Here is a 103736-nt window from a genome sequence, read left to right on the forward strand (position 1 = left end):
AAATCTCCCTCAACAAATTCTGTCCAACCCCTGTGAACATGGAAACATGGACCTTGAAGCAATGTCCCAAGATGAAGCATCAGGAAATCAAACCTAGAACCAAGTGTTTGAAAAGCATATTTAACTACATAACCTTATCTGTGCACGTGGAGAAAACATGTTAGCTTTCACGCTTTGAATTTTTGAGGAAGCATCTCTTTCCTTTGATGATATTCTACTGATGTTCAGACTCTCCTCCTTCCTGTGTCATTAAAATAGCAGTAACATGCATAGCTTTATTCATCTAACTTGTAATTATAATAAATTTTTTTTTGTCATGAGACCTGCACCAAAAAAGGAAAATAGAAAAAAGCATTTTCTTTCAAAATAAAAAAAAAATGTAATGCCAGGAAAGTGTTTTTTTTTAAAAATTATTTCTAAACAATATAAGGGTTTGATGTTTGAATTTAAGTTTAATCATCCATGTATCATACTTAATGTATATACAGAGGTGATAGGCCAGTTACTGTAGTATTTGTCTTGAGATAACATCTCTAATGAACTTATTGTCTTAAAAGCACAATAAATATCAGAGAGAGAGAAAATCCATATCAGCAGCAACTAATGAGAATGCCAGGTGTATTTTAGCCTTTTGAGATTTTTCAATGGGATGCAGTTTCAGTAAGCCACAGGCTCAGACAAGAATTTCTTACCTCTGATATAGTAAAAAAAAAAGTGTATAAAACTTACACTGATGTTGTGAATAATTTCCTGGTTGAGTAAAAAGCCAAGTGTTGATACATTAAGTATGATACATTGACGCCTATTTAATACTGCATGATTTGTATATATCAGAATTTTAAGTTTAAATATTAATTGTTAACTTAGGCAGAAGGTGTAAAATTAATTATAGTAATCACAGCCCTGATTCTTATCAATCCTGATAGGATTTGAACACCTAACAGACAAGACTAAATTTGGATTATTATATGCAAGTTTGTAGTTGAGAAATTTTGTTTTTAACCACATGGTTTCAAGTTCAGTCCTATCACATGGAATCTTCAGTGCCTTCAGTAACCCCAGGCCAATGAATGCTTTGTAGAAGAATTTTGTTGGCAGAAACTGCAGGAAGCCTGCTGTGTGTGTGTCTGTATGAGTGATTGCTGATGTTTCATGTGGTTTGCTGGTTAAGTAAATTACTGGTGATTTTAGCATTATGACCAGTCGTTTTTCTTTTAATGATCTCTACTTGATAAAGAGGTATGGGTTGATGCCTAGAAGAACATGTGGTTATAAAAATCTTGCCTCAAAAAACCCTTCGTCCAAATGCCAGGTAGCATGGAAAAATGGGTGTTAAACAAAAAATAACTAGGTGGGTTTAAAGACCTCAAAAGACACTAACCTTCTTTTCTACACAGTGACAAAAAAAAAATTCCTTATCTTTTACTGGTTTCAGTCATTAGCCAGTGACCATTCAGGGGGCACTGCTTTGAATTTTTAGCCAAATGAATCGACCCCAGTACTAATTTTTTTTTTTTACGCCTGGTAATCATTCTATTAATCAACAGTTGTCAAGCAGTGGTGGGGGGACAGGTGTAGACATAAAGATTCACACACACACACACACATATATATACAACAGGCTTCTTTCAGTTTCCATCTATCAAATCCATTCACAAGACTTTGGTCAGCCCAAGGCTATAGCTGAAGATACTTGCTAAGGTGCTACACAGAGGGACTGAACCCAGAGTCATGTGGTTGGGAAGCAAACTTCTTACACCATACAATCACGCCAGCACATTTTTAATATTTTCTTTGATTTTTCTTTTGATTTTTTTTTTTTTAAGATCAAATTTAGACGAAGCTAATGTACGTGCACACCGCCCATTTCTGATGCTTTTTTTTTTCAAAAATTTCTTCAGATTTCTATGTTTTCGATATAGTAGGATATGATTTTGTTCAAAAATCATGTTTTCCAAATTTTAATTTCCCCCCAAAAAAATTTCTTGATTTTTAATTCTTTTTCAAATTATTTTTTTTTAATCCACCTTGAAAAATAGAGAATTTTCCTTTTTTAAATTTTAATTTTTCTTAAAGCAACACTCAGTGGCCCTTTTCCCACCCATCACCTCCCCACACTTTTAAAAAGCTAAAAACTCCGAATGTTTCACTTTCGTCCGATGTTTCCCACATGCGTAGAATTCTATGCTTAAAGTGGAACATTCGGAGATTTTAGCTCTTTGAAAGTGGGGACGTGATATGTGGAGGTTGGGGAAGGGGATTTGAGTGTTTCTTTAAGAAAAAATTAAAAATATTGGAGTGGAGAGTGGGGAAATTAAAATTTTGAAAATGTGTTTTTTGGGCAAAATCCAAATCTATATCAAAAACAGGAATCCAAAGAAATTTTGGTGAAAAATAAGGATGGGGGAGCAAACATTACCTCCGACATGCTAGAAACAATAGCTAAATGATACAATTTCTGAAAAAACTTCCTTTTAAGTTTATACCAAGAATCAGATTTAAATATCTTCATCACAAACACGAATTACAATATAAAAAAGGGCAGCAGAGTTCTGATCGAAGCATGTACTAAAACCCCTCATAACTTCTTTATTTTTAAGAATTTTCACAAAATTTTTTTCGATTCTGTCTTCTGCATAATAGAATTAATACAATTATCTGAAAAAAAAAAAAAATTCAAATATTACTCCTCCCTCCTACCCCATTAATTCTCAAACTTTTCACTGTTTTCGTCTTTTTTTAAAAATTTTTGGCAAGACGTCCTTATGTACTCCCCACCCCAAAACACACCTTTTTAAAATCTAATTTTTCTATTTTTTCTACACAAACCCCCGTTTTCGGCTACGGAGAATATGAATCTGACAAAAAATTAGCAAAAATCAGCATTTTGAAATTACTTCACCCACACCCCCGCCCTAAATTCTTCATTTTTAACTTTTTTCAGAACTTTTTTTTTTTTTCAGATTATGATTCTGAAAAAGATTTCCCAATATTTTTCTACTTAGGGTTAGGGTTATGGTTTTAGGGTTAGGGTCTTAGGGTTAAGGTTGGAGTGTTAGGGTTACAGAAAAAGTTAAAAATGAAGAAATTGGGGGGGGGGATTTCAAAATTCCGATTTTTGGCAATTTTCCAGAATCTCTGTATCTGAAAACGTGGGTTTTTGGAAAAAAAAAAAAAAAAATTAAAAGAAAAACAATAATTTGTGAGAAAATGGGGGGAGGGGAAAGTCTTTCCACCATTTGTTTCTCTTTATAATTTGTAATTAATTTTCAAATGCTTCGAAATTAAAGCTGCTGCTTGTTTGTGTAAAAGAAAATCATTTACTAACAGAAAATTACGTTAGTAAAATAAATTAGGAGAGTGGAGTAAAATATTTTTTTTTTAAATGTTTTTATTGGATAAGCATATTAATTCCATTATGAAAGCCAAGAATAAAAAAAAGAGGTTAATGTTTACACAGTGTACTTATAAACATTAACAAAAAAATTGAAAAAGTGGAATTTCAATTGAAGTTGAGCTGTATTTTGTATGTGCACACAGAAATAACATAATTTGCACTGAAGTTTTACTGAGAGAGAGAGAGTGTGTGTGTGTGCAAAAGAAGTTATTTTTACATACCTTTCTTAATTCCTAAAGTAGAAAAACTTGAACAATACTTTTAAAATATGTACACACAAATATTGTATTAAAATAAGTTATCCTTATAGACCCTGTTTGCAATCTCTCTCTATATAAACGGCAGTTTGTCTGTGTGTGTTTCTGTGTGTCTGTTCGGTTGTACCCTCACTCTGACCACGGCTTTCAACCGATTCTGATGAAACTTGACACACACATAGCCCAATGTCATAATTCAAAACTAACGCAGCGAAAATTTTGAAAAGTTCCCCCAGTTCTGAAAAAGATCGATAAATTCGACATGGGGTCGACAATCAGAAACACAAACCACAGATGGTCTAGGGGACGCAACTCGACCTTTTTAACTATCAAAAAAAATTTACCATAATTTTTTTCCCCATTTTTTTGCTATTTTTTGGCTATAACTCTCTAAAAATGCTTTATAGTTATTTCCCTTACAAACCCGAACAACGCCGGGCGATACTGCTAGTTATCTATATAACTGATAGCAAAGTATCATTTTCATTTTCATTTTCATCTAGTTTCAGCTCACGAGCTGTGGCCATGCTGGGGTACAAAATGAAATTAAATCCAAGTTTAGTCACAGATCAATCAAGTTAGTAAAGTTTTGACATTTTTGTAATAAAATAGTGTTTTCATACATTCTAATAAAAAAGTGAAAGAAAGAGAAAATGCCACTACCTCTTTGGAAGATTAATTTTGGTGTTGATAGAGAAGTAGAAAAAAACAGAAGCAGTCAAGTGGAGCGGGACAACGTGTGTTGGGAGCAAAATCCTAATCTCCTATACCAAAAATATAGGAATCCAAAAAAGTTTTGAGGAAAAAACATGGGGTTGGGAAACTTCTGTAATGGCTATTGAGGCACACCAGCAGCGTTGCCGCGGGTGATGGTGAGGCTGAAGCGCTGGAACAGCTAAGTACCCCCATGAGCCTCGACAGTTACCTCTGCAAGGCACTATGTTGTCACAAAATTGTTAAAACTTCACTAGATCGATCTGTGACTAAACTTGGATTTAATTTAATTTTATACACACTTTGGGATCTAGTCTTTCTCATTCGCAAAATGAGCCCCGCTTATTTTGTTCAGATTGCTACAATTCTGAATCCAAAATAAGAAAAACTTGAACAATACTTCCAAAATTGTACTTCAGCCATGATTGTTAAGCCCCACCCTCCACCACCACCACCACCAAGAAGTAACTAAGTAGGGGTGATATTGCAAGAGAGACATTTATGAAAATGTACACAAATATTGTGTTAAAATAAGTTATCTTTACAGACCATGTTTGTAATTGAATAGTAGCACAGATACAAAGAAATTGTTATAAAATCACTGAAATGATTTTTCACCAGTATTTTATATTCTCGTTTAATGTTATTCACACCCCAGGTTGACCTGAAGTTTTAGAACTAATTTTTATCTATTCTCAAGCAGCTGTCTCTGCAGCATAATTCAAGCTTCCTAATCGAAACTAGTTTGACCAGTAGAGCCTATCTTTCACGGGTGTGCTTTAATACATTTATATATCCTATTTTTATTTAATTTTTTAAAAAACATTTGTGAAAGGCTACGACAAGGACAGCATTAAAAGTAAGTGCTTAAATAACTTTCTTTGTTTTTTTTAAAATTAATTGATACATTTGTCGTATTTGTTATTGATTCCAACCGTGTTCCATGGTTTGCTACCTCAACAATTCCTTTGTAGGATCCAGTGGTTAAAGACATCATCAGGAGGAACCACGTCCGGTTTCGGCCCCTACTCCTCTACCGTTTTCGATGTAGCAGACCCCCTTCCTTTCGGAGGTGTCTTTAGCTCTGGGGTTGAGTGAATCTCTTCTTTCTCCTTCTTTCTTCTGTTCCCTGGCCTCTTCGATGCAGCGTCAAAGAGTGTCAGCAAGCAACTGATCATCCTGCCAAATTTCCCTTTAAATACTCGCTGGTAGGCTCCAGCAGCCAGCACCAGCTAGTTGTCATGTGATACTGTCTAAACTTCAACTGACCAAGAGCGCGTAATTTTAGCCTGCGCCCTCTCTAAACCTGCCTTCCAACAGTGTCGTGTTAGTTTCAGTTCCAGCAGCCAGACCCGACCGGCTGTTTGGTGGTACAAGCTTTCGAACAAGGAGGAGGGGGTGCCATGAACGAGACCACTACCTGTCAATCAGCGATGCTGCTTAAGTGTCAGCCAGTCTCACCTAGCGATGCTATTTCCCAGCCGGCATGTTATGGTTTTCAAGCCATTTTTGGTCTTCTCGCTTCAGCCATATATAGAAGCTGGCTTTTTCGACTGCCTCCTGTATCCTCCTTATTACTTTTCTCAGATCTGAGTTCGAAAATGCAAACCTTCTTTTGAATAACGTTGTCATTTTCCTTTCAATGAAGCCTCTAGCCCCCACTTCCAGGTGGCAATACTCGACAGTCCATCCCTGTTCTCTGCACTCTTCAATTAATTTTTCGTACCTCTTCTCCTTCCATTACTCTGTATTAGCGATGTTCTCTTCCCATGGCTCTGTCAGCTCTAGCAAAATTCCAATTCCTCGTTTTGTGTTCGATAGCGCGCATTTTTTTCATAATCGTTTAGTACACATTATTTTACACCTATTGCACTTTTGCTTTTTTTTTATGGTGGCCAGGTGTCGAAGGCGGATTACTGGATCGCGTGAATTATCCGAGTTCGCACCCCACCCACCCCCTGTCACAATTAAAAAAAAAAATAGTGTACTAGGTGTAAAATAATATGTAGTAAACGAATATGAAGAAAAAAAATTGCGCTGACGAACAGGGAAGTGGTGAGAGGACTCGGAACACTCCCGATGTGAATTTTACGTTCGCCAGTGCGCATTTTTTTTTCATTTTCGTTTACCGCATGTTGTTTTACACCTATTACACTATTTCTTTTTTCATTTTTTTGCTCGGGTCAAACACTGGAGGTTAATCTTAGATAATTTATTTAATCGACACTTGCATTTACTTGTATACACCAAAAAATTCACTACATGACATTACCAACATGCTTTGAGTTGGCGAAGAAGAAAATAAGCAGGGAAAATAATGTGTCGATGTGATGAGGTAGAACCGGGCATGTTTTGTGTCTGTGTGTGCGTTGGTCATTCGGTGGTGTCTATATTCTGCGACTGCTACTGTGTTGGGTTGTTCGTGCTGAATATGTTGTTCTATGTTGGCTGCTTGACTGGCGCAAGTTACTTGATGGCTAGAGCTTATCTCTTGAGAGTTCGCCTGGTGATGGCTGTCTGCAGTCTCTTCATGGCTTGAGGGTTGATGGCGATTAGAAATATTGCATCGCTAAATCTCTCAGAGAGACTCATACAGTAGCAGCACGATAAAGTGGTGGTCTGGGGGGTCGAGAACGCCAGAGGTGTACTCTGTTACCAGTTCGACCATAAGCCTGTCGGTGAACGAATCGATACTTCGACAGTTTGATTTTCTCAACCTGACGAGCATGGAGTCTGGGCTGGAAGCTGAACCACACCAAGATGTCACTAGAGATGTCAGAACATGTGGTACCCCAGATGAGGGGCTTACCTCCACGGAAAAGAGAAATTCTCTTTCGTCCCGGAACACGTGCATGCACGCACGTAAACGCACACACACACACATACACACACACGTATGTAGTGAAAAATAAAGGCGATCTTTCGTTTTGACTCGAAATAATGTAAACAATGATTCGGTGGTTTCTGTGACGACGTGTTGTCTTGTCAATTGTTAGTTGGGAAGAGAAAGGGGTTGTGCGTGCGCGCTTATTCTTGTTTGTGTGTGTGCGTGCTTGTTCTTCTGTGTATGTGTGTGTCTGTTTTGTTTTTATGTTGTGGAATGTAGAAATAACACAGAGGAACAAGCATGCACGCACACACACACAGAGAAAGGAACAAGCACGCGCGCACACGCATACACACAAAGGAACAAGCACGTGCGTGCGCACACACACACGGAGGAACAAGCACGCACGCACAACCCATTAACTTTCTCTTCCCAACTGACAATTGACAAGACAACAAGTGGTCACAGAAACCACCGAATTCATCATTGTTTATACTATTTCGAGTCAAAACGAAAGTTCGCCAAAAGGAAAATATATTACATTAAAATGGATGCAAGAGCTGCCTGTGTTATTTTGTTACTTGGAGAGTAATTTTTTTTCCTTTAAATTGCGGAGGTTTATTACACACAGTCCTCGCGCATTTCTTTTAATAATCTTTTTTCCTTCTTTCTTTCTGCATTTGAAATCTACTGAAGCTTATAATACAAAATATTTGTCTATCTTTTCTGTCTTTCTTTATACATATTAGATGTAACCTAGACATATACAACGAACATAAATACTTTAACTTTGAACTGATAAAACTTTATTACTTTGTAACGGATGTAGCTCTCTCCGGCTGAAAGTTAATAAACATTGTCTTTTGACAGTTGCTTGTTCGTCCCGGGATGATAATCACAACAGTATGAACATCTAGTAAGTATTTGTTTCTTTCTTTCCTTCCTTCCTTCGTTTTCTTGTTTTCTTTCTTTATGTCTTCCTTTTTCTCTTTGCCTCTCTTTCTTAAATGTAAATTTTTAAATGCAGAATTTTTTGCAGATTTGGAATTTCCACCCCCGATATAGTGTGTGCCTGTAAAAAAAAAAGCAAAAGAAGGGTTTGGAGCCGCAAAAAAAGATCATGGTCCGCAAAGGAGGTGCGGTCCATGATCTTTATCTCCGCCCATCATTTAAGCTATCAAATACGGTGTGTGTATGTGTATAATGAAAGATAGAAATATATCAAAACTTGAAAGTCTAATTCCCGTTTCACCTTCGACTATTCATGACTCTCGCTCAACGCAATGTTTTGAATTTTATGTCAGAAAACATTTGTACTATATAAAAAATATCTTCAGGTACAGCTCTTACATTACTACACACACACACGCATGCCCACCACTGACTTTGTTTCCCTCATAACTTCCAGAAAAATGGATATTTTTTAATGAAATTTTCTAATATTCTTCCTCCCGTACACCCACCTCATTTTCTCGCAAATTATTGTTAAAATTTTTTTTTTTTTGCCAAAAACCTATGTTTTCGGATACGGAAATTCCGGAAAATTGCAAAAATTTGAAATTTTGAAACTTTTTGCATCCCCCGCCCCAATTTCTTAATTTTTCACTTTTTCCGTAGCCCTAACCCTAAAACTCCAACCCTAACCCCCTTACCCTAACCCTAAGTAGAAAAAGTTTCGGAAATTTGTTTCAGAAGCATAATCTCCGTATTTTTCCGCATATTTTGACAAAAAACAATTATGAAAAAAAAATTTTACAAAAATTTTTTGAAAATTTTTTCAGAATCATAATCTCCGTATTTTCCTGCATATTTTGAAAAAAAAAAAAAAATTCTGAAAAAAGTTAAAAATGAATTTAGTAGGTAATTTCAAAATGCCAATTTTTTTACAGATTCGAATTCTCCGTAGCCGAAAATGGGGGTTTGTGTAGAAAAAAAAATTTAAATAAAAAAAAGGGTGTTTTAAGGGGGTGGACAAAAGGAAGTCTTGCCAGTATGTTACGATTACATTCGAATTCAATATGAAAAATAAAGAAAAAATTAGTTGGCTCGCACACATACATACTGATACATGTCACAAAATGAAACTTGAAATTTCAAATAATAATTGTGATATGTATCAGTATCTACAAGTATGTGGACACCAGTTTTTTTTTCTGCATATCAGATTCCAATATAATTGTAATCTACATCTCCTGAAAGGCATCTGTAGAAAATGTCATTAACAAATACCCTTTTTTCTGAAAGTCATGAGGAAACAAAACCAACTATTGTGAATTTTTGGAAACGCCTCTTCCTACCCTCAGAAAAACTTTTTCACAATAAATTCCGACATAATCAGAATGTACACCATCTGAAGCATATTTATAAAAAATTTCACTAAAAGATATCCATTTTTCTGGAAATTATGAGGAAACAAAGTTAGGTGGGGGGGTGGGGTACACATGTGTAAGTATCTCTCTCTCATTCACACGCACACACACACATACTCTCTCACTCTCTCTTTATATATATATCATCATCGTTTAGCATCCGTTTTCCATGCTAGCATGGGTTGGACCCCCTATATATATATATATATATATAATATATATATATATATATATATAGTTTGGTACCCCTCACCTGACTTTGTTTCTTCATAGCTCACTTTAAAATGCTACACTAAATTGCAACAACGGTAACATTTTTATTTTCTTGTGGCCTTGGAAAGGAAGAAGCACCTTTAAAATTAAATAATTTGCGTTTTAAAGAGAGATTAAGGAAACAAAATCAGGGTTGGGGTAAAAATCTTTTTTTGAAAACAAAAGATTATCAATGTAATTGTAATCTACACTTGAAAATGTATATATCTGGCGAAGTTAAAGAATATGCACACTCGGTGTGCATAAAGTTAGCGTTAGGGTAACACCAAAAACGGGTGATGTGCGTATTCTTTACCTCCACCTCTCTGCAAAATTCCCTAAAAATGAATATGCATTTAAAAATCTTTAAGCTACTAGAAAACCAAGTTAGAGAAGAGGTAACAAACTGTAGTTATGCAAACACAGACACATATATATTATGCATGCCTGGTATATTATATAATGCACACACACTTTGTACCAGTTGGTTGCTATAGCACTTGTGATTAAAGCTGTATATTTGGGGAAAAAGAGAGATGGCTGGTATGAAAACACTGGTTTATAAAGTGGGTCAGGTTCTCTTAAAGTGAATATCAAACTGGAGCAAATCAGTGAAAAGATTTAAATGTGCTAAAATGCTTTTGTTTGCTTGTTTGTGTATATGTGCATTTATTTATTTAGTTAGTTATTTTATATTGCTATTTGTGAACAACAACTTCATTGGTAACAGGTTTTTGATGAGGCCATCCCTGGTTCACAGTATTTCTAGTGGACAGCAATGAGAGACTGTCTGTTATTCAGTGTAGGGCAAATATTACAAGGACTTGGTTTGAAGAACACCATTCACTTTATTTGTTTTGTTTTTTTCTTGCTTATGTTTATATCTTTCGATATATATTGGAGAAAGGCTAACACACACATGCACACATGACTGTGTGTGTGAGAAGACACTTGTTTTATGTTCCTTGCTGTGGGATCGAACTCAGAACAATGTGGTTAAAAATTAATTTCCAATCACACAGCCAGGCCCTCCAAGAGAAAGAATGTTCTGAAACTTCAAGGATAAAGTTTTGAGATCCCAGAAGGTTGAATCCCACTCTTAGAGGCCCTGCACACAGCCATGTAATTTTGTTTATTAAAGTTGTAGTTTATTTTGCCACCCAGTACCATTTATATACTAATTGCCATTATTTCAAGAATATGAAACAATTGTCCATAACTTATTAATTAATTTACAGGCCCCCCCCCCCCCACACACTAACTAAACATAGACACACATAGAGATATACGCATGCGCAAATGAAGACACATACAATAGAAATACAAAATACAAAATGGCTGACCGTTAGTAAGGAGAGACACACAGATAAGAAAGAAGAAAGCAAAGGACCACTGATGCGGTCACAGGAGTGTGATGAAAGAACTCTGGCTGAAATAAGATTAAGATTAATGTAAAAAATAAATAACACTGAAGCAAAGTAACACCAAATATATAGCCAAATATATATTGGCTAAACTGGCAAAATGACCATTCTGAAATACAACAATATTATCAATTAATGTTATCTCAATAAGTCTTAAAACTTTAATCATTACTTAGTACAATTATTACTTGAATTGATGTCAAGTTGTTGCCAGCTTGGTAAGCTAGTCTTACAGTATGTGTCCCCTCCCTTTAGCCCTACAGCATGCACCCCTTTCTCCCAGCATTATAATAGACATCCCACCTCCCAGCTCTGCAATGTGCAACCTCATTTCGTCAGCTCTATATTGTGCTTCTCTTTTAATGATTTTTTTTTCTACAAATTCCTAATCATCACCCTCTTTACACACACTGAAAAATGTAGTTGAAAAATTATAAATAACTTGTGCACAAGAAATCTATGATATTAATATCAGACATATTACCTAGTAAATATATTATCTTGCATAATTTTTATGTATCATGTTAAATCATGTTTCAAATCATGCCAAATCATGACACTACTTTAGCTTCTCATATTCCCTGTGTCATCAACCTCATTCTTTATTCTCCTATGTCCCACAAGTGACTGACCTTGCTGGCTGCTCTATTTATTACTGAGATTTTGTAATTTTAGTTGGATTGAGAATCTTTGTTGAAGTCATCCAGAATTTGTGTGGTGTTCCAAATTTTAGTACCCTTGACCATAGCAGTGACCTTGAATCAGGAAAGTAAGGCTGGTATCTATGACATTTTCCCAAGCCTTTTAGGCCAGTATTAGCAGACAGAAATATCGATTAAGCCTTATGGATTATCCAATGACATGGTTCAAATATTTATAACATTAGACTCTGCAAATGGAACCCAGGGAAAGGTGTTTGACAGGTACACCACTCTGAAGGCTTTACTTGACCAGAAGTTATGGTCCAAGGTGTTTCATTGTGGAATGGAAGCTAAGACTATGTGATTGTAAAGTAAACTTCCTAACTCCATGGCCAAACTTATGAAACGTTGTCAAATAGTTTTATAGCCTATCAAAAATACAAAGATTTTGTTATCATCTGTTATATATTGGGTTGTCTGGAAAGTTTGTGCCGATTTATAGTAGCTTACATTTCGACTTATTTTAGAACATGATTGAGTCCATAAATTAGGATTTGGCTACATCTCCATTCAGAGCACAGTTTAAGCTATCTTTTCGTGGAAGAAGGTTTATGTTCCTATAACCTGTGTTAATTCTGTAACCCTTTAAAATGGAAGAAGAAAGTTCATTTTTGGCACTTGATGCTTTTAGAACCAGACAGAAATTGCTGCAGCTTGGCTGGGATGTGTTACCCCACCCTCCATATTCACCAGATATTGCTCCTTCAGATTTCCACTTATTCAGGTCTCTGCAAAATAGTCTTAATGGTAAAAATTTCAATTTCTTGGATGATATAAAAAGATACCTTGATGAATTCTTTGCCATGAAACCACCTCAATTCTGGGGAAGAGGGTATTTTCAAGTTAAAGGAAAGATGGAGACGCATTGTGCAACAAAATGGTTCATATTTGGTTGATTAAAAATGTAATGGCAAGTATTTATTGACCTTTTTCTTTCTTTAAAAAATCGGCATGAACTTTCCGGACAACCCTATATATTCCTGTAAGATATTTGAAATGGATGGAGTTTTAATATTTCATTTTGTTGCAAGGTTTTGTGGAAGGTTGATACAGAGTCATTGTGTTTTATACTGAGAATTGATGTCAAGTTGTTGCCAGCTTGATAAAATAGCAGCATGTTCTCTTACATATCATCTTTAGTTATTTATAGGTCAATAGATTTATAAGTCAAGAAGGACTTATCCACTTCAGAAGATAAATTTATTGATCGTAAAGATCACAGTTTTATATGGCAAGGGACAGTTGAAGACATCTTCTAGTCTTCTGTGAAAGTACTATTAAAAATTTATTGCTTTGGAAGGAAGAGTATATTATATAATGCTGTTACAAGTGTTTCTTTTTTTTTTTCTTGAAGCGATTTGAAGTGAACTAAATTTTTATTCTATCAACTATCAGAGGTGCAGGAGTGGCTATGCGGTAAGAAGCTTGCTTCCCAACCACATGGTTCAGGGTTCAGTCCCACTGCGTGGCGCCTTGAGCAGATGTCTTCAACTATAGCCTTGGGCTGATGAAAGTCATGTGTGTGAATTTGGCAGATGGAAACTGAAAGAAGCCCATCATATATGTGCGTGTGTGTGTGTGCATGCATGTGCATGCATGTGCATGTGTGCATGTATGTCTTTGTGTCTGTGGCTGTCTCCCTTCCACCAATTGACAACTGGTGTTGGTGTGTTTATGTCCCCCATCACTTAGATGTTCAACAAAAGAGACCAACAGAATAAGTACCAAATTAAAATTTCCTTAAGGCAGTACTCCAGCATGGCCACATAATAATGCAGTGTTTCTCAACCGGGGTTCCCTGGAACCCTAGGGTTTTGCAAAAGGTTCCTAGGAGTTCCACAAAAAAGAGTGAGATAAGTTAATGCTAATTTCATGATTGTAATATTACTACACATGCACAACATATTATTAGTTATTGTAATATTGTAATACTAGCTGAGGTACCCAGTAATACCCAGGAGTGGGGATATTCCCAGTACCCATTACAATGCCTAATTTCTCTCAGACAAAAAATAAAATCAAGACATAGGACAGATAATAGAAGGCATAAGCAAATTCATTCATGAAACAATAATACAAATAAATATGTGCGGAATCGGAAAATGACAATCATTAAAAGGGGGTATACTGATAAGTTAAACCTTGTATATAAGTAATAGTTTGTATTGCAAATTTGATGACTGGCACCCGTGCCAGTGGAGTGCGAGGAGCACTATCTGAGCGTGATCGCTGCCAGAGCAGCTGACTGGCTTCCATGCCGGTGGCACGTAAAAAGCACCATTCAAACGTGATCATTACCAGCATTGCCTTACTGGCACTTGTGCCGGTGGCATGTGAAAAACATTCGAGCGAGGTCATTGCCAGTGCAGCTGGACTAGCTCCTGAGCGGGTGGCATGTAAAAAACACCAATTGAGCATGGCCGTTGCCAGTACCGCCTGACTGGCACTCGTGCTGGTGACACGTAAAGGTACTCACTACACTTTCGGAGTGGTTGGCATGAGGAAGGGCATCCAGCTGTAGAAATGCTGCCAGATCAGATTGGAGCTTGGTGCAGTCATCTGGTTTGCCAGTTCTCTGTCAAATCGTCCAACCCCTGCTAGCATGGAAAGCGGACGTTAAACGATGATGATGTAGTTTGAATGTCAGCATATATATGGTTATGCATGAAATACTGAATAGGAAATGCTTGAGAAATAAAATGCACTTACCTATTTAAAACCTGAAACACTGGGGAATTAAATCAACGAATTGAATAATAAGTTTTAGCAGATGGAAACAATTTATATTGAAATGCAGAATTAGCAAATGCTAATGAGATTACCGTTAATAAGATGTATGTTTATACCCATGAAGCATTTTTTGTTGAATTTTGGCATTTTTCGTCAAATTGAAATCTATATTAATGGGTAGGGCCGGGTTGATGAAAAAATGGCCAGAGTCTGGTAGCAAACCTATGTCATCATCATTTTTGTGCATGTGTGTAAAATGCTGAAATTTTAAAGTTTCGAGCAGATTTTGTCAAATTGATGTCACAACGGCTAGTGTGCAAGATGCCGAAATTTTTATGAATTGGGCAAATTTTGTCAAATTGAGGCCACGATGGTTTGTGTGCAAAATGCCAAAATTTTACGAATTGGGCAGACTTCGGCAGTTTCAAGGTCACAACTGACTGTGCATATTTGGCATTAATTTTCATATCTTGCCCACTTGATTAGATTACCAACCAGAAGAACCATAGTGTGATCAAATAAATGTTACGAAAGTATTTATTGACGTATATGAGCATAAAAGCATGAACTAATTCTGCATACAGTGGGCTCAATAAGCACAAAAATGATGATTTTCCTCATTTTTGGGCAAATTCTCTTGCAACCCGAGAGAAAATTTTAAGTGCACATGCACTTAATTTGATGACTTTCATGGGTATAGTTCCACTGATTGTCAGAATCAAACATCGATTGCAACAGTTAGAACCAACAATTTTAAGTGCAGGTTAAGAAAATACATCTTACAGCAACCTGAAAATGCTGAAATAATTGATGAACATTTGAACCCTGCCACAATTTAGGCCAAATTTTGTTAATCAGTTAATCAAAAATCATCTTACACTTTGCTTGAACGGCCTAAGTAAAAATTTATTTGTCTCAACCCATCCTTAGTGCATATTCCATCTGTGTATAAAATTCCAAGAAAACTGGTTGAAAATTTTAAAAGTTATGGCAGAAAATAACATTCATATGAGAATTTGCATTGAAATGTCCTATTCAGTTTTTTGAAATCGATGGTGATTAAAACTTTTTGAAATTCCAAATGCATAAGTGGGTTGTATTTATTTATCACCCGATGAGATACATCTGCACCACTGGATGCTCCTGAACCAGTTGTTGAGTGTCACACCCATGAGGAATCAATGCTAGATGTGTTGAAACAATTGTCATGATTAATAATAAATTCTCGTATATTCCATCTTTCATCTTTCATTTGCCATATATATATATATATATATATATATATACACACACACATAATTAAGAGATCAGCAAAAGTTGCTACACCACATACCGAAATTTAGAAATAGCAGTCAAACTACTAATTCTTCTACTACAATATATCTCCACCGACAGTAATACTTGTAACTCACATGAGCAAAAATGAAGAAAAAATAATGAAACCAACTAGCCTTAGTTAATCATGTATGCGTTTCGGGATTAGAATGGTGTTAAATTTGTTTCCTTCTTCAGCATGATATTCGAGACCCTATATCTATAAATTAATAATTCTTTACCCTATATATATATATAATATTTACCATGTGAACGAAGATGAAAAAAATATGAGAAAGATATGGTGTATAATTTTTTGTGTGCAGGGGTTCCTTGAGACATGCAGTTTATTTTAAGGGTTATGCAAGGGTAAAAAGGTTGAGAATCACTGGTCTAATGACTGAAATAAGTAGCAGCAACTCTCCAACTGTTGGTTGTTGTTATGTATTTTCACATAGTGGTAGTGGAAGATTGTGTTGGTGGCATGTGTTATGATGTTGGTTGTAGTCCCCGTGATGTATTGATAGGAGCCACTGGCCCATTTCCAATTGACTATTGATTTTCAGGTTGAGGCAGTGGATCAGTATAGCTTAACACAAAGATTTGCTGTGTTCCTTTCTGAGGCTAGTATAAAGGTGTCGGTAGTGAGGTGCTCCTTCATTTGGACGTAGAATTATGACAGATGCGAAAAATACTTCAATAACAGCGGTGGTGCCCCAGCATGGCCGCGGCCTTCGGGCTAAAACATTTTTAAGGATTTTAAGGAACAACATTAAGTTTGTAAGTTACAAAAACACTTCCATCGGGTTTTTTTTTCCCTACACCCAATGCCTGTGGTTAGAAAATTCAATAATATATTTAATATTTACACAGTTTTGCATTAATTAATTAGTTATAATCTTAATGTTTTTCAGAGAAACAAGAAGGTATTTCATCTAGCTGCTGTCACAGAAAGAAAACTATGTCACAGTGGACCATTGCTGTCGGGGTTGGCCTCATCACTGCATCAGGACTCCTTTACATCATCTTCCGACAGAAAAAGTATTATTTATATCGGTTATTCCTTATTATTTTTTATCAACTACGATATAGTCCTCTTATTAGAATACTAGCAGTATCGCCCGGCGTTGCTCGGGTTTGTAAGGGAAATAACTATAAAGCATTTTTAGAGAGTTATAGCAAAAAAATGGGGGAAAAAATGATGGTAAATTTTTTTGATAGTTAAAAAGGTCGAGTTGCGTCCCCTAGACTATCTGTGGTTTGTGTTTCTGATTGTCGACCCCATGTCGAATTTATCGATCTTTTTCAGAACTGGGGGAACTTTTCAAAATTTTCGCTGCGTTAGTTTTGAATTATGACATTGGGCTATGTGTGTGTCAAGTTTCATCAGAATCGGTTGAAAGCCGTGGTCAGAGTGAGGGTACAACCGAACAGACACACAGAAACACACACAGACAAACTGCCGTTTATATAGAGAGAGATATGATTATGCACACATACACAAACACGAACTTTGGTACACATATGTGTGCATACATACACACAAACGCATACATACAAGGAGGCAGTGCTGTGAAAATGCATGCAAGTGGCATTTCCTCACTATTTCAAATAAATCTAAATTACAATTTGATAAATGTAATGAATTCATTAAATGTTTTTTTTTTTTCATTTTTTAATTTTTGCATGAGTTGCCCTATTAAAATTATGCTGGCATATATACTTGGAGGTATTGTGATTTTGCAGCAAAATTGTATTACTGTTAAAGCTCTCATTTTCAATTAAGATGCTGACATTACAGTATTGTACTCTAAAACTTTCTCTCAATATTTTTGATCCAAAGTGATGAACAGAAATATAAATATAAGCTGTTTATGTGAAGAGGATTTAGAAATCGTGAGAGAATGTGAAAGATGTTCATTTACAGCTATAGAATTCAAAGCAAATAATGCTATAGATAATAGCATATAAATATTGAATTAAAAACCTTTTGGGATAGAAAATGTCAAAGGGTGCCTTTTACAGTTAAAAGTGAATTACAAATATTAGCATATAAAAGATATGTTGCTTGAATATGGAATGTTGTTTTCATCTCTTTTGCTCTCATACATTATCACCTATGACATGTTTTAACAAATGAAAGTGGTTATGCGTTGACAGGATCTATATAAAATCTGTCTGTCTATGTTATCATTATGATTGTTTTAACATTTGCATTTCCATGCTTGCATAAGTCAGACAGATTTCATTAAGGCAGATTTTCTACAGCTGGATGTCATGCTTGTTGTCAACCCTCACCTGTTTCCATGTAAAGTAATTATTTCCCCATGACTAGACATGTTTTCATGGCAAAATGGATAGAAACGACACTGATTGCACGACACAAATTTACAAGTATTACATCTATTTACAACAGATCAAGTACATTGAGGGACAGAAGTAGTTTGTTATACAGTTACTGATTTTAATGAGACAAAAAAATTTTTAAACAAGTGTCTTTTCTGAGATTTAACCAATCAAAACAAAAGATTGCTGAAAACATGATGCAAGTAATTTTGGATCAACTTCTAAAAGATGAGATGTCATTTTAAAACTGCTGGCCAGACAATACTACCGTTATGGCTGATTATAAAAACGGTGCTTAACAAATGAACATTAAATAAAAGACTGCAAAGTTATTTTTGTAAACTACAGTTGACATTATTTTAATTTGGTTGGAATGTATGTTGCTAACAATGATGTATCCATGATAAATATATCTGATGCATGTCAATTCTTTATTCATTCTTTTCCTGCTCAACATTCCTTTGGCCAAAGCTGACTGTTGTTGTCAATAGTTGCCCAAATCTGAATCTAAAACTGAAATAGAACTTTTGGAATTTTTAATGGAAATTCCTTCTTGTACTTCACAATTCCTGTTTGTGTATCGGTTGCTGAATGATGCCATCTAACCTATTGTTTCTGCTATTTTCTCTCAATGCGCTTGATCTTGAATAGAGTCAAACAGAAAGCCAAACTATTTGGCCATGTGAATGAATGCTATAAAGTAATTTGGGGTAGATTATAGATACCTTCGTCTGAATATATTCATTTAATACTGAGAGAAATATGTTACTCTTCCAGGGTTTTTCCCACATTATTGAGGTGTGTTTCAATGAGAAGATCATGCACTTTACTAACAATTTTAGCAATCCCACAAAACTTTCAAAATGAATTCTCTGTTCCCCTTTATAGGTTTCTTTGTCACCATGCAGTGCATGACTTTGAATTACTAAACTTTTATCCAATGGAGAATTCTGGGGAGAGTATCTTGCCATTTTTCATATAATTTAGATTGAAGCTATATGTTAATGATTCTGCTATTTTCTAAGAGATATCTGTAGCTCTTTACGTATTTTGAAAATAATTCAAACCCAATTGCTATCAGCAAAGTAAAATATTTTTTTCAAATTTCAAAGAACCTAGATTGTGATACTGAATCGCATCATAGGCGCAGGAGTGGTTGTGTGGTAAGTAGCTTGCTAACCAACCACATGGTTCCGGGTTCATTCCCACTGCGTGGCACCTTGGGCAAGTGTCTTCTGCTATAGCCTTGGGCCGACCAAAGCCTTGTGAGTGGATTTGGTAGACGGAAACTGAAAGAAGCCTGTTGTATATATGTATATATATATATATATATGTATGTATGTGTGTGTCTATGTTTGTGTGTCTGTGTTTGTCCCATCCAACATCACTTGACAACCGATGCTGGTGTGTTTATGTCCTCGTAACTTAACGGTTCGGCAGAAGAGAGCGATAGAATAAGTACTGGTCTTACAAAGAATAAGTCCCAGGGTCGATTTACTTGACTAAAGGCAGTGCTCCAGCATGGCCGCAGTCAAATGACTGAAACAAGTAAAAGAGTATATATAGTTTCTGTTGTGTTTTCCTTTTTATGTGATATTCAAAAGCTTTTTATATTCTGCTTCACTGAAAGATACATCTGGTTCTTGAAAGATACATTGTCCTACTGATATACTCTCTCCTACACTCTTTTCCAACTCAGTTAATGTTGGTAAAAGAATAAGTTGTTTAAAAAATAACATTATAAATACACATTTTGTTATAGCTTCTGCTTTTTGCATTTTACCTTTTAATCAAGGTCTCTATTACATTCAGTTACACTATAAAACTTTCAACAGTTTTTGATACAGTAAGAATTATCCCCGAAAAAGATATCTGTACTTTTTGGTACTTAAAGTTAATATATCTCACACATAGGCGCATTAGTTTGCTGAAGTTTATATTAATCAATAACAACTACTTTGACTATTTTGAATCATCAACTAACTCCTCACACAATGCCAATAGGAATTAACATTGTTCATTAGATCCATGTATTTGATTCAATGTCTTAATCTTTACTAGTATTTTCCCTTTACTGCAACTTGTGATTAAATCAATTTGGTGCTCTGTGATCGTACATTAAAGAAACACCTGGCTTGTACACTGTTTTAAGTTTTCCTCTTCTCTATATTGTGTGCTGGGGCTTATATAAATGTTTGAACTTAGATTTGGGTTTGCACAACTATTTGCATTCTTTTTGTTTTACAGATTTCTTACGAACATTTAGAATGGATTAATGCATGCTTATTAGTATACAGTTACAACACTTGGATACTGCACATTATTCAGTATGGACTATCAGAACCTTTGTAAAACAATGCAATGGAAGGGTCTCTGAGATTTTTTTTAAGGTGGAGGGGTACTACCAGATATTGGCTTGACTCTCCCTAGCTTTCCAAAATACAACTGGTGTATTGGTTGACTATCCATATCCTTATTTATAGGCCCTGATTACAACTTAAAAGGAGAAGAACACTGTGTAATATTGTTTCATTATACAGACACACCATATATCTGTAAAAAATGTCTTCAACTCTATGTCTGTAGGATTAAAGATGGCCTGAGTTTAACCTTTTAGCATTCAGATGTAATTCTTATTTATTCATGTTCTTTTTAATTAGTCACATATTATTTTGTAGCTTTGAGATTTTGACGATGTAATTGTTTTTTAGAATAACATTGTAGGGTAAATGTGAGAAGCCAGATCTGGACAGTTTGAGCATAAAATAAGTGGAATATATGGGTCAGATGTAGCTGGTTTAAATGCTAAAGGGTAACTAGGAAATCCAACATGATGTTGGTGATTTTAGATTACATGTAAGCTATAGTGAGTTATGTGGAGGCGCAATGGCCCAGTGGTTAGGGTAGCGAACTTGCGGTCGGAGGATCATGATTTCAATTCCCAGACCGGGCATTGTGTGTGTTTATTGAGCGAAAACACCTAAAAGCTCCACGAGGCTCCGGCAGGGGGTGGTGGTGACCCCTGTTGTACTCTTTTGCCATAACTTTCTCTCACTCTCTCTTTCTGTTTCTTGAGTAACGCTGTGATGGACTGGCATCCTGTCTGACTGGGGGGGGGACACATATGCCACAGAAACCAGGAAACCAGGTCCATGAGCCTGGCTAGGCTTGAAAAGGGCAACATTTATTGTTTTGTTTTTTTTTATAGTGAATTACACTTTCTGGATAAGACTTAGGTAAACATTTTGCACATGTAATAGATGGAAAAGTTATTGCTCATTGCAAATTTAAATCCTGATGCTACAATGCAACACTGATTCAGTGGAATCTAATAGTTTCATTTGGTAAATACTATAGTATGAAGACACTTTGTAAGGCACTTTTTAACAGATCTCTCCATGCCTACTACGTTAACAAAAGAACTCATAACAAAAATTGAAATCCAACACTAGCCAACAAGGAACTTCTAATGTAGTTGCTATATATTGATGATTCTTAGAAAGCAATATCCATTTGTGGCCACTTCTAGTCAGTATGTCTGATGGGTTGTTAATATTGCTAAATGCAATAATTGGTGCAAATCTGACCAGTCATATTCCACAACCAGTAATATACAACTCAACAATACATAAAAATATTAACACTGTCATTCATACTTAATTTGCTTGTTTCTGACTTATGGGCAACTAACTGGTAATTCTCACACATGCATGCATACACACACACACACACACACATACACACACAGAGGCACATTTGTGGCTGTGTGGTAAGAAGTTTGCTTCCCAACCACCTGGTTCCAGATTCAGTCCCACTGCATGGCACCTTAGGCAAATGTCTTCTACTCTAGCCTCAGGTCAACCAATGCCTTGTGAGTGGATTTGGTAGATGGAAACTGAAAGAAGCCTGTTTTGTGTGTGTGCGTATGTGTGTTTGTTCCCCAACACTGCTTGATAGTGTTAGTGTGTTTACATCTTTGTAACTTAGCGGTTTGGCAAAAGAGAATGATAAGATAGGTACCAGACTTTATATATGATAGGATAGGTACCAGAAGGCGACGAGCTGGCAGAAACGTTAGCGCGCTGGGCGAAATGCTTAACGGTATTTCGTCTGCTGCTACGTTCTGAGTTCAAATTCCGCCAAGGTCGACTTTGCCTTTCATCCTTTCGAGGTCGATAAATTAAGTACCAGTTGCGCACTGGCGTTGATGTAATCAACTTAATCTGTTTGTCTGTCCTCTCTGTGTTTAGCCCCTTGTGATTGGTAAAGAAATAGGTACCAAACTTTAAAAAATAAGTCCTGGGGTCAATTCATTTAACTAAAATTTCTTCGAGGTGGTGCCCCAGCATGGCCCCAATTTAGTAATTGAAATAAGTAAAGGATAAAAGAAAAGATATATATTGATGACATTTTTAACCCAATATTTACATGCTATTATTTATAGTCAGCAGTGAGCTGGCTGAATTGTTAGCATGCTGGTCAAAATGTTTAGCTGTTTCATCCATTTTTACATTCTGAGGTAAAATTCTGCTGAGGTTAACTTTGCCTTTCATCTTTTTGAGGTTGATAAAGGCAAGACTTCTGCCCATTCCACCCCCCCACCCCAAAAAATACCCATTAAAAAAAATTTTATTTTTTCGGCTACAAGTGAAAATCAAAAATCAAAATAAAATCAAATCAAATCAAACCAAATCAAAATAGATGAACATCAATGGAATTTGTATCTTTGTGGTACCAGTACCGGTGGCACACAAGAAAACCATCCGAACGTGGCCGTAGCCAGTACCGCATCGACTGGCCTCCGTGCTGTGGGCACGTAACAAACACCATCCGATCGTGGCCGTTCGCCAGCCTCATCTGGCACCTGTGTCGGTGGCACATAAAAACACCATCCGAAGACCCGGCAAGACTAGTCAGGCCATAACCCGTGGCCCCTACCTGGGACGTAGTCAGTCCACCTGTGCATACCTTCCTTCTTGTGACACTTGTGAAGACCTGTTGAGGCAAGTGAAAATCAAAACAAATCAAAATAGATGAACATCAATGGAATTTGTATCTTTGTGGTACCAGTGCTGGTGGCACACAAGAAAATCATCCGAACGTGGCCGTAGCCAGTACCGCATACACTGGCCTCCGTGCTTTGGGGACGTAACAAACACCATCCGATTGTGGCCGTCCGCCAGCCTCATCTGGCACCTGTGTCGGTGGCACATAAAAACACCATCCGAGCGTGGCCGTCTGCCAGCCTCGTCTGGCACCTGTGTCGGTGGCACATAAAAACACCATCCGAGCGTGGCCGTTCGCCAGCCTCGTCTGGCACCTGTGTCGGTGGCACATAAAATCACCCACTACACTCTCGGAGTGGTTGGCGTTAGGAAGGGCATCCAGCTGTAGAAACACTGCCAGATCTGACTGGCCTGGTGCAGCCTTCGGGCTCCCCAGACCCCAGTTGAACCGTCCAACCCATGCTAGCATGGAAAACGGACGCTAAATGATGATGATGATGATGATGGTGAATATAAATCTGCAAAAAAATTGGCAGAAATCAACATTTCTAAATTACCCCACCCCCATCCCATTTCCTTCATTTTAAACTTTTTTTAGAATTTAAAAAAAAAAGAAAATATGCAGAAAAATACAGAGATTATGTTTCTGAAATTCAATTCCAAAAATCTTTGTAAAATTAAAAATAAAATTTTTTTTTTCTAAATATGTGGAAAAATATGGACATCATGATTCGGACAAAAATTTCAAAACATTTCTGTACTTATGGTTATGGTTTTAGGGTTAGAGTTAGAGTTTTAGGGTTAGGGTTAGTGTTGGGGAAAAAAGTCAAAATTAAAGAAGTAGGGTGGGGGAAGGGGATGAAAAAATTTCCCAATGCTGATTTTCGGCAATTTTCTGGAACCTCCATATCTGAAAACAGGGATTTCTGGCAAAAAAAATTATAAAAGTAATCAAATTTGGGAGAAAATGGGTGGGGACAGGCAGAAGTCTTTCCTTGATAAAGTAGGTACTAGTTGAGTTCTGATGTTGATCTAAGAGATTTACACCCTCATCCAAAATTGCTTTCTTTGTGCCAAAATTGAAACTTTCATTTATAACTTTACCTGCTTTGATATCTACCATTCCAAAGGGAATTATTTCATATATATAAATACACATACACACACATTAGTACTAAGATGTTTTGCCAATGTCTCATAGTGTATAATTTTAACTGATGCTGAAACCTTTATTTAAAGGAAGAAAATTTACCCTGAAAATGTGATCATATTGCACCAGTTTCCAAGAATACGTGAAGCACCAAACATTTCTCCATTTGCTATAAAGCTTGAAACTTTTCTTCGTATGGCCAAGTTACCCTATCAGGTAAAACTTCCACATTCTGTTTATTCTTTTCTAAGTAGTACAAAACTGTGTAAGATATTATCATCATCATCATCATCATCATTTAGTACCTGCTTTCCATTCTGGCATGGCTTGGTTACTTTGTTATGATCCAGCAAGCCACAAGTTTGAATCAGGCTTTGATATAGTTTCTATGTCCAGATGTCCCTCCCAATACCAACAACTTTACAGAGCAATCTGGGTGCTTTTTTCATGCTATCAGCACTAGTGGGGTTACCATGTAATTTGCAAGACTGAAGAAGAATAGAGAGAGGAAAAGGAAAAAGCTTCCACTACTAAATGGGAAGTATTTGAGAGGAGAAAGTAGCTTTATACTGGATTTTGAAAGACAAGGGGACAAGTACAGGTATCTTGCTATAGAGAAGATACATTGCTAACCCCTATTATATACTTAGGTGAGTAGGAGTAGTTGCAAAAATGATAAAAGCAGGTAGTGTTGGAAAAAGGATAAATATTCAAAGTGGTGGCTGTGTGGTGAGAAGTTTGCTTCCCAACCACATTGTTCCAGTTTCAGTCCCAATGCATGGCACCTTGCACAAGTGCCTTCTACTATTAACTCTGGTTCACTCAAAGCCTTGATACACAGAAACTGAAAGATGCCTATCATATATATATATATATATATATATATATATATATATATATATATATATATATAATATATATATATATATATATATATTATATGTGTGTGTGTGTGGAGGTGCATGGCTTAGTGGTTAGGGTGTCAGTACCATGATCGTAAGATTGTGGTTTCGATTCCTGAACCGGGCGACGCGTTGTGTTCTTGAGCAAAACACTTCATTTCACATTGCTCGAGTCCACTCAGCTGGCAAAATTGAGTAACGCTGCGATGGACTGGTGTCCTGTCCAGCTGGGGAACACATACGCCATTGAAACTGGGAAACCAGGCCCATGAGCCTGGCTAGGCTTTAAAAGGGTGCATTTATTTATATATATATATATATAATTCAAAAAAATTTTGAATGTCCACTAATGAACCAATGCATGCAAAAAAACATCATACATAAATGCACAATCACCACACAACAACATAAATATGCATACATAGGAGCCTCTGAAAACCTCTGAGAAGCTGTTTTTTGTGATACATTGGAAGTGGAGCTAAACTCTCAAGATATCTCAGCAGCACCCTTAAACCTATCCTTCAGTGATACTCTAACCATAATACAATTTTGTTTTGGTGAAGTTTTATGAAGTCTACCAGTTTGGGGTTTAGCACCTGTCGATCCCGATGATTTAAAATAATTCATTACGCAACACTTCTAGACCTTCCTGCAGTAGTTGCTATCACAGAATTCAACTTACTCTCTTGGTGTACAATCCTTTGTTTTGCTTCACAGGACACCGGTCATCTTTCACAAGCCTCCACGTTGACAGTTGAATTTGCCAATAACGTAAAATCATGAGAAGTAACTGTTAGCCCATTAACAGTCTTCTAAACAACAAAAACCTTGGTTAGTTGTTTATTTTTCCTAAGTGAGCCTTAACTAAGTGACCCTTAACTAAGTGACCTCATTGCAGTTTGGAAGATTATTTGCTTATTTCCTCATAAATTATGAAATATTTATTCCAGCCATTTGAAATTTTTATGAAAGACAGATATTAGTTATATCTAAATATGTGTAAAATATCTAGTCCCAACGTGTTGTTAATTTTCTATAGTAACTATTTCAATAAACATTTGTTCTTACTGACCCTTATATTATGGCTGCTACAAGATTTATTATTGCTTGTTTACACTTTTTCGATATCAGTGTCTGTACGATACTGGAAAAAGGATATGTATTTGTGATGGTAACCTACTTTTCATCGACAACTGTGATTGTCACACGCTGATGACGGGTCAATACCCAGAAACTCGAGTCTGTGTGTATCATAAGTTGAAGACGGGAAGGATGGCTTCCCTTTGCAAATACTGATAGGGCACAAAAAGTATGTCTATAGCCAGCTGGAGGAGGTGTCCTCCTGGGGCTACAAACTACAGTAGCATCCACCCTTAGGGGTTAGCCATATTTAAATGGCAAATATACGTCATGATGTATCTTCCGTGCCGGTGGCATGTTAAAAGCACCAACTGATCGTGGCCACTGCCAGACTCCCCTGGCACCTATGCTGGTGGCACGTAAAAAGCACCCACTACACTCGCGGAGTGGTTGGCGTTAGGCAGAACATCCAGCTGCCAAATCAGACTGGAGCCTGGTGCAGCCCCTGGCTTCCCAGACCCCGGTCGAACCGTCCGACCCGTGCTAGCACGGAAAACGGATGTTAAATGATGATGATGATGATGATGATATATGTGACCATGTGTGTAGCGTTGGTGATTTTTTTCTCTCTGTCTTCCCTTCCTTATATCTTTCCTTTTTCTATGTTTCTGACGAAGAGCTCTGCTTGAAACGTTAAATCCTCCTTCTTTCTTTCCTTTCCTGAGCGTCCAATAACACTATACTTGTTCCCTGTTCTCGCATTGTTGTGTTTTCTCTTTGTGTTTTCATGTTTGGATTAACTATATATATATGTATGTATGTATCTATGTGTGTATGTATGTATTTATGTGTGTATATGTGTGTGTTAGTGTCTCTTTACCTTAACATCGTAATTGTTGTAAGCAAGTGCCCCTATCATGTAAGTGGTGTCCTTCATTTTCGATGATCCATGAAAATATATCTGGTCATGAGAAAATATCACCTTACTTGGAAACAGGTTAAGGTTGGTAACAGGATCCAACCATGGAAAAATCTGCCTCAACAAATTCCACCATGAACATAGAAACGTGGATGTTAAAGTGATGATGATGATGATACTGACTGGAAAAAAAGCTAGAATTGTTTGTTTAATACAGTGGTTATGAGATTACAATCCTAGACTGCTGACTCTAATGTATAGGTATATGCATGACCATGTAGTTAAGTATTTCATTTTGCAACTGTGTAGTCTTAGATTCAGGTAGTGTTGTTAAACTAGATCAAGGATTAATTTTCCAAGCAAACAACAGAAATAGTCCTCCAGGAACAGTTCCATTTCAACCAAATTTCAATCACGCAGCTTTGCTCAAATGAAGACACTGGCCCAATGTGCTCCATAGTAGAATTGAACTCATTAACTGCTTAAACCACATAGACATGCATATCATAGACACATCTATATTATCTTGATAAGAATTCAATGAAAGAGAGACAGAATATTTCTTTGAACTGTAGGTGCAGGCATGGCTGTATGGTTAAGAAGTTTGCTTTGCACCCACATTGTTTCTGGTTCAATCTCACTGTGCAGTACCTTGGGCAAATGTCTTTTATTATAGCCCTGGGCTGGCAAAAGGCTTGTGAGTGAATTTAAAAGATGGAAACTGTAGAAAACCTGTTGTATCTATCTATCTGTCTGTTTGTGTGTCTGTCTGTGTGTCTGTAAATAAGTTTGAATGTTAATTTTTTTTTTTATCACTGTTTGGGGGAGACTATGGAGATCCTTCCATTCCTTGCTGACATCACAGTTTGTCAGTCTGCCTGTGGAATAAAAAGATCCCTTCTTTGAAAAAAAAGAAATTGTCAGTGTGTGCTTTCAGTGAATAAAAAGATCCCTTCTTTGAAAAAAAAAATTGTCAGTGTGTGCTTTCAGTGAATAAAAAGATCCCTTCTTTGAAAACAAAAGACAAAAACAAAAAAAACATGCTGACGATCGGAAGAGCACTTGGTTGTAGAGTTCTGTCTCAAAATCAATCCCTGCCCATAATATAAAGGTACACATAGGGTAAGGTACGGCTATTTGGTTAAGAAACTTACTTTGTAACCACATGGCTTTGGGTTCAGACCCACTGTGCAACACCTTGGGCAAGTGTCTTCTGCTATAGCACTGGGTCAACTAATGCCTTGTGAGTGAATTTGGTACATAGAAACTATGTAGAAGCCCACTGTATATATTAATATGTGTGTGTGCATGTGTTTTGTGTTTGTATGTGATCTCTACTTGACAACCAATGTTGGTTTGTTTACATCCTCATAACTTAATGATTTGGCATAAGAGATTGATAAGAGACTGAACAAGTACTAGGCTGAAAAAAAAAAGTTCTGGGATTGATTCATTTGACTAAAACCCCCTCGAGATGGTGCCCCAGCATGGCTGCAGTCCAGTGATTGAAACAAGTAAAAGATACGCAAAAGATAAATAAAAATTGTTCTGGCTTCAGTTTACTAAATTTTTAGGTTCAGTAAAATTCTTCAACCATCAATTATTTAGATATGTAAGTAAATACAGATGTGCGTGGTGTGTGTGTGTGTGTGTGTGTGTATGCATGTGTGTGTGTGTGTGTGTGTGTACGTTTGTGCATAAGAGTTCATTGGGTCAGAGAGTTCAGAGGTCAGTCTTTATAATAAGAGTTTCTTGATAGGGATGACTTATTCTAATGTTATATATATTGCCAGGTTGAATATACCTTTGAGATGTCGCCGAAACATAAAATACCTTGGATTACATACAATGGAGAAGTTGTCAGTGACTCCCAGTTCATTATTGAGTATCTGAACAAGAAATTCAACCTTAATTTTAACAGTCATCTCACAGATGAACAACGAAGTATTGCTAGGGCCATGCAGAAAATGTTAGAAGAGAACTTATATTGGTAATTATTTTTGTTTATTATTTTTATATTTTATGCATTTTTGCATGTGTGTGTGTGTGTGTGTGCGTGCATATTTCTATTTCTCAAAATATTTATGAAAAAAAATAAAAACAGCTCTAATGTAAATCTTGTGTAGTTTGTAAAAATTTCAATTCAATGGAATTCTTTTGTAAGCCAAAAGTATCACAGGAAGGTTAGTAAAGTTAAGTTTCTGCAGCAGTATAAAAATGAGTGAGATAGAGAGAGAAAGAGATGTATGTCCCACTACCTGTAGATGGAAGTCTTGATTTTTAGAATTAATTATAATTGCATTCACATCTAGGATGCTTTATAGGAATGACAATTTTGAACAAGTAATTAACAAGTGTGTGGAGGCACACAGATTAGTGGTTAGAGCAGCGGACTCATGGTCGAGGTATCATAGGTTTGAATCTCAGACTGGGTGATGTGTGTGTTTATGAGCGAAACACCTAAGCTTCACACGGCTCCGGCAGAAGGGAATGGTGAACTTCTGCTGACTCTTTTGCCACAACTCTCTCTCATTCTTTCCTCCTGCATCTTGCAGCTCACCTGTGACGGACCAGCGTCCTGTCCAGGTGGGGAACCTATATGCCAAGGAAACCGGGGAACCGGCCCTTATGAGCCAGGAATGGCTCGAGAAGGAACAAACAACAATTAACAAGTACTTAAGTTTTTGGGCCTTGAAAAAAATGAAAGGCAAAGTTAACTTTGACTGGATTTGAACACAAAATATAAACCCTTTAGCATTTAAACTGGCCATATCTGGATCAAATATTGCACATGGCTGTGGTTAGAGCATCAGGCTTACAATTGTGGTGTTGTGAGTTTGATTCATGGACCAGGCTATGTATTGTGTTCTTGAGCAAGACACTTTATTTTCACATTGCTACAGTTCACTCAGCTGTAGAAATGAGTTGCAGCATTACTGGAGCCAAGCTGTATCAGCCTTTGCCTTTCCCTCAGATAACATTGGTGGTGTAGAGAGAGGAGACTGGTATGCATGGGTGACTGCTGGTCTTCTATAAGCAATCTTGCTCAGACTTACTAGCTAGGAACTTTCTAGCTGCAATCCCATAGTCATTCGTGACTGAAAGGTGTCTTTACTCCACTTTCTTTATGTTCAAATTGGCCAGATCTGGCCTCTCATACCTATCCTACAATGTCATTCTAAAAATGTACAATCATATCATTAAAGCTTGTAAGCTACATCATAATACATGATTAATTCAAAACAATGTGTGTAAAAAAGCATTACATTTCACAGCATAATATGAATGCTAAAGGGTTAAAGACTGTAAATTCAGTTATAATACTATTACTGCATTTGATGGCATAAAAGATGCACAGGCATATTAGATGCATCACAATTTCAGCAGTGTTTATTCAGCAAAAACATTTTTAATGTCTTAAAGCATGTAATATAGGCCAAACATCACAAATAGGATCCAAGGGCAATATTTTTGAGACAACTTTTTGGATAAAAAAGTTCATCATATATGCCATCAAACATGATAATTTTGTAGAAGGTTTGTAATCTATCTTCTACAGAAGAGTGAATAAAGTTACTGTTGTGATGAGAGTTACAATACCCCCTTGCAAGAAATAGACTGATCCGAGTAAAGTATAAATAACAATGATTCGAGTGAGTTTGGAGTCAAATGAAGTTCATGTTAGTTCACAGTGAAGTTGGAAGTTGTCAGTTGGTTAGTTCACAAGGAATATTGATTGTTGGTTCGTCAAGAGATTTGTTAGTTCGTTACATTGTTTTTACTGCTGTCTGGTTATCTTATTTATTGAACATAATTTAACAATTTGTTTATGATACAACTTGTTAGATAATGGAAGATTTATTAGCTTCCATAGTACAGTTGCAAAAGCAACAAGGGTTGCTGAAGCAACTATTATAGCAACAACTACAACAACAATTATTGGAACTAAAGCAGTCCAAAAATGAGGTAAGTTCGTTTTCGCCAGACGGCATTTCAAACTCAATTAATGAATTCAGTTATAGTCCAGAGGAGAGCATAACTTTTGCATCGTACTACAGAAGGTATGAGAAGATTTTTAAGCAAGATTGCAAATCATGGTTAAATGAACAAAAACAGATTGTTATTGTGAAAATTAGCTCCATTAGAGCATGAACGTTACTATAATTTAATATTGCCCGAAAAACCCAATGAAATTTGTTTTAAAGAAACAATAGAATTATTGTCTAACATATTTATTGATATGATACAATAATACTTTTACAACCATTATGGCCTCAGAATCTTACACCAAGTCATCCAATGTATGACTGAAATCAATAAGGCTTACATCTGTCTTGTAGCTCACATTTTCAAATTTATTGCATATCGTTCCATTGACAATTTTTGATAATTTCATTTAAGATGGAAAATGTTGCTGGTTTTAGGCACAGAAAGGGCAGTGTCTCTGGCATATCTGATTTCTAAACACAGCCTATCAACTTTTTCTTTATCTGGCATATCTGCTATGAGATAGGCATCTACCTCAGTACTACTAGTAAACAGTCCACCATGATATCCAAATCGGCTGTTCATTGTCTATCCACTACAATATTGGCAATTTCCTTCTTCTCCAGTCCCTCCACCATTAACTGCTGCTGGTGGTTATCCCATCCTTTAATGATGTCAAGCACTTGCCACCTCCTTCACCCACAAGTGTGGTGAGTTTGGCATATCGCCTGAATGCCCTGGGCACTTGACATTCAATCAGATCAGCCAACTTGGATTTAACTTGAGAAAATGATGCTAATTTGAGTTGCTTGGCACCTCAATAACTCAACTCATAGTTTATAAATCCCACACTGCATTCTGAGTCAAGATTGTGAATGGGAGCTCTCTGCATTTTATCTAAGTCCATGTTCACCAGAGCATGAGGTTCCAAAACCAAACAGAACTCCCTTCTGGTTCTGGAAACCATCCGCTAACTTTGGAAGACTTTCAACAATATTTTTAACACTTCTGGCTTCAACTCAGTTGCAATAGCTTCAACAGCACAGCATATATCTTCATCTTATCTGGTTTCCTAGAATCTGCTAGAAGACATGAAATTGAATGCAGGGCTATGCTCATTTAGGAATTGGTTTGGATCCATTGTGGAAAGGTCATCATAAAGTTGTTTGAAAGTAGGTACAAGTTTTGAGTAGGTTGTTCTTGTTGAAGTGGTGGATGAAATGAATGGTTCAACAAAGTGCAGTCCAATCAGCGCTCCTGTGCAATACAGGACTTTGAGGCACTCCAGATCTATGAGACATCATACGATACAAGACAGTTGGTTTGTAACATGCTTGTATTTCTCCAAATATGATGCCACATCATCCAGGTGGTACAAAGTTATTGCACAAGTCAAAGTGAGATGGTTAAAGTGTTCATTCTTCAGGGCAACAGATTTATTAACCTGTGGTTAATGTGCTTGTCGAATTTATTGTCTTTGTTCCATGACTAGTGGTCAAAATCATAATTGATTAATCTTATGCAATCAAGAGTCTGTTCAGTGACACTGGACGAACTCAATGTTGCATTTACAAAAACACTCAAATAAATCTTGTCTCATCCACTTGCATTCTCTTGATGTCACTCCACGGTTTAGTTATTACTTGGTTGAACATGAGTGAAGGGTGCACAGATATTCAGGAATGTGCTCTGTACTGAGATTTCCTGCTGCAATCTTTTCGGCCCCAAGATTGTGTGATGTTTAGTCCAAGATAATAAAATTAATTATTCTAAATAGTGTTTTTAACCAGGATACTACTTTATTGCATTTCATTTGCCATAGAGGCAGTACAAAGATGGGTAGCTTTGTGGGCTAGACAAGACATTGATGAGGCGAATGATAATAATACAAGATGATAAGGATGGGAGAAGTCAGAAAGTGCCCTACTAGGTGGGGATGTTGGAGCCTGGTGCAACCATCTGGCTCACCAGTCCCCAGTCAAACTGTCCAACCCATGCCAGCATGGAAAGTGGACGTTAAACGACGACAACTGTGATGATGATGATTTTTTTCTTTAATTTATTTTTTCCTATATTCTGTATCATTTGTTTGAGATGAGATATCTGAGGGCTATGGTTGGTGTGACATGGCTGGACAGGATGAGGAATGAGGAGGTGTTAAGATGAGCAGGAATGAAAGAAAAACTAACAACCAAATTGGATAAACGTATGCTGAGGTGGTGTGGCCACATGGAGAGGATTGATGAGTGGATGGTAAGAAGAGTGATGCAGGCTGAAGTGGTAGGTAGCAGACCCAGAGGCAGACCTCAGTTTGTGTGGATGGATGGAGTGAGGAAAGCTTGGTGTTGGAGTGAGAGAGGCAAGAGAGTTTATAAATGATAGGAAAGCTTGGAGAGTGTCTGTGGATGGATGAGTGAATTTTGATGTTGCTCAAAGGGGTACGAAACCAGCATGATGTGGCAAGGGTAAACCAGCATATGCTGTCAGGCCCCGCTGCTGATACTGGGGATTGCATTCTATACCTTGACTGAGCATAGAACGGGGCTTGCCCCTTTGAGCTGGGAAATGAATGGAATGCCTGGTGTGTGCCTTGCTGTGGCTACCCCCTCCTAAAAAAATGGGAAATAGGCCTGAGTATATATATATATGTATGTTGATGTACTATGCAAGCTTCCAATACAGTTAAGCTCTTGTGGCCAGACATTGTTCTGTATCAATCTCGATTCCAGCTATAATGAGAAGGCAGCGAGCTGGCAGAATTGTTAGCATTCTGGGCAAAATGCTTAGTGGCATTTTGTCTGTCCTTGTGTTCTGAGTTCAAATGCCACCAAAGTCAACTTCGCCTGTATTCCTTTTGGTGTTGATAAAATAAGTACCAGTTGAGCACTGGGGTCGATACAATTGACTTGCCTCCTCCTCCAAACTTGCTGGCCTTGTTCCAAAATTTGAAACCTTTCTTATGACTATCATCACCCACCATCTATCTTCATAATCTTTAAATTAAATGAGGCTTCAGAGTTATTGCCCCTATCTTAATCGATCAAATCTAGACATGCAGGTTAACATTTTCCTCTCATTAAAGCAGAGGAATCCGTGGTCAATTAATTTTTTTGTATTTTTGTTTATTATATTATGCATATTATCACTAATTTAACTCTTTGTTTTAATCTGCAGATGGCATCCTTATCCCAGTCATTATTTTTAACTGCTTTTATTTCAATTAATTTTGAAAATAAAGAAAGATTTAGCAAAATAACTTTTAATCACTATTAATCTTGGGTTTGAAGTGGCAAGCTGGCACAATAGGTTGCATGTTGGGCAGAATGCTTAGTGACATTTCCTCTGTCTTTGTGTTCTGAGTTCAAATTCCATCAAAATCGGCTTTGCCTTTCATCCTTTGGGGGTAACAGTTGAGTATTTGGGTCGATGAAATCAACTTAGCCCCTTCCCTCAAAATTTCTGGCCTTGTACGTATAATAGAAGGGATTATTAATCTTGGGTTTGGAACATGAATTAATATGGAATTTTGATGGAAGGTTTTAATTTAGACCCCTTTAAAACTTGAAGTTTGTATCCTAGAACTAGCAGAGGTTCCAGAGGGTTGGTATCGAAAGGGTTAAATATACTTACCTTAAATAGTGACCAAGGTTAAAATACTTAACTACATTTTCTTTATTAGTCACGATGCTTAATCTTTCAAATTTTATTCTGTAGGGGTCTTGTACGTTTACGATGGGTCTATGGAAACTCCTATACCAGAAAAATTATCCCTATGCTTGCATACCAGTATTGGTTGATAAAAAGAAGATGTCAACGTTCTACATATTGCCAAGGTATAGGTCGACATACTCTTGCAGAGGTCAATCAAATTGTGATGGATGATTTAAAGGCTCTCTCTGATTTTCTTGGTAAGTAACCATAACCATCATCATTATCATCATCTGCAGCATCATCTCAACCATCATCATTATCATCAATATAATTCTCATCCTTAAGGTGGTGGAACTGGCAGAATTGTTAACATCCTGGGCAAAATACTTTGTGACGTTTTGTCCCTTTTCACATTCTGAGTTCAAATTCCACTGAGGTCGACTTTGCCTTTCCTCTTTTTGGGGTCAATAAAATAAATACCACATGAACATTGGCATTGATCAAATCGACTTACCCGCTCCCTCCAAATTACTGACTTAGTGCCAAATTCCGAAATCAGTATAATTCTCATTGTTATTATTATCATATTCTATGATTACAAACATTATTATTCCCACCAGCACCATCACCATCATCAACAATATCCGCAACATCAGCAGCACAACCACTAACAACACCACTACTAACTGCATCACCACCTCCAACAACAACAAAAACAATTCTACTACCATTACCACAATCATTCTTCATGCTCTTGTTTTTCCTGCAAATGTTGGAACATTAATGGCATCAGTGTCATTGGTCACAAGCAACTTGTAAAAGGCACGGGTCTACTCTACTCCTCCAGACTAACAACATAAAATATATACTTCCACACAGTAACATACACACACATACACACGTATATATGATGGGCTTCTTTCAGTCTCTATCTACAAAGTCCACTGAAGAGGCTTTGTTCAGTCTGAGATAATAGGAGAAAACATTTGCCTTAGGTGCCAAGCAATGGAACTGTACCCAAAACTACATAGTTGGCAAGCATACTTCTTAACTCTATTCATATATTCGTTTTAAAATTTGCTTTGCAAAAATTTTCATCTGAAACCCATGTGTTAAAACGAATATTGTTATGTCTTTGTAGAATCAAATTGTTAAAGTATATAAATCAGTGTTTCCCAAACTTTTCGTGCCAAATTGCAATATCACTCACCTGTCGGCCAAAAAATGCTCCATCGCCCCCCTGTGTATAAAAACCTAACACTCCCCAACACTAAGTCCCCTAAGAGAATCACCCCACCTTGTATCATTTAACACACACACTATATCGTAGTCATTGCCTGGTTAGTGCCGTTTGGACTAAACATGCAGTTGTTTACAAATCTTTTATTGTGGGTTTAGTTTTGCCATTAGTATGAATAAAATTCTAACATTAACTCTATATTATGCAGACAGATTAACTTCAGTAAACTTGCACTTTCTTTTACACTGATTTCTATTTTCCCCAATTGAACCATCGGTCAGAAGTACCGATACAAAAAGAATTAATGATTGTATTATAAAGGAAACGAATACAACTTTTTAATGAGAACCATGTGTCTGGTGTGATGCAGCTAGTGTGGATACATTCAGTTTCAAACTTGTCGACTTTAGCCACAAGTCCCGTCGTTGTGTCATATCCAGTCCAATTCTTTTATGGGAAAATAAAGTTCCAACATGGCTAAAACCAGATTCAACAAGGTATAAGGTAGGGAAGGCAAGCAAAAGTAATATCAGATGTTTTCACAGACTGGGGTAGGAATTCAATATACTTTAATGGTACCACAATATTTTTTTGCCATTACGGTGATATCGCATTGTGGCATCATTGTCATTTTGTAATTCTATCAATTTCTCCTGAACGCCATCCTTGCAATTGACTGCATCGACCTCAAACGGATTGCTATACCAATTTGGAATATTCAGCACAATAATGTCTTGAAATCGCTCCACCATGTCATCATGCAATAGTTGTGATATGTAGTTAAATCCTCATCAACCAGTTTATCTTTCAAAGAATCAAGTTGTGGAAATTGGTGGAACTGATACTTTGAAATGTTAGTTTTCTACAGCACCAATTTCGAAATGAAGGTAGTAATAAATGATTTACAACCAACAAGAGTTTTTCTACTTCCTTGCAATAACTTATTCAAATCATTTAATTTTGTGAATATATCACGAAGAAAAATGATATCGCACCTTGCAGCCATCAATGAAGTGGATAGTGGAGTACATTCATAGAAAAATATGATTATATGAAACAGTTCAACAGTTTCCTTTTGACAGCCACCACACTTTGGTATGGTATAAGAGTTTAGTATAGTCCTCATCATTTCTCAGACAGAATTGACAGAAAATTCAATCAGACAAGGGACTGGACTTCAATTTGTTCACAGTCTTGATAACTAATTGTAGTGCATCATTCAATTTACTGTTCATATTTTTTGTCACTAAATGCTGCCAGTGTACCACACAATGAAGTTAGTATCTGGTGGGAAATTTCATGCTTTAGGAGAGACGAAAAACCTCTGCATCTTCCTGTCATTGAAGGGGCTCCAACAGATGCACAGGCAAGGATATTACTGAGTGGGATATTATGTTCAAAAAGGTAAGAGTGTGAAAAGTAGTTGCACCTTTTGAATCAAGTGGCAGTTTCTCTATGAACAGCATTTCCTCATGGAGATGTAGCATTAATATAATTTATTGGCTGCACAAATCCAACACATTCTCTTACAGCTGTTTCAATTTTGCCCAAAGATTAAATTCAAATAACCAAATCATTCTATTGGGAAAAATCTCATCAGAGGTGTAGAAAAGAAATGGTATATCTTTTCTACTAACATTCAGAAAATCTATACCCATTACAGAAGCGATGTGATGAAAATTGTTGGAAGGAAAGAGAAAGAATACAAACAAAAACGAGTGAATGTGTTCATAAGTTTCAATAATATGACTTTTCCAAAATATAACATTTAATTTATTTTTCATCAGAAATTAATATAAAATTTTTTTACTCTTTTTTCTTCTATTTTATTCCTTATAATCTGTGAATTTCCTCGTCTGAGACTTTCGTAGATACTCACCTTGTCTCTAATGACAGAATACCCAGTGTACAGACATACTAACCTATCACTTGGGGTATCCCAGGAACAGCTGTAAGACTTCAAATTCACCTTAACCAAATTATTATAAATGACTTGAGATACTCGTCCTGCCTTGGTTTTTGTTGACCTTTTCCTCTAATATATCTGTGTGTGTGTGTTATTTTAACAGGTAAAAAGAAATTCTTGATGGGAGATGAACTCTGTGAGACTGATTTTGCCATTTTCGGGATGATAGCTTATTCAAGGCAGATGCCAGAAAACTGCATTTTAAAAGAAATTATTGATGGTTAGTATAACTACTTGTGTATCTTCGTTTACAGTTACTTGTATTTCCCAATGAACATTAGATGTGTAGTGAAAAGATTAAACAAAAGCAGTCATATGAGAGTTAACCATTGTTAGATCCAGTGTTATTTAATTTTATCTTGTATCTTGCACTTGTTTATGTCAATTGACTGTGTTCATGCTGGGACATTGATTTGAGGGGTTTTAGTTGAAGAAATCGACCCCAGGACCTATTGGGTTTTTTATATATATTTTTTGCTAGTTTAAGTCTACTACTTATTCTCTTGGTCACTTTATATAAAGAGTAAAGACCTCCTCAGTCATGAATGACCATGGGGTTGCACCTAGAAAGTTCCCCTCCAAAGCACAAGGTTGCTTATGGAAGACCAGCAGTTGCCCATGTATACCAGCCTCCCCTCTCCATGCCACCAATTTTATCCAAGGCAAAGGCCAAAACTGATACAGCTTTGCACCAGTGACTTCACAACTAATTTCTGCAGCTGAGTGAACTGGAGCAATATGAAATAAAGTGCCTTGCCCAAGAACGTTACTCACAGCCCAGTCCAGAAATCAAACTAAATATCTCATGATTGTAAGCATAACACTCTAACCACTGAGCCATGTGCCTTCACTAACTTATATATATATGTGTGTGTATAAATATATATATTTTATATATATATATATATATATTATATATATGTATATATATATATATATATTTTATATATATTTTATATATATATATACAATTATAATTAAGGGCATATGGTGAGAGGAGACGCTAAATCGTTGAACCACATTACTATTATTATTGCACATGTTGAAAAGCAAGGGAGGGAGTATGCTAATGGAAATTCATGACTCGATTTTATGAATTTCTGTTAGCTTGGTCCCTTGCTTTTTGACACATGTGTAATAATAATAGTAATGATATTTAATGTGGTTCAACGATTTAGCGTCTCCTCTCAGCGTATAGGCAAGAATTTTTTCTATGCCTTTAATTATAATTGTATCTATGATTTCACTTTAATAGGTATATTTTTTTTTTATATGCTGGCCACTGATAAAATTTTTAACAATTCTTTTACATATATATATATATACACACACACACATGCATAATGGGCTTCTTTCAGTTTCTGTCCCATGAGGCTTTGGTTGGCCTTTTATCTATTTTATCAGTCTTTTGTCTTGAGCTCTGTTGTCCAGTCTCTAGAAGATTATAGATAAAATGAAATGACCTTGTCTTTTAGAAATTAATCTGAATATTATTATACCATTTCCTCTAATCTTCCTGCTGTTATAAATGCTCTCCATCTTTCTTGTCACCATAATGTTTTTCCTATATTAACTACTAACTTCATTCTTTTGACTATTGCTGGTAAGGGAATCATGAAGTGACACAAATGGTGATTTTTGGAATGTTTTTTTTTAAATGTGTAATTCGTGTATATTCACCTGATGAAAACGTTTATTTTGCATGATGTAACATTTCTATTCATCAATAAAAAAAAAATCATTAGAAACAGCTGTAGTGAATGAACCATTATCCATCTGTTGCCATATATAATGTATGTGTGTGTGTGTGTGTACGTATGTATGTATGTATGTATGTCTATCTATCTATATCTGTGATGTGTGTGTGTGTGTGTGTGTGTGTATGTGTATATATCATCATACAACACACGTGCACACACACACACACACACTTGTTATACTGTTTTTAGTAATTGCTTTTTAATAACGATGTTGATTCATTCATAAAATATAATTTCAAATTTTAATATTCATTTTTCTCTTTTTTCATCTTTCAAGATGATGTATTCCCAAATATAACTGCCTACTTTGAAAGAATGAAGTCTATGTATTGGCCTGACTGGTTTGATCCAACTGTGAAATTTCCTACTTTTGGACTTCAGCCTCAAAAGAGTCATTTCACATCATAAACAGAAGCTATATCTGACCAAGAAACAAGATGAATATTAATGAATCTGTTGTCAGAAATAAATACAGTTTAATAACCAAAGTGAAAAACAAAAATAAAAACCATCAAATGTATCAAATGTTATGATTTTGCTTTTGTGCCTAAATCTATCAAGTTTCTTAATGATCTTTTATTGGTTTTGAGGATTTAATTTGACTGTATTGATCCTAGGGAGGATAAGTTGAAGCAATCTCTAAATTCTCTACAGCTTAACCTGACATATTGGGAAAGTCATTGCCTAGATTGATCTGCATGGCATAAAATGTGTCACAATATATCCAAACAATTAGAGTTAAAGAAAAAGAACAATAGAAGTACTGTCTCATCAATGTCCCCATCGCGACTTCATAGCAAAACCTATACCCATTTCTTTACTACCCACAAGGGGCTAAACACAGAGGGGACAGACAAACGGATTAAGTCGATTACATCGACCCCAGTGCGTAACTGGTACTTAATTTATCCACCCTGAAAAGATGAAAGGCAAAGTCAACCACGGCGGAATTTGAACTCAGAACGTAACGGCAGATGAGATACCTATTTCTTTATTACTCACAAGGGGCTAAACACAGAGGGGACAAACAAGGACAGACAAACGGATTAAGCCGATTACATCGACCCCAGTGTGTAACTGGTACTTAATTTATCGATCCTGAAAAGATGAAAGGCAAAGTCAACCACGGTCCCAAAAAAGGTATACACACATTGAATGCTTATTTATAGAATGAGTGAAAAAGTAATAACACATTATTAGCTTATCAATACTTTTGTTTAGATGTATCTAATTTTTATTAATTGAAATTAAATAAGACAAATTCTAAGTGACACTTAAGACTGGTCTGCATAGGAAATTTGCCCCAGAGATATTAAAACCTTCTAGATCTTACCAAGTACAAGCTTCCATGGCAACAGTGATATTGACAGACTGGATATTAGAAGGAAATAGAGGGTGGAAGAGGCTTGAGATAAGTGCAGACAACGTTTGTAAGTTTTATACTATCACTCAGTCAGTGGTTGTTAAACAGAGGAAGAAAAAAATGTATATAAAATCAAATACTCCAAACTGAAGAGAATAGGGTCCAACAGGTTTGTCATGAGCTCCTCAATAAGTATTTACTTCCTGATGACCTCCTGTGCAACATGAGATCGCCATTCACTTGAAAATAATTTTTAAAACATTCAAATATTGTCCGTTGAAAGAAAGCTAAAATATAAATACTCACTGTACAAACAACTTTCTTGAAATCACATTCAGTTAAAAATATCTCTAAATTATTAAAATATTGTGTACGTCAAAAAGTCGAAGTACTTTTTTTTCTTAGAGAGCGCGAAGACTGTATATGTCATAGATAGCGGACGTGTGTTTGTGCTGATTGACACACCATGACATTCATTTTATGTGTGCGTATTTTGTATGTGTGTATGTTGACGTCCCGGAAGCCATGTGTTTTTTTCGTCAAGAAATAACAAACAAAAATTGTGTTTAATCGTTTTCATTAATAAATAGAGGTTGAAATATCACAAAAATTTATACTGCACTGTCGAAAGTAAGTATGAAAATAAATATGCAAAAAAAAAATTCAGATAGAATATACTGTTTTTGAGATATTTTTATAGATTTTTACTAGTATTGAGATAATAACAACGCGTAAGGTTAATGAAAGGCTATATTAGGCTATGAAAAACGTACATATGACGTTCGGCAATCCCCACTCCCCGTCATCATCGTCGGCGTCGCTTCCGTCGCTGTCAACACCATCGTCACGTCACCACTGTCGCCACCATATCTGCCGACACTACCGCCGATGCATCAAACGCCGTCACTGCTGGCATCGTCATCACCGTCACCGTCGCCGGAGCCAAGATGCGAAAGGTCATTTAATATGGTGTGTTTTTTATTAATCTTTTCAACACATTGAAGTTCAGATACGGTTTACTTTAAAACAGTAAAAAAACGTAGCGTTCTTCGTCATAAAAATTTTCTGCCGGAAAGTTCTGAATAAATTCTGATATACTTAAGAAGAAAAGTTTAGCTCTAAATTTTTATAAAATTACTAAATTTACGCGAGTGCATATTTTGATTGATTTTGTCGCTGAAAGTAGTAAAGAAGCACTAAATTGGCAGCCCTGATTTAGTCACATATACGTACCTACAAATCACATGCACAATATGCATAAGGTATATACGGATATATATATATATATATATGTGTGTGTGTGTGTGTGTGTGGTGTGTGTGTGTGTGTGTGTGTGTGTATAAATGGAACAAAAACGCAACAGAGTACAATAAAACATTCGGATAGATATACGATACAAGGCGGACAAGAGGCGATCAAGAGAAACAACAATTAGGAGGACAAGCAAAAAAAAGTCTCAGAAGTCACGACCGTTTCGGGCAGTTACACTTGAGACGGTTTGATCTGGTTGTGTAAGGGAGATAACCGTTCTTTAAGACCCTTTTTTGCGTTATAAAAGTAAATCTAGGACTATTAAAGATAATTACTCTAATAACAAGGTATGTCCGAGTAAAACTGTTTGGTTGATAATTCCATATGGTAGGCAGATCAAATTCAACTTCCCTTACCAGTTTCGGGAAGCTATAGATAAGAATTCCCCCCAAATTCAAGATGTCATTCCATTATCAATTCCCACCGAATTAGAATAGGGTTTTCAAATACCAAAAACCTTTCACAAGTCATCTCTTCGCGTAACAATAAGTTGTGAAATACAAATCCACTTAAGGAAAATAATAACATTGATATTATTAACACTAACCATTCTTTGAAGAATAATAACAACAATATTAGTATTTCTGATATAAATTCGAATCGCATTCTTTTCCTTAGCAGTCGTTCTAAGAATAGAAACTCTGTTTATCAATGTAAAATTACTTCCGGTCCCGATGTCTTTTTTTACATAGGTAGTTCTTCATCTCAGTTGTCCAAAAGAATATCTAACCATTACTCTACATTTAGACATATCAATAAACGCAACAATACTGGGCTTAGTACACTGTATAAATGTACTCTGGAGGCTTCGGGAAAACCTGACAAAATTTTTCAAAATCTTCGGACGCACAATCTCGATGGAGAAAGACTATGACATCCTGAATTTTCTTGATGTTGCATTGGTATTGAACTTTACAATCTGTTCCAAAAACCAAATCAATCTCAAATATGTTTATCGAAAATTAGACCATCTAAAAGCAGTGATTAATTCGCGGGGTATTTATTTGACTTAGCTTTGTAGACTCCCGGCTAAGAAATTTTCCGACGGATTGAAGAATACTGTAATACTGCTTAGTCTAGGACCGGATACGCTGAAAAATCCGTTATATTCCAGAAGCAGTTGTTAAAAAGACGCTTAAGGATGGAATATACACACAAATGGCACAGAATAACAACTATATTGTTAATAGAATTAGAGTTGACGAGAGAAATAAGAACATCATAGTCAGTACATCAGGTAACAATGATTATATCCCAACTAAAGAGATGCACAGCGCACCTTACTGTGTGATTTCGAATGAAAAAACTGGAACTGATCAGGCTATTTTACAGCAAGGACAAGCCGTGGGCTCTGGTAGTGATAACAAGGATAATAAAAATAAGAAGAGAAAGAGTGTTTCTAGTCTGGGAAACAGGCGCATCTTTCTTTACAACATTACGAACTGCAATATACAGAGTAAGTGCTTACTAAGGTATTCGCCTGATTTATTCAACCCTTTTTCTCTTCATAACCCCACACATACACACACGCACACGTGTGTGTATGTATGTATGTGTGAAAGAAAGAAAGAGGGAGAGAGGTAAAGCGTGCATTCTCTCTTCTCCTCTTGCGATTTAGAAACATTTAAAGAATATCTCGCACATCTTCCCATATGACCTAAATTCGGTAAATTAGAGCGGACTGACATTTAAAAATGCAGAAAGATTATCCTCTCTTACGAATTCTTCAGTTAGTCGCCGCTGTTACTCAATGGATAAACACTGTCTGAAGAAATATCAAATTTAAAAAGTAAGTAAACTTGAAATAATATTTTTTCTTTTGGCGAAAGAATTAAAAAAAAAATCATTGTTTAGTAAATGCCTAAGAGATCGTTATAATAATGTTCATATTGTAGGAACGATTACTTTTGTATTTCCTTTTTCTTTAAAAAAAAAATGATTAAAAATAGAATTTAATGTAGGAAAAATATTTTCAAGAGAAATCAACAAAATTTCTTAAGGAAAAAGCTTGAATTGCATTTTGAAGCATTATTCCAGTGAGCAACCTATAGAAGAAATGTTGTTTGTTCCTTCTGGAGCCATGCCTGGCTCATAAGGGCCGGTTTCCCGGTTTCTTGGCGTATAGGTTCTCCACCTGGACGGGACGCCGGTCCGTCGCAGGTGAGCTGCAAGATGCAGGAGGAAAGAGTGAGAGAAAGTTGTGGCGAAAGAGTCAGCAGAAGTTTCGCCATTACCTTCTGCCAGAGCCGCGTGGATCTTAGGTGTTTTCGCTCATAAACACACATCACCCGGTCTGAGATTCGAACCCGCGATCCCTCGACCGCGAGTCCGCTGCTCTAACCACTAGGCCATGTGCCTCCACTATAGAAGAAATGGATCAAGTGGACTAGCTAGAGTAAGCCTATGATTTTCAAGAACTTACTTCCCCCTGGTTAGAAGCAAAGAGTTACCTTTTATTTTAAAACTTGTTCTAGTTATTTTCTTCTGGCCAGTTATGTCTAGGCATATCATACATATTATATGTATAATATATCTATAATTCATCTATAAACCATCTACACTTAGCATTGATTACTAAAACACCTAAATTAACAGTTTGAAATGGGGCTTACGTTTCATATTTTGCCTGTTGATGAATAGCGGTGGAGGTGGGGGACTACATTTCACATCTGACTTGGACCTATTACCGAGTATCTGTTGGCCTGATTGTAATCGTCGGTTGCTTTTGTTTTGTGCCAAGTGAAACCCAAAATCCCTTTTTTTTTTTTTTAGTAAATATGAATACATTTTTTATGTTCTGCTTTGTTTAAAATAGGAAAGTGTCAACCAAGAGTAATTTTGCTACAATTTCTTGAAAGTTTAGTGACTGGGTGATCATTGGTTGTAAGTACTGATAAGAGAAATATTTTTTCATTCTAAAGTTTACTTCATATAATGAAATTATATCGTGAAATTATGTAGGGCACAACATTTTGTTTTCTTTCCTACTTTTTTCTCTTATCGATACTATCATAGAGCAAACTTTATTCCTCATATAAAACGAAATATAGAATTATATGGTTCTGCGTGATTATCAACGCCTTGCATTTTTTATTATCCATTTTATTTTTAGAGAACTAAACCGTATTCAACACATCTACAATGATACCACAAAATACAATATCGCAATGGACTATTGCTACTGGTGTTGCAGTGCTTACCACCGCAGGCCTTCTTTTCGCCTTTTTACGATGCAGAAGGTAAATATTTTACTCATCTTAAGTGTTTAAAATGCATTATGAAATATTCTTCTTCTCTCACCCCATCCCCGAAAGGAGATTTTAAAGGAGTGAAACCCGAAGTATAAGCAAAATTGGATGAGCCACTAGAGCGTTCGATAAATACAATACTACTTCTGTATTGAGATCGATTTTTTTCTATCTCTTTCTGCTTGTCTGCTTTCTTTTTTGAAAGAAATCGACCATAGTCAAACCTGGAGAGAGATGGGCTCTGCCAGGTTTAAAGAGACCCAAGATAAAACGTATGACACGAGGGCATATGTTGTATCTACGGTTCCGTGAGGAGCTGAGTTAGCAAGTAAGTCCAAAGTATACATTCGAATAATGATGAATTATATATAATTTTTTAGATCCATTTAGATGTAAATTATCAACAAAGAATGGAAACATTATTTTTTATGGTTAACAGCTCATCACACTCACTCTTTCTCGGTTTCTCATTGCTCCTTGTTCTTATTCTACCTACTTAGTGATTTGTTACGACATCTCTTCTCCGGGGTCACCTTGACATTATTATCGCTTCGCGAGCAAAGCAATTCACTGGTGCCCCTAGATATACAACCACAGCATATCTACATCATAATGGACCCTTAGACTCATAGGGTCTCCGGGCAACTGCCCAGAATGTCCATGCTTTGGGTCATTGGTGCTCCTCTTCCTCTCTTTCCTTCTCTGTATTCATTTATCGCGTTATCTTTCTTTTGATTAACAAAGAAAGTGAACAAATGCTTGTATGAGCGATTAAGAACAGTGCTTCGCAACCATGGGCGTTTTAAAATTGTTGCGGTGTGTGGCATCTTGGGCAATTGTCTTTACCATAACTCCTGGTCGTCCCTAGGCTGGTGAGTGAATTTGGGGTAGTTGAGGGTTGTACTTGTAATTCAGAAGTGCAAGCTTACTACGCATTTTTTTTTTTTTTATAAAATATCAGTTCTATATTTAAGAGATGAGGAATTATGTACATTATTTACATAATTTACAATTGACGGATATTGTTTGTTGTTAACACTGTTGTTGTTATATATATATATATATATATATAATGTATTGAGTATTAAAGGAAGTAGTGAGTACTTAGTATGAAAGATTAAGAAAATGAGAGAGACTGAAAAAAACGTGTTAACGATACGAGATACTTTATTAGACTGCCGTTGTTGTACAAGGTATTTGTTGTGGCGGGAAACTTACTGAATGTCCTTGTATTAAGGGAGACAATGGGCAACGTTGATTGTTCATGTTTGTTGTGATGATTACATAACATCTTCCCTTTTTTTTATTTATTTATTTATTTATTATTTATTTATTTATTTTTTTATCTGTATCTACAGGGAATAATTATTCGTCGTCCACTTTTTGTGGTTTTATTATTTTGTAGTGTTGAATTCTGTAGTTGTGCTGTTTTTGTTTTTTCATGCGTGTTTGTTGACTTTGGAAATATATTTTCATAATCTAATTCTTCTGTTATGCGAACGTGTTCGTTTGTTTTAAGAATATGTTGTCTATTTCGTTTGACTGTATTACCTTCCTCTGTTATTACTAAGTATGAACGAGGTTGCTCTAGTTTTTTAATTATTTTGCCCCTTCTAAACCAATTGTTGTTAAACTTAATTCTAACCGTGTCGTGTGGTTTTAACTCTGGGAGTTCTGTTGTAATGTTTGATTTCTTCTTTTCGTGAGGCCTGATACCAATTTTGTCGTGTAGTAAGTTTGGGAGATTTGTTCGCAATGTTCTATTCATTATTTGATTTGCAGGGGATGGTGCACCATTTTGTAATTTAGTCGTGCGTAATGCTAAGAGCGCTAACTGAGGTTCTTCGCCACTCTTGAATGCCTTTTTTAGCGTCTTTTTTATTGTCTGTACATTTCTCTCAACCATGCCATTCGCTTGATGATAATGCGGGCTTGTCTTCGTGTGATGAAAATGCAAATTTTTTGCAAATTTTTTGAATTCAGCCGAATTGAATTCTGGACCGTTGTCACTTACAACTGTTTGCGGAATTCCGAATTTAGCAAAAGTTTCTTTTAATTTTTTGATTACGGTTTTTGACTGGCAATCATTTATTTCGTGTAGATCAAAAAATCTTGTTGTATAGTCAATAATTGTGACATACGAATTTCCAGACAGGTGAAATACGTCTGTACCCACTTTGGTCCATGGTGTAGTAGGTATTTTATGATTTATTAGTGGTTCGGCTGGTTGTTGGTTTTTGTAGTCAATGCAGTATGAGCATGTGTTAATCATGTCTTTGTTTTGAGCGTTAATGCCGGGCCAGTATATACATTCCTTCGCTCTCTCTATGCATTTTTCGATACCCATGTGTCCGGTATGTATTTCCTGTAGAGCTTCTCTACGTAATGACTTAGGTACAATTATTCTTGAACCTTTTAGAACGAGACCATTGACGATTGATATTTCATCACGAACGGATACGAATGGTTTGATGTTTATTGGTATTTTGTCTTTTGGGGGCCATTCTGTTCTTGTATATGTGATGAGTGTCTGTAGTGACGGGTCGTCTGCAGTGGCTTCTTTATACTCATTTAATTTAGTGTCGGTTATGGGGTAATTCTTTATTACTGCATGTATGTGCGATTTCATATCTTCGTCTGATACTTCTGGAGTATTTTGCTCAAGGTATGCACGTGATAGGGTATCTGAAACAATTGATTCTTTACCAGGTATGTGGTTTAGGTCAAAATCATATCTTTGTAATGTTAGTAGAAATCTTTGGATTCTGGGAGGGCATTTAGTGATCGATTTTTTGAATATTTGCTTCACGGTTTGTGGTCATTTTCGATTCTGAAATGAGTTCCGTATATAAACTGATGAAATTTCTTGCATGCGAAAACTATACTGAGAGCTTCGCTCTCTATAGGACAGTAGTTTTGTTCCGCTTGAGTTGTTGCACGAGATGCAAACGAAATAGGTAGCCATCTTTCGTTGTGTTTCTGCTCAAGTATCGCTCCGAGCCCATGCTTACTAGCATCTGTAGTTATTTTTATTGGTAGATCTGGATTATAAAATTGTAGCACTGGTTTTCTGGTAATCATTTCTTTTAGCTTTTTTATTGCTTCGATTTGTGGTTTGTCGAATGACCATAACGTGTCACTCTGTAGAAGCTGGCGTAATGGTGCTGTAACTTCGGAGTAATTAGATAAAAATTTACATAGGTAATTTGTCATACCTAGGAATCTTTGTAATTCTTTCTTACTTGTTGGCAGTGGCATGTGAATGATTGCTTGTACTTTGGTTGGATCTTGTTTTGTCCCTTCGCTGGTTAATAGATGCCCAAGGTACGTGATTTGTGATTCATAGAAGATACACTTTGATTTATTTAACTTTAATCCGTGCTTTCGGATTCGATCGAAAACTTGTTGTAGTCTATTTGTGTGTTCTTCTAAAGTGCTGGACCAGATTATGATGTCATCTTGTGAATTTTTTGCTCCTTCTATGCCCTCTATTATTTTTGCAATTTCTTTTTGGAAAACTTCACTGGCGCTGTGAATTCCAAAGAGTAGTCGTGTGAAACGATACCTTCCAAAAGGTGTGTTGAACGTTAACAGATGGGAGCTTTCTTCGTCAACTGGAATTTGCCAGTATCCATTAGATGCATCGAGTTTCGAAAAATATTTAGGGTTATGCATTTGTGCAAAAATGTCCTCCGCTGTAGGGAGTTTGAAATGTTGCCTTTTTATGGCTTTGTTTAGATTCTTGGGGTCTAAACAGAGTCGGAGTTTTCCGTTGGCTTTTTCAACGATGACTAGGGAATTTACCCAGTCTGTAGGTTCACTAACATGTTTTATGATACCAAATTCTGTCATTCTTTTTAATTCTTTGTTGAGTTTTTCTTTTATAGAAAAAGGAACCGATCTTGGTGGATGAATTACAGGAGTTATTTGTGGATCCACTGTGATATGATGTGTTATTGACAAAGTGCCGATTTCTCCGAAACAGTCTTCATATTTTTCTATTATGTCGTTTGTGTTCGACGAGTTTATTTTTGAAATTCTCTGAATTAGGTTCAGATCTTTAGCTGTCTTTGCATCTATAACTGCGTGCGAGTTTGTTTTTGCAACAATGAATTTTATTTGTTTTGATAATTCTTTGTATTTAATGACTGCTGTGCATTTCCCTAGCACTTTTATAGCTGTGTTATTGTAAGCTGATAATCGAGTTGAGGTTTTTTGCAGTTGTGGTTTTGGAATTATATTTCTATATTCTCTGAATGGCAGTACGGTTACGTCTGCTCCAGTATCAATTTTGAATGTTACATTCGAGTTGTTCACTTTTAGTTCGACCGTCCAAATGTCTTTTGGAGTCTTGAACTTTTCGATTTTGTGCACGCGGGAATTATTTGCAGTGATCATTTCGAGTGCATGTGTATCGTCATCTGATTCATCGTCGGTATGTATCTCTACTTTATGTACAAATTTTCTTGATTTGCACATTTTTGCATAGTGTCCTTGTTTCTTGCATTTTTCACATGTCTTGTGAAATGCTGGGCATTTATTTTTTATAACCACAATAGTGACAGTTAGTGACGTAGTGTTGACTTGGCGCTTGAAACTTCGCGGGCTTTCTGTCACTTCCGCCTTGTTCGTTTTGATGTCTGGATTGCATATGGCGAGTTATTTGAGTTTTGGCGCCTTTTCTGTCGTGTTGACTATATACCCTCGAGATTTCGTTATCTCTTGTTTCGGATGTGGCATTTAGCATCCTTGATTGGAGTCGTGTTTGCTCTGAACTCTGACCTGCTTGAATTGTTTTTTGTAAGTCTAAATTTGGTTCTCTCAATAATCTTTCTCTTAATCTCATGTCTCTGATTCCACATATCAGAATATCTTTGGTGAGACTGTCTGTGAGGTTGCCGAATTCGCACTGTTGTGCCTTTTGACGCAACTCTACCGCGTACTCATCGAATTTTTGATGTTCCGCTTGTCCACATGTGAAGAATTTGTGTCTCAGGAAAGTTATGTTTTTCCTGGGTTCACAATATGCATCGAATTTTTCGATTACTGTTTGAAGGTTCATTTCTTCGTCGGGTGAATCGAAATCCAGAGTGGAATGGATGTCTCGGCCTTTGGAACCGATGCAAGTTAAAAACATTGAAGTTTTTACTTTGTCTGGCTTTATGTCACTTTCTGTTGCTATCAAAAAGAGATTGAATTCTTTTTTCCACTTTTTCCATGCTGCGGCTAGATTTTCCTGATTAAAGTCTAGGTCTTTTGGATGCGGTAAATTTTCCATTTCGTCTTTGAAGTATGATTTCAACTTCTTTTTTCTTTTGGTTTCTGTATTTTGGGTTCTTTTAGTATTCTGACACCATGTTGTTGTTATATATATATATATATATATAATGTATTGAGTATTAAAGGAAGTAGTGAGTACTTAGTATGAAAGATTAAGAAAATGAGAGAGACTGAAAAAACGTGTTAACGATACGAGATACTTTATTAGACTGCCGTTGTTGTACAAGGTATTTGTTGTGGCGGGAAACTTACTGAATGTCCTTGTATCAAGGGAGACAATGGGCAACGTTGATTGTTCATGTTTGTTGTGATGATTACATAACAAACACAACGTTTCGGCTGATATACTCTCCAGCCTTCATCAGGTGCCTTGGGGAAATTTCGAACCTGGGTTATCATTGTCCGTGGGTAATTATGGAGTGAATTTTAGAGCTTATAAATCTAATATTCTCCTATCCTTCCTTAATACCGGTTCCCATATGCTGTTCATATCTGCACTCGGTCTGCTTAGGAGGTTGTTGTGCATATGTGCTGCTTCTTTTAGTTTTCGTATTTTCCAGTGATGTTCTCTGTCAATCCATTAGCAGGAAAGTCAACATCGTACATGAAGAATTCCACCCACTTCACAGAATTGATCAAGGATACCCCCATTGAATCCAACCAGATGGTGAGTCTAGACGTGATAAGTCTGTTCACCAAAGTTCCAACTGGTGAAGCACTATCAGCGATTCAAGAAAAACTAGTAATACACCCATTTAAAAGGTAGCACTGGTATACCAATAAGAAACTTGATGGAAATGTTGACCTTCTGTGTAGAAACTACCTACTTCAGTATGGACACTGATAACAACAACAACAACAACAACAACATCGAAAAATACCCTAGGAATGAGAACCCAGGTTCGAAATTTCTCCAAGACACCTGATGAAGGCTGGAGGAGATATAAGCTGAAACGTTGTGTTAGCAACAAGCAAGACGAGGACAAATATCCGTCAATTGTAAATAATGAAAATATCAGTTTTATGTAGAATTGATATATTACATGAAAATTCGATGAATATTGTTAATTCGATTTCGGGTTGAAAATTCAAGGACTATCAGACTGATTTTTATTTTTATTTTGAAATGTTATGAAATGTCGTGAATGCAAGGTTAATTAGGTATCAGATGAAAGTTCATATCTTGGCTACTTGAGACGTCATTGCATATCCTGTGACCTAGTTTAACTGAGATAAGAACATATAACCTGTGACCGTATTTAGCTGAGAGAGTTGAAATTAACTTTCATAAAGGAGTGACATATTATTGCTTTTAGTTATGAGACCTTTCCCAGATACGTCGCATATATCTTTTAATATGCTGATTAAATTTCTCGTCGCCTGACTACCGTGGCCCGGGAATTAAATTTGTAAACTCTGGTACAAACTGTTTTACAAACATGGTGGATTTTTTCAATCTTAATATCAAAAAGGTATAATAATAATAATAACTAACTGGAACCGTGAAAATTTCACGGAAAACATAAAAAATGTATTACGGAGATGTACTTGCATAGCGAGTGACTTGGTCTGAGATCGTGTGCTGGAACGAAAACAATTGCAGCGTGGAAGGTGTTTATAAGCCATTTAAGAAACACACAAAAACCGTTAGATTCACTTCAACATTTAAATTTAATTTGCCAAAATAATTTCGTCGCTTTGAGACCGCGACCTGTTCACTGACAGAATTCCGTGCTGCATCTGAGAAAGTAACAGTTAGTTCATGATATATATGTATGTATGTATGTATGTATGTATGTATGTATGTATGTATGTATGTATGTATGTGCGTATGTATGTATGTATGTGTGTACATGTGTGTGCGTATGCATGTGTGCATGCCTATACGCATGTATGTACGTATGTACGTGAGTATTAAGGAGAGTGTGTAGACGTGTTTGTGTGTGTGTACATGTGTATGTACATGTGAACGTATGTTTATGTACTGATATGTGTCAGTTCTAGTTGTATACATGGCTGTTACTTTGTAAGCATCTGTAAACAGTGTACTGGTTCCATGAGAAATGTCTGTATATTGTGACCATCTGTCTTTATGTTCTGAGTTCAAATTCTGCCGAGGTCGACTTTGCCTTTCGTCCTTTAGGGGTCGATAAATTAAGTATCAGTTGTGTACTGGGGTCGATCTAATCAACTGGCCCCCTCCCCCAAAAAACTCAGGCCTAGAAAAGTATATTGTGACAGTTACAGAATATAGAAAATAATGTAACACCAATGACTATATAATCCAACCAAAATATCTCAGTTACACAAACGTAAAGGGAATTACTATCTAACCTTAAAATACATCGTACATATTCAAAGAACCTTAATGTAAAAATTGAAATGCAGAAGAACGAAAATGCAAAAGAACGAAATGATAAATGGATTTATGAATGAAAGTTTGATAATTACGTTTATTTCCACCACGCGACACTTCATATTGCAAACATGTTTTAACTAACCTAAACTATACACACACACACAAATACATTTATATATATACAGTTGTAGCTGTAATTCAAAGGGGCCAGCCTTGTCATATTCTGTGAGGCTGAACCTCCCTGAGAACTACATTAATGTTATGCATGTCTGTGGAGTATTCACCCGTTTGTGAGTTAATTTTATCCTCGTGTGGTAATGAAAAGTGAAATTGACATCCAATATTTGCGGTGTGTATGTATCTATGTATGAACTTCTCTTTGGATTTATGTATCTACTGTCTCTCTCACTTTCTCTCTTTCTCTTTCACTTCCTTTGTGTCGCTTTTCTCACCCGCTTTTGATTTAACAATGTGTGTATGTATCTACTTCTCTTGCGATGTAATATTTAAAAACACAAAACGAACGCCGTCACCACTCACTGTCTCTTTCACTCTTTCTCTTTCACTTTTTCTCTCTCTCTTTCACTCTCTCTCTCCCTTTCTCTCTCACTTTCTCTCTCACTCTCCCTTTCTCCCCCTCTCTCTTTCTTCCTTTCTCTCACTTTGCCACTTCTTTGAAGTAAGTGTGACGCACACAACAGGTACGTACAAAAATAAAAAGTTAGCGTATTAACGTTATTGACTAGCTGGACCCGTGAAAAATTTCTGCCGAGGTCGATTTTGCCTTTCGTCTTTTCCGGGTCGATAAATTAAGTACCAATTGTGTACTGGGTCGATCTAATCAACTGGCCCCCTCCCCACAAAAATCTGAGGCCTAGAGAAGTATATCGTAAAAGTTACAGAATATAGAAAGTAATGTAACACCAATGACTATATATGCAAACACACCAACATCGGTTGTCAAGCAATGGTGGTGGTAGGACAAACACAGGCTCACATACATACATACAGACAGTAAGTGTCAGATAGTCCACAACGAAGTCTTCACCTCTCTCCCTCCCTGTCTCTTCCTACCTGTTGCCTTTTAGTTGTGTCTTCAAGCTATTTCTCTTTCACTCTCTTTCTCTCTCAGTTTTTCTCTTGCTATTAAAACAATAAATGTCTAAAATGATTCAGTGTTTCAATTGAAAAAAATATACGAATGCATTAGTTTTTGTTTAGGATACGGTATCCAATATTTGCTGTGGTTGAAAATACAAAGCAAACACCACCTTCCTTTGAGTCACCATTCACTCCTTTCTCATATATATGTACATATATGTGTGTGTGTGTGTGTGTGTGTGTGTGTGTGTGTGTGTGTGTGTGTGTATGTGTGTGTGTGTGTATGTGTGTGTGTGTGTATGTGTGTGTATCTCGAGTTGTAGTTGTTGTTCAAAGGGGCCAGCCTTGTCACATTCTCTGTGAGGCTGAATCTCTCCGAGAACTATGTTAATGTGGACTACTCAGCCATTTGTGAGTTAATTTTATCCTCGTGTGGTAATGAAAAGTGAAATTGACATCCAATATTCACGGTGTGTATGTATCTATGTATGAACTTCTCTTTGGATTTATGTATCTACTGTCTCTCTCACTTTCTCTCTTTCTCTTCCACTTCCTTTGTGTCCACTCACTGTCTCTTTCCCTCACTCTATCTCACTATCCCTTTTTCTCTCTCTCTCTATGTAAACGACTTATCTCCTCCTCCGAAATTGCTGGCATTGTGACAAAATTTGAAACTAATATTTTACTTATAAATAATGGTTATGCACGAATATTTGTTTTATAACGGAAAGTCACGAGTATTTATTTTTCTCTCTCAATGTTCTAAGTTCAAGCTCCATTGAAGTCACCGTTACTTTTTATGCCTCCAGAGTCATCTGATATTTTAACGACATTTCTGTTTTTACAGAAATGTCGTTAAAATTCCAAGCAGTGACCAGAACAATAACAATAACAACAATAATAAGACACCTGATGAAGGCTGGAGGGTATATCAGCCGAAACGTTGTGATAACAACAAACAAGGTGAGGACAAATATCCGTCGAATGTAAATAATGTAATTTCTGTTTTTGTTTTCAATTATTTAAAGGAAGACAGCTTATCCAGAAAACATGATCATACTTCATTTGATACCAAGAATACGAGAAGCTCCGAACATCTCTCCTTTTGCCATAAAGCTAGAGACTTTTCTCCGTATGGCCAAGTTGCCGTATCAGGTAAGACTTCGTTATATCTTTCGTTTTGGGATTTGGTTTGCAAGATTATTTATATGAGTTCGTGTGTAGAAGCATATTCTGTTGTGTCTGGGGAGAGTCATTTTTTTTTGTGCCTTATAATTTAACACACTCACCGGTAAAATTTCCACTTATTTTTTATTTTTATTTTCCTAAAATTTTCGTTGCGTGTTGCAACCTTTTCAATAGCTTATATCTGTTTTCGCTATATTATTGATCAAAATTGTTTCATGCTGGCGTTCTCTCTGCTAATGAAAAGCGCAATAGACTTCTATTTTCCTGCGTCTGTAAAGCCAGATATATTTAGATTTAACAATAGTAAATGTTATGTTTCTTCAGAAATAAGGTAAGTGGTTGCAATCTAGAATAAATGGAAAAAATTAATTGATAATTTGATTAACATTTACTAACATGACTTGAAAGAAATTTCACTGAGTTTGCAGTTATCTTAAAATTAATTAGTCAAAGTAGGCGGGAAGCGACCATGCTCTTCGTATGCTTTCACAAATTAATAAAATTGATAGGTTAAAGTTCAGTCTGAATTCTCAAAGTCAACGTCTGTGATAAAAAAAAATAATGTAGATAGACAGGTTACACCAGAGTGGTGAAGTTCTAGTGAGGGATGACTGTAGGACAGTACATAATAGCGCGTTTAATGGAAAGGCAAGGTTTACGATATCGGAAGAATATCGTTTCCTTCCATCATCTTGTTCTTTATGTAGTTCAGGTTTCCGGTAGGCGAAGAGAAAAAGACTTCAAGTACATCTGCTATTTACAACTGGTTTATTTACAGGAGAGGTGAAGTGTGCTGCTCTCAGCTACCATCTTAAGCTCTGATAGTGTGGGCGCATTGCCTCTGGAAATAGACAGGCAGAAAACCACAGCCAGTGGTGTTGTTCAGCCAGTGCTGCTGTGTAATGGCGCCGAAGAACAGGAATTTGAAGAGGTTTTTCACTCTATATAGTTTTCTCCATAGCGAGCCTCGTTGTGATCTCGCGCATGGCAAATGGATGCAGGTGAGGTTTCGCTCCAGTCTCGGAGATGGCAATGGATGCCGCAAGATCTCATCCAATATGGCACTGGCTGCTTGTGCCGCTACACGCGTCTGGGGAGGTGAAGTACAATATAAATGAGGATGGGATGTTAATGTTATTGATGCTGAAGTTCAAGCCCAAATCAGTCGCGATCGAGGAGACCTATGATCAAAGGTTTCCTAGTAGTGACCATTGTAGCAATATCCCATGTGCAAGAAATCTAGTTCTGCATTCTACAACGTATCCTTAATCTAAGACAGGAAAAGTGTGGTTTGAAAGAGATTTGACGAGTATTTTTAATAGATTGACCGACCGACCACGTAGTGAATGATGTGTTGGCACATTGAAGAATGTGGGTGTATGAAGTAGCAGAAAAAGACATAAAGTAAAGAAGCGGCACGACTGTATGTTGGTGGATAAGACTTTGACTTAGCAAAATGACTGTAGGTGCAGTTACCTCCTCTGACGGCGGTTGCCTAATTAGTTGAACAATAGAGGGCATAAGCAACATTACGGTTCAAACACTCATCTCTTTCTCTTTTCTCGCCAAGACGTCGGACAGTAAAGACGCGATCTAGTCTCTCTCTCTCTCTCTCTCTCTCTCTCTCTCTCTCTCACACACACACACACACACGCACACATGATACGCCAGCTAGAAGATAGAAGGTAACACACAGGAGAAGACCATGGCTTCCACGCATCAGACCATTTCCATTTTTCATTCAGCTTATATATATATATATATGCGTGGTCACATTACATTAAAGGTATTTAAAGTTACCACCTTGTTCCATGTAATTCTTTATACCGGGTTTACTGTCAAATGATATTACAGCCTTCTGAATTGAATCACATTAGATGGAATACAACCTATCTAGCTATATGACCATTCTTTGAAGAACGTGTGAAACAGTGGTAGTACAGTTGTAGATATACATGAGAAATACTCCTAGGATAAATGACCAGTCGTTGGCTTTATCCTGTAGTCAAAAATTTAGTTTCTTCTTTGTTGAACGCTTCCTTTATGGTGATGGCATTGAAGACTCTGTAGACCAATTCTTGCATAGAAGAGTCGATGACATTGACTGGATGGTAATGGTTGTGGAGGACGAGATTTATTTTGTCGATATGACCGGTACTCATCGATTTTCTTGATATGACCAATACTCCTGGATAAGAGTGGATCGGTAGAGTTGTTAGAGCTGTCGGATAGAAAGCCTTTTCAGTATTTGTTCTATCTACTGAGTTCAAATCACATCGAGGTCAACATTCCCTTTTCTTCCTTTTTTTGTTCAATAAAAAGTAACAGGCAGAATTGTTAGAGCATCTGACCAGATGCCTCACATTTGTTCTAGCTCGTTGTGTTTTGACAATAATGTTTGAAATGATAACAGAGCTGAACTGTAACGGCATTGTCTTTTCCTTGGACATCATCTCTGGCATGGACAGAGAAAACTTGCATGCATAGGAAACTGCTAATCTTCCACAAAGTTTTTGCCCAGGTCTACAACTTGATGCATGGGCAACCCTCATTGACACAACCCTCAGATTCTAATGTTCTGAATATGAAGCCTTGTCTTTTGGATGCACAGTTACCAATGTTCTGTAAATGCCAAGACACTGTCGCTATCAGTGCTGGTTGTTTGCTGTGCCATGGTTGAATTGGTGAATGAAAATATGTTATTCGTTGTGTGAAAAAGATAGCTTAAACTGCACCCGTGAACATGTAGCTGAAGCATTGATTGTTGTATATAACAATCTGCATTGGCCATTTACAGCTAACAATTGCAATAACTACAGACTGGGAGAAAGATACTGCTCTGAGGTTACAGAAAGCTACAGGCACTGTACCATGTGGTTGGCTCAAACTATATGAAATCATTTGCGCTACCTTCGTGGTGACTGAGGCCATTGGTCATCTTCCATAAGCCATCTGCACAAATGTCTGGAACCATCAAAATGATAATAGAGGCACAAGTTGCTCTGCTGCCAAAAGTTTAGGTGCCAAAAGTGGTCTTTTATAGGGTACAAGAAGAACATTCTAGGAAATGAAATTATGCCATGGCTTCGCAGTGATTAGTTGCTTAATAGACCAATCATATGAATCTAATGTGGTTCGCCCGTGGCATCTGAATGGTTATCTAGTGGTTGGGATTTCGAATCATTGCTACAACACTATGAGAGATCTCTTGTAATGGATCAGTTTCGAAATGTTAACAGATTTTTAAAATTTCCATCTATATTGAATGTCCAATTATATGTAAAATTAAAAATCATATATATATATATATTTCATATACTGCCAGGTTGAATATACCCATAAAATGTCACCGAAACACAAATCACCTTGGATTACGTACAACGGAGAAGCTGTCAGTGACTCCCAGTTCATTATTGAGTATTTAAATAAGAAATTCGATGTTGATTGTAACAGTCATCTCCCGGATGAGCAAAAATGTATTGCTAGAGCTATGCAGAAAATGGTGGAAGAGAATTTATTTTGGTAAATCATTTTTTTTTGTTTTTTTCAATTTCTTTTCATTTTAGAAATTGTATGATATCTGGTTAGCAATATTTTAAACTTTCTTTTTATTTTCTGGTTAGAGGATTAGGGGTCAGCATCTGCTTGAACATCTTTAAAGTTACCATCTGCAGTGAAAGCCATAAACAATGGTGAGAACTCCATAGAGTTTATGCTCTGGACAGGTAGGATTAGACAAAATCATTTCCTTCTGTTTATGATCCATACATAATGGACATTTCTTTGCTGAGTAGGGACTAAGTATTTTTTGAAAATTGTATTGAACCCCAAAACAGTGGAGTAATAGAAGAGAGAGTTCCATGTTTCAATGATATAATTTCAGATGCAACCAAGATTGAGTTTTACCTTGGATCCCTATAAAATAAAAGAATAAATAACAACTATTTAGTGGGGATAAACCTAATTAATTATATCCAAATTCTATTGTGCTTTATTTCAGTTAACCCAGAAGATGAATGATTCAAGTCCCTTGGGTAGTTTTCTATCCTCATTTCTTTTTCCCCCAATGAAGAGTTTTTAATCTAATGTATTATAAGCTATCATTTCTGCCTGAATTTGCTTTCAGACACATCGTTAATGAAGACATGTATACATATTTCTTGATGTTTCTACACTTGCATTTTACACACACACACACACACACATACTTGTATAGATAAATACATGCATACATACATGTATCTACTCCTCTTTAATGTTTAGTTAGTAAACTTTTTTGTTTTTGAAACATAAATTAATTTTGTTTAATTCAGCTAATTATTTCTCTTCGTTATATTCTTCAGGGCTTTGGCTCTCAGTCGATTTGTTTACAGTTATTCTGATCCATCTCTTCGACAACTGATTCCTGTTCCAAAAATTATCATTTGGAGAATAAAAAGAATACTTCTCAGTCAAACATACAGCCAGGGTATTGGTCGACATTCTCGTTCTGAAGTGGAACATATTGCAATGGGAGATTTAAAGGCACTCTCTGATTTTATTGGTAAGTTATACCATAAAGGTAATTCTATCATAGTCTGAGCATAATATTTTATTACCTCTGTAGATCCTAGTTACTTAACCCTTTTGTTACCATATTTCTGTTGAAATACACTAGTTCTATTGCATTTAATTCTGAAAAGTGCTGGTGGCACATAAAAAGCACCCAGCACACTCTGTTAAGTGGTTGGCATTAGGAAGGGCATCCAGCTGTAGAAACCATGCCACAACAGACAGTTGGAGTCTGGACAACTCCCTGCTAGCCAGTTCCATGTCAAACTATCCAACCCACACCATCATGGAAAGCGGATGTTAAATGATGTTGAATCTGGTGGTTGGAATATAAATTAACCTGAAATTTTGATTGTAAGTTTTAATTCAGATCACTTCAAAATAAAATGTTTGTATCCTGGAACCAAAGGTGGTATTAGATGGGTTGATATCAAAATGGCTAAAGTCTTGTCTCTGTTACTTCAATTCAATTCGGTTCATCTTTGGTCTGGCTATTGTCTATCAATAACATAAAAGACTTTTTTTTTTCAGTAATCAGACTTTCATTTATCATATTGAAACCTTTCTCTCATACATTGTCAAATATCTTGAAAATATTAACTTTTCTTTGAAAATGTCATCCCTCAAATGTTTTCTCAAATTCACATTCTATAATCATCAGATCTTTCTTCCCAACTTTTGAATTCTTTGACCTTTCTCCCTTTCATACTTTGGTCTTACAGTTCTAGAAAACATCAAAGAATTCAAATAAATGAAAGATGCTCTACACAGTAGAATACTTGAAATAGCAGACAAATCTCCTTCCCATCACCTTTAGCGTTATAAAAGGAAAAGCACAATGGACAGTATAGTCCAAGACACACTGTCTGGAAGAGAGAGAGAGAGAGAGAAAAAAAAACCAGATTGTCATAGCTCTAATACTTTTGAAGTGGCTATCCAGGCCAATTAATTGATGGAACTGATCAAGTATTACTTTCTGACAGTAATTGTTATAATGTAAGACAAATAATGATAATGTGTTTAGATAATAACTTTATTAAAAAACGAAGAAAAACATTACAACAATTCCAAACTGAAATGCAAAATGGCAAACTGTAACTTCAATTGTCCATAATGCTAGATGAACTGTTTGTACCACAGTAAGCATGCTACGGTGAAAGGAGTAAATCTATAACAATGAGTCAACGTATATCTTACTTCACCTGGTATAGTCCATAAAGTGTCCCCTTGGATGAATCAACGTAAGCTTAAATAATAAACCAAGTGAGAGTGAAAAATGTCACATGATAGAATCATGTCCATTGATTGGATGACATTTAATAAACAATGTTTATTGATGGAACTGATCTAGTTTTACACAAGAGGACTTACAGTTCTATATTTAAGAGATGAGGAATTATGTACATTATTTACATTATTTACAATTGATGGGTATTTGTCCTCATCATGTTTGTTGTTAATATAATGTTTCAGCTGATTTACCCTCCAGCCTTCATCAGGTGTCTTGGGGAAATTTCGAACTATTATTATTATCTCCGCCTTCACTAAGGCGGAGGTAATAATAATAACGATTCCTGTTCAAGTGAGAAAATTTTCGAGCTGGTAGGCTACATCAATTTCCAGCTGTTTCACTTAGAATACAGACCTGGGTTGTTTCACATCTAACTTAACATTTCCAATTAAGTTTAATTAATTGTATTTCCATCTACAATAAGTTTAAAGTGTTAACATTGTTAATTAATTCTTATACAATAATCTAAATCTTTACCAATCTTTGATCAGGTGAAAAGAAGTTTCTGATGGGAGATAAACCTTGTGAGACTGATTGTGCTATATTTGGGATAATTGCAGTGACAAAACAGATGCCGAAAAGTAGCTTTTGCACTAAGATCATTGAAGGTTAGTATCACAAATATTCTAGTTAATACTCAAGGAAAATTTATTACTGTGTGATGTAAGAAAAAATTGGTTTCTTCAGAGTTTTTAATTTTTTTCTATGGTATCAAATTCAATAAAATTTGGTTCTGTGATTGACTGAAACATAAATTACTTATTCAGAGAAGATTACATTAGTACCGGAAGTAAATATTAGTAAGAAAAAGTTTAAAATTTCTTTTGTTTATAAGACGTGTTATGAAAAATAGGTACAGCCGTCATCTGCAACTGAGTATGATTTGACAGCATGTATCTTGCTTCCATTAACTGTTTTAGCTGTCTGTGCAGTAACAAACAGACAAGAGTTGCTCTTTTGACCCCAAAGGGTGAGTAATGTGAAGTGAAGTGCTGCACTCAAAAACACAACTCTCTGTTTGGGCCAGGAATCAAACCAACGACTTATGACCATGAGCCCAACACTCTAACCTTTGCATTTGGGTTTAATAAAGGATTAGGTGCTGTTTAAGACTGAATTATATTTTAGTTCTAAAGTAGAAACCTAACTGTGGTACAACTTTGGTAAGTTACTTGCAGCCCCATTAGAAGATTCTAAATTGATAGTCTTATTCTTTTATCTTTTACATGTTTCAGTCTGGACTACAGCCATACTGGGGCACTGTCCTGAAGGGTTTAATTGAACAAATCAACCCCAGTACTTTTTTAAAATCCTGGTACTTATTGTATTGGTGTCTTCTGCTAAGCCCCTAAAGTTATAAGAGTATAAACAAGCCAACAATGGCTGTCAAGCAGCGTTGGGGACAAACACACACACACACACACATGCATGTACGCACACACACATACATGCACACACACACACATGCACACACACATATGCACACACACACACACACACACACACACAAACACACACAATGGGCGGCTTCTTTTATCTTCCATCTACCAAATCCACTCACAAGACATTAGTTGACCTGAGGCTACAATAGAAGACACGTGCCCAAGGTTTCGCAGAGTGGGACTGAACCCAAGGCCACACAGATGGGAAGCAATCATATAAACTTTGCAGCCAAACCCCTGATTGTTTTAGGAAGGTTCTGTTCTTAACCTTTCTGTGTTATTTACATAAGATGTTTTCATTATAAGATTATATATTTAATGATATTATTTTTTATTTTATTTTATTAGATGGAATATTCCCTAACCTAACTGCTTACTTTGAAAGAATGAAAGACATGTATTGGCCTGACTGGGTTGCTCCAGACTTGAAATTTCCAACATTTGGTCTTCAGCCTCTGAAAGACTAAATAATTGATATTTTAAAATTTTTTTATTGATACAATATTGATTTTACTGTTTTCTTTTTTCTTTTCCTTTTTCCACTAGTTTTAATACTTTAGACTTATTTAAATGTATTATTGGCTAATTACAACAGAAAAAAAAATTTGGTTTCAAATATTAGTAGAGGTATGTTAAGCAGCTATTCTTCATTGTTACCGTAAATCCTCGAGTATAATCCGCATTTTTCCCCAAAATTTAAAGGTCAAAATCCCTAGTGCGTATTATATACGAGGTTAAAAATGAAAAATATTTTCTAAGTAATGTCCTAGTCTCTATTTGCTGTCCGGCAATGTTTATTCAGACACATTTTGTGATGTCGGGTGCGAAAATACATTAAGCTAAGCTTGAAAGCAATGAAGTCATAAAAGAATCATCCATAACTTGCAGTAAGCAACATTTATTAAAATAAAAGTATTCAGAACAGAGAATAACATGTAACAAAAACAATTTGCAAACATATTTACATTCCCATATAACAATTAAGAACATCAGCATAAAAATAAAAAAAAACATGATTTTCCGTGACCGTTGCCAGTACCGTCTGACTGGCCCTTGTGCCGGTGGCACATAAAAGCAGACACTACACTCTCAGAGTAGCTGGCATTAGGAAGGGCATCCAGCTGTAGAAACTCTGCCAAATCAAGATTGGAGCCTGGTGCAACCATCTGGTTCACCAGTCCTCAGTCAAATCATCCAACCCATGCTAGCATGGAAAGCAGATGTTAAATGACGATGATGACGCATGCGCAGAAGTGTTTGTTTGACTAGGTGCTGCTGGCTTAATTAAGCATGACTCAAGTTAGAGAAGGGGTGCATATTATACACAAGGCTTAGGTTTTTTAGAGGTACAACCCCCCTAAAAATCTCCTGCATAATATACTCAAGGGCAGACTATACTCGAGGATTTACGGTACATATAAAAATGGATAAAGTTTCTTCCCAAGTCATGTAGACTCCTGGGGCTGGTTTCCTGGATTCTCTGGTGTATATGTTCTCCTCTGGATAGGACACTGTTCTATCAAAGGAATACTCATTTTTACCCACTGAGGGGAGTGGAGCATTGTGAAATGAAATGTTTTGCTTGAAAACACAACGCATCGCCCAGTCCAGGAATTGAAACCACAATCTTACAATCATGAATTCAACACCCTAACCACTAAGCCACATGCCTCCACATTATTATATAGCCAAGTAACTGAAATCTCTGTTATATTCATTTGTCTGAAGTCATCTCTTGTAACAATGGATAAACTAAATCACATTGTATTTTCAATATAACATTTATCTTTTATGTGAAAGCACATAGCCTAATGAGATGTTCATCAGTGAATGCTTATTTTTACAATACTCACAAAGTGATTATTTCTTTTCTTCATTTGATATTCAAAGCACAAATAATATGCAAGTGCCATAGTATAACAGTGAGGTTTCTATAAACTGAATCTGCAATACATATTCCATCTACAGTTGAAGAATTTTCACTTTCATTTCTTCCTTATATCTGTGATTTCTTTTATTAATCAATTCTCAGAAATAGTTGAAGTCTGCCGAGCTTCCCTGCCTTTGATAATCCTCATGAAACCTTGAAGATTTTTGATACTGAACAAGCTGCCTGTCGAAGGTTATGGCATGCTTTATTCAAAAATATATTTGAAACAAAAAATAGAAATAATATATTTCTAAATATCTGACATATTTATGCAGTAGTGGTACGATAAAGTAATTGTATACTGTCAATTTAATGTGACAGTCCCATGAAGGGAATCATGGGACCTTATATATATAAGGACACAGGAAATGTATCAAGGCCGACAAGCAGCATTGCTGCTTCCTAGGGCTAAATAGCAGTAGTATGATTCCCTTCATGGGACTGTCACATATTTGAAACATTCTAATTTATAGACATAAAATTCAATGAATCAGTTATGATTAAAACATAATTTACACATATCTGATACTTATTTTTTGTTGTTTTTTTCTTTTAAGAATTTTAAAATTTGCAATATTTCTCAGTTAAAAAAATACAAATACCACTTTTAGGATAGTTGTGTCAGTTTAAAAAAAAGAATAGAAAGATAAATGTGGGTGAAACCCTCTCACTCTCTCTCACTGAGGGAGAGAGAGCAGTTAATCAATTTGTAGAACAGTCTGAAAACAGAGGAGCAGAAGAGATTCATCATCATCTTTATCGTTTAACGTCCACTTTCCATGCTAGCATGGGTTGGACGAATGACTGAGGGCTGGCAAACCAGATGGCTGCACCAGGCTTCAATCTTGATCTGGCAAAGTTTCTACAGCTGGATGCCCTTCCTAATGCCAACCACTCCGAGAGTGTAGTGGGTGCTTTTATGTGCCACCGGCATGTGGCCAGTCCAGCTGCACTGGCAACAACCTTGCTCGAATATTTTACACATGCCACCGGTGCGGGTGCTAGTAAGGCGATGTTGGTAATGATCCCGCTCAAATCGTGTCTTTTACGTGCCACCGGCAAGGAGGCCAGATAGCCGCTCTGGCAACGATCATGCTCGGACGGTGCTCTTAATACCCGACAAGCACGGGGCTCAAGTGCCAGTAGTGCGACGCTGGTAATGATCACGCTCGAATGGTGCCTTTTAAGTGCCACTGGCATGGAAGCTGGTTAGCCGCTCTGTCAATGATCACACTTGCAGATATATATTCATTTGAAGCTGATGTTTGACCCCATCACTATCCTTGTTATTCAGCGATTCTCACAATGTATGTGTGCGTGTATATACATTCGCACGCGTGTGTGCATGCATGACGCTCTAACTATCTCAGGCATGTAGCCATGGTGGATGAGGGTGGGCTATGGGGTGCTCACCCCCCCCCCAGTTATCATCTCAGCTCCCCCACCACCAGTATGGGAATTTGTTTTATCCAAAAATTGCTTGAACTGAAATCTCTTACGAGTTTAATTTAAAAATACATAAATTGTTACTCTTACTACGATATTCTACCTTAGAATTAATTATTGCGAATATCAGAGCCCAAAAATAATGAATCACTACCGAAAAAGAGAACGGAAGCAATCATTGCTGAATTTCCAATCTGATTCATCTAATAATGCTAAACAGAAAAGAATTGCAAACGAAGTTTCGCAGCTCATGAGAGGTCTTGCAAAGTCTTTGACACCCTCATTGGATGATCTAGGACAGGTCGACTGCCAATCAGTGCAGCCAGTTCTAGCAAAGTTTGATCCAAAAATTTATGGAAATCAGAAATGTGACTTCTCGTCAATCTGGTATACTGGTCACCATGGTTAGAGTATTCTCTTTCAAAGAAAGCCTTGTTTTGTTTTGCTTGTTGGCACTTTAATACTTTTGCTGAAGCTGATACTTGTTTTATTAAAAATGGATATTCTAATTGGCATCATGCAAAAGAAAAAAAAAACAAAGGTTTAAATAAACATGCAAACTCTGCATCTCATATCCAAGCTATGGTAACATGGAAGGAATGCCAAGAGCGTTTATCCACAATAACATCCGTGTCTTCAATCTTGCAAAATGATCAGTTAAGCAAAAACCATTGTTGATATTGTTCATTTTCTTTGTGCAAACGAATTGCCTTTTCGAGGAAAGGAAGCTTTTCAGGATCTTTATTCAGAAGATGACACACAGCCTTGTGGTCTTTTTATGAAATTATTCCAGTACACATTAGAGAAAGACTCAAAGCTAATGGAATGTTACAGCATGATTCCAAAAAATGCGACCTACACCTCAGCAGCAATACAAAACAAAATCATCAAATTGTTGAGAAGACACACTGTCAGCCTCGAGATCGATGAAATAAAATGTTCCGATATGTGACAGAACGCGTGATTTGAGTAATACTGAAAACCTTGCAATTGTTATTAGGTACTTGAAAAACGGCAGGGTTCTGGAAAAGTTAGTTGCAATGCCAACTACTCAACATTATGACGCTGAAACATTAGCCAACTTGATAACTAAGGAATTAACCAACCTTTGCATTGACCCAAAGCGTATGTTGTCACAATGCTATGATGGTGCTTCTGTGATGTCTGGCAAAATATGTGGCATTCAACGAAAGATTCAGAATCAACTTGAGAAATATATATTCTATGTTCATTGTCTTAATCATCTGTTGCATCTTGTCATGGTTAACACAATAAAGTGGATTCCAGAGTTAGCTACGTTCTTCGACACTGTTAATATTCTTCATAATTTTATTAAACTGCCAGAGTCTCTGCAAAGGATTGAAGTTGTCACGTCTTATGGAGCATAGCTCCTTTGCTTCTGTTATAGAAAAATCACTCAGAAATTGTTGGTTTGCTAACCGAATGCACAGATTTTGTCAGATTCAAAAACGTGTATAGAGGCAACTGGAATTTTACATAAAGTTCATTCCCCAAGGTTTGTTTTTCTAGCCCTTGTTCTTAGCAAATTTCTGCATATAATTAGACCAGTAGACAAACAGCTTCAGAGTCACAAATGTGATATATACCATGGCCTTGGGCTTCTTAAGATTGCAAAGAGTGAAATAACCAAACTGAGAAACTCTTTAATATTTAAGATTTTCAGAGCAAAACGATAGTATGTATTCTTCCTTGGCAAGTCTACTACCAACATCTGAGATATTTTTAGATTTTGGTGCTTTGAAACCTTTGAGCAATTTAGTTAATTGCGATAAATCGGCCTTATTTTCTGAACTTACTGTGGCTAAAACATACATTTCCCAACAAAATATGATGGCACTGCTTGATATTTTTGGATCTTTACGTATTGTACAGGATGCCTTTCCAAATGTTTATCTTTTGTATGGTACAGCATTAACATTTGGATCTAGCACAGCTACATGTGAATCATCGTTTTTGACGCTAACTCGAATTATGACACCCTTTCGACGAAATGTGAAGCACCAACGAGAATCAAACCTCGTGATACTTGCTTCCCTTAATAAATATAAATCAAGTACAGACGGACGATTTTCTTAAATTTTTTGCCTTGTGTTACCGTTGTATTAAATGAATGTAACCTGATTTTATTTCGTGTTCTGAATTTTTTTGAGAGACTTGTGTCATACACTTCTCGTACGATATAATAAAATAATACATTAAGTCCGTTTAAGAGATAGTGCTAGATGCTTGTCCGCTCACTGGTACTACTCGAACCGAGTCAACACATTGCTCATGAGCTGTCGAACCCATTGGAATTACTCCACCATATTTATCCTGGTGGGCTAATCCATTTGTTCTACCTTGGGAGTGTTCTATTTCCACACAACAGAGACATAATAAAATTTTATAAACAGTACAGTTTTTAGAGTTCTGTTCAGCGGGTGTAAAACAAAAGACCCTTAGGAAAAAAGCCCCATAAGACAAAAGCCCCTCAAACAAAACCTGGATCTTTTCCTTTTGAACGGCACATGTCAACACAATTTCTAGTTAACTAAACACTTTAAAACTTCGTATACTGGTAGAATGTGTCAAAATAAAACATTTTTTTCTCTTGGTTTTCTTGAGAAAATTGTAATTTGTTTGTTTAACGTAGTTTAATTTTTCGAATTTTAACCAATGAATTGCCTCTAATTGAGCTAAAATCATTTGCTGCATCTGAAACTGAGACAACATCCTGTCACTAACCCTAAACCTCACCCTCACCCTAATTTTTTTTTTTCTTAATTGTTAAATTAATTTAATTGTTACGCATGTAAAAAAAACTGAAAGCAATGGAAAATAATTTAAACAATTAACAAACAAAATAATTCTATAATTTTATACACACGCTTTCCATACGTATACGGAAAGTGTGTGTATAAAATTATAGAATTATTTTGTTTGTTAATTGTTTAAATTATTTTCCATTGCTTTCGTTTTAGCCTTTCGTTTTTTTTAAAATTGTTATCCTTAAATTAATTTAACAATTAAGAAAAAAAAAACGAAAGGCAAAAATTTAGGGTGAAGGTGAGGGTGTTGTCTCAGTTTTAGACGCAGCAAATGATCTTAGCTCAATTAGAGGCGATTCATTGGTTAAAATTCGAAAAATTAAACTACGTTAAACAAACGAATTACAAATTTACCAAGAAAGCCAAGAGAAAAAAATGTTTTATTTTGACACATTCTACCAGTATACGAAGTTTTTAAGTGTTTAGTTAACTAGAAATTGTGTTGACATGTGCCGTTCAAAAGGAAAAGATCCTCAAACCCCACAGTTAAAGTATGAAAGTGTTTTGTTTTTTTATAACCGCGGTTTCTGCTTTTGTTTATTTGAAAATATATAAAAATAATGTTTAAATATTAGGCTGTTATCTCTAGCATGTAGAAAGACCTTTTAGGCTTAACAAGTGCTTGTTGAAAATCATTTTAAAGAATATTGGAGTTGATATATTCGATTAAAAATTCTTCGAGGTGATGCCCCAGCATGGCCTCAGTTTAATGATTGCAACAAGTAGAATGAAAATAAAAACGAAATATATTGGAAGAAATCTGAAAAATAATAATAAACCCCCCCCCCCCGAAAACTATAAGCATTGGGCTTTTGTCCACTTTCACACTTTAAGTAAGGGCTTTTGTCCGTACCCCTGTTCAGCACCCCCAGTTGCAATCGGCTGACTACGAGGCAGAACTATCCTCAAAGCTCGCTGCCTTATATAGCTTTACAAATAATAATTATAACTAGCATAAGTAAAAGATGTTAAATTCGGTGACACGGGTATAGTCGGTTTACCAGTACTTGACTGCTCTTTATTTAATCTCAGAAGGATGAAAAACGATGTCTTTCGCGGTGGGATTTGAACTCAGGACTGAGACACGTAACTAATATCAACAAGGTATTTTGTAATAACGCTTTACCGATTCTCCTAATCCCATGTGCAAATAATATGTATATTTTTTTTTATTTACTACCCACAAGGGGCTAAACACAGAGAGGACAAACAGATTAAGTCGATTGCATACCTGGTACTTAATTTATCGACCCCGAAAGGTTGAAAGGCAAAGTCGACCTCGGCGAAATTTGAACTCAGAACGTAAATAGCAGACGAAATGTGCAAATAATAATTTGACACGACCGAGTCAACGAGGTAGCTTCTCAGTGATCAGAAATAACAACCAAATCTCTTCTGAAACACCGCCATTCTTGAATAAAGTAAAAACACAGTACATAATGTAGCACTACATACTCCTAAATAGGTGAGATGGTTATGGCTAGAATGTCTTCGATTATAATTATGCTCCATCAGGACTGACCCAGGACAGATAGCAATAACAACACAAGTCCCCTTTCTGATCCCCGCATGCGTAATTTAATCGGAATTATTTTAATTGGACAATTAAATACAAGGAAATTGTTATTAAATCACTGAAATGATTTTTCACCAGTATTTTCTATTCTCGTTTAATGTTATTCACACCCCAGGTTGACCTGAAGTTTTAGAACTGATTTTTATCTATTCTCAAGCAGCTGTCTGTCTCTGCAGCACAATTCAAGCTTTCTAATCGAAACTAGTTTGACCAGTAGAGCCTATCTTTCACGGGTGTGCTTTAATACATTTGTATATCCTATATTCATATTATTTTTTTTAAACATTTGTGAAAGGTTACGACAAGGACAGCATTAAAAGTAAGTGCTTAAATAACTTTCTTTGGTTTTTAAAAATTAATTGATATATTTGTCGTATTTGTTAGTTATTGATGATTTTAGTATATATATATATATATATATATAAATGTGTGTATATATATATATTTATTTGTTTTTACTTGTATATATTTCTTTTTACTTGTTTCAGTCATTTGACTACGGCTATGCTGCAGCATCGCCTTTCATCGGGCAAATCGACCCCAGAGCTTATTCTTTGTAAGCCTAGTATTTATTCTATGGTTTTTTTTTGGGGGGGGGGGCGAACCGCTAAGTTACAGGGACGTAAACACACCACCATCGGTTGTCAAGCGATATTGGGGGGAGGGGCAAACACAGACACACAAACATATATGACGGGCTTCTTCCAGTTTCCGTCTATCAAATTCACTCACAAGGCTTTGGTCGGCCCGAGGCTATAGTAGAAGACACTTGCCTAAGGAGCCACGCAGTGGGACTGAACCCAGGACCAATGTGGTTGGTAAGCAAGCTACTTACCACTTAGTCACTCCTGCGTGTATCTCTCTCTCTCTCTCTCTCTCTCTGTATATATATATATATATATATATATATATATATATGCATAACTACAGATCCCCCCCACCCGATTTTGGATGATCATAACTTTCAGAAAAATGGATAGTTTTTAATTAAATTTTCTACAAATATACCTCGGACTATGTATATTCCGAAAACATAAGAATTTGGGGGGAAAACAATTGGGGGTTACTTTTGAGGACCGTTCCCCACTCGGGTGTGTTTCGGAACAAGCCATCCATATTTATTTCATTTTCTCCGTTTTGTGCGTTTGCGCATCCGTAGATTTATAGTCCTCACACACGCACATATATATGTAATTAAGAAAGTTCAAACGGGGAATTATTCTATTCAATGTCTTTCTGTTAGAAACGTTTAGACCTTTAGCTGGTATTTTTAGCATAACGAGTTTTCCGGTGACAGCTTCATTGCCTGCTGCTTCAGTAAAAAAACAAATATTGACGACTTGTTACGAAGCATCTCCGAGTGGGGAACGGTCCTCAAAAGTAAGCCCCAATTGTTCCCCCCCCCCCAATTCCTATGTTCTCGGAATCTACATAGTCCGAGGTATATTTGTAGGAAATTTCATAAAAAAATAAGTTAAAACGAACTGAAGTGGACGCCGGCGAATTTTCTGAAATTCTCCACCCCACTCCCTCCTAAAACACTTTCCCCCAAAAGTTTTGTATATTCGGAATCTACATGATATAACACATATTCGTAGAAAATTTCATTAAAAAATATCCATTTTTCTGAAAGTTATGATCATCCAAATTCGAGGGTGGGGCAGTAATCTGTAGTTATGCTTATAGAGAATTAAAAATAATGATATTTCTCTCTCCCTCTCTCTCTCTCTCTCTCTCTATATATATATATATATATATATATATAAAACAAATCAAATTCATTGTTTTAAAAATATAAAAGTAATTGTTATTTACACTATAAATGTAGTTTTATATTTGTCCTTGAGGTTGTTGCCGGCGGTACGATTATGTTAAAAGTTGTACTGGGTTATATTACCAGTAGCATGGGAGTAGGGCGGTTTTGGGACACCTTGCTGGAGGTAAAACACGACCCACCAAAGGCTGGATAAACTCAGAAGAGTGAGTGGTCATCCAATTGCGTTATATGATATATATATATATACGTAACAATAAAATTTTTAGTTGAAGTCGAGAGTCACTGACTGCAGCGGGAGAAATTGGTTGGTAAATAATATTATGAAATGTCGGAGTCAGCAGTTGTAACGATAAAACTTTGTTATAATCGCATACTGTAGGATGTGAAAGACGAACAATGCATAAAGTTTTAAGGAAATAAAATTCACGTCCTAGACGATGGTGAGGAAATTGCATTGGAATAGCCACTCTGACTCTTGGGGCTTGTACTTGCAGATAGTCATCTCCGCCCTGATGGCAGTGAGCAAGGATATGTTCTGGGGCCAAGAGTGCCGGAGGTGTACACTGTCACCGGTTCGACCAAGAACCTATTTCTTTACTACCCACAAGGGGCTAAACACAGAGAGGACAAACAAGGACAGACAAACGGATTAAGTTGATTATATCGACCCCAGTGCGTAACTGGTACTTATTTAATCGACCCCGAAAGGATGAAAGGCAAAGTCGACCTCGGCGGAATTTGAACTCAGAACGTAGCGGCAGACGAAATACTGCTAAGCATTTCGCCCGGCGTGCTAACGTTTCTGCCAGCGAACCTTGTCGGTGAACGACAAATACTTTGACAGTTTGTTTTTCTCAACCTGATGAGCACGGAGGCTGGGTTGGTACCTGAACCACACCAAGTTGTCACTGGAAATATCCCAACGTGGTATCCCAGATGAGGGGTCTACCTCCATGGAAAATAGAAATTCTCTTTCGTCAATGAACACACACCACACGTATGTATAGAAAATGGATGCAAGAGCTGCCTGTATTATTTTGTTTCTTGGCGAATAATTTCTTTTTCTTTAAATTGCAGAGGAAGTTTATTACACACAGTCCTCGCATTCCTTTTAATAATCCTTTTTTTTTCTATACATATATGACACATAGTTTAATAACATATATAGTTGAAAATCCTCTTGACCACATCCCCCTTTAGGGCCTCCCATCTTCTGCCATCGCTGTCTTGTACTGTTCCTACTTGTATCTCTTTCCCACTGCTGAAACACGCTAAGGTCATAAATTAGGTCTCCCCACGACATACATCATTAACATCTCATCCTTTGACTCCGGATAATTGTCTTGTATCTACTTAATATAATCTTTTCACTTTAAGTTGTTGCGCACATTTTTGCTGTTGTGTGGTCAAATATATCGTTATTCCATTGGATGAATTTTGGTAACATTGGTTCTCCCGTCACTGTTTGACACATCGCCCAGCATACAACTAGACAAACCGTTTTGCTATATGCAGCACTGCTCGCTGTATCACTTCCTCCTCCTCCACTTCAACTTTCTCCTCCTCTACTTCAACTTCCTCTTCCTCATCCCCTTCCTCATCCCCTTCCTCATCCCCTTCCACTTCCTCTTCCACCTCCACTTCCTCCTCCTCCTCCTCCTCCTCCTCCACCTCCTCTTCCACCTCCACTTCCTCCTCCTCTTCCACCTCCACTTCCTCCTCCTCCTCCTCCTCCTCCTCCTCCTCAACTCCCTCCTCCACCTCCTCTTCCACCTCCTCCTCCTCCTCCTCAACTCCCTCCTCCACCTCCTCTTCCACCTCCTCAACTCCCTCCTCCACCTCTTCCACCTCCTCAACTCCCTCCTCCACCTCCTCTTCCACCTCCTCCTCCTCAACTCCCTCCTCCACCTCCTCTTCCACCTCCACTTCCACCTCCACTTCCTCCACTCCGTCCCCTCCTCTTCCCCCTCCTCTTCCTCCACTCCATCCCCTCCTCTTCCCCCTCCTCCTCTTTCCACTTCACTTTCGTCTTCTATTCGTTTTTCCTCCTATCTTTATACGTATCCACACACTTGATTTACCCCTCACCCACATAATATCTTCCCCATATACACACTTTCAATTTTTTCCTTTTTTATTTCCTCCCGATATTTTCCTAACAACAAGCTCTAAAAGTTGATGCAAGTTTGATGAAGTGCCTCTCCAATGCCTAAAACTGCAAATATTATGTGATTTTTCTTTTAGAATTTTTGTGTAAACTAGCATTGTAAATGGAGATGGTACAGAAGCATTAGTAACTTATAATTAAAGATGTGTTAAAGAATTTTCTTCGTCTTCTTTTCATTGTGTGTGTATATATATATATATATATATATATATATATATATGGTGGAGGCACAATGGCCTAGTGGTTAGGGCAGCGGACTCGCAGTTGTAGGATCGATTCTCAGACCGGGCGTTGTGAGTGTTTATTGAGCGAAAACACCTAAAGCTCCACGAGGCTCCGGCAGGGGGTGGTGGCGATCCCTGCTGTACTCTTTCGCCACAACTTTCTCTCACTCTTTCTTCTGTTGGCCTGCTCGCTTAGCCAGCGGGGTGGCATCATTTGAAGGCTAAAACAATGCGAAGCGCATTGTGACCAGCAATGTGTAGCAACATCTGATAGCCTGGTCCGTCACGGTGATATATATATATATATATATATATATATATATATATATATATATGACAGGGTTACAAAAATAGTGTATGCAGCTCTTACAAAAAAGATGACATGGTCACTGTAAGAACGCCTTTCATCATAGGTCTTGCTCTATCAGATGTGTATGACAAGTTAACTAAAGGCGAATAATTAAAAAATTTAGATGTTACTATATTTAGAAGCAGTTCAAAGTTTTTTCCTTGCTACCTGAGATCAAATTGAAAAGGGTGCAGGAGTGGTTGTGTGGTAAGTAGCTTGCTAACCAACCACATGGTTCTGGGTTCAGTCTCACTGCGTGGCACCATGGGCAAGTGTCTTCTACTATAGCCTCAGGCCAACCAAAGCCTTGTAAGTGGATTTGGTAGATGGAAACTGAAAGAAGCCTGTCGTATATATATATATGTGTGTGTATATATATATATATGTGTGTGTGTGTGTGTGTGCGTGTATGTATGTATATGTGTGCATGTATGATTGTGGGTCTGTGTTTGTCCCCACACTATCGCTTGACAACCGATGCTGGTGTGTTTATGTTCCTGTAACTTAGCAGTTTGGCAAAAGAGACCAATAGAATAAGTGCTAGGCTTGCAAAGAATAAGTCCTGGGGTCGATTTGTTTGACTAAAAGGCGCTGCTCCAGCATGGCCACATTCAAATGGCTGAAACAAGTAAAAGAATAAAAGAACTAAAGTTATCCAAGCAATTAGTACACAGAACTCCTTCTGGGTGAGGTTTAAAATCTAAAAACAGCAAACAAGAGAAATAACTCTAATATGCTGCAGTGGTTGAAATATTTTGGACAATGCAGAGTGTAGTAGATCTTATGTTCAAACACCAACTAGTGGAAGTGAAGGACAGGTTTCTGTCTTATTAAAACTTCTCAGCAAAGAATATTTTACTGAGCTAGCAAGACTCATAAGTTGGTAGCAGCTGATAAAACCTGTTGGTTTGATATCTAGCATTACTTCGGTGTCATCTACATAGCTGCTGAGTGGCACCAGTTGTATACATTTTTGTTTTATATCTAAGAATATTATGAGAAATGAAAGGGATCTCAGAATTGTGTCTTGTTATACTCAGTTTATTACAACAGACCTTTTGGTTATGGTTCAGTTGGCAGCTATCATTTGATTTCAGTCTTTCATGAAATCAGAAAACCAAATGCCCAGCTTTTTTTATCATGCCAATGTTTTACTGTTTATGGCATAAAATTCTGCATTTGATCATGTGAAAGACTTTAGTACAGTGATTTCCAACCTATCCCCCCCCCCCAAGCTCCACTGTAACTTTCCACAAAAATGTTTGCCCCACTGGTAAAATATCCTTAAAGGAATATGCATAGTAAGACTTTAGAATAGCGCTATACTGTAGCAAACAGTTTATACACAGTATGCTTGGCTGGAGGGATTGATTTGAGCTATAGCTGTAGTAAGCTGAGTATGGGTATAGTATTGTTACGGAGGCAAGAAAAAGGTAAACAAACAGAAAACATTATGCCCCTTGTTCCATTAGCTGGAATTGAACCGGTGCTGCAGTTGTTCAGGACAATGGTATTTCCTTTGTCCCGTCAAGACCACGATTATTAATGATCCTAGGCAGTGAACTATGATCCTAACATGGTCACGGAAAGTTTAAAAAAATAAAAATGCTGTGACAACGTTATATATACGAGAGGCATTAAGTTAGTTAGTCAGTTGACGAGAGTCAGTCAGCCAGACTGTGAGCGGAGCGGATAAGGGAGTGAGATGGAGATGGTGGAGTCGGCGAGAGGCCACGACAAAGATGACAAGCGTGGTCTGGAGAAAGACAGACAGTGAATGTGAGAAATGACAAGCGAGAGGAAGTAAGGAAGATGACAGTGAGAGACATTTTGAACTCGGTCTGATATAGTGGGAGTTTTTGTGATGATACAGGGAGTGTTGCAGACGAGGAACATGTGGTAATGTTTATTTGTGTTTTGAATTTCGATGTTTAACTGTTTCAAAAAAGAAAGGGAAAGAAAAGAGAAAGGAAAAACGTGTTGTGGGCTGTTTTCAAAAGAAAAGAAAAGGAAGAAAAAAAGAGAACTTGGAGACTGTTGATTGTGAACTTTGTGCTAAATGTAAACAAAACGATTGTCTTGAAAAAAAGACCGAACTGTATTGAGTCAAATGTTGAATGATTTGTGTTTTTTCGAACTCTGTATTATGTTTGAATGCATTTGATTTGGTTTTTCGAACTCTGTATATGATTTGTCAACCTTTGTTTTGGAATGTTTTGATTTTGTTTTGAAAAAAATTGTTAAATTATGCTACCTCCACCTGCTGTGTCTCTTTCTTTGTTGTTGTGTTGGTTTCTGGCATCGTCGCCACCTTCCCCCGCTTCCTGTGGTGGATTTCCGGTTTGCTGAGTGTCGTCGTCACGACTTAGGGCCCGTGGTGGAATCGGAAGGCCTAGGGTCCTGAGTGGCGGCGTAACAGTATGTTTGTTGTGAAAAAAAAAAAAAAATTCACAATTCCATATTAAACTATAAATAAAAAAGAAAAAGAATTTTGGATCCCATGCTCCACCACAATTTTCCCATGACTCACTAGTGGGTGGGATTTGTCCCAGGTTGGGAATCACTGCTTTAGCGGAGTCAAGATACACAAACATCATACAATCTGCCTTTCACAGGTGAAAGAAGCTCTTTGTTTCCAATAGAAGTTACTGACAAATCCCTGAACTGCCATCACCAACCATTCTTAGTCTGGTTACTTTGTTTCACAACACTCAGCTCCATTGCCAATTACCAAAGTAATAAAAGCTGTCAACTATTTAATCTATCAAGACCATCTCAATAGTTGAAAGTATACATTTCCTGAGTGTTCTTACTGCTAACTACTCAAATATATCTGCTATATTCAGTGTCTTTCTCTTATGTCAATCTGCTTATGATCCATTGCATCTAATGTGCATCCATAATTTATATAACAATATATACACAATATATAGTTGCTACCATTGTTTTCATTTTTATATGCATATCAAACATCACCACATCCTAGGTGGCAGCAGTTATATATTCTTTACTGAGTTTATTTCCAGATCACTCAATCCATGTCTCTGGGATACATTCCAAAGAAATGGTTTCACCTTTAGTTTCTATTTTTCTAGTCCCTTGATATTAATTTTCTTTTTCTTTTTAGGGAATAGAAAAGATGATGAGATTTGGGGGTCCAAACTGCTGGAACCAAAGCAACAGCACGTCAAGTTGGGCTGTTGCTATTGGAGTTGGTGTGGTCACTGTTTCAGGTCTTCTTTATGTTCTTAAACGATGCAAATGCAAAAGGTAAAATATTTCTGTATCTTAACAACTAAATTTATGAAATACTTTTATAATTTTCATCTCTTCATTTCATAGTAGGCTTAAGAAAGCTTGTCGTGTGTGTGTTATGTGTGTGAGAGAGCATGTGTGTGTGTGAGAGAGAGAGAGAGAGAGCACGTGTGAGTGTGTTGTATTGCATTTTGATATTGCTTATGTGTTGCCTGAAAGAGTTTCACTGCATAGAGAGTGTTGTTGATTACATTTGCCATTAAAAAAAGATGAAAAAAATCATGTCCTTCTGTTGAGCAGTTCAAGTTTAACCCTTTTGTTACTGTATTTATTTTGAGATGCTCTGTGTTTTTCTCAATTATTTTAAATATAACAAAGAATTCAGTAAAATAACTTCGTTATCATTAAGCTAGTGTTAGGAACATAAATTGTGACTAAGGTTTAGTGGAAGATTCTAATTTAAAATTCATGTCAGAGCTGGTTTCAGCCAGGTTGGTAACGAAAGGGTTAAAAGACACCAGGGAAGGATACCTTCCTAGAAACATGTAGGGATTAGTAAAAGGATAGGCATTTAGCTGTCTCTGCTAATGTATGCTAGCATGTAAAAATGATGATGATTGTGATAAGCTACAAAACTAAGGCATTTTTTTTTAAAGACAGAAAGTCTGGGTCATTTACTAAGACAACAAGACTGGATATTTTTTAAGAATACATTTACAATATAGCATAAAATACTCATGGGATTAAAATGTTCTCAATCTTTTGTTAACAAAGATTATTTGCATTAATGAATGATTTGTGTCCCAGTTTAGCAACTACTGAAGAAAGAACCTAAGCAATAAGTTGACAAATCAAGTTCATATCTGGGTGACAGTCAAAATATTTTCTAATGGGAGAAGAAAATAAACGAAGTACTAGAAATTCTATTTTATTTACTCTTTTTACTCTCTCTCTTTTACTCTTTTACTTGTTTCAGTCATTTGACTGCGGCCATGCTGGAGCACCGCCTTTAATCGAGCAACTCGACCCCAGGACTTATTCTTTTGTAAGCCCAGTACTTATTCTATCGGTCTCTTTTGCCGAACCGCTAAGTAACGGGGACATAAACACACCAGCAACGGTTGTCAAGCAATGCTAGGGAGACAAACACAGACACACAAACACACACATGCATATATATATGTACATATATACGACAGGCTTCTTTTCAGTTTCCATCTACCAAATCCACTCACAAGGAATTTATTTATTTATTTTCATTTATTATTGTAAAATTTCACCGATCACTGACCTGCTTTCCCAGTTACTTACCTACCTGTCTACCTTCCTACCTATCAGCTGACCCAGTTGATCAACCAAATGCATGTGATGATCAAGTATTTATAGTGTACACTATGAAATGTATTTAGCACAATTTACAATTTGAAATGTCAGGAGTTGCCACTTTGCTTTTCTAAAGATTAGATTAATTTTATCAGAGCCAACAGCTAATGTCATCCATCTCTTCATTGCATGCACATTTCAAAATTATATTTTTATAACTAATTAAAATTTCTGAAGTTGTCATTTCTTTGCTTGTGACTATATTTGATTGATATTGTTCATTGAAATTAAGTCTCCTCTCCTCACAGAGAAAGTAATTTTAATTAAATTATAAGCTTTTATGCTATTATATTGAGTAAGTTACCTCTGAGGGATTGACAAGGAACCTGGAGATGTAGCGATTAGCTGTACATGCTAAGATGCATCAAGCTAAGTAAAATCGCTGTCTTCCACATGTACAAGCCTGTCGTTTCAGGTGCCGGTGCCACATAAAAAGATCCGTGCCAGTGTTGTGTAAATGCACCCAGCACACTGTTAAGTGGTTGGCATTAGGAAGGGCATCCACTCGTAGAAACCATGCCACAACAGACAATTGGAGTCCGGACAGCTCCAGCTGGCAGCTCCATGTTAAACCATCCAACACATGCCTGCATGGAAAGCAGATGTTAAATGATGATGATAATGACCGAGTATGTTAGCACTGCAGGTTTATGTTAGTTGTTGCATTTTTACCCTTTAGTATTTAAACTGGCTATGTCAGGCCCAAAGTTTCAAACCGTTTAATGTTCAAACCCAGATCTACCCTACAATATCACTCTAAAAATAAATAATCACACGGTCAATATCTCAAAGCCATGAGATAATGCATGATTAATTTTTTTAAATGTGAATAAATAAGCATTATATTTGATATAGTAATCTGAATGTTAAAAGGTTAAACATAGTGACTGCTAACATGTAGCTAACTATAGTTTCATCTCTTAAACAAAAAAAGGATCAAAGGTCTTTAATGAGTTTATTGGCTCAGAAGGCTAGTTTTCCAGATTCCATGAGGTATATATTCCCCTCTGGATAGGACACTGATCTGTTGCAGTTTACTCATTTTTGCCAGCTGAATGGACTGGAGTAGTGTGAAATGAAGTGTTTTGCTTAAGAACACAATGCATTGCCTTGTCCAGGAATTGCATCACTCTAACTACTTAGCAACATGCCTCCACCATCCCTTAAACACTAGGGTGAAATGCTTACAACTATAGTTATACAATGAGAGAACTGCTATATGGTCGCCTGGCCTGCTATGAAAAACTGCTAGATCTTCCTTGAATTACACCCTTGTGTGTGGTACTCTTTCCTTGTCTTGACATTGTATGCTTGTCATAAACAAGCATCACTGTCATACAAGCAGTGTCATTCATTCCCAATCTTCTATGGAAACGGTTCCAGCTCTGACGAAATATTACCTTATTTGAAAACAGGTTGAGGTTTGGCAACAGGAAGTGCTTCAGGTTATGAAAAATCTGTCTCAACAAATTCTGTTCAACCCATGCTAGCATGGAAAAGTGAACTTTAAAATAATGATGATGACAAGGTTACCAACTACATGGTTCTAGGTTCAATCCCACTGCATGGCACCTTGGACAAAAGTCTTCTACCCGGTAGGCGGCAACTGTCATATACATATATATGTGTGTGCCCACTTTTGGCCAACCCTGTTATATATATATATATATATATATATATATATATATATATATATACACACATGACAGAGCGAGATAGAGAAACACACACACTCACACAAAGCAGGTTTTTGCACTGACAAGGCAATTGTTCAGCCCAGGGGCTATAGTAGATTACATTTACTCAGGGTACTGATCAGTGGAATGGAACCTAGAACTGTGTGGCTGCAAGGTGACCTTCTTAGCTACTCCCTCATGCCTGTGCCTATATTTTAATGTGTATTAAACATTTTGTCCCTGTGTCTGTGTGCACATATATATATGTGTGTGTACTGAATATTGGATGATGCATTCATATGTTTTATATTATTTTAAACATTATTTGATAAATATTGTCTATATCAGATATCTATTATCAAACTTTTATCTAAAGGAAAATAGATTATCCCAAAGATGTGATCATTCTTCATTTAATACCAAGACTAAAAGATACGCCAAACCTCTCTCCTTTTGCTGTAAAGCTAGAGACATACCTTCGTATGACCAAGCTACCCTATCAGGTATGTTGCATTTAACCTAACAATCTTTCTCTTTTCATTTTATCATCTTAACAGTTTTACAGACATTTGTCCATATTCACATAATTTAAACTATGATGACTGTCATTATCTTTTATTATAATTGGGCAAAATGATTGTTGTGAAATCTAATTATCATAATAATATATGCAGAGTTTGGTACTGATTCACTTATTTGTATTGCATGTGTTTTTCAAAACGATTCTTGTGGGCAGTAATTTATGCTTTTCTTGTTGCCAGCATTTATTTGTTTTCTAGTATGGTACTTCATATCAGAAGATCTTTGCACTACAAACTACCAAGCTATATGGTATATCACTTAAGTGGGGAAGTAAACAAATGTCACTGCTACCTAAGTGGTGTCAAAGCAAAGACACATGGAAACAAACACATCCATGCACACACACACACACACACACACACACACATACACATGCATGCACATGCTTGCACACACATGCATGCAACCATATGCACACATGCATATCGAAAGACACCTGTTGTTATGTCCTACTATTATTATTATTGTTTTTATTGTATTTATATTTGTGTAACATCGTCTGTTTTTCCGTCCTTGTTTTTGTATACATTCGATGCTCTCTTCCAAGGAATCTAATGCTCTTAGCTCAGTTTTTCCTTGGGGCTGGCCAGATTGGAGCAATCTCAAGATTAATCAACCGAAATTGTGAGGATGATCTGGTTCTTGACTGAGGATAGAAAGCTTCAAATGACCCGTCTGTGTTTTTTTTTTGTATCGTCTTTCTGGATGTTTTGTTGTTCCTTTTTGTATCACCTAGTTGTCTGGATTTTTTGCGTTCTTGTCCCATTTTGTATTTTATATATACATATATATTTATATAAATGCATGTTAAGTGGTTGGCATTAGGAAGGGCATCCAACTGTAGAGACCATGCCACTACAGACAACTGGTGTCTGGACAATTCCCTGCTAGCCAACTCCATGTCAAACTGTCCAGCCCATGCTAGCATGGAAAGCGGATGTTAAATGATGATGATGATGTGTGTACATACATAGTTATAATCCATTTGCATTGGTTGTTAGTTGCCAAGACAGTGCATCCTTTAAAACCTCCATGCTTCCTGAAATTCGCCAACACTACACCTGATATCTCCCTCTCCATGTGCATGCATACTTGTATATCATGATTCATACACTGTTCACGTTCCTGACTTTTGTACATAATTCTATGTACTGTACATGCCTCTTTGTTGTGGTGCACCTGAGCACTGTATATAATAATTTCATTATTTTATTATTTATTATTAGTTGTAGTGCACCTAAACACTCTACATAATAATTTCATGATTATTATCATCATCATTTTGGGTAGAGTCAGTTCATTTCATAGTGAAGTATACATCAACAGGTTGCTCATGTTTCATTTTTGGCATAGTTTTTGCAGCAGGATGCCCTTTCTTACACCCTCTCCTTAAAGCAGTGTACAGGTTGATTTTTTTTTTTTTTTCATGACACCAATGGGTGTCATGTTCTGTTTATAGGAGGTTAATTATATGGCTGATCATAGAGTGACCAATGGTTTTGCATCTATAAAGCACTACGTCTTATAGACAGCTCATGTCGTTGCCATTCGAGCAAGGTCATTGCCATTTGAGTGAGGTCATTATTCGAGCAAGGTCGTTGCCAGTACCGCCTGACTGGCGCCCGTGTCGGTGGCACGTAAAAAGCACCCACTACACTCTCAGAGTGGTTGGCATTAGGAAGGGCATCCAGCTGTAGAAACTCTGCCAGATCAAGATTGGAATCTGGTGCAGCCATCTGGTTCACCAGCCCTCAGTCAAAATCGTCCAACCCAACATAGCATGGAAAGCAGACGTTAAACGATGATGATGATTGGATTCTGATGGCCATGGACATTAGAGTCTAGTGAGCTGTCTATAAGGCTACACACTTGATAGAGGCAAAACCATATGACCAGCCATATAATTAACTTCCTATCAATACATTACTGTTCTACTGTTTAGAGTGTGCTTTTATGGATATATGATCCACTGATGATATCTATCTATCTATCTATCTATCTATCTATCTCCTTCCTTTTTCCTTTTACTTGTTTCAGTCATTTGACTGCGGCCATGCTGGAGCACTGCCTTTAGTCGAGCAAATCGACCCTGGGACTTATTCTTTGTAAGCCCAGTACTTATTCTATCGGTCTCTTTTGCCGAACCACTAAGTGACGGGTACGTAAACACACCAGCATCGGTTGTCAAGCAATGCTAGGGGGACAAACACGGACACACAAACACACACACACATATATATGTACATATATACGACAGGCTTCTTTCAGTTTCCGTCTACCAAATCCACTCACAAGGCATTGGTCGACCCGGGGCTATAGCAGAAGACACTTGCCCAAGATGCCACGCAGTGGGACTGAACCCGGAACCATGTGGTTGGTTAGCAAGCTACCAACCACACAGCCACTCCTGCATCTATATCTATCTATCTATCTATCTATCTATCTATCTATCTTGCTAGGTTGACTATTGCTTTGACATGTCACCCAAACATAAAACACCTTGGATTACGTACAATGGAGTAGTTGTCAGTGACTCACAGTTTATAATCGAGTATTTGAATGAGAAATTCAACATTGATTTAAGCAGTCATCTCACGGATGAACAACGTGGTGTTGCTAGAGCCATGCGGAAAATGCTAGAAGAGGATTTGCTTTGGTAATTATTCTTTCTTTCTTTCTTTCTTTTTGGGCTGTCCTATGGGACAACCTAGATGAGATACATAAGATTCTTTCTTTTTACTGTAAATTTCTTTTCCATTTAAAGACATTTAAATTATACTGTAATGTGTTCTTGACATTGTAGACGTCAAACATCTTGAACATCTGTATCTATTTCTTTACTACCCACAAGGGGCTAAACACAGAGGGGACAAACAAGGACAGACAAACGGATTAAATCGATTATATCGACCCCAGTGCGTAACTGCTACTTAATTTATCGACCCTGAAAGGATGAAAGGCAAAGTTGACCACGGCGGAATTTGAACTCAGAACGTAGCAGCAGACAAAATACCTATTTCTTTACTACCCACAAGGAGCTAAATACAGAGGGGACAAACAAGGACAAACAAACGGATTAAGTCGATTATATCGACCCCAGTGCGTAACTGGTACTTAATTTATTGACCCTGAAAGGATGAAAGGCAAAGTTGACCACGGCGGAATTTGAACTCAGAACGTAGCAGCAGACATAATACCTATTTCTTTACTACCCACAAGGGGCTAAACACAGAGGGGACAAACAAGGACAGACAAACGGATTAAGTCGATTATATCGACCCTAGTGCGTAACTGGTACTTATTTAATCGACCCCGAAAGGATGAAAGGCAAAGTCGACCTCGGTGAAATTTGAACTCAGAACGTAACGGCATGCTAACGTTTCTGCCAGCTCGCCGCCTTAACATCTGTATCAATTAATAAATGAATGATCAGAAAACGGGAGTTAAATTTCATTTTGTCATCCATTTATTAATTAATATTACGCTCTGTACTGAACGATGAACTGGCAGAATCGTTAGCACGCCGGATGAAATGCCTAGTGGTATTTCGTCTGCTGCTATGTTCTGAGTTCAAATTCCGCCGAGGTCGACTTTGCCTTTCATCCTTTCGGGGTCGATAAATTAAGTACCAGTTAAGTACTGAGGTCGATGTACTCGACTATCCCCAACCCTCAAATTCCAGGTCTTGTGCCTATAGTAGAAAAGAATATTAATTACGCCGGTTGAAACGCTTTGCAGCATTTTGTCTGTCTTAACTTTCTGAGTTCGAATCCTGCCTAGGCCGACTTTGCCTTTCAGCCTCAATAAAATTGCTGGCCGGGTGCCAAATGTTTTCATATAAAATATACGTATACGGCCATATCACTTTGAAAGCACCGGTTCTCGTCCGATAACAGAAGTTAAGCAACATCGAGCCTCGCTCGGGAAACCTAGGTGCTGTAAGCATTCAATTTCCTAACGGTGGTACTCAGGTACGGCCGCAGTCAAATGACTGAAATCAATAAATGAATAAAATCAAAAGAAAACAGTGTAGTAAACAACTTGTCTAGCTGTGTTAAGGGAGATTACTCTAAAATTACATATTCGGCGTTACCTCCCTTGAGCTTGTATTTGGATCTGATGTAATTTTCAATGTTTGACGTCTACAATGTTTTAAATTTTTTTCGTCAGGACCGCCAAGACTGGTTTACAGAAGAGAAGTTAATCTTTAAACCGAGACCTGACCCAATTACTTACTATATACCGAGGTCCGTTAATGGTTTTCAAGGTACCAGTATCGAACTGGGTGACGGATTAAGTTTATCACAGAGGGTGGGCATGGTGGGATTTGAACTCAGAATGCAAAGTGCTGTGCCAGTTTCCACTGAAAGGATGATAAGTTGTAAATTTGACCTTGGCATGATTTGAACTCACAGTGTAGTTATTTAAAACAAATACGGCAAGACATTATATCTGGTCACTATTTTACAATTGTAAAATAGTGAATGTAAATTGTCTTTAAAAGTGAATGTAAATTACGATAGAAACTGGCCATAATGACAGTAACACCTCAAAATTTCATAAAAAAACATAACACAAAGAACCTCCTCATTATACATCATGTACAGTACATTCTAGTTATATGCTAAGTATTTCAGTAGACAGCTGAAGTATACTGTTCCAACGTACTATACCCTGGTTGCTTTTATCTTATATTACTTTACTTTTACTTTTACTTGTTTCAGTCATTTGACTGCGGCCATGCTGGAGCACCGCCTTTAGTCAAGCAAATCGACCCCAGGACTTATTCTTTGTAAGCCTAGTACTTATTCTATCGGTCTCTTTTTGCCGAACCGCTAAGTGACAGGGACGTAAACACACCAGCATCGGTTGTCAAGCAATGCTAGGGGGGCAAACACAAACACACAAACACACACACATACATATATATATATACATACATACGACAGGCTTCTTTCAGTTTCCGTCTACCAAATCCACTCACAAGGCTTTGGTCGGCCCGAGGCTATAGTAGAAGACATTTGCCCAAGATGCCACGCAGTGGGACTGAACCCGGAACCATGTAGTTCATAAGCAAGCTACTTACCACACAGCCACTCCTGAAATTATTATATATATGTTTTTCATGTTATATTAGGCGTATGTATGTTCCATACATTGGTTATATCAGACATTGTTTTCATGAAATTATGAGATACCATTACCATCACCTCTGGCTTTATCACAATTTATGTTCATTGGTTTTAAGACAATTTACTTTCACTTTTTTACAGTTGTAAACTGCATGTTAACCATATATTTAATTCTTTAGCAGCTCTTCCATTTCACTACTGTTTATCTAGCTGGTGAGTTTCTTCAGTAGATGATTGTCAGTATAGCGTGTTAGTTAACTTTGTGGTTAAGCACTTTCAGTCAATATTGCTAATTTGTTAATTAGCCAGGTAAATTAGAGTGACAGAAATTTGCATAATCTGCCTTTTAACTTTATTTTTTTATATTTTTTGAAAACTAAATTTCTTTCACCATTTGCTGCTGCTTGTTGTTGTTGTTGTTGTTGTTACAGTAGGACTATTAGCCAGCTGGGAAAAAAGCTTAGCAGCATTTCATCTGTCTTTACATTCAGAGTTCAAATTCTGCAGGGGTCATCTTTACGTTTCACCCTTTCGAGGTTGATAAAATAAGTATCCCTTTCCCGAAACTACTGACCTTGTGCCAAAATTTGACAATGGCAGAATTGTTAGCATGCCAGGCAAAATGCTTAACAACATTTCATTCATCTTTAATGTTCTAAGTTCAAATTCCACCGAGGTCAACTTTACCTTTCATCCATTTAGGGTTGATAAAAATAAGTACCAGTTGAACACTGGGGTCAATGTAATCGACTTACCCCTCACCACCCCGAACTTGCTGGCCTTGTGCCAAAACTTGAAACCATTATTATTATTATTGAATGAGAGAGCAGTGCATGCCATCAAAATGACACTGAGGTAAAATATACAAAGCTCAGTATACCCATCATGACTGATAAGGGTACAATAGGCACATGCATCACAACCATATGTGCGCAACATGGTGATCTCATATCAAGATAAACAGCACATGACCTTGCAGGTGGGGCCCAGTTAGAATTTTCTTCTGGTTAAATAACCCATCCTGCTCAAAAGGTCCCTGAATAAGGGTTGTTTAAGGATGTTGAACAAAACACCCATGTTTCCTGAGGTGAAGTATTCAAACCCCAAAGAATCACTCTCAACACATGGCTATGATGCTCCCTCACTACTTCTGCTCATGATCAGAGATGCACATATTGTCAGCCACAAAGGGACATGCTCAACTGGTTAAAGTCAAATTACAGACAAGCAAATCTGTGGTATTGAGCAGAATATTTGCTGTAGCCCGTCTTTTATACCAAGGCAAAACAATGTACATGATAACACTTCCAATCAGTTAAGATCAGAAGCCACGAGAGCCACTGCCTGGTACTGCATCAGGGCATTTTATTATTATTATTATTATTATAATTGAGCTGGCAGAATCGTTAGCACTCTGGAGAAAATGCTTAGCAGTATTTCACCTGTCACTCCGATCTGAGTTCAAATTCTACCAAGGTCGACTTTACCTTTCATCCTTTCAGGGTTGATAAAATAAAGTACCAGTTGAACACAGGGGTCAATGTAATCGACTCATCCCGCACCTCCCCAGGCTGCCCTTGTGGCAAAAATTTGAAATTATTATTATTGAGGCAATGACCTAGCAGAATTGTTAGCATGCTGAATGAAATGCTTAACAGTATTTCGCCTATCGCTATGTTCTGTGTTCAAATTCCACTTAGGTTGAGTTTGCTTTTCATCCTTTCGAGGTTGATAAATCAAATACCAGTTGAGTAATGGGGTTGATGTAATCGACTCTCCTGCTCCCCCAAATTTCAGGCCTTGTGCCTATAGTAGAAAGGGTTATTATTATCATTATTTTTATCTTATCTTGAAGGGCTTTGGCTCTCAGTCGATGGGTATATGGTTATTCTGACCCATCTCTGAGAAAGGTGATCCCTGCTCCGAGATTTTTTGTCTGGAGGATTAAAAGAATGCTTGAGAAATACGCTTATGGCCAAGGTATGGGTCGACACACTCCTTCAGAAGTGGAACATATTGCAATGGGAGATTTAAAGGCTCTCTCAGACTTTCTTGGTAAGTAATATATCTATAGAAATTAATGTGTGTGTGTGTTTGTGTGTTTCTGTGTGACAGTGTCTGTGATTGTCCCTCAACCACCACCACTTGGTACTCAGTGTTGGTTTGTTTACATCCACATAACTTAGTGATCAGCATGAGACCAATAAAATAATTGCCAGACTGGAAAACTAAGTACAGGGTCAATTTGTTCAGCTAGACCCTTGAAGATAGTGTCTCAGCAGGGTTGCAGTCCAATAACTGAAAAAGGCCAATCATTGATTTATTTTGTGGAAAATGAATTCCAAATATAAATTGTTGAAAAGAGAAAACAGTCTAGTGTGTATCTCTTCTGATAGAGTTTCTCACTACTACAGAAGATACCAGTTTCTATATAATCATTGAAGATGATTATACTGAAATTGTTCTAGTTTTTTCACTGACTGAACAATTCTAAATAGAGTAAAGGCTGTATGCTGTAACCCATGTTAAAATAGCACAATTCACTTTAGATTAAAAAAGATAAGATAGAAGAAATAATTGCCGCTGCTGACAACAATGACCATGTAAAATTTACAAGTGATCCATTGGTTTCCAGTGCAGAATTTAATTTGTATTATAAGGCTACTCTCTGAACAAAACAGTCTATTGCAAGATTAACTGTATAAGAGAAACATAATTTCTTTGGTCTCATTTAAAAAACAAAAGGTGATTACTCAGTGGTGGATATTCATAGCCTGAAATAACAAGTCATTGAGTAATTGAGTCAAAAATGTCCAGCAATGAGCAGAGTAAATAAGGAAGATAGACCTAACAACTACTATTAACAGTTTGTTTAACCATTTAAGTATGGTGACCATCAAAAAGAGATTTGTTAAAAACTTGTAGAGAGAGATGAAAGTTGATAATAGTTAACTCAGATTGTCATACCATGTTCCATCCATCCATCCATTTTTGCCATTCACCCCCTATTCCTTGGAGGGTATGGAGTAGAATGGTCAGGCTTCTCCTCCATAGAAGCAATCATCATTACACTTTCCAACTGGATTCTCAAGCATGATCTGAGACTATGGATATTATTCAACCATCTCATTTTTGGTCTACCCCCAGGCTTCCTGTTAGTTGGCAGTCTAAATATTTAGCTGTAAAATATTTCATATGATCATAGTGACATGCTCAAGCATCAATTAGGATACATAAATGATTAAAAGATAAAGGTATTTTACAGTCTTTAATTAACTTCTAAGCTTAAAATTTTAAATCACATTTTAATAATCCATATAAAACTCAAACTGAAGGATTTGTATATAATTCATTTCTTATGAATTCTACAGGAAAAAAGAAGTTCCTTATGGGAGTCAATCCATGTGAAACTGATTGTGCTGTATTTGGAATGATGAGTTCTTTTGAGAAAATGCCAGATGGTAGCTTTTTCACAAAGGTCTTGAAAGGTTAGTATGACCAGTTTTAATTTAGAATGCTTTCATATTGTAGAATAGGTGGCATATCTTATCTTTTGATAAGTTTGTCATAACATTTATTATGAATAAAAAATTCATAGTATCAAACAGCTTTTAAAGCTACATACAGACTATGTAAAAGGATTCTAGTAGCCATGTATTAATTCAAAGTTGAAATGGATGCAATCTTCCACTTATTTTCATGTCTGTTTTTCCATGGTAGCATGAGTTAGACAAATATTATTAAGATAATGTTTTCTTCCAGCTGTTTGTACAACTTTACCTCTTGACTAAAAAATAAAAATAAAATGGTTATCTTTGAAGGCAACAAATCATTGCCTTGAAATCATCAAATCATTTGTATAAAGACATAATTATCAGTGTAACAAGTTACAAGAGATAGTATGTTACTATATTTACATCCTTGAATATTTCTAACAGTAGTTTACCTTAAATAAGGACCAATTAGCCCCATTTTATTTCATCTTTTTGATACCAAGACTATCTCTGGTTCTATGATACAAAACCCCTTCTTTAAAATGTGATATTTAAATAAAGTGTTCATCTTAGATTTATGTAAAAAACTTTTGCTAAATTCCAAACACCATCTAAATAATGAACTAAAATATTTTACTAAATCCTCAATTTTTTTTATATTTTCAAAATTAGTTGATACATATATAGTGACAAAAGGGTTAAGACAATTTATATTTTTAAATTCTTTCTGTTGTTTATGTGTTGCTTTTTTGTTTTATTGTGTTTTTTTTTGTATGTTTTCATAACAGAATTGTATTTCTTATGCTACTATTTCTTCTCTTTATTCCACCAGATAAGTTATTCCCAAATCTTGATGCTTATCGTGAAAGAATGAAAGAATTGTACTGGCCTGATTGGGTTATTCCAGGCTGGGAAGGTCCAGTAATGGGACTTCAGCCACGAAGACCATAGTTTCTCATAGAAGTTTGCTTGGTGTTATTTCTAACACCTTTATTTTTCTATTTTTTTTTTTTTACATCTTTTCTACTAAATAAAACTCATTAATTAGTTGTACTGTGATCAAGTACTGAAGAATTTTGATAAATAGCTGATACCTGTTTATATATTCTACAAATTGTTTTCCTTTCATCATGTGTTCTTAAAAATTAAAACCATTCTTGTAATGGAATTTATACCAAACTAATTCTCAGTAAATATTTTATATTTCCTTTCAAGTGGTAAAACATTTACCAAGTTAAATCCACAGATCTTTAAAATATTAAAAAATTATTCAAAATATTAAACCTGTTATTTTTTTGTTTGTTTTTGTTTTCTTGTTGATTGGACTCAGATCAGGTCCAACTGAACAGACTTATAATTAAGGGCATTCTAGCTTTGACCACCACCTGTCTTTTTTTTTAAGGAAATGTAGGAATAAATTTCAAATATTCTTTCCTCATTTAAGATTGTAGGGTGTAATTTAAGAGAAATCTTACTTGCATCCGAATTTGAAACTGTTACTCTCACTTTTACTCTTACTTGTTTCAGTCATTTGACTGTGGCCATGCTGGGGCACCGCCTTTAGTCGAGCAAATCGACCCCAGGACTTATTCTTTGGAAGCCTAGTACTTACTCTATCAGTCTCTTTTGCCGAACCGCTAAGTTACGGGGATGTAAACAGACCAGCATCGGTTGTCAAGCGATGGTGGGGGGGACAAACACAGACACACAAACATATATACACACACACACACACACACATATATATATAGGCGCAGGAGTGGCTGTGTGGTAAGTAGCTTGCTAACCAACCACATGGTTCCGGGTTCAGTTCCACTGCGTGGCATCTTGGGCAAGTGTCTTCTGCTATAGCCCCGGGCCGACCAATGCCTTGTGAGTGGATTTGGTAGACGGAAACTGAAAAGAAGCCCGTCGTATATATGTATATATATATATATATATGTATGTGTGTGTTTGTGTGTCTGTGTTTGTCCCCCTAGCATTGCTTGACAACCGATGCTGGTGTGTTTACATCCCCGTCACTTAGCGGTTCGGCAAAAGAGACCGATAGAATAAGTACTGGGCTTACAAAGAATAAGTCCCGGGGTCGATTTGCTCGACTAAAAGGTGGTGCTCCAGCATGGCCGCAGTCAAATGACTGAAACGAGTAAAAGAGTAAAAAGAGTATATATATGACGGGCTTCTTTCAGTTTCCGTCTACAAAATCCACTCACAAGGCTTTGGTCGGCCCGAGGCTATAGCAGGAGACACTTGCCCAAAGTGTCATGCAGTGGGACTGAACCCAGAACCATGTGGTTGGTAAGCAAACTACTTACCGCACATCCACTCCTACGCCTGTTGACGAAGTTTTTAAAAAATAAGGTTTAGGCTTTAAGACAATAAAAAATATGGTTTAAGCCTTAAGTTCAAAGCAAAAATCTAAATAGAAATTACATACTTATGGATTTGTAAAACTAAAGATTATTCTTTACTGTACAGATGCTCCGTAACAATTCTCTTATGCATTTACTATTCACCCCTAATACTAATAAGGTTCACTCTTAATGTAGGGATTCACACATTGACTTCTTTTCCTTGCTATTTTCTAAACTAGTGCCTATACAGGAATGTCTTATTACATGGGCTCAGAGAAGAGGGGTCAGGAACATTTGAGATTTAGGGGACCCAAGATTCAATTTGAAAACTAAAAATTAAGATTCATATTATTGATGTTGTTGTTATTGACTTTTTACTACTGTACAATGTGCTCAGTTCAGGTGACGAACAGATATATAATATAATATAATAATAATAATAATAATAATAATGAAATTATTGTATACAGTGCTCAGGTGCACCACAACTTGTCAAAAAGCGTATAAAGCATATGCAGTAATGTACAAATGTCTAGGAAGTGAACAGTGTATGAGTCAGATATATGCTTGCGTGTGTATGGAGGAGAGAAAATCAGGTGTAGTGTTGGCGAATCTCAGGAAGCATCGAAGTTTTGAAGGATGCAGTTCTCTGACAACTGATGCTGGCAGTTTGTTCCATGCTTCAGCAACTCTTAGCATGAAAAAGTGTTTCCAAAAGTCATGGGAGCTGTGCTGTTTTCTGACTTTGTAAACATGTCCACGGGTGTTAGACAGGTGAAGTTTGAAAAGGTGCTCAGAGTTATTGTTTGTAAGATGGTTAATAATAATTATAAAGATATGTTGGCTGCCTGTGGAATTGCATTTTCATCACTCGTTCTCTAACTCACTTTCTCTCTCTCTCTCTCTCTCTCTCTCTCTCATACAAATATTTTGTCCATGTGAATGTATGTATCAATATACTCAAATGTATGTATTACTAGGTGGATAACTGGATAAAATTATAACATCCACATTCTTTCATTCTCTATCCATTCCTGCCTGCCTGTCTGTTTCTTATACACACACACATGTATACTCTTTACTCTTTTACTTGTTTCAGTCATTTGACTGCGGCCATGCTGGAGCACCGCCTTTAGTCGACCAAATCGACCCCGGGACTTATTCTTTGTTAGCCCAGTACTTATTCTATTGGTCTCTTTTGCCGAACTGCCAAGTGACGGGGACAGGGATGTAAACACACCAGCATCGGTTGTCAAGCAATGCTAGGGGGACAGACACACACACACACACACCACACACACACACAACACACACATATATATATATATATATATATATATATATACATATATACGACAGGCTTCTTTCAGTTTCCGTCTACCAAATCCACTCACAAGGCATTGGTCGGCCCGGGGCTATAGCAGAAGACACTTGCCCAAGATGCCACGCAGTGGGACTGAACCCGGAACCATGTGGTTGGTGAGCAAGCTACTTACCACACAGCCACACACATATACACACACAAAAAATTGTACATGTAAATTAATATATGCGTGTATGTATTCATACGCATGGTTGAGTTTTACGTATGTAATGAATGTGTAAGTATATACTTACATTAGTGCATTATCTATGTATACATGTAAAGGTATCTTCCAAATAAACCAAATCAAGCAGTTTTCAAAAATATTTATTACAGTCCAGTTCACATACACTTGAACACTTGTAAATATTTGTTACTATTCAATTAAATTTGAGATTTCAACAATATGAATAGGAATTAATATAATCTATTTATCATATATTATTTATTACTATATCATCATCATCATTTAGCGTCCGTTTTCCATGCTAGCATGGGTTACTATATATTATTTATTATATAGTATATATAATTATTATTATTATTATTATATATAATTATTATTATTTATTATATATGATTTATTATATAGTATATAATATATAATCTATTTATCATATATTATTTATTACTATATATTAATTATTATTATTATGTATTATATATTATTTATTATATAGTATATATAATAATAATTATTATTATTACTATATATAATTATTATTATTATATATAATTATTATTATTTATTATTATTATTTATTATATATGATTTATTATATAGTATATAATATATAATCTATTTATTATACACTGGTTCAATTGACTTAGTTTCAGTATCGAAACAGAGGACATAGTGCTTAAGTTAACAAAAGCCTCTTTGCTAAAAATACAAAACCATTCTGAACTAACAAGGAAATCTCTACGTAGTTGCTATTCATTCATGAGCCATGGTAAAAATGGTTGTCTCCCATTAATGTTTACTTCAGTTTTCACCAGATGTTATATATATTTCTTTACTACCCACAAGGGGCTAAACATAGAGGGGACAAACAAGGACAGACAGAGGGATTAAGTCGATTACATCGACCCAGTGCAAAACTGGTATTTTTATTTATCGACCCCGAGAGGATGAAAGGCAAAGTCGACCTCGGCGGAATTTGAACTCAGAACGTAACGACAGACGAAATACTGCCAGCTCGCCGCCTACCAGATGTTATATAATGTAGCATTTATTTGATCTCCAAAACAAAATCACACATTGCATTGAATTTTATTTTTGTTTTAGCCTCATGTCCAGCTTGATTGTGCTCATTTTATGACCAAATGCTTTACTTCAGATACAGATATGTTTGTAATAATGCAACCACGTTATACAGTGTTCTGTTTATAAACTGTAATATGAAACCTGATTGGCTCATATTTCCAACAGGTTGAGCGAAGATCTTTAGTTGGCTTAAGTATTTATATATTAGTTGTGAAAGACTTTACTTTCCCTCTTCTGAGTAAACAGTCTTTCCCATAATGTAGGTTCTAGGAATAGTTTGGAACTATGTACTCTTTGGTCAATGGTTTCACATCAACTTAATAATATTCATCATCATCGTTTAACGTCCGCTTTCCATGCTAGCATTCTCTATAATATATATCTACAATCAAAATGCACCCACAACAAAATATAAGACATACAACCTGACCTACTAGAAGACATTAAATTAGGATGATGATGATGACAACGATACAGTTGACTGTCAACTTTTATTTGAATTTCTGAGATAAAGAATTATTATTATCATTATTCTATATTGATATAATTCCAAACTAATTTCCTTATGGGCCTTCTTCAGGTGCCTCTTGATTCATTTGGTTTGAAATGCCAAGAACATTACTGAATGTGGTAGATATCAGAGTAAAAGTGGAGGACAGAATGGCTAAAATATCTATAAATCACCATAACAACCAAGATGAGGGCACCGGTCTAAATAGAAACATGCGAAATAGCAAAGAAGAAACAGGAGGCCCGCACAATGTGGAATAAAACGGCGATAATAATTAAGACCAAGGAACTGTCGAAGCTGTCGCAAAGAAGTAGGTGGAGGAATATCCTGAAGAGCTTTCACTTTGTCTAGTGCCGATGATGTGGCCCATAAAGACAAGTGAAGACGCACCAAAAGCGCACTTCGCTGGGTTAATGCAAACTTGGTACTGCCTAAATCGTTCAAAAAGTAGGCGGAGGTTAGTGATATGTTCTTCTGACGAAGCACTCGCAACTAGAATGTTGTCGATATAAGAGTATACGAAATCAAAATCGCGAACGACCTCGTCAATGAAACGCTGGAAAGTACTTGCAGCATTACCTAACCCAAAATTCAAATGCTCCAAAAGGGATTATCATGGCAGTCTTTGGTATATCAACAAGATTCACTGGCATTGGATGGTAAGCTTTGAGCAGGTACAATTTCGGAAAGATGGTACATCCGTGGAGAGAAGAAGCTAAATCTTGAAAGTGAGGGATCGAATATCGACAGTGATCGAATTTAAACGCCAAAAGTTTCCAGTCGGACACCTATCTCCGGAGCATTTCGATACCATATGTAATGGAGAAGCCCATGAACTGGAAGAAGGGTGAATGATCCCTAATTGCAACATATGATTACACTCTGCCTTGACCGCTTTCAATTTCTCCTGGGGGAGACGACGAGGGCGAGAAAAGACAGGAGCACCTTTGGTTTCAATAAAATGTTTGATAGAGTGAGCTGGAGTATTCACTACAAAGTTCAAATTGGTTAATTCCAGAAAGGAATGTAGAGGCGATTGCTATGGGTCATCAGAAGCAGCGATAAAGAAATCTGGACTGATTGCCAGGATCGACGGTTTACGACCAAAAACGGAAAGATCTGTATTCGCGCGCAATAAACGACGTGCACGCATATCCACAAGAAGATTGTAGTGGTGTAAGAAATCAGCGCACAGGACAGGATATGGCAGATCCCCAACGATGAAAACCCAGGTAAGATCTCTACGCATATCCAGGTCCAAAGAGCGAGAGATTAGGCCATAAGTAGGAATATCAGAATAATTGACAGCTTGCAGAGAAATTGGTGAAAGCGGAGGGTTTGTCCTTAAGAAGCTTCAAGGGCCAAATACTACAAGCTACCCCAGTATCAATCAGACAGTCTACATGTGAAGACGAATCCGTAACAAAGAATGCGCGGTTATGAGTGTGCGTTGGCGGGGGAAGTGACGTACTCAGTTCCCCAGCGAAGAGTTTCCCGACTTAGAAAAAGAACAAGGCTGTTTACACTGGCGTGCGGAGGTACCGAAACGTCTGTGATACTACAAAACGACGATTAAAATGAAGGAGAACGAGGATGTGACGAAAAAGAATGATTTCGTGACCGACGTCGAGGAGACTGAGTGCGCGAGACACGTAAGAGTTACAGTTCTCTAGTAAGATCCAATACTGCTTTCAGCGTAACTGCTGAAGTGGGCTCCTTATCCGACGACAACGAAGCAACTTACCGAAAGGAAGAAGAAGAGCTTGCAGGTGGTCCCAACGAAGTAGACGTTGCAGGGTTGCCAGTATAATCCATGATTTTGTCTGCAGAAGAAGCTAGTTGATCAGTCAAACTGGTTTCAGTCATAGGCGCCAAAATAGCTTGAACATTAGGTGGTATCCTGGAGAAAAAGAGTTGTTTGATCATTACACTATCTGCAGGCGCATTTTCAGCTAGTTCCTTCATTCGTTGTTATAGCTGTGAATGTGTACGATCACCAAGCTGTTCATCGTTCACTAATGTGCGAAATTTCTACTCTGCCGATAAAGAATTTCGTCGTAAGATCTCTGTTTTAACACTGTAATAAGTGGCATCTGCTGGCGGGTCGGCAATGAGATCCTTAACTGTCGACGTTAAAGAAGCTGGTATAGCACTGAGTAATATGTGGAGCTGTTGTGCCTCCGAGGATATGGTATTAGCCGCAAAATGTGACTCCATCTGGGCAAATCATACGCGAACATCGCCGGTAAAATTCGGCAATGAGTTGCTACCCATGATGGAAGGACAGTGCAAAACTTGGATAAGAAGAACATCAGCCATAGCAGCTAGGAACATTGGATCTGCCGAAGAAGGTTAGGAAGAAATAATGTCTTCCTACTTGAAAAATGAAAGGTTTCGTTCCCCTGGAGATGAATATACGCCGAACTGATGAGAAAAGAAGAATAAATCTTTCATCGAAGTGTTGTAAAAATTACGAGGTCACGGCACATGGCAAATCCAAGACAGGCGCATTTAATAGAGAGAATCCGCGGCATTTGGCGTGCGCATCTACTGCGCATGCTCAGAGCGGTAAATTCACGGGAAAAACCAACGAGGCAGATGAAGACAGGCGCCAAGTTGGACTAAGCTTCAAGCTGTATTCACTGGCATAAAACGTTGATAGTTGACATTTTGGGAGAAAAATATTTCAAAAGGAGATTATTTGAAAGAACACAGTGTATTTTCTTGGAAGAAGGATGCATACTCTCTCTTGTGCAAGTTCGAGATGAAGAAGATGAATTATTCAAGATGGTTCATTTGAATCACCAACATTTAGTGGAGATGCGAGCGAAGACTGCAATTCTTTTAGCTCGGGGTCACCAATTTTTAGTGAATAGACACTAAAATAATACCTGACTTTTTATAGCAGCAGTAGTATAATACCTTGTAATGCAATAATCGACAACGTTAATAGAACATAATAATTTATTATAAGAGTAAATGACGATAGCATTAAATCAAGGTTTGCTTGATAGCTTACAAGGTATAACATTCAGAGGTATGGTATAATAGTGTCCTAAGTGAACAAAAGAATAGTTTGAGCTACTCGTTATAGGGTCACAAATCCAGAAGAAGGTGTATGCAGCATAAATAACATGTAACACTGTAAAATGTGAACAGGATAAATGTTCGCGCAGTCCATAAATAGTTATTTAGTTCTAGAGTGTTTCTTCCTTCGATATTGTCCACGAGGTAGAGATGAGCTCCGACAGCGACATGACAAATTACGTCCGATTTTCTTGGAGGCTCGGCTGGGACTGGTTAAACTTTTCCCAAGATTTTGTAATAGGCGGCAGTGTGTATCTATGCGTGAGGTAAAGCGGTTGGCTACACTAACCAAATCACATATAGATGGATAACAGTTCCGCCAAGTGGAAATAGTGCTCCTACAGCGCCAAATATATCTTTTAGAAAATGGAGGAATCATCGATATAGAGCGTGGAGCTCAAAATACAAAAAATACAGAATTTTCCATTGCATGAAAATTTAGCAACAAAGCCTTTTATTGAGTGGTCACATGAAAGCCTGTGAACAAAAGAAGAAACGCAGCTCGGGGTATTCTGAGGGTTTGTTAAAGTTTTTGACAAAGCGCAACTGTCATAAAAGTGCAACTCAATATTGGGGAAAAGAACCTCGAGAGAATATACTTCTCTCCGTTAGTGTAAAATAGATGTACTCAGCTGATTGTTTCTACAATTCACCACAAATTGTTATCATCATCCTTCGACCAATCAATGGTTGGTCGGAACTCCATTGACAATTCCTTTTCACACTGCACAGTCCTGCATTGCTGTGTTCAGATCTCTAATTTCCAGCCCTGAGTCCCGAGATATAGTATCTGGAAATGTCAGTTTCCTGGAGAAAACACTCCAGATGGATGCCATAGGCGCAGGGATGAGATAACCTCTTTCTCTGCTCGATGACAATGGCCAGCCGTTTCTGCTTTAGCTTGAGGGATATTGGTATCAGATTTCCGCAGATGTTACTGTGTTTGGTGTGATCTCCAACTGATGGTCTGTATCTTTCTGAGCAGGTTGGTATATGTTCCATGGAGTTGTTTTTCTAAGAGAGCCGATAAGGTCCAGGTCTTTGATCCATAGAGAATGACCGTCTCAGTCAGTGTTCTAAATATTTTAACTTTTAACGTGGGTGGAAGGTTTGAGTGCCAGACCTTATCAAGTCTGTTACATGCATCCCAAGCAAGAGCTTTGCGGATGCGAAAGTCCTTTTCGGAGTCTACTACGTGTGATCTAAGATATTTGAAGTCGCCAACGTTTTTGATTGATATGTTATTGAGCGATTTAAGTTCAGTTAACTTGGGTGAGGTCGTGATAAAAGAATTATCAAATTGTTATACAACATTCATAAAGCACTCCTAAAAGCAAATACATCCAGTCACTTTACACAATTGCTTTCTGTTCAGCGTTCCGTAGACAAAAGCTGAACGTCACTATATTAGTAGTTGCCAAATTTGAATCTGAAACTAGATATAATTCCATAAGGTTTGATGGTGCAACCAGGCATAGAAGGCAAATGCTAGATCAAATTTTAACTTTTTATTTCTTGCGCTTTGCTTCAATTTTGTATAATTTTTTTAATTCTAAGTGACCATGCCCAAAGGCAGCTCCAAATTCCTACCAGAAAATTTAAAGCTACTACTGGTTATTTAAAGGCCTTTAAAAGTTATTTTCAAGCACTTGAGAATCATTAGCTAGAGAATTATTGGAGACGGGCCGAGACTATGTAGCAGTTTCAAATAGAAAAACGTCCCAGGTAGACTTAAAAAAAAAACTACTCTTGGTGAAAAGGCTAAAGATGTAGGATAAAATTATCAAAGATTGGAAGAAACTATTGATCGTCTCCAAATAAAATGGAAGAAATATTTGTTCACGTCATTTGCAAACACACTCTCACACGTACACACGTATATATTTAGATGTGTGTGTGTGTGTGTGTATGTGTGAGTGTGTGTGTGAGTGTGTGAGTGTGTATTTATGTCTGTGTTTTCAAAATTAGCAACACCAATAGTAACGAAGACAATGTGCAGGTAAGGTGTAATAATTGGACGCTCAATCATGCCTTTGACATTTTGAGCAAAAGCTCTTCGAAAGTTATATAATTAGACCGGAAGAATATAGTTGAAGTAAAGAATACATACACGAGTGACAGAAACATGCGTTGTTCTGTGTCAAGTCTTGCTGCAAAGGCCAGGAGTCAGAAAACTGAAAGTGAGTCAGAATAAATGACGGTTCAAAAGCAACAAAGGTAAACTAGGCATGCGTGTATACATGTATGTATGTATGTATGTATGTATGTATGTATGTATGTATGTATGTATGTATGTATGTGAAGGTGTAAGCGTGTATGCGTGCGTGTGTGTTTGATTACATACAAGCATCCTCATTGGTCCAACAGGTGTTCTGCCGTATCTTTGGATAAGTTTTCTTTTCTCTCTCACCGAGAATATATCTAAGTAGTCTCTTTTATCTCTTTTACCTGTTTAAGACATTTTGACTGCGGCCATGCTGGAGCACCGCCTTTAATCGAGCAAATCGACCCCAGGACTTATTCTTTGTTAATCTAGTACTTATTCTATCGGTTTCTTTTGCCGAACCGCTAAGTTAGGGGAACGTAAACACACCACCATCGGTTGTCAAGCGATGTTGGGGGGACAAACACAGACACACAAACATAAAACCACACACACACACACACACACACACACACACACACACACACATATATATATATATATATATATATATACATATATATGACGGGCTTCTTTCAATTTCCGTCTACCAAATCCACTCACAAGGCTTTGGTCGGTCTGTGGATATAGTAGAAGACACTTACCCATGTGGTTGGTAATCAAGCTACTTACCATACAGCCACTCCTGCGCCTACAGAAAAAAATGAAAAAAAAATACCTGTAATAGACTAGTGCTCTGCAACCGGCATGCCGCGACACACTGATGTGCCACAAAACGATGCTAAGTGTGCCGCAGTGTACCCTGAATGTAATTTTTTCTCTTATACCTTTAGTTATATTTTTAGTTCCGGTGTGCCTCTGAATTTTGAAAAGAATATAAGTGTGCCGCAAGTGGAAAGGGTTGTGGAGCACTAATTGGCGAATTATTTTGTACTAAAGGAGCAACAGCTAATTTCTTGTTGTGTAGACCCTGGTAGCTACGACAGGATTAATTAAAATAGAAGGAAAGAATATATTTAATAATGTTTGGATCTTTGTCTTTAGTTCAATTAACTAAATTTAATATTGTCTGTTTTCAGTTACAGTCACTGTACCTAAAAACTTGTGTTTTTAATTGGAATAATAATATTCGACCGTGAAATAATTGTATTTGACAATGTTTGTTTCCTATTGAAATAAATGTATCTGATTATAAATTGGGGTGGGGTTTGAATCAGATAAAGCTACAAATAATAGCGTGTAAATAAATATTAGCTTAAAAAAACTTTTGGGGTAGAAAAAGTCGAAGTCCCTCGAGAAGCCTTCGACCATTTTTCTTATTATCCAAAAGGGTATTTACACGCTATTATGTGTAGTTTTATCTGATTCGAGTATCACAGTTAACAAAAAAAAAAATGAATAGAAAAAAGAATTATTTCACGTTCTCACGAACTTTCTAAATACTTAGCTGGCAGAATCGTTAGCTCGCCGGGCGAAATGCTTAGCCGTATTTCGTCTGCCGTTACGTTCTGTGTTCAAATTCCGCCGAGGTCGACTTTGCCTTTCATCCTTTCGGGGTCGATTAAATAAGTACCAGTTACGCACTGGGGTCGATGTAATCGACTTAATCCATTTGTCTGTCCTTGTTTGTCCTCTCTATGTTTAGTCCCTTGTGGGTAGTAAAGAAATAGGTATTTCGACTGCCGTTACATTCTGAGTTCAAATTCCGCTGAGGTCGACTTTGCCTTTCATCCTTTCGGGGTCAATTAAATAAATACCAGTTACGCACTAGGATCGGTATAATCGACTAAAATCCATTTGTCTGTCCTTGTTTATTCCCTCTATGTTTAGCTCCCTGTGGGCAATGAAGAAATGAATATAATCAATAATACTTTTTGGTGGAATAGCTTATTTAAATGTTTGTTTTCAGTTGAAAGAATTATATTTAATAACGTTTGTTTTAAGGTAAAATAATTATATCTAATAAAGTTTGTTTTCAGGTGAAACGATTTATATTTAATAATATTTGTTTTCAGTTGAAATATAATTATATTCAATAAAGTTTA

The 103736-nt window shown here is 36.8% G+C and overlaps 3 protein-coding genes and 1 long non-coding RNA gene across 6 annotated transcripts; 3 read left to right on the forward strand and 1 right to left on the reverse strand.

The window, feature by feature from the left end:
* The first annotated feature begins 7591 nt into the window (after positions 1-7591).
* Positions 7592-40512, forward strand: LOC115213067 (failed axon connections homolog). The gene is made up of 7 exons (XM_029781977.2): positions 7592-8111; positions 16900-17026; positions 24577-24703; positions 29182-29378; positions 35090-35283; positions 38336-38452; positions 40270-40512. The coding sequence occupies exons 2-7, from the start codon at positions 16947-16949 to the stop codon at positions 40398-40400; spliced, it is 846 nt and encodes a 281-aa protein (XP_029637837.1). The 5' UTR covers positions 7592-8111; positions 16900-16946; the 3' UTR covers positions 40401-40512.
* Positions 40513-44316: 3804 nt separating this feature from the next.
* Positions 44317-63778, forward strand: LOC115213533 (failed axon connections homolog). 2 transcript variants are annotated; one of them, XM_036504105.1, is made up of 7 exons: positions 44317-44455; positions 45779-45905; positions 55683-55809; positions 59168-59364; positions 60186-60385; positions 62176-62292; positions 63475-63778. In XM_036504105.1, exons 2-7 carry the CDS (start codon positions 45808-45810, stop codon positions 63591-63593), a joined length of 858 nt encoding a protein of 285 aa, XP_036359998.1. In that variant the 5' UTR covers positions 44317-44455; positions 45779-45807; the 3' UTR covers positions 63594-63778. The 2 variants fall into 2 exon arrangements, with proteins under 2 accessions (XP_036359998.1, XP_029638416.1); XM_029782556.2 differs by lacking the exon at positions 44317-44455 and adding an exon at positions 45418-45549.
* LOC118763980 lies at positions 63650-64782 on the reverse strand. Its single transcript, XR_004999750.1, has 2 exons — positions 64537-64782; positions 63650-63771 (listed from the first exon to the last, which is right to left on the reverse strand). It is a non-coding gene; the product is annotated as an uncharacterized LOC118763980 (long non-coding RNA).
* Positions 64783-70277: 5495 nt separating this feature from the next.
* Positions 70278-91976, forward strand: LOC115212981 (failed axon connections homolog). Of its 2 annotated transcripts, none has more exons than XM_036504104.1 (7): positions 70278-70434; positions 78551-78693; positions 82114-82240; positions 84779-84975; positions 89307-89506; positions 90823-90939; positions 91778-91976. In XM_036504104.1, exons 2-7 carry the CDS (start codon positions 78563-78565, stop codon positions 91894-91896), a joined length of 891 nt encoding a protein of 296 aa, XP_036359997.1. In that variant the 5' UTR covers positions 70278-70434; positions 78551-78562; the 3' UTR covers positions 91897-91976. The 2 variants fall into 2 exon arrangements, with proteins under 2 accessions (XP_036359997.1, XP_036359996.1); XM_036504103.1 differs by lacking the exon at positions 70278-70434 and adding an exon at positions 70714-71225.
* The last annotated feature ends 11760 nt before the right edge of the window (positions 91977-103736 follow it).

Source organism: Octopus sinensis, linkage group LG6 (genome assembly GCF_006345805.1).
Source record: "Octopus sinensis linkage group LG6, ASM634580v1, whole genome shotgun sequence".
Classification (NCBI taxonomy): Eukaryota; Metazoa; Mollusca; class Cephalopoda; order Octopoda; family Octopodidae; genus Octopus; species Octopus sinensis.

Bases quoted from the DNA above. Each gene is read 5' to 3' on its own strand.
- LOC115213067 (XM_029781977.2), top strand. From the start codon at position 16,947: ATGTCACAGTGGACCATTGCTGTCGGGGTTGGCCTCATCACTGCATCA. The intron at 35,284-38,335 runs GTAAGTAACCAT...TTATTTTAACAG, and splicing joins GGCTCTCTCTGATTTTCTTG to GTAAAAAGAAATTCTTGATG. The intron at 38,453-40,269 runs GTTAGTATAACT...TCATCTTTCAAG, and splicing joins TTTAAAAGAAATTATTGATG to ATGATGTATTCCCAAATATA.
- LOC115213533 (XM_036504105.1), top strand. From the start codon at position 45,808: ATGATACCACAAAATACAATATCGCAATGGACTATTGCTACTGGTGTT. The intron at 59,365-60,185 runs GTAAATCATTTT...TATATTCTTCAG, and splicing joins GTGGAAGAGAATTTATTTTG to GGCTTTGGCTCTCAGTCGAT. The intron at 62,293-63,474 runs GTTAGTATCACA...TTATTTTATTAG, and splicing joins TTGCACTAAGATCATTGAAG to ATGGAATATTCCCTAACCTA.
- LOC115212981 (XM_036504104.1), top strand. From the start codon at position 78,563: ATGATGAGATTTGGGGGTCCAAACTGCTGGAACCAAAGCAACAGCACG. The intron at 82,241-84,778 runs GTATGTTGCATT...CTATCTTGCTAG, and splicing joins TGACCAAGCTACCCTATCAG to GTTGACTATTGCTTTGACAT. The intron at 89,507-90,822 runs GTAAGTAATATA...TGAATTCTACAG, and splicing joins GGCTCTCTCAGACTTTCTTG to GAAAAAAGAAGTTCCTTATG.